At 36.3% G+C, this 144,179-nt stretch overlaps 4 protein-coding genes, 2 long non-coding RNA genes, 3 other non-coding genes and 1 pseudogene across 29 annotated transcripts; 6 read left to right on the top strand and 4 right to left on the bottom strand.

Moving 5' to 3' along the window:
• Nucleotides 1-12,144: 12,144 nt before the first annotated feature.
• Nucleotides 12,145-12,259, top strand: LOC114323312 (U5 spliceosomal RNA). The gene has a single exon (XR_003651111.1). It is a non-coding gene; the product is annotated as a U5 spliceosomal RNA (small nuclear RNA).
• A 1,884-nt stretch (nucleotides 12,260-14,143) lies between these two features.
• Nucleotides 14,144-14,261, top strand: LOC114323313 (U5 spliceosomal RNA). Its single transcript, XR_003651112.1, has one exon. It is a non-coding gene; the product is annotated as a U5 spliceosomal RNA (small nuclear RNA).
• Nucleotides 14,262-16,906: 2,645 nt separating this feature from the next.
• On the top strand, nucleotides 16,907-24,322 carry LOC114323282 (uncharacterized). Of its 7 annotated transcripts, none has more exons than XR_003651085.2 (7): nucleotides 16,907-17,294; nucleotides 19,041-19,102; nucleotides 19,797-19,858; nucleotides 21,260-21,325; nucleotides 22,165-22,320; nucleotides 23,756-23,999; nucleotides 24,121-24,322. It is a non-coding gene; the product is annotated as an uncharacterized LOC114323282 (long non-coding RNA). The 7 variants fall into 7 exon arrangements; XR_003651082.2 differs by having other exon boundaries at nucleotides 16,909-17,294; nucleotides 23,756-23,995; XR_003651083.2 differs by having other exon boundaries at nucleotides 16,912-17,294; nucleotides 23,756-23,840; nucleotides 23,933-24,322.
• Nucleotides 24,323-28,294: 3,972 nt separating this feature from the next.
• Nucleotides 28,295-29,648, top strand: LOC114284199 (uncharacterized). Of its 2 annotated transcripts, none has more exons than XR_014332815.1 (2): nucleotides 28,295-28,573; nucleotides 29,164-29,648. It is a non-coding gene; the product is annotated as an uncharacterized LOC114284199 (long non-coding RNA). The 2 variants fall into 2 exon arrangements; XR_014332822.1 differs by having other exon boundaries at nucleotides 28,443-28,573; nucleotides 29,159-29,648.
• Nucleotides 29,649-81,435: 51,787 nt separating this feature from the next.
• LOC114323281 (ankyrin repeat-containing protein ITN1) lies at nucleotides 81,436-85,318 on the top strand. The gene is made up of 4 exons (XM_028270850.2): nucleotides 81,436-81,676; nucleotides 81,898-82,401; nucleotides 83,278-83,687; nucleotides 83,932-85,318. Exons 1-4 carry the CDS (start codon nucleotides 81,460-81,462, stop codon nucleotides 84,763-84,765), a joined length of 1,965 nt encoding a protein of 654 aa, XP_028126651.2. The 5' UTR covers nucleotides 81,436-81,459; the 3' UTR covers nucleotides 84,766-85,318.
• A 5,120-nt stretch (nucleotides 85,319-90,438) lies between these two features.
• On the top strand, nucleotides 90,439-95,809 carry LOC114323280 (uncharacterized). Of its 13 annotated transcripts, XR_003651072.2 has the most exons (9): nucleotides 90,439-90,762; nucleotides 90,837-90,886; nucleotides 91,855-91,987; nucleotides 92,801-92,907; nucleotides 92,999-93,046; nucleotides 93,179-93,227; nucleotides 93,792-93,927; nucleotides 95,090-95,121; nucleotides 95,346-95,809. XR_003651072.2 is itself a non-coding variant. In XM_028270846.2 (7 exons), exons 1-6 carry the CDS (start codon nucleotides 90,564-90,566, stop codon nucleotides 93,209-93,211), a joined length of 570 nt encoding a protein of 189 aa, XP_028126647.1. In that variant the 5' UTR covers nucleotides 90,439-90,563; the 3' UTR covers nucleotides 93,212-93,227; nucleotides 93,792-94,147. The 13 variants fall into 13 exon arrangements, 4 of the variants coding, with proteins under 4 accessions (XP_028126647.1, XP_028126649.1, XP_028126650.1 ...); XR_003651071.2 differs by lacking the exons at nucleotides 95,090-95,121; nucleotides 95,346-95,809 and adding an exon at nucleotides 94,082-94,147; XR_003651074.2 differs by lacking the exons at nucleotides 95,090-95,121; nucleotides 95,346-95,809 and adding an exon at nucleotides 93,432-93,497 and having other exon boundaries at nucleotides 93,792-94,147.
• Nucleotides 95,810-98,300: 2,491 nt separating this feature from the next.
• On the bottom strand, nucleotides 98,301-98,521 carry LOC114323314 (small nucleolar RNA U3). Its single transcript, XR_003651113.2, has one exon. It is a non-coding gene; the product is annotated as a small nucleolar RNA U3 (small nucleolar RNA).
• Nucleotides 98,522-99,924: 1,403 nt separating this feature from the next.
• On the bottom strand, nucleotides 99,925-103,456 carry LOC114289256 (putative membrane-associated kinase regulator 4). Its single transcript, XM_028232920.2, has one exon. It carries the CDS (start codon nucleotides 101,416-101,418, stop codon nucleotides 100,321-100,323), a length of 1,098 nt encoding a protein of 365 aa, XP_028088721.2. The 5' UTR covers nucleotides 101,419-103,456; the 3' UTR covers nucleotides 99,925-100,320.
• Nucleotides 103,457-106,535: 3,079 nt separating this feature from the next.
• On the bottom strand, nucleotides 106,536-132,412 carry LOC114323276 (uncharacterized). Its single transcript, XM_028270843.2, has 18 exons — nucleotides 132,038-132,412; nucleotides 130,520-130,741; nucleotides 129,293-129,388; nucleotides 128,794-128,846; nucleotides 128,529-128,625; nucleotides 119,402-119,475; nucleotides 117,963-118,080; nucleotides 117,267-117,377; nucleotides 116,078-116,154; nucleotides 114,565-114,631; nucleotides 111,532-111,597; nucleotides 109,840-109,947; nucleotides 109,578-109,708; nucleotides 109,297-109,363; nucleotides 109,115-109,179; nucleotides 108,946-109,039; nucleotides 107,176-107,246; nucleotides 106,536-107,059 (listed from the first exon to the last, which is right to left on the bottom strand). Exons 1-18 carry the CDS (start codon nucleotides 132,164-132,166, stop codon nucleotides 106,717-106,719), a joined length of 1,989 nt encoding a protein of 662 aa, XP_028126644.2. The 5' UTR covers nucleotides 132,167-132,412; the 3' UTR covers nucleotides 106,536-106,716.
• On the bottom strand, nucleotides 121,022-124,404 carry LOC145792837 (adenosine kinase 2 pseudogene; annotated as a pseudogene). Its single transcript, XR_014332840.1, has one exon. The product of XR_014332840.1 is annotated as an adenosine kinase 2 pseudogene (transcript).
• Nucleotides 132,413-144,179: the final 11,767 nt, after the last annotated feature.

Here is a 144,179-nt window from a genome sequence, read left to right as displayed (position 1 = left end):
CAAAGTGAGCTCCATGGAAATGGAATTTTTGGTAAAAATTCCTTAAGGTTTGAATAAAGGCTTGTCCCACGTTGGTTTGGTGGGAAAAAATTTATCGGTTTATAAAGCTTAGGATTATTACTTAGGAAGGCCCCAAGGGGCATTCCAAGTTTGTAGAAGGAAGAGGTTATGGGCAAATTGGGCCAGACTCATTGGACCAAAAAATAACCACACGCGCGCGCGCCGTTCGTCCGATCGGTCGGGCGGGCGGACTGGGCTCGGTGATTAAATTTTTTGATAACTACACACGCGCGCACCACTGGCGTCGTCCATCCGGTCGAGCGGGTTGGGCTGGGTGATTAAATTCCAAAAAATTAGAATTTAATTTTAGAAGAATAAAATTCATATGTTTTTAGCCCAAAAAGATAAGCATTGGGCCGGACAAGCCCAACCCAATCTCACACCACGCACCCGCGTCCAAGCCCAGCTTGCCCGACCGGACGGACGGACGGTAGTGGCACACGCGTGTGTGGTTATTTTGGAGTCAAATGAGTCTAGCCCAATTTACCCGTAACCTCTCCCTTCTACAGACTTAAGGTGCCCCTTGGGACCCTCCCCAAGTTATAATCCCAAGCTTTATAAGCCCATAAATTTCTCCCATCAAACCAATGTGGGACAAGCATTTATTCAAACCTTAAGGAATTTTCACCAAAAACTCCATTTCCATGGAGCTCACTTTGGCTTCAATTTCTCATTCACTCGATAATGGTTTTGAGCAACCAAATATACCACGTGAATCACAACGCGGCATAAAACGCATTACCACTTAGACCCGCCAAATTTGGCGCATGGGTCCCACTTAAAAAATTGACCAAAGTTAAGGAAAAATCAGATTTTTCCACAAAACAAACATGCATTGCACGATCCACAATGGAGTCTGAGTTCATTGCTTTAGACAAAGCAGGAGAAGAAGTAGAATGGCTTCGCCACTTCTTAGAATATATTCTCATGTGGCCAAAACTTGTGCCAACTATCTACATTCATTGTGATAGTCAATATGCAATAGGAAGGGCCAGAATCATATGTATAATGGTAAGTTACGACATATTCGTCGTCAACATAATACCGTAAGGAAATTGCTCTCAAATGGAATAATCTCAATAGATTATATAAAATCTAAAGAGAATATTGCGGATCCGTTAACAAAAGGTTTGTCTAAAGAGCAAGTGTATAGTTCATCGAAAGAGATGAGATTAAAACCTATTACATAAAAGTCATCATAATAGTAACCTTATTTAGATGACTGGAGATCCCAAGAACTAAGTTCAAAGGGACAACTAAGTTATGCGTGGCTCACTAGAAATCACCAAGGGTTTTAAAATTCCCTACCTATTCTTATGGTGAAAGTGATATCCGCAACATATGTTGTTTGTAGGGGTCTAAGGATAAGCTTAGCTTTTAATGATTACTTATATCTTGATTTAGGCATAAAATCAAGACGAGTATAAGAGATACTCACAATAAGAATCACCTACATGAGTGTCGAACTAGGGCCGGTTCTATGAGAATGAAGAGGCTAAATTCTCTAGAAGCACTCATCAACAACGAGGAGCGTTCAAGGCCAAAATGAACACAATCGTAAGAATCACGATGTATCAGAAGATATTTTGTGTGAAATCTATTGTCTAGGCTTACACAAACGGCTGAACAATTCAAGGCATCACGTCCATTGGTTAGCTAGTAAGTCTGATAAGTTATCACTAGGGAAGGTTTAAGGCCGAAAGCTACCTATCCTACTGCAAGATATTTTCGATTTATACTCTTTCGACAAATTCTGCATATTATTGCATTTCCGTTGTCATCAAATTCCATTCATGTGAGGGATTGTTAGAAATGGTTTTGAAAGGTTTGGAAAAACAGAATTTTTTCTCAACTTTGGTCTATTTTTTAGGTGGGACCCATGCGCCAAATTTGGCGGGTCAAAGTTGTAACGCGTTCTATGCCGCGTTGTGATTCACGTGGTATATTTGGTTGCTCAAAACCATTATCGGGTGAATGAGAAATTGAAGCAAAAGTGAGCTCCATGAAAAAAGAGTTTTGGTGGAAATTTCTTAAACGTATGGTGTAAGGCTTGTCCCATATTGGTTTGATAGGACGAATTTTATGGGTTTATAAGGCATGGGTTTTGGAACTTGGGGTAGGCCCCAAGGGGCACCCAAGTTTTGTAGAAAGGGAGGTTATGAGCAAAGTAGGTCAGACCCATTAGACCCAAAAATAAACACGCGCGCCGTTGACGTCAGTCCGTCCGAGCGGGCTGGGCCTAGGCTTAGGCATGGATGCGTGGTGTGAGGTTGGATTGGGCTTGTTCGGCCCAATACCTATCTTTTTTGGCCAAAAATATTTGAATTTAATTTTATTTTATTTTTTGGTAAAATAAAATATGCCTTCAATTTTTGAATTCAAATCTGTTTGCACATCTTCAAATTCTGTACAGTTTAATTCAAATCTGTCAAGTTCGAATTCTGTACAATTTAAATTCAAATCTGTCCAGTGTACAGTTTCATATTTGTCCAACAGGTTCCAATCTGTTTGAATTTCAAACCAAATAGTGTCTTAACTGTTTAATCTGTCCTAAACAGATTCAATACCTGTTCAAACAGGTTTTGTACCTGTTAAATTTAAACCAAACAGCCACCAATCATCTATAAATAAAACAAGTCTCTTATTTGTTTTTCCACTCCAATTTTCATTCTTCTTTGCTGCTATTATTCTCTACATTTTGCTGCATTAATTTTCGGTGAGAAAGAATATATACACAAAGTGTGTTCGTTGTACAAATAATTTGTAGTGTTGCAATTATTCATTGTTGATCATTTTATCCTAGGAGATAGACGTCCACAAATCTGAAAGCACCGCGGAGATGACGAATCTGTTTTAAGGACACAGTATTAAACACTGGTCTTGATCAAAATTTTGTTCAATAAATACATAAGGTTAGTATTAAATTTACTTTCTATTTTATTTATTTATTTTTATCAGATCCTAATTTTATTTTATTTTTTGTAACAAAATAAGAATCTATTGTTTGTATTTTATTTACATTGTTGGTTTGATTTTTTTAGTCAAACAAACTCTCTCATTTCCTTTGTTTCTTCTGTATTTCGTTTGTTGTTAAGTACACAAACATAATTTATTTTTTAAATACAGTGAAAATTGTTCAAAAATTGGGAGTCTACCATAACGAAATCCAAAAATTTACCGACAACAATTTTTTTTATGCCGGCATCTTTTGTCATGTATTTTTACTCCAAAGAATCCCACAATTCTTTTACTGTTTTCAGAGGGCTGTAAACATTATACAGCATGTTGTCAAGGCCATTAAGAATGTAGTTTCTGCACACGAAATCAGAATGTTTCCAAGCGTCTACAGCTGCAACAACTTGCCGATTACTTTCATCCTCTCTAAGTACTAGAACCTCTTCACGGAGAAATCAAGCCAAATTTAGAGTTATAAGATAAAACAACATTTTCTGCTGCTATCTCTTAAACTCAATACCGTTAAATTTTTTCCCTTTTTCTCCATGATTTATTAGAACTTGAACATGGTTCTAGATAAGGACCGAAGTCGGTGTAACAATTGGAGTACCACTTCTAGTTGCAGTAACCATAATATCTGATTAGAAAAATCAGAAAAAATCAAAACACAAATTAATTTTCTAGTTACTAAAACCATAAAATAAATTATAACACAAAATAATTTTACTTTTCTTGTTACTAAAACTAAAAAAATAAAATACCACAATAATTTTCTGCAACACAAATTAATATTCTACAATTGTTAATGACACCAGTATATTACTACTAATTATCAAAGAAAATATACAGTATATTACTACTATTTCTCAAACAGTATATTACTACTATTTGTATTTTCTAACCAGAATATCACTTTGTGAAAATACAGAAAAATAAATACAATGAAGACACCAAAAAAGATTTTGTCTTAAGATTGTTGGACAATCTTCACTATATTTAAAAAATAAATTCTGTTTGTGTACTTAACAACAAACGGAATACAGAAGAAATAAAAGAAGAGAGAGAGTTTGTTTGATTACAAAAATCAAACCAATAATGAAAATAAAATACAAACAATATATTCTTATTTTGTTACAAAAAACAAAATTAGAATCTGATAAAAATAAATAAATAAAATAGAAAGTAAATTTAATACTGACCTTATGTATTTATTGAATAAAATTTTGATCAGGTCTAGTGTTTAACACTGTATCCTTAAGAAAGATTCGTCTTCTCCACGGTGCTTTTAGATTTATGGACGTCTATCTCCCTGGATAAAATGATCAATAGCAAATAATAGCAACATTACAAATTATTGCACAACGAACACACTTTGTGTTTATACTCTTTCTCACAACAAAATAATACAGCAAAATGTAGAGAGTAATTGCAAAAAAATTTGGACGAAAATTTGGAGTAAAAACATCAAATGAGGGATTGCCTATTTATAGATGCAGTGGTACCCTTTCAGTTTGAATTAAACAGGTAGCATACCTGTTTGAACAGGTACTGTACCTGTTGGGTTCGAATTGGAACTATTTGGGTTCAAATTTGAATTCAAACAAATAAAAACTTGTACAGAATTTCAACCGAATTTTGAAACCAAAACCAGATAAACTTTGGTCTATTTTTTAGGTGGGGCCCATGCGTCAAATTTGGCGGGTTTAAGTGGTAATGTGTTCTATGCCGCGTCGTGATTCACGTGGTATATTTGGTTGCTCAAAACCATTATCGAGTGAATGAGAAATTGAAGCCAAAGTGAGCTCAATGGAAATGGAGTTTTTGGTGAAAATTTCTTAAGGTTTAAATAAAAGCTTGTCCCACATTGGTTTGGTGGTGTAGACACCCCATTTTTGACCGACCTTAAGACTCAGACGTCACCAGTTGAGCGCTCGGTGATACTGCATATTATGCTCGTTCAGAAGTTTCAGAGTCGTGGCCGTGAGCCCTGCCTCCGGACTTCCGAACCCTCTTCTGTGCCTTGCCTCGGTTTGCGAACCAGACTCGATTTTCTCTGTTTCTTTTCCTGAGGGGAGGGAGAGTTCCCATAGACCATCTCTCAGTGGCCGTGGGCTACATTTGGTGGCCGTAGGCCATTTTGCCCATTTCGGAGCCTGGGTTCCGGTTTTTCGGGACCATTGGCCGTGTGCCTCGATTCGGGACCGCTTAACCATCTCCGTTTGCTCTAAATTTTGGCATACATCTTATTTTCTCCCTTTCAAGGGACACTGGGGTCTGAGAAACCCACTTCGTGGCCGAACGCCACTTTCGGTGCTTGGCAGCCCATTTTCGGGACCCCGAACTGTGTGTTTTGGCCCCCGAGCATTCGTTTTGCATCGGTTTTCGTTCATTTTTGGCAGGTGCCTCTGTTTCATCACCAGGAAGGTCACTGGAGGGTGGGAGGCCAGCAATTATCTTGGCAACCAGTTATATTCCATTTTCGCCCTCCGATACCCGTTTTCCGCGCTTCCGAGCCAATGTTGAACACCTTGGGGCCACTTTCTTTAACCGCAAACCACATATTTGTGTTGTACACACATGGGAGGACCCTAAAAGTTTATGGCCGGCCAGAAATTCCATTTGACCCTTTTGAACCCCTCTTAAAAATGGCTTGTTCTCTCTCTTGTTTTAGAGTTTCAAAATTCGAACCACAAGGTTGTGAAGAGGAGACCTGGGAGGCCACCTTTTTGTGGTAGCCGGCTACTAAAGCAAGTTGACCTTTTTGACCCCTAGCCGGTCGGCTAGGGGAGGTGGCCGGCCGGCCACCTGCAAGTCCAAAAGGTGGCCAGCCATGATCCTCTCAATTGGCACTTTACAGCCGTATAGCTGTTGTTCCCCAGAAACATCTGTATCCGGGGGATATTTTGTGGGGGAAAGCCTTGGTCCTTTTCCCCCACCCTTTCCTTCCATGCTCCCCCTCCTTTTGGTCCTTATAACCAGCTGCAAGCATTGGTATTGGGGGTTAGAAAAAATCATCTTCAAGCTTGCATGCAAAAATCCTCCTCCATCTCTCTCATTTCCTTGAAAACCTCCAAGTCCAACACCACCATTTCTTCTACACCACCAACCCCCACCCTTCCATCCTCCATTCCAGAAGTTTGAAGGTGTTCTCCAAGGCCTAAGGAGCCACAAACTCAAGCCAAGAGGCAACCAAAGTCAAACCTTCAAGGGTAAGTAGTTTTTTTTCCTTTTTTGAGCTTATTTTGGTATCTTTTCTTAGCCATATGTGCTTACTGATTTGAGCTCCGACCAAAACTGAAAAGGTCATTTTTTTGAGCTCATTTTCTTGTTTCATTAAGGGCTCAACCCTGTTTGAGCCCCCCATCTTGCACTTGCTTCAATATCTTCCTTGAATGCTATTTTCTTGCATGCTTTGGCAGCCCATTATGCTTCCATTTTTGGGCGTTTTACAGAACTTAAAATAGTCTTATTTTGAGCCCCTCTTCAACATTGAAGAAGGGCTCATCAGTGTTTGGGACCTCCATATGCCACTTCATGTTATATCCCTCTTTGGTCCCTTTTTCTTGCATGCTTTGGCAGCCCATTATGCTTCCATTTTTGGGCGTTTTACAGAACTGAAAATAGTCTTATTTTGGCCCATTATTCGTGTTTCATTAAGGGCCTTTGGCTGTTTGATGGATATTTAGCATACTTTGTGCTTTGGCCATCTTTTGGCCCATTTCTTGCATAAGAACTTAGCCATATCTTTGTTTGTTTTTGAGGTTTTTACAGTTCTGTAAAGTGGCTTATTTTTGGCCCCTCTTCAATGTTGTTGAAGGGCCCTAACCTGTTTGGAGTCAGCAGCTGTGAGTTGCTTCATAACCTCACATTTAGGGCCATTTTTGCATGCTAGTTTTGCCCTGTTTTGGTTAGCTGTTTGGCCATGCTTTGAACTGTAAAAATGCTTATTTTGAGGCTGCCTTGATTCTGTCTTTTCATTCCATGTATCAATTATGCATGCTTTGTATAGCTGTAAGCCATTTTATGTACCTAATGTTGCATTTCGGTTTAATTCCATGCATCGGGTGTACTTTCGCCTCATTTCAGGGATGTTTTCCCCCACATTTCAGTGCTGAAATTCCATTAGCATGTTTGCATATCATTTTTCATGTCATTTGCATTGCGTATGCTATTGCCTCAGTTTGCGTGCCCGTGTGCACGCATTTCGAGGCACTTCTTTTTCATCCATCGGCCTCTTATATGAGTGTGACTGAGGCTCTCTCATGTTAGTATAAGTCCATGTTGCATTTTATATGCCATTTTAGCCATATTGCATTGCGTATGCCATTGCCTCGGTTTGCGTGCCCGTGTGCACGCATTTCGAGGCACTTCATTTTCATCCACCGGCCTCTTATGTGAGTGTGGCTGAGGCTCTCTCATGTTAGTCCAAGTCCATGTTGCATTTTATATGCCATTTTAGCCATATTGCATTGCGTATACCATCGCCTCGGTTTGCGTGCTCGTGTGCACGCGTTTCGAGGCATCTCATTTTCATAGCATTATGTATGTTAGGATTGTATCTTAGTTGCATTTCATGCATATCGTGCATATTGCATCGTGTTCGGAATAGGAGTTAGCCCGGGCACGGGAAACGAGATGCATTTCGTACTCCGAGTGACGGAATGTGTCTCAATTCCCCAGTCACCGACACTCCGGATTATCCATGATGGAGTTAGGTTTTAGCTGTGTCTTCATGTGCATTCATCCTATATTGAATTGTGCATTTCGACTCCTCGGCCATCATGCCTCGGTATGCGTGATTGGTGGCACGAGGATCGAGGCATGCATATATCTGTGAAAATACATTGCTATGCCCCTTTCCTGCTCTCTGTTGCAGCAAAATGAAGAATCAATAACTTTTCGGAGATTGGCATGCTTTCCAAGAATAACTGCTAAACAGAGGCTAATTGGGGCATCCTGGTGGATTTCCACGCAAGGCAGCCTAAATGTATATCATTCATCAGAAGCAAGGCAGTCCCTGGCTTGCACGCCAGTTTTACAGTTTTCTTAGTTAATTTGTTAATTAATTAGGAATTTGTATATTATTTAGACTGTAATATTCGGGACTGTAATTATTTATTTGGGACTGTATATTTATTCGGACCCTCTGCGCGAGGGCACAACTGTAATAAGTGTGCGTGTGTGTGTTGTATGTCTCCCAACCCCACGTCTTTCTCCCTTTTATTTATCCGCTTATGATGGTTAGATTAGGGCATGTTTCAATTAGCATACAGTATGATAGCATGTTTGCAATCATTCATCTGTTTTGCATGCACCGGGCTCGGCGCATCATACTAACTGCATTGTACTTTCAATTCCAAATTGAATACATGATAGCTGTAGCATTTCATATGCCATGTTTAGAATAGCCGAGCCTGCTATAGTTGTATTTTGCATGTGTTGCATTAGGCATTTCTGTATACTTAGGATCATGCATGATTTCTAATGTAATCTCTGTTTTGGCTTGGAGTACCCGGTGAGTTTTATGCTTTAGCATCCTTGCATGCGTGTGAGTGACTGCCATGAATAGCATGCTTACCATGAGACTATATGCTTATGTGATATAACTGCCTGAATGCCTGTGGGTGGAGGTTGGGTTGTTTAGATTGGAACAAATCATTGAGTGTGAGTTTTAAGCCCACTAGATAGTGGCAAAACCATCTTTTCTAAGCCCACCCGAGGGTGGCAAAATCTGCATTTTAAGCCTACCTGCGGGTAGCACCATCAAACCATCTTCAAACAAACGAACATGAAATGTTTTGTTCCGATTCAGGCGACTCAGCCTATACTTGTATGCTGTGCGCATCACATAGTAACCTAGGCTAATAACCGGAATAAGAACATACAATGTTTTCAAAAATAGATATCATGGTTAGTAGAGGCCGGTCTCTGACCGGGCGAGCGGGGGTGCTCACGAAGTGACCTTTCCCAATCGTACCCAAGTTCCCGAGCCGAGGCAACTTTGGTGATGACGGACACGTGGCCTTAGGCAACGAGTCAGGGTTTCCTAAATTTTCCAAAATAAAATATTTAGGTGGCGACTCTGTATCTGGCAAAGCAGTCCATGTTTGGCACTTCTTTCAAAAATCTGTTTTCTCAAAACGATTTGCCGGATTTGGACTCTTTGGTTCAGACTTAGAACCGTGACAAATTTGAGAGTCCGAGCTGTAGTGACCCCAAAATGAACAGAACGTGACTCACCCTCCCGGGGCGTTCGGGGACGTCTACAGGTGGAAAGAAATTTACGGGTTTATAAACCTTGGGATTATAACTTGGGGAGAGCCCCAAGGGACGCCCCAAGTTTGTAGAAGGGAGAGGTTATGGGCAAATTGGGTTAGACCCATTGGCCAAAAAATAACCACACGCGCGCGCTGCCGTCCCTCCGGACGAGCGGGCTAGGCTGGGCTTGGGCATTGGTGCGTGGTGTGAGGTTGGGTTAGGCTTGTCCAGCCCAATACTTATCTGTTTGGACCAAAAACATTTGAATTTTATTCTTCTAAAATTAAATTCTAATTTTTTGGAATTTGAATTTCGGAATTTAAATTCAAAAATCTATCCGATTTTGGTTTCAAAATTCGGTTGGAATTCTATACAGGTTTCTATCTGTCTAAATTCAAATTTTGAACCCAAACAGTTCCAATTCAAACCCAACAGGTACAGTACCTGTTCAAACAAGTATGCTACCTATTTAATTCAAACTGAAAGGGTACCACTGCATCTATAAATAGACAGTCCCTCATTTTATGTTTTCACTTCAAATTTACGTCAAAAAAATTCTGCAATTACTTTATACATTTTGCTGCATTATTTTCTTGTGAAAAAGAGTGTAAACACAAATTGTGTTCGTTGTGTAAATAATTTGTAGTGCTGCTATTATTTGCTGTTGATCATTTTATCCAGGGAGATAGACATCCATAAATTTGAAAGCACCGTGGAGAGGACGAATCTGTCTTAAGAACACGATGTTAAACACTGGACTTGATCAGAATTTTGTTCAATAAATACATAAGGTTAGTATTAAATTTACTTTCTATTTTATTTATTTATTTTTATCATATTCTAATTTTGTTTTTTGTAACAAGATAAGAATCTATTGTTTGTGTTTTATTTTCATTACTGGTTTGATTTTTGTAATCAAATTTATTTCTTCTGTATTCCGTTTTTTGTTAAGTACACAAACAGAATTTATTTTTTAAATACAATAAAGATTGTTCAACAAAATTGAGATTATTGGGCCCACATCATCCACCAAAGAAAATTACCCGTATACTTTCAGTTTCAGATCTGACTTTCAACATGGAGCCGATTGAAATTTGAAAACCAGCAAAGAGACACATTTGATATTACCTCTCTAGCATCCAAACTTCAGTAAAACAAGAGCAAGCATAACTATTAGTAATGTGAACCTCGATTTTAAACAAAACAATCAATGTGGCACCAAAAGGAATACAGGGCACAGGTATCTAAATAAAGCAATTTAAGAATTTTGACCATCTTAATGCACTATATATTATATATGTTATGTGGAGATTAGACACTTCAAGGAGATCAATATTACCACACTTCTAGTCACTAATCTACTGTTGAATCACTAAGTTAGAGGAACTTGCCCAATCAAATCAGGCCGTGCATGCAATGAAGAACTGTGCAGATTCACAGCAAGAATAGATCAAAACCATAGTCACAACTTCCCAGTGCAGCCACATGCTAACAACCACTCGCCTTCTCTCACATTCATGCCAACTTGCAAGATCCGAACACGTATAAATGCATTAATTATAACAAGTGCTATATCGATCCACAATTGCCTTTTCGTTTATGACAACCACCCATAATACTCGTATATAATCCCAGGGAAAAAATGGTCATAAGCCACTATACAAGAATGTATGTAGCTTAATCAGTCAGTACGAGTTAATTGGTAAGAAGCATAGACACTTCTAAGAAAGTGGCGTGTAGTGTCAGATTCAATTGGCCAAAATAACAACCATTGTCTAGGATCTAAATCCACTTGTGTGGGAGCTTGAAAACAATAGTTGTGTAAAGTAGACATCCTACTAACCCGCTATGAATGAACACATTGCAGGTAACAATGAATAATTCAATAGACTCATTCATATACCCACTCCATGCCTAACGTAAATTTCATTGCATTTGACAATATAATGTTTTCACCTGAAAAAATTCGAATATTTAGGCAACTATATCAAGTTTCTTCCTAGCATGTAGAGCTTCAACTTTGAAACCATTCATGGGTTGCAGTCCTAAGCCATTAATTCCCCAAGATTCCCACTTTTAGACAATGAATTCCATTAAACCACAGTCCTATGACACAACCAATCGATCATAATTCGAGTTATCTGCAATAAGCTGGCATTCATGTACATTTCCCAAGAGTAACTGAGAACAACTGAAGATTCTTATCCGGTTCTAATTACAAAAACATAAATCATTTTCCAACTCTAAAAAAACCATATCTCCAGCAGTGTTCACAATGGCAGCAAGTATTATCTTATCAACCACATATTTTGCCTCCACATCAAGAAAACCAACTCCACTGCTCTCTTTGACAACCCACTGTCAGCATCCTTAGCAACACTATTCAGATTCCATAACCAATTTTCAGTCAGGCAATTAATCGAACACATTATATGTTTCATCAATCAGTCTGAATAAAAGCATAGACACTAAACTAAATACTAACTCTTGAGTCATTATAGACCAATTCCATTGCTATCTTTACATACCAACCCACTATTGGCATACTTAACATCATTCAGATTCCAAAACCAATTTTCAGTCAGGCATTTAATCAAACACATTATATGTTTTTCATCAACCAATCTAAATTAAATATTATGAGCATAAATTCTCTGGAAACAAGGCCATTGTTGGGTTATAGAGGGAGAGAGAGATATTAACATGGACATGAGTTTCGGAGTCCATGTATCTAACACCAATTTCAAGTTCTCTTACCTAAGCTTGTTGGTTAGTTGGTTAAAACTCTATCCCACATCGCGAAGAAAAATCAAACACAAGCCAACAACTTTCTGATATAATGCAAGTAGCTAGAAATACATAAAATCACGGAGTCGTGTGGTGAGCACAAAGCGAACTATTCTTTCGCCTTTTACTAAAGAATACCGTGCGCTCGCCACTCAAAGCGACATACGCCTATTTTTGGAGGGGACTTTTTAGGAAGTCTCCCGTTAATTCTTAGTCTAAAATTAAATTTGTTAACATGATTTTTTATTTTGGCTGTTTTGAATGATTTATTATTTATGAAAGTTCACAATGTCAATTTATTATTTATAGGGCGAATCAGACAGCCTTGGGATTCGAGTCATTCATTTTTTAATTTTGAATTTTGAGTTTTATTTAATATAAAATGTTAAAAACTTATTTTTGAATTTTTAAAATTATTTCTATCCCTTAAAAATAAAATTATATAAAAATAATATATCTTTTATATTTTTATTTTTTTTACTAAATTAATTTTTAAGGGTATTTGTTTTTGTTCAGTCTGGGATCGGACTGAACCGTGCTGTTGGGCTCGTGAAGAGTCGCTACGGGTCACGTTTTGATAATCTGAACCGTTCAATATGTAGAAATCAAAAAATCACGTTTTGATAATCTGAACCGTTCAATATGTAGAAATCAAAAAATCACGTTGATCGGATATCGATAGCTAAGTGATCAAAGCAGTTTTTTGTCAACCGTTAATTTGTTCACCGTCTAATTTTTTTTAATACAAAACTAATTTGATCATATAGCTATCGATATCCGATCAACGTAATTTTTTATAGGCATATAGTACTCGACGAGTTCTACACATTGAACAGTTCAGATTATCAAAACGGGACCCATGATGGGCCTCCACGAGCCCAACAGCACGGATCCCAGAGCCATACCCATTTTTAATGTATTTGGATGATATGATTATGTAAAATGAAATAAAAAGATATAATTATTTTTTATAGTTGGATAAAAGAAACAAAAATTTTAAAAAGCCTAATCTTTTCTAATATCATATTACCTATGGTATTATTCAATTTTTCATTTTATTTTTATTTAATCCTTTATACAAGTACTAAAATTATCTAGAGTTTAGTATCATCTATTCGGTAGGACTCACATATTTCTCTCCCTCAATCACTTTCTCTTTATCCTGCAATCAAACACCAGACTAACAATTCAATAATTCCCATATATTCTCATTCTCTCCACTTTTATTCTCACCATTAGTGAGAATCAAATATGCCCTTAAATTAATAGGACTTGACAGAGAAACATGATCGTAAGTAAGTCCATTTTTTTAAGGTTTGAATTCAACTTGGGTTGAGGTTGAGCATAAAGGACTGAGATTGTGCTTGAGTTCAGCTCAAGCACAAAGAAATTAGTTGCCATTGGGCTTTAATTCATGTGTAACGACACTGCTCTACAACTCTGTCCACAACTTTCAGGACCAAAGAGAGAGAGAACAAATACTACACACCCAAAAAAATTTCCTATAAAAAAGCAATCTTATGATTGGCATTAATTGCAAGTGTGAATCCACAACAAAGAAATATATTACAACACACATCAACGAGAACAATTGAGACTAATAACTTCAGACTTCAATGAGAACAATTGAGTGGAGAGAGAGAGAGAGGGGTGAATGACAATAGCTATGAAGAGTCATTCATACCAAATCCTTTTGTCATGCAGTCTAAAGAACACAAATCATCACAAATACAAACATAGTTATAGATGTTCATCATAATTGCAATCAATTTACTATTTTTCTTGTCTTTCCAAGGTCCCATATACCTTTTCCCATTTGAAAACAAAAAAATTCAAAATCTCAGCTGTATTCATTCTGATCTCTGTTTGTCAATGTCAACAAAGTCCTACAAAAAAAAATGGAAAAAATATAAAAAAAAAACAAGAAATAAATAATTGAACCCATGTTCTCAACTGAGCATGTTGCTTGTTTATGGAATGTCACAATAATGTTGAAAACTCTATCCCACATCATGAAGATTAAGAAAACACAAGATACCAGAATTTAAATAAATTGCAAGTAGACTGCAGTGCTAAAATCACGGAGCTGTGTGGTGAGCACAGAGCGAACTATTCTTTCGCCTTTTACTAAAGAATACCGTGTGCGCATCACTTTATAGCAGCATACGCCTATTTTTGGAGGGGACTTTCCAAAAGTCTCCCTGCAATTACTAGTCTGAAATTTTCACTAAAAGGGCTGCTCAGTGGTATTTTGGGCGAGGGGGTGTTTTTTTGTTGGTTTCTCAGAGATTCAATGGTAGAAAACAAAATAAAAAAATAAATTTTAAAGTCAAGTAGAAATGAAAGTAACTAAAATTTAGTAGAAAGTGAAAGTAAAAAAATATATATAAATATGTATTTTTAAGAGGAAAATTTTGTAAGAAAAAATTTAGAAGTTCAGTTATAGATAAATTATAAATTTACTAGTGTATTTTTATGTATTTTTATAAGAAATTAAAAATTAGTTATAATGTTAATATGAGTTGTATAAGAAAATTAATTTTTTTTACTTTTCACAAGAAGTTAATTTTTCTTTTCCTTTTTCCCTCACTTTCTATCTTTTTCATTTTAAACAAATTATTTTTTCCAACTTTCTCTTTTTAACTCTTAAGAATAAAGTTCTCTCTAACTTTCTGCATCCTTCTCTATTATTTTCTCTTTTGTTCTAGGAACCAATCAACTTAGACTACTAATTGTGAGCCTGTGTTGGTTAATTTTCTTGTGAATTAGTATGGTAATTTTTAGTTTTTTTGTAAAAAAAATATAAAAAGGCTTAAATTTGTTATAAAATTAGTGAGTATTTATAATTAGAATTTTTATTTTTTTTGTAAAAATTTCATCCTAATGAAATCCATATGAGAATATATATTCTTTTCTTTTCTTTTCTACTTTTTCTACCATTTTTTTTTTATCATTTATTTCTTTCTAATCAAGGGAAATCTTAGTGTTTTTAAAACTTTTCTATTTTTGGAGCGTTAGTTAGGAAATTAGTTTATTGGGGTTTTTTAGAACGGTCAGAGTTTGTTTTGGTTTTGGAGGATTAATTAGGTAAGTTTATTGATTTTTTTTAGAGTGGTTAAAGTTTTATTTTTTGACCCATGCCCAAGTGATAATGGAGAGGGAATACTCAAGGTATCGGAATAATTTAGAGAGCACTTGGAATAATGGAGAGGGCTTTGGTGTCAGGCTATCAAAGAGATATTTGCCTTCATTGTTAATTTAACATACCAGTTGTTGACTATTGTTGACATTTTAAATATTAGAAATGTGATTTAAGCGTGTCAGTAAGAATCTAAAAAGTCTTTACAAATAATGTGTTAATTTTTATTAAGTGATTGTGTTAAGATTCTCTCAAACTCAATGAAGAAGACTTTTTGTGCTATGTTGAAAAGATGAATCAAAATTTTAACTCAAATTTGTAACAGAATGAGAGAGAGAGAGAGATTGGGTAGAAATTGCAATTGATTAACTAAATAAACAATTACAAAATGTTGCCTTTAGTAAGGACAATTTTGAAACTTCTAAACCGACCAGGTTTAAAATTACAAGGCTAATAAGTACAGTGCACAAAAGTAAAGTGCAGAAATTTAAAGATAAATGAAATTGACAAAGACATAGAGTCTAGATTTGGTCGAGGTCTCTTCAATCTTTGCTTCCATCTATGTATAGCCTTCTCTTAGCGCTTTCGGAGCAGTTGGGCCGTCTATTTATAGCCTTCTTTTGGCGCTTTCGGAGTAGTTAGGCCGTTCTCTCACTATGATTTTCTTTCTTTTCGCTACTTCTTAGGGCCATAATCATTTCTTGTGCGTGTTTAACTGCTAGCAACTGCTCTTTATTAACTCATTCACCTGCTTCTTACATGCCGCTTATAACTTGTCAGTTAAAGATTTGTATTCGCAGCTCACGTGAACACCTTCGAAAGTAGGACTTTTCGGTATTTAAATACCCTTTACTTGCCATGTGTCACCTTCGCGTTGGATGGTTTAAATAACACTATGCTTGGTTATCATTTTGCAAAAATACTTTTCAGAAAATTTTACTTTTTTATTTTTCGTGTTTTTACTGAATTTTTTTAATATTTTGAGCAATTTTTTTAATTTTTAAACATACCTAAATAAAGTAAAAAAAAAAATTGGAAAAAACCTTTTAAAAATTCACTAAATACAAAAAATACAAAAAAAAATACGAGAATTCAGTATATTTTTTATATTTTTATGTATTTATTAATTTTTGAAAATATTTTTTCTCAAATTTTTTACTTTTTAGATACATCTAAGTAAGGTGCATCTAAAAAAGTAAAAAAAATGTTTAAAATTTTAAAAATATTCACTAAAAATAAAAAAACACGAAAACCAAAAAACTTAATTCAAAAAACTCAAACCAAACACACTGATTAATGTTATTTTTGTCAAAAAAATTTGCATTTTTAACAATAGATTGGTTTTTTGCCAAAGGAATAGTTGAGTTTGGTGTTGGAGAATAGTTGAAGTCAAGCTCCTAAGACTCAAGCTTAATTTGAGTCAATCTAGTTATGTAAATGAATAGACTTAAGTGTATCAAGTACTTGAGAGATTCAAGTTAAACTTGAGCCGACCTAATTATATAAATGAATAGACTCAAAGTGCACCAAGTATTTGAGAGACACCAGTTTAACTTGAGTCAATCCAGTTATATCTATATAATAAGGAAGCTCAGATTTTTATTTTGATGGGACTTTTGTCCCTCTGTCAATACATGGACCGTTAGATTGAATTCAATCCAATGGTTCACAATGTCTAATCACATTATAGTTTCTCTCTCTCTCTCTCACACACACTCCTCTCAAATTTTCAACGCTCTCTTTCAAATTTTGAACACAGACGTCTCTCTCTCTCTTTCTCTCTCTCTCTCTCTCTACATTACTCTCTTCATCTTCTCTATTTCTCTATTCCTCTGAATCGCCCCAAGCCCCAACAAACCCATCTCAATCCCTCTCTCTACATTACTCTCTTCATCTTCTCTCTTCATCCATTCCTTTGAACCACCCCCAACAAACCCATCTCAATCCCTTTGAACCGCCCCAAAATTCTTTAACTTCGCCGCTGGCCGAATCCGAGCTCTACAACTGGCGTGGCTCCAATGCAGAGGTAAAGAATTTCTCTCCATCATCCGAAGACCAAAGTCAGATGTGTGAACCCTCCTCCAAATCCACAGAGGTAAAGAATTTTTCTTTGTTGTTTAATCATATATAAATTATTGATTTTCTTTGTTGTTTTCTCTCATATTAATCAACAAATCAGACATTTTTGGAGATTAATCTAGATAGCTTTTGAGGGATTAATCTATACAATTTTTTGTATCAAAATGGGACAATTTTTTGGGGATTAATCTAGACATTTTTTTGTTTTGGTTGGGAAGGTTTGTTTTGGTTGCTTATTTTGCCATTATTATTATTATTTTTTTTTGGTCTGTTTTACCATATTAATCTAGACAACTCTGTTTTTTTATTTCTGTTTTGGGTCAGACAATTTTTAAACCCTTAGTGTGTTGTCATTTTTTTTTTTCATCTTATTTTTTGTTCATCTTTTTCATCTTATAGAATGACCCAATAAGTCATGTATTGCAAGTGTTTGATAGAATGACCCAATAAGTTTTCTTTATTTTGATTTTGGGAAATATATATAGGCACACAACTAGAACCCATTTCTTAAACAACCAATCATGTTTTTTTGTTTTGTTTTTTTATTTTTTGGTGTGAGTTTACTAGACTCAAATCAATTACGATCATTACACATGTGTTTGATAGAATGACCCAATAAGTCATGTATTGCAAGTCTTTGATAGAATGACCCAGTAAGTCATATTAAATTTATATACACCCCAAAAACTTTTTAACGATATGCATCCAAAGTTATAATCGCATTAGTTCATAATCTTAAAAAAATATCATAAATCCTCATAACTAAGGCCACTTAAATTTATAATTAAACATCACAAAATTTTATAACCAAAACCACCATGGGTTATAACCATAAACACTACAAAGTTCATCATAAATTTGAACATCACAAAATCTTATAACTAAGTTCCACAAATCATTAGAATTCTGGTGCATGTTACACATTTTTTCAATGTTTATTTTATAACCAAAACCACCATGTGTATCAAAGAATTTTTCAATGTTTGATAACCATTCTACTAAAATGTTCGATAACCACACTTTATTAATAAAATGTTCTGATTGTTGATTTTATCAAACATTTTATGAAACTTTTTATCAAACATTTTATCAAACTTTTTCACTGTGAGTATTGTTTTTCTTTAATTTTTTAGATGCATATAGGATTTTGGGTATACTTTTATGGGTTTTGTTGATTTTTCTTATTCATACATATTATCTATTTATATATACACACATATATATGAAGAGTTGGATGGGTTCCACGAAACCCATTTACTTTGATTTAGTAGGAATTTGTAGGACTATTGTATTGAGTTACTCTATTGAATGGTTGTTGTGCCATTACTATTGTTTGGTTGTCACAAAAATGTTTGATAACCATTCTATCTTCCTTGCTTATTAAGTGTTTGATAAAATGTTTCGATGGAATTTACACACACACAAATTGACTTTAACACACACCACACACATTGGTAATTTTCATCATAAAAATTTGTAACTATCTTATGATGTGCATCCTTTTTTTTTTGACAAATAAACCAACTTTATTAATATGATGTGCATCCTTTTAAGAGTGGAGATTATTAATTTCCCCTAATATATGAGAAATCAATATTTAGCCAAAAGAATGCATTAAAAAATATATATATATTCAAAGAATAAGATTGGTTTGTTGGGTGCTCTATTTTGCAAAGTAAAGGTAATACTCTCATCTATTTCTTAATAGATTATTGTGTGTATATATATTGATTAAATTTTTTTTTTGTTTTTTTCTTTGAAGCCATAGAGACCATCAATTGATCATTAGTGGAATAGAGAAAGAACGATTTCCAAAATCAAACTGTGAGTATTGTTTTTCTTTAATTTTCTAGATGCATGTAGGATTTTGGGTATACTTTTATGGGTTTTGTTGATTTTTCTTATTCATATATATTATCTATGTATATATACACACAAATATATGAAGAGTTGGTTGGGTTCCACGAAACCTATTTACTTTGATTTAGTAGGAATTTGTGGGACTATTATATTGAGTTAGTCTATTGAATGGTTGTTGTGCCATTACTATCGTTTGGTTGTTACTAAAATATTCGATAACCATTCTATCTTCTTTACTTATTAAGTGTTTGATAAAATGTTTCAATGGAATTTACACACACACAAATTAACTTTAACACACACCACAAACATTGGTAATTTTCATCCTAAAAATTCATAACCATCCTATGATGTGCATCCTTTTTTCTTTTCTTTTTTTGACAAATAAACCAACTTTATTAATATGATGTGCATCCTTTTAAGAGTGAACATTATTAATTTCCCCTAATATATGAGAAATCAATATTTAGCTAAGAGAATGCATTAAAAATATATATATATATATATATATTCAAAGAACAAGATTGAAACCTTAAACAAATAAATTATGGGTTTGTTGGGTGCTCTGTTCAGCAAAGTAAAGGTAATACTCTCATTTCTTTCTTAATAGATTATTGTGTGTATATATATTGATTACAATTTTTTTTTTCCTTTGAAGCCATAGAGACCATCAATTGATCATTAGTGGAATAGAGAAAGAACGATTCCCAAAATCAAACTGTGAGTATTGTTTTTCTTTAATTTTCTAGATGCATGTAGGATTTTGGGTGTACTTTTATGGGTTTTGTTGATTTTATAACCAAACATTGGTAATTTTCATCATAAAAATTCATAACTATCTTATGATGTGCATCATTTTTTTTTTTGGCAAATAAACAAATTTTATTAATATGATGTGCATCCTTTTAAGAGTGGATATTATTAATTTCCCCTAATATATGAGAAATCAATATTTAGCCAAGAGAATGCATTAAAAAAAAATTCAAAGAACAAGATTGAAACCTTAAACAAATAAATTATGGGCCAAAATTAAAAAAATAAATTATACAAAAACAAATCAAACCTGAACTTAGGCTTTTTGTACAAGAAAAGCAATTGTCAAAATTGACTTGACCTACTTTGGTCAATTTGATAGAAATAAAGTCATTCTCATTCATTTTTTATTTTCGCAATCTCATTGATCAGAAGTACCATATGTATATACTTTTATGGCATTCGAAGAATATTCAATAATTTTTCAAGTTTGATTTAATTATTTAATGTTACAAGTCTATTGGACGAATTAATTTTTTTGCACAAATTTCTTTTCCCTTTCCTTATTGCGATTTAAAATTTCTTTTCCAATTGTCAGTACTGAATTTATCTGTGAATAAAATCAGTAATAAACTTATCTTTTCCCTACAAATTTGGGTACTCTATTTTTTGTCATCCCATCATCCCCACCATCACCAACAAAGCTCTCACTCTCTGTCAAATCAAATGGGGGTTAAAAGGAAGAAATTGGTTTCATGTTAATACGCATTTTTATTTCATGTTAGTCAAATGGGTTGAGGATTGTTAACATTAAATGGGTTAATGTGAACATTAAGGTTAACCTGACTGTTAACATTAAGCCGAAAATAATATAGATGGTCATATTTTTTACTCATAGTTTCTAATTAGACAAAATATTTTTGGTATTTATTGAATACTTTTGTATTTACTTAAGCTTTATCTAGAACATTATTTAGTGGTGATTTGCAGAATGATGATGAGTTGTGGTGCACAGCGGATGTGAACAGTGGTTTTGTTTTGGGATAATGTTCTTATACTTTTTATTATTATTATTATTATTTTGAGAAGTGCTCTTCTTGATTTTGAATTTGGCACTCCTTCATTTCTAAAAGATATATTTTGTTTATGGTGATTCTTTTGGATATATTTATTTATTTATTGTTACTTTTTTCAATTGTTTTTGGTATTGGTATATATCTAGGAATGTTTCAGTTGCAGTAAGAGTGCTTCAAAGTTGAAAATCACTTCCAATTTACTTGCTTTATTTACATTTATGGTAATTTGTGTATGAAGCATTGTGTTTGTGGTCCTATATATCCGAATCATTTCTTTAAATTTGCTTAATAGGTTCATATTAGAGAGCTTGAGGAAGAAGTGAAACTTCTTAACAACCTTTCGCTTCTGAACATTGTGGTAAGTATCTGATTTGCATTTTTACTAAAGCATTTTAATGTTTCCTTTTGTTGGTCATCCTTTAGAAAACAATTCAAATATCTTTCTGCGCCTATCCATAAATTCTTCAAAAGGTAAGGTATAACTTCTAATTTCTGGTTGTAATAATAACATTCTAATGATTTGAGCACATGCAAGTTTGTTCAAATATAAGTGATGATCCTCACCACCATACATAGAACTTTAAACTGAAATCAAAGTCTAATTTTTCAAGGCAATTAAAATTCATTGGGGTTTCTGTTTTATAATTTGTTGTGGTATTGCTTTGTTTCCACTTAAAATCTATTGGAGTTGGTCTGGTTTCCTTTGCTTATATAGAGTTATGAGCCATTATATTGGTTTTCATTTTTCTGGATAATTAATTATTTTCTTTTATCCACCAATGTCGATAGCTATTATGGGCAGTTTGGAAGTTGATTTCAATAATTTTTTACTTCCATGATTCTTTGATTTTGAAGACCAACACATGCTCTACATAGTTGATTTGTGGAGATTCTCTCTCTCTCTCTCTCTCTCTCTCTCTCTCTCTTAAGATTTATATTTAATGGGTTCAATAACTTTTTCGTGGTGAGCACCCAAACTTAGATTTTTAGATATATTTTTCATGTGAATGGGTTGTTATTTCGTGCTTTTATTGGTATATTAGTACGGGATTTTGGGATTTTTAGTACCATTGTACACAAAGAGGTTTTCATTTGAACCTTTCTCACCTTTGTTTTTTCCCCCTAATATTTAATGTACATCTGTAATCTCATCATACATCACCAGTTGAGCCCACGTGTGTTTGGATTTTGTTTTAGGCTGAAGATTCATAATGGAATGATTCCCACTCACTCCCACCCTTTATCTCAATTTTGGTTTTTTTAATTGGCACAAATGTATTCAATTTCCATGGAATTCGAAACTTTACCAATGGAAGCAATTTAAAGTTGAGGCATGAGTTATAGATATAAAAGGTAAATTCATGACTTAATTTGTCTTATACTTATAGAAGTTGAGTTGGAGTTTTTATTTACTAAGATTTCAAATTCATGATTAATGATTAATTTCAAGTTTTTATTCAAATTCAAATTCATGACTTAATTTCAAGTTTTTATTTACTTACAGAAGTTGTGTTAATGATTAATATCTGAAATTTTTTTTTCCAATTAATTGGTTTTGAATTTCATAACTTAATTATTTGGATTTGTAATATCATCCAGTTCAATTTTTGATTAATCTCATTAACAAACGTCTTCTTATTTACATAGAATCCTCTAATTGGTTGCTTAGAATTTCATCATTATTAGTTGGTTTAACAGAGAAGCCTTCTATTTGTTAGCATGCTTTCAATTTGATTTCCAAATTCTATTTTTTTTCATAGTGTAATGATTTAACTATGTTCATTGTGGAATCTAATCTCTATTTGTTCTTGGTATTATTGGTTGGTAGGTTATTGATATTGACATAAAACAGTGCATCTTTAGATTAAATTTTATATTATTAGTTTGGCATCTACATATGTGTGTGGTTTTGATTGATTGCTTGAATTAGATAGTTTGATTCTTGGTCTAAAGAAACTAACAAAATACATAGGAAAACAAAGTGCAATAGCTCATATCTTTGTCAGATTGATTCAATTCAGTTAAATTAATAGTATTGGGTAATAGTAAAATGAATATATATTGTCTTTTGGGTATAAATAGGACAGTTCCATGATTTCATTGTAAATTTTATCATTTTTACTTGAATAATCAAATGAAATTGGGAAGTTTGAACTAAAAAGTTTTGTGGATGGGGCTGTTTTGTTGAGTATTGCCCATTTGGGACATTTAATTTTGTTTTTGCATGTAATCTTTGTTCAAGTGATTTTGTATAGAGCTTCAATTTCAATAGAGTTGTTAATAGTTGTTGATTCACTTCCTCCCTCTCTCAACTAAATCTCAATTTGCTTTTTAATTTTTAATTTTTATACTGGTTTGGTTTTGGATTTAGTTTGTGTGGAATTCAAAATAGAAAATTGTTATTTTTTAAGTTGAGTTGAAGGTGTGAGATGTTGTGGTGATGACTGAAATTTGGTTTTGGAGTACTTGCCACCACTGACTGAATTTCATCATAACTTTTCTAACATTTTATACTACTAATTTAGTTTCATTTGTGGGTTTTTTTAATTACATTTTTTTAAACTTAAACACAAAATCATATTTGAACTATTATTTTTTTCCAAGTGGATTTGGCATAATTGGTAGTATTGCCCTCTTTCCTAAATTGTGGAATTTAAGTTTTTATCATTGATCGTTAAATTGTAATTTGTGAACTTTATCATTTCTTCTTCCAAAATTTTCTTTGTTAACATCTAGGCGATGACACTGGATGTTCAGTTCAAATATCAGTTCAATTTTTAATTTGTAGTTCCTAATGTGCCATTATGGAGCAACAAGAAGATTTCAAAAAAATTATGGAGTAACAACCATTTGGGTGCTTTTTGAATGGCTAAGTTCTCTCTCTCTCTCTCTCTCTCTCTCTCTCTCTCATGTAACATTAGCCACCGAAATTGAAGTTGGGTTGATGTTTATAAGTTTGATACAGAGGAATTAACGATGTTGACATGCCCAATAGCCACTGCACCCACTTAGTCTTTCCCCTTTGTCGGTATGTAAGCACTACTTCCTCAAATGGCTCTTCTTAAAACACCACTCTCCACTCCTCTTTAAAATTCTCTTATTTATTTATTTTTTATTCCCTTCTATTGTTCATTTTCATCACTTGAGTTACAGGCTGTTAGGTGATGGGATATACAAGTGGGTGACATGGATTGCACAATTGGGAGACAACGCGTATCTAACGTAAAAAGCCTTTTCTTTTTACTATCATTCCTTCTTTAAATACTGTAAATGCATACACATATGTATGCGTATAATGTAATGGATAGGATGAATTTATTTAACGTGAAAAGATCTAATGGTTCCATTTGAAAGATATTTGTTTGTGAGACTATAGTTCCCTTTGAAAGATCAACTGGACTTGCAAATGGATCTTTTGATATTTTTCAAGCATCATGCATTTATGGTGGTGTGCTACTGGCAATAAGAAATAATCAGATCTAAAATGCATATAGAGATGTTGAACCAAGTTTAAAGTGGGACTACACTTGAGGCTATACATATAGAATGCATGGTTATTTATTTTTTGGTTTCAAATTAATTCATGAACTATATTTATTAAGTAAATCTCTCTTGATTTCATATTGTAATTACAAAGTAAAAGGAAAAGGGAATTAAAAATAAAGAATTATTAATATGAAGAATTATTAAAAATGAAGAATTATGTGTATGCTGAAAGTTTCGTATACACTGTGACACGGAGTTTAACCTTGAATATGAAGAATTATTAATGGATTGAATAGATCATAACTACAATGTGGTGAATTTTTACCAGTATGGAAGCGCTACATTAGTTTGCCTTAACTTTTATTTTTCATTGGTCAAAAGTGTATTAACTTGAATGTAATTTTTTTTTTTTTTTAAAACTTGGAGTGCCGTAGGCACGGGTCATCCACTAGTATATATATATAGGGTATGGCTTCTGTCCAATCCGGGATCAGACACGACCGTGCTGTTGGGCCCGTGGGGACCCACCACGGGTCCCATTTTGATAATCTGAACCGTTTAATGTGTAAAACTCGTCGAGTGCTATATGCTTTTAAAAAATCACGTTGGTCAGATATCGAAAGCTATGTGATCAAAATAATTTTTTGTCAATCGTTAATTTGTTCACCGTCTAATTTTTTTAATACGAAACTGATTTGATCATATAGCTATCGATATTCGATCAACGTGATTTTTTACAGGCATATAGTAGTCGACGAGTTCTACACATTGAACGATTCAGATTATCAAAACGGGACCCGTGGTGGGCCCCCATGGGCCCAACAACACGGTCCAGTCCGATCCTGGACTGGACAGAAGCCATACGCATATATATATATATATATATATTCGAGCCAAACTTAAATCTCCTTAAATTAAACTTGATACGAGTCGAACATAAATTGTTCATAAATAATTAAATCATTTACTGTACTACTTAACGGGTGCCAATGAACCAAAGGGAATGGTAATAAATGTCATTGAACTTAATTTGTGTGCAACGACATTGGATTTTATAGGATTAATACAATGTCATTGAACCTAATACAATTACTTCTATCAAAATTGTTCATTTCATTGCAAATTTGCAGCTTTTAATTGGGGCTACAGACAATCTAGAAAGATTTTTACACATCACACGATATGATAAAAGCTAGGGGTGCAATTTAGGCAGATTCAATCCAAATAATCTGAATTCATGCAGCTTTTAATTGGAGCTACGGACAATCTGGAAAGATTTTTACACATCACACGATATGATAAAAGCTAGGGGTGCAACTTGGGCAGATTCAATCCAAATAATCTAAATTCAGTTCGAATTTTTTAGGGCTTGGATAAGATATTTTCAAATTAAGTACGGGCTTAGGCAAAAATTCAAAAATCCGAATTAAATTTGGGCGGGTTTGAGTAAAGACGTCAAACTACCTGAGCAACCCGAAACCCAAATTATATATATATATATAGATATATAAAAATATTAAATAAATATATATTTATATATATAAATTTTTAGTCATTACATGATATTAAAGTAATTTAAATTATTAAATCATATTGAGCCTATGTTTGGGAAGTTGGTTTTGGAGTTTTTTTGGCTAAAATAGTCACACACACACACACAAAAAAAAAAAAAAAAAAAAAAAAAAAAAAAAAAAGGCTTTTTAGCCCAATAAGACAAAACATCACATCCAACCCATAATCATTACATTCTTTCTCTAAAAAAAAAAAAAGAAGCCAAAAGTCCTTCCCAAACCTGGCTTTTGAGCCCTGGGCTAAAATAACCAAAAAGTCAAAAAGTCAAAAAGGCAACCCACATCTCAAACGAAGCTTGAATATGTATTATATATACAAATAATATAAAATCTTACATTTTTTTTTTAAAAAAATTGCACTCATAAATTGTAAGGACTATTGTAGCAGCATTTCTCTTATATAATATAAATTATTTGTTTTGATGATATTAATGATTTTCTATAATTAAAAAAAATGTAAATAAAATCAAATTTTAATAATTTAATAATATAGTTGCAAAAAAAAAATATGTTAGACTTATTTATTTTGATGATTTATTTAATTATGTTTTAATTTATTTGAAAGAGAAAAATAGAATCCAAAATTTATTTTGATGATTTATTTAATTATGTTTTAATTTATTTGAAAGAGAAAAATAGAATCAAAATTTATTTTGTCTCATTATTTCTCACCTAAACCTTTATCCTAAATGCTGTTAGAATGTATTTAATATTTAATTAAATAAAGAGTTCAAATAACCCAAAACAGAGGTTCAAACAATCCAGCACAGTAACAGTTCAAAATGTTCAAAAGGTTTAAGTAGAAAATATTCAAATTAGTAATGATGGAGTGAAATATATTCAAATTAGTAATGATGGAGTACAACGGCTATAAACAGCTATAAATTCAAATGAATACAACGGCTATAAATTGTTATAAACGACTATAAATTTAAATGAATACAACGGTTATATACGGCTATAAGTTTCATTATATATACCAAAGCCTCTAATGTAAACAAGTGACAAAAAATTAGAAAATATTCTTTAATCTATAATCACTCACATCTATTTTCTAAAAAATTCTTTGAGAAGTGTTCTTCAATTTTTGTTTACATCATCTCTCAGAAATTATACACTGAACCTTATAGCATTAAGCTCATCTTTCCTGTATGAGATTTACAAAAAAATCAAAGTTTCATTTTATATATTTATCTTTGAGAGATATTTATTGTAAGCTTTCTTTGAAAGCAAAAATACTATTTTATCTTGTAAAAGTGTTGCAAATACTGTGTTCTTGAAATCTTGAGAGTGATTGTGAATCACCTAAGATTTGCAAGAGTTTGGGCTTGTGAAGTCTATGTAAAATCCGTAGAGGATTGCTCCATTTGTAAAGAGGTTGTTAGCCCCCCTGTGAAGCTAGAAGATAGTGGAAAATCTCAAATGAAGCTTGAGGAGTGGATGTAGGCTTGGTTAAAGTCAAACCACTATAAATTTGTTTGTCTCCTCTTCCCTAATCTCTTTACTTTCCTACTACTACTACAGTTATCTAATATTCATGTGTTAATCATTAGATTTACCTTGTATGTTAGTTATACTTCATTGTTATTTTGCTTGATCATTTACTGCTAAGTTCATCATTATGCTTGTTAATAATTTGTTGTACTAATAGTTAATTTTATTGGGATATTATTAATTTTAATTTGTAGAAACCTAATTCACCCCCCTCTTAGATTGTTTTTTGGGTAACAAATTCATTTACAATTTGAGCAACTCAGACAATTTAGGTTTAATTTGGGTTGCGCTTAGACAGGGAATCTCGAGTTACAATTCGGACTTGGGAGGGTTTAGGTATGTCTCAGCACAACTTGAATTAAGCTTGAATAACTTCCCAACCCGACCGAACCTGTCTAAATTGCACCAGTAATAAAAACACCACTATGGCCCCGTTTGGTAGAGCTGTGGGAAAGTGATTATAGTTTATACCTTAACAGCTTATACCTTATAACTGTGAACATAAGTTGATTTTTGACTTATAAATTAAGCTTCTCCTCCCTCACTCAAAGAATAAGTTGATTTTTGACTTACAAAAAGCTATAAGCTGTATTGTTAAGCTAAACCAAACGCATCGAAATAGCTTGAATTAAACTAAAAACTGAAAAAAAAATTGAAAATAAGCCCTACAAAACAGGGCCTATATCTGCTAGTGGATGCTACAATAACCAAAAGTTATATGTTACTATGTGACATATAAAAGATAACATATCACATGATATGATATGATAAAACAAAAATGCTTCAGGGCTCGAATGTGTTGGCTCGAATGCCCCGAAAGCGTGGGTTCACACGGCATAACGCCCTTATCTCGCTCTCTATCCTTTTTCAGTGTTATAGCTCTCTCTCTCTCCTTTTTTAGTGTTATATCCAACTCTCTTCCTCATCTTGCTCTGTTCTTCATCGTTCTTCCTAATCATCTGCTCTTCCGGTTCATTTCCGAATCATTCGAGCGTATCACCTCCTCTCTTCTCCCAGACGACGCCGGAAAGTTCATCCTCACACCCGAATCGCAGGTAAACTGTGGATAACAAAACTAGGGTTAGGGTTTTGTATTTTGCCCCAATAATTTCAGTTAATCTGTGTACCAGAAAACTAGGTGTGATCACAATTTCAGTTAATTTTTCCCCAATTTGTTACAACTGCCGAATTGTGTGATCTGCTCTGTGAATTTATTTATTTATTTTTTGTTATACTGGAATCAGAGTCTTTGTGTTATACTGGAATCAGAATTCCTAGTTGATATAGAGCGTTTTTTGTCATTGAAGTTTGTTTTAATATTCAAGAATTTGTTTTGCCTTGTGATCTTATGTCATCATTCTGATTTTGTTTCTCAACTATTATATTGTACATAGTGGAATTATGTTTTTTTTTATTTTTATAATCAGTGTTGTGTATGCCCTTGCATTGACTTGGGATATTTTGTTGGAAGTTTGAATTTTTGACAATGTCCCTCCATAATAGTAACCACCACATTGGATATAGAACAGAACATTTGGAATTTTTTTATTTTTATTTTATTATAGTGCCACTTTAGCTTTGTTCTAGTGTTTATTATCTAACTTGTATAGCATTGCCTCATTTTGGCTTCTAACTTGTAGAACAGAACATTTTTGGAGATGAAAAATTGATTTCACAACATCAAACTAGAGCACAAGGTGAAAAAAAAAATCAGGCATAAACCAAATCGAACAAAATGATGTCAGGGCAAGGTTTTCTGAGATGATGATGGGGACGATGATGATGGGGACGTTACCTCGACAATCCATTCCAATAGTGGACCTCGTAAAGCTATCGAAACAGAAGAATTCAATCAGGGCAAGGCTTTCTGAGATGGAAAATGAAATACATGAGCATGGTAGAAGGCTTCAAAGGATGGACAACAATTTCAAGGCTATGATTTATGTGATTCTACTCTGTATCGTTTTGTACTTTATTATGTAATAATTTAAATGCTTGACTATTAGTTTTTGGGATATTTGATGAATGTAATTATGGATGTAATGGACATGTTGAATGTTAGGAGTTTAATTGAATGTGATGTTGTAATTTAATTATGGATGTAATGGTGGACATGTTTTAATTTTATTATGGATGTAATTGTACTGTTTGAATGTTAAGAGTTTAATTGAATGTGATGTTGTAATTTTATTATGGATGTAATGTAATGTTTGAATTAACTCATTTATGGATATATTTTGTTCAAAAGTTGGAGAAATGTTGAATTACAAAAACAGGTACCACTACTGCATGGATATAAAATAAAAATATGTGCATGATGTCTTTATATGCTTGAATAGACAAGTTTATATGATTATTGCTATTGTCTCACCAGAAGATTGCAATATGAACTCTGAAACAATGTTGAATTATTGGCCATGAACTCACCAGAAGAGGGAGGCTAATTTATTTTATCCTCAATGGTCCAATTATTCACAAAGTTTTCTACACAGACTCACATTCAAAATTTTGGCTGCAATATCTTTAAGCATTTCCTTCAACTATAGCAACAACAGAATGAGACATTCTATATCACGGCCACAACTAAGATACCAGGCATGCATGAACCATTCTATATGACAACATAAACCAGACCAGCAGAACAAATTCAACAATTTGTCCCATTCAACATCAATCTGGTCCATTTAATCATCAATCATCAATTTGTCCCATTTAATCATCAACATCAATCTGCCTCATTTAATCATCAACATAAACCATTCTATATCACAATATAATCATCAATCTGCCCCATTGAATCATGAACATCAATCTGTCTCATTTAATCATCAACATAAACCATTCTAGCAACAATATAATCATCAATCTGCCCCATTTAATCATGAACATCAATCTGCCCCATTTAATCATCAACATAAACCATTCTACCAACAATATAATCATCAATCTGCCCCATTTAATCATGAACATCAATCTGCCCCATTTAATCATCAACATAAACCAATCTATATCACAATATAAGCATCAATCTGCCCCATTTAATCAATCTGCCTCATTTAATCAATCTGCCTCATTTAATCACATTCAATCACAACATTGTTGAACATCAATCATAGTATTCTACAAACATACTCATCTCAGGAGCATTCCACAAAATTAGTATTGTCATTGTCCACACAGTTTGTTCAACATCATTCATAGTGTTCCACAAAAAAAAAAAAAAAAAATGAAGTACAACGTACTAATGCAAGTCTAAAAAAAAAATGGGACATTTGGATCCGCATCTACATTCAAGTCAACAAAATTTTCAGCGATTGTCGAACTTTGACTGTAGATGTTGTTCACCATTCCTGATTGAGCATGAGATGTGCCTCCAATATTGTCCACCGTTTGCATTGGATTAAACCGTGCTTATTCAATAAACAAGTACACTTTACAAATATTGTCCATTCAACATATATTTTAATTAAAACAATAACAAATATTTTACTTCAGACATTGAACACATACCGGTACATACATACTTTGTTGCGTGCCATCCATTCAAGGAAAATAGTAAGGTGCAGTTTGCGTCACCTTATGATCATAGTAACACAATGTCATTATACATTTCAGACATTAAAATAACAAACAACCAACAACATAAAAATTCAAATACATACCGGGTCGTGATAAGTATTGTATTGCACATCATCTGTAGAAGGAAAATTTAACTTCCGAGGCTGACATTGAGGAACCGTACGTCCCTATAGTAAGACACAGACACATTGGTGAATAAATTATGTTCAAAACATTCAGCAAATTCCATATGACACAGAAGAACAGGACTTACCTATGCTTTCGGAGGCCTTTTACTCTTTCCCTTCAACCGATTCACTATTTCATCCACTTTGCTAACCTTCCGTTTCGTACATGGGCGGCCTCTTCGGCGAGCAACCACTGGACTAAGCATCTTGCGAGACATGCTTGCTTTTGTAGTACTACGAGCAGACGGACTTTTCGGTGAACTATGAGAAGGTAGTGCATTACTAGTAGAAGGTGGCACATGACTCGCACTACTCGATTGATCTTTTCTCACTCTATCCTTTATTTCTATCAACCCAAGATCAAGCACTTCGTGTTTACCATTATCATTGGCAGCAATTTCTAAGATTTTATCTAACATCTTGTGGTATATATCATGCAACTTTGCATTAACAACAGCCCCGGCTTTAGTGTATGTGGTTGGAATGCATGTGTAGCCTCTTACGATATCTTTTCTCCATCATGATACAATGTATTTATCTAGAACATGATATATGCACCGCTCAAGTAGCACAGTAATTGCATGGGCACACATAATACCCTTAAACTCAAACCACCGACACATACATTGCATTTCACATTCACTTGCATTAAAGTATACAACAAATTCCACTGTCTTCATTTTCTCACCGACTAGAACAGCCTCCTTGACATGATAAGTACAAATTGCTCCCTCTTCTTTCACAAGATTAGCACGACAATACAATAATCGCTTCAATTCTACTTGCACTTCTTTAAATTTTGCATTCGTGTAGGCTGCACGAAATTGTTTCTCAAACTCATACATCGTTAGGCAATCATACAATTTGTTTCGAGATTTAAAGTCTGCTTTCATCTCTTTCTCAACCTTACTTCTTAAGGCATTATCATATTGTTCAACAAATTGCTTTAAAGTTGTCTTTAAGTTCACATAGCCATCAAAAAATGCATTCATACTCTCACTTCGTTGTGTAGTTGACATGCTAGCCCAAAAAACGTCCTTCGCATAGGCAGGAATCCACCTATGTCGCTCACTGTATAATACCCTGAACCAGTCATTATCATCCAGATTGAACTTTGCAATCATTGCTTGCTATTCTTCATCAAATTCATCTTTTGTAAAAGAATCATAAATTGCATTTTGCAAAGCAAACTTTATCGATTCATATTGGGCATATCCTCCCAATTTCTCCGGAATTTTCTTCATTATATGCCATAAGCACCAACGATGTCGAGCTTGTGGGAAGACAACTTCAATGGCATTTTGCATAGCTCTGCACTGGTCCGTTATTATAGCTTTTGGAGGAGCGTCTGACATGCAACTTAACCATTCTTTGAATAGCCACACAAATGTTTTAGTGTTCTCATTAGATAACAGCCCACAACCAAGCAAAATTGACTGCCCATGGTGATTAACTCCTACAAAAGGAGCAAATGGCATATCATATTTATTTGTGAGATAGGTTGTGTCAAATGAAACCACATCCCCAAATGCTTTATAAACTGCCCTACTCTTTGCATCCGCCCAAAACAAGTTTCGCATGCTACCATCTTCATCGAGGTCAATTGCAGAATAGAAGTTCGAATTTTGTTGTTGCATCCTATGAAAATAAAGTGCAATTGATTCGGCATCTCCTACTCCAAGCTTCAATCTTCTCATACTCTCAATATGATTCCTTGTATCTCGTTCGTCAAATGTTAATGCCTCATACCCCCCTGCTTCAACAACTATAGAATGAAAATTCTTAGCCACCCCTATCCCTGCTTCATCGTTTATTTCTAGTCTTCTCTTCACAGGAGTAACAATTCTCTTATTCATTGCAAAATGCCGTGAGTCATGTAACAACCCTCATACTGATTACTGATTAATGACTGATTGATCACCAGTTACTGTTAAACGGAACTGATAATGACTGATAACTGACCGATAATTGAACTGATTAAAAGTACTGAACTGACTGACTGAAACTGGAACTGAATTGACTGAGTATATGTTAGTTAATTGCATTCTATCTGTTTGATTGTCTGATTATCTGTTCATGTTTATATGTTTAAACTGCTATTTGAAGGCCTTATCGGCGGCCGAACTAGAAACCGATTGATGTTACGTGACCCTCATATTTAATGTGATTTTATGGTATAAGTATCTGAAAATTGATTAGGTATGATTAAATTAGATTAAAATAAGCCAATTGAAGAGTTGGACTTAATTACCGTTTTGCCATTGAGTGGGCCACTATCTCACACACATACTTGAGCCAAGAACAACATTTCCTCAGCCATTTTCCTTCTCATTGCCGACCAAGAGGGAAGAGAGGAGAGAGAGTGAGAGGAATTGAATTCTACCTTGGATTTTGCTTGGAGAATTGAAGGAATTGAAGTATAGATTGCATATTTGAGCTCCTAGTCTTCTAATTCAAGCTCTAGGTAAGGATCTTATCTTCTTATTGATGCTATTGAACTAGTTCTTGCATGGTTCATGCTTCATTGTAGAACTAAGTCATGATTTGGGTCATTAATGGTGAATTGAAGCTCATTTCTTGCATGCATGGTTGAATTAATGAGTTTTGAGTTGAATTCATGGTAAATGGTTACATGCATGTCCATGTTGTAAGAGTAGACCATGTTTCCATCTGATTTGAAAAGAAATGAGCTCATTTGAACAAGCTTTGAAGCTTTGATTTGGTTTAAATCCTTGCATGTTTGCATGTTCTTCATATTCTTGAAAATGGGTTTGAATATGGTTCTAATTGACTCACCTTTGGGGCTTGAATTCATGAATTGAGCTTTGAAACTTGTTATACATTGAATTTAATGATGTTTTCCAGAATTTGGGCCCAAGAGGTCGAGTTTGGAGTGGTTGAATGCTTGGTTTGAGCTTGGGAGGCAAATCTGGAAATTCCAGATTTGGCTTCCTCGCTCGAGCGAAGGATTCCCCGCTCGAGCGAGCACCTTTGTCCAGGGCTCCGCTCGAGCGACCATCGAGCGACCATCGCGCGTAAAATTTCAGCATCCAGTACTTTTACTGTTTTGCAGACCGCTCGAGCGAAGGATTCCTCGCTCGAGCGAAGCCTTTGATTTTGGACTTACGCTCGAGCGTAGAAAGTCTCGCTCGAGCGAAGCCCCTATTTTCAGCAAAGTTTGCGAAATGTTTTCTAAGTGTATTTTTGCATCCTCATCCCATCCTAGGCATTCTTAGGCCTAGTTTAAGGCACCTTGATGAGGATATCATTGTAGAACACACCAAGGCAAATTAGGGATTAAGTTATGAGATTTCCCAACTGTGTAGCTTAGTGTGTTCAACCTGTGAACTGTGTAGGGTTGGCAACTGGGGAGACACGCTCTAGCATACTGTAGCCCAGAACTCTGTGAGTAACAATTGTGTAAAGATATGTTCAACTGATTATCTTCTGAATACTGAACTGAACTGTTTACTGAACTGGTATTATTTACTGAATGAATGTATGCCCTTTATTTCTGAACTGTACTGTGGCATCCTTAGTATCTACGGTTTACTGTTACTGTTACTGTCACAGAGATCTCTGTCGGTTTCCTTGTGGAACCACTACTGTTTACTGACTGATGGCCATCATTACTGTTCGGTCTTTTAAGACCTACTGTTACTGTTATGCTAATGGATGTACCACATATGACTGTTTACTGTACTGAGCAACTGAATTACTGATTGAAATGAACTGTTTTCATTACTGTAAGGACATTCATTCTAAACCCCTTTACGCTTTATGTTATTCACTGGGCTTTAGCTCACTGCTCATATATATATGTAGGTGTACAGGCACCAGACCGCAGCTAGAGGCGTCAGGGTTACTCCAGTTTTGTCAAGCCAGCCTTTGTGCCTCACTGCGAGGTTCCGAGCCTACTGTTAAGGCTTAGGGGTGTTTTAGAATTTCCCCCTTTCTGTACTGTTTTACTGTTTTGTATAGACCGCACTGTTTTGTACAGACGGAATGTTTTCTGTACTGTTCTGTAGGGTTGAGTCCCTAGTTGAATGGATGTGAATATTGTGTATACTGTTCTGTACTGTTTATGTATAAATATGTGAAAAGCCTTTTTGCATACAGACTGTCACAGCTCAATGGACACTATTTATTTACTGTATTGGCTTCCGCCAGGCCCTGTACTCTGTTTTACTGTATTACTGTTCTGCAGGCCTTCGGTAATCTCGGATTACTGGCCGGTTACGGTACTAAACCCATAGGGCCGGGTTTGGGTCGTGACAGAGTGGTATCAGAGCGATACTTACCACGAGTTATACCGCACACACGTGTCCAAATGAGCTATAGGGGGTCCTAGAAAAAGTAATTAGGACATCTCATGAACATGATAAGTGTGTGGTTATGTTATGACTGAATGCATGCTAATGTGGTAAACTGTTAAACAAATGACTGTTTATGTCTGTTAAACAAATGACTGCTTATGTTTAAAACTGTTATAACTGCGTATAGTGAAATGGACAATGCAAATGAACCTGAGTCCTCATCTACCGAGGCAAGAATGGAAAGAATGGAAAGAATGATAGAACTGATAACTGCTAGACTTGAACAACAACAGAACCAACCGCCCCCACCTCCTCCTCATCCGGTACAGCCGGAACCTAATGCGAATGTGGATGATGGGGATATTATTGCTCTTACTTAGAAGTTCAGCAAAATGAAACCGCCATCCTTTCAGGGAGGCCTTGAACCGTTAAAAGCTGAAGCTTGGGTTCTGGAAACAGAGAAATTATTTGAAGTGTTTCCGTGCTCGGAAGCGAACAAGGTATTGTTAGCTACCTTCACCCTTCAAGAAGAAGCTAGAAGGTGGTGGATGTTGATTCGCGAAACAAATACTGTTATGACTTGGGCTCAGTTCAAGGAGTCCTTCTTTGAAAAGTACTTCCCTCAGTGTGTCAGGGATAGAAAAGTGACCGAATTTGAACAGCTGAAGCAGGGCACAATGTCCGTTGCAGAATATGAAACCAAATTTACTGAACTTGCCCGTTATGCACCGCACATGGTGGATACTGAGTATAAGAAGGCCAGAAAATTTGAAGGTGGCCTTAATGTGGCAATACTTGACCGGATAAATGTTTTGAAGTTACCGACTTTTGTGGGTGTTCTCGACCGGGCATTGATGGCCGAGTCGAACATTGCAGCAGTGAAACAATCTGAAACACCAACGACTGAATGGCATGGAAAAAGGCAGGGTTTCAAATTTAAGAAAGGCAAGCACAACCCAGCCAATAAGAAACAGAATACGGGGTTGACAACTAGCCCCAGCCAAGGGAGTGGTTTCATACCACCCTGTTCTGAATGTGGCAAGAAGCACAAAGGGGTTTGCTACAGAATATCTGGAGCCTGTTACAGGTGTGGCAAGGTGGGCCACATGGTTAAAGACTGCCCCTCTGCTCCACAAGCCAGTGGTAAAGCTGCACCAAGCGCAGCAGTATCAAATGCTCCACCAAAGCCTAACCCTAAAGCTACCGGGAAAGAGCCTATGAGGCAAGGCCGAGTGTTCGCACTAGTACCGGGAGATGTGCAGAATACCGAGACCGTTGTGTCAGGTATTCTCTCTATCTGTACTCAAAATGCATATGTACTGATTGATTCGAGGTCTACGCATTCTTATGTATCATATGCTTTTTCACGGAAATTGGATAGACCCTTAGAACCCATGAACTATCTGCTAGCCGTATCATCACCCGTAGGGGGATCCATGACATGTGCTTATATGTACCCCGCATGTGAAATTATTGTTGGGGATATGCATCTGTTTATTGATTTACTGCCATTGAACATTGATCATTTTGACGTAATATTGGGGATGGATTGGTTACAAAAATATCATGCCACTATTGACTGTGTGACCAAGCAAGTTGTTTTCCGTCCACCTGGTTTGCCTGAATTTGTGTTTAATGGGAGTGGAGTAGTACCTCCTCCGTATTTGATTTCGTCAGTAAAAGCTGTTAAATTAATTAGAAAGGGGTGTAAAGGATATCTGTGTTCTGTACTGACTGTGTCTACTGATGATAGTGTTAAAACTGATGTGAATTGTATCCCTATAGTCAGGGAATTTCCAGATGTTTTTCCAGATAATCTTCCAGGAGATTTGACTGATAGGGAGATTGAATTTACCGTTGATGTGATTCCCGGAACACAACCAGTTTCTAAAGCTCCCTACCGAATGGCTCCAACTGAACTGAAAGAACTGAAAGTGCAACTGCAAGAACTGTTAGACAAAAAGTTCATCAGACCTAGCACTTCGCCATGGGGTGCTCCTGTTTTGTTTGTCAAGAAGAAAGATGGCTCACTGAGACTGTGCATCGACTACCGTGAACTGAATAAGGTAACTGTAAAGAACAAATACCCATTGCCACGCATTGATGATTTATTTGATCAGTTACAGGGTGCACAAGTGTTTTCTAAGATTGATCTCAGATCGGGGTATCATCAACTGAAGGTTAAACCGGAAGACATTGATAAAACTGCTTTTAGAACAAGGTATGGACATTATGAATTTCTAGTTATGCCTTTTGGAGTCACGAACGCACCAGCTGCTTTTATGGACCTCATGAACAGAGTTTTTAAACCGTACCTTGATGACTTTATTGTTGTATTTATCGATGACATATTGATTTACTCCAAAAGTATAGGACAGCATGAACATCATCTGAGACTTGCCCTACAAACCTTAAGAGAACAGAAACTGTATGCTAAACTGTCTAAATGTGAATTTTGGCTTGACCATGTTATGTTTTTGGGGCATGTTGTTAGCAAAGATGGAATTTCTGTTGATCCGCAGAAAATTGAAGCTGTAGTGAACTGGCCTAGACCAACAAATGTAACTGAAGTCCGAAGCTTTTTGGGACTGGCTGGATATTACAGAAGATTTGTCAAAGATTTCTCCAAAATTGCTCTACCATTGACTCAGTTAACTCAAAAGGGGACATCATTTGACTGGACCGACCAAAGAGAATCTGCTTTCCAGGAGTTGAAAACTCGACTTGTGACTGCACCAGTTTTGACTTTACCTTCAGGTACGGATGGTTATACTGTATTTAGTGATGCTTCTCATAAGGGTTTGGGATGTGTTTTAATGCAGAATGGGAAGGTTATAGCTTATGCTTCCCGACAACTGAGACCACATGAAAAGAATTACCCGACCCATGATCTGGAACTTGCTGCAGTAGTATTTGCACTGAAAATTTGGCGTCACTACCTGTACGGGGTAACATGTGAAGTATATACCGACCACAAGAGCTTGAAGTATTTCTTCACACAGAAAGAACTGAATATGAGACAGCGGAGATGGCTAGAACTGATAAAGGATTATGACCTACAGATATTGTACCATCCGGGAAAGGCCAATACCGTTGCCGATGCATTGAGCCAGAAATCGATTGGGAACTTAGCATGTTTGCTCACAGGACAGAAAGAGTTGCTTTGTGACCTTGAAAAATCTGAAATTGAAATTGTTTTACGGGAACAAGGTGGAACCTTAGCTGCTATTTCTGCTCAACCGGCACTGATTGAGGAAATTAAAGAGAAACAGCAACTGGACGATTTCTTGAAGAAGATCATCGAGGAAAGAGAATCTAAACCGAGACCGGGATTCAAATTTGAGAATAATGTACTGAAATTTCAAGAAAGACTGTGTGTACCAAATGATACTGAACTGAAAAGAAGAGTTCTGCAAGAAGGCCACAATTCGAAATTGTCTATCCACCCGGGGAATACGAAAATGTACCAAGATCTGAAACAGAATTTCTGGTGGCCGGGAATGAAGAAAGAAATTGCTGATTTTGTATCCAAATGTCTTCATTGCCAACAGGTCAAAGCTGAACATCAACGACCTGTCGGATTACTGCAACCCTTACCCATACCGGAATGGAAATGGGAGCACATCACGATGGATTTTATCGTTGGGTTACCTCGCTCCAGAAAAGGTATGGATTCAATTTGGGTTATTGTTGATAGACTAACCAAATCTGCTCACTTCTTACCTGTCAAGACGATTTATAATGCGGACAAATTGGCTGTTATCTATATTGATGAAATCGTTAGACTGCATGGAGTGCCTGTGTCTATTGTTTCTGACAGGGATTCGAAGTTTACATCGAGGTTTTGGCAAAGCCTACAGACTGCATTGGGCACTGAATTGAGGCTGAGTAGTGCCTATCATCCTCAGACAGATGGCCAATCTGAAAGGACCATCCAAACTCTAGAGGATCTACTGAGAATGTGCGTCCTTGATTTTCAAGGAAACTGGGAAAGCCATTTGCCCTTAGCTGAATTTGCGTATAACAACAGCTACCATTCGAGTATTGGCATAGCGCCTTTCGAGGCATTGTATGGCAGAAAATGTAGATCTCCGATTTGCTGGGCAGAAGTTGGAGATGGGCCGTTGCTTGGGCCCGAGATCGTGTATGAAACAACTGAAAAAGTGAAACTGATACAGCAGAGACTGAAAACTGCACAGAGTAGACAGAAAAGTTATGCAGATGTCAGAAGACGGGACAGAGAGTATGAAGTGGGTGATCACGTGTTTGTGAAAGTGACACCAATGAAAGGCCAGACTCGTTTTGGAGTCAAAGGCAAGTTAGCGCCGAGGTATGTCGGACCGTATGAGATTATCGAGAAAATCAATCCGGTGGCGTATCAAGTTGCGCTCCCTCCTGAAATGGAGCATATGCATAACGTCTTCCACATTTCTATGTTAAGAGACTACCTTCGGGATCCCTTCCATGCAATAGAGCCTACCCACGTAGTGTTGAGTGATGACTACACTTACGAGGAACGGCCTATACAGATTGTAAACCGACGGATCAAGAAACTGAGGAACAAAGAGATCCCGTTAGTGAAAGTTGACTGGCAGAACCATGGTGGCGTGTATGCCACTTGGGAAAGGGAAGATGACATGGCTAAACGATATCCTGAACTGTTTCCACTGAATCCTGTTTTCTTCCAGAATGAAGGTAACTCGAGTTTAGAGGACTAAACTCTTTATAAGGAGGGGAGACTGTAACAACCCTCATACTGATTACTGATTAATGACTGATTGATCACCAGTTACTGTTAAACGGAACTGATAATGACTGATAACTGACCGATAATTGAACTGATTAAAAGTACTGAACTGACTGACTGAAACTGGAACTGAATTGACTGAGTATATGTTAGTTAATTGCATTCTATCTGTTTGATTGTCTGATTATCTGTTCATGTTTATATGTTTAAACTGCTATTTGAAGGCCTTATCGGCGGCCGAACTAGAAACCGATTGATGTTACGTGACCCTCATATTTAATGTGATTTTATGGTATAAGTATCTGAAAATTGATTAGGTATGATTAAATTAGATTAAAATAAGCCAATTGAAGAGTTGGACTTAATTACCGTTTTGCCATTGAGTGGGCCACTATCTCACACACATACTTGAGCCAAGAACAACATTTCCTCAGCCATTTTCCTTCTCATTGCCGACCAAGAGGGAAGAGAGGAGAGAGAGTGAGAGGAATTGAATTCTACCTTGGATTTTGCTTGGAGAATTGAAGGAATTGAAGTATAGATTGCATATTTGAGCTCCTAGTCTTCTAATTCAAGCTCTAGGTAAGGATCTTATCTTCTTATTGATGCTATTGAACTAGTTCTTGCATGGTTCATGCTTCATTGTAGAACTAAGTCATGATTTGGGTCATTAATGGTGAATTGAAGCTCATTTCTTGCATGCATGGTTGAATTAATGAGTTTTGAGTTGAATTCATGGTAAATGGTTACATGCATGTCCATGTTGTAAGAGTAGACCATGTTTCCATCTGATTTGAAAAGAAATGAGCTCATTTGAACAAGCTTTGAAGCTTTGATTTGGTTTAAATCCTTGCATGTTTGCATGTTCTTCATATTCTTGAAAATGGGTTTGAATATGGTTCTAATTGACTCACCTTTGGGGCTTGAATTCATGAATTGAGCTTTGAAACTTGTTATACATTGAATTTAATGATGTTTTCCAGAATTTGGGCCCAAGAGGTCGAGTTTGGAGTGGTTGAATGCTTGGTTTGAGCTTGGGAGGCAAATCTGGAAATTCCAGATTTGGCTTCCTCGCTCGAGCGAAGGATTCCCCGCTCGAGCGAGCACCTTTGTCCAGGGCTCCGCTCGAGCGACCATCGAGCGACCATCGCGCGTAAAATTTCAGCATCCAGTACTTTTACTGTTTTGCAGACCGCTCGAGCGAAGGATTCCTCGCTCGAGCGAAGCCTTTGATTTTGGACTTACGCTCGAGCGTAGAAAGTCTCGCTCGAGCGAAGCCCCTATTTTCAGCAAAGTTTGCGAAATGTTTTCTAAGTGTATTTTTGCATCCTCATCCCATCCTAGGCATTCTTAGGCCTAGTTTAAGGCACCTTGATGAGGATATCATTGTAGAACACACCAAGGCAAATTAGGGATTAAGTTATGAGATTTCCCAACTGTGTAGCTTAGTGTGTTCAACCTGTGAACTGTGTAGGGTTGGCAACTGGGGAGACACGCTCTAGCATACTGTAGCCCAGAACTCTGTGAGTAACAATTGTGTAAAGATATGTTCAACTGATTATCTTCTGAATACTGAACTGAACTGTTTACTGAACTGGTATTATTTACTGAATGAATGTATGTCCTTTATTTCTGAACTGTACTGTGGCATCCTTAGTATCTACGGTTTACTGTTACTGTTACTGTCACAGAGATCTCTGTCAGTTTCCTTGTGGAACCACTACTGTTTACTGACTGATGGCCATCATTACTGTTCGGTCTTTTAAGACCTACTGTTACTGTTATGCTAATGGATGTACCACATATGACTGTTTACTGTACTGAGCAACTGAATTACTGATTGAAATGAACTGTTTTCATTACTGTAAGGACATTCATTCTAAACCCCTTTACGCTTTATGTTATTCACTGGGCTTTAGCTCACTGCTCATATATATATGTAGGTGTACAGGCACCAGACCGCAGCTAGAGGCGTCAGGGTTACTCCAGTTTTGTCAAGCCAGCCTTTGTGCCTCACTGCGAGGTTCCGAGCCTACTGTTAAGGCTTAGGGGTGTTTTAGAATTTCCCCCTTTCTGTACTGTTTTACTGTTTTGTATAGACAGCACTGTTTTGTACAGACGGAATGTTTTCTGTACTGTTCTGTAGGGTTGAGTCCCTAGTTGAATGGATGTGAATATTGTGTATACTGTTCTGTACTGTTTATGTATAAATATGTGAAAAGCCTTTTTGCATACAGACTGTCACAGCTCAATGGACACTATTTATTTACTGTATTGGCTTCCGCCAGGCCCTGTACTCTGTTTTACTGTATTACTGTTCTGCAGGCCTTCGGTAATCTCGGATTACTGGCTGGTTACGGTACTAAACCCATAGGGCCGGGTTTGGGTCGTGACAGAGTGGTATCAGAGCGATACTTACCACGAGTTATACCGCACACACGTGTCCAAATGAGCTATAGGGGGTCCTAGAAAAAGTAATTAGGACATCTCATGAACATGATAAGTGTGTGGTTATGTTATGACTGAATGCATGCTAATGTGGTAAACTGTTAAACAAATGACTGTTTATGTCTGTTAAACAAATGACTGCTTATGTTTAAAACTGTTATAACTGCGTATAGTGAAATGGACAATGCAAATGAACCTGAGTCCTCATCTACCGAGGCAAGAATGGAAAGAATGGAAAGAATGATAGAACTGATAACTGCTAGACTTGAACAACAACAGAACCAACCGCCCCCACCTCCTCCTCATCCGGTACAGCCGGAACCTAATGCGAATGTGGATGATGGGGATATTATTGCTCTTACCCAGAAGTTCAGCAAAATGAAACCGCCATCCTTTCAGGGAGGCCTTGAACCGTTAAAAGCTGAAGCTTGGGTTCTGGAAACAGAGAAATTATTTGAAGTGTTTCCGTGCTTGGAAGCGAACAAGGTATTGTTAGCTACCTTCACCCTTCAAGAAGAAGCTAGAAGGTGGTGGATGTTGATTCGCGAAACAAATACTGTTATGACTTGGGCTCAGTTCAAGGAGTCCTTCTTTGAAAAGTACTTCCCTCAGTGTGTCAGGGATAGAAAAGTGACCGAATTTGAACAGCTGAAGCAGGGCACAATGTCCGTTGCAGAATATGAAACCAAATTTACTGAACTTGCCCGTTATGCACCGCACATGGTGGATACTGAGTATAAGAAGGCCAGAAAATTTGAAGGTGGCCTTAATGTGGCAATACTTGACCGGATAAATGTTTTGAAGTTACCGACTTTTGTGGGTGTTCTCGACCGGGCATTGATGGCCGAGTCGAACATTGCAGCAGTGAAACAATCTGAAACACCAACGACTGAATGGCATGGAAAAAGGCAGGGTTTCAAATTTAAGAAAGGCAAGCACAACCCAGCCAATAAGAAACAGAATACGGGGTTGACAACTAGCCCCAGCCAAGGGAGTGGTTTCATACCACCCTGTTCTGAATGTGGCAAGAAGCACAAAGGGGTTTGCTACAGAATATCTGGAGCCTGTTACAGGTGTGGCAAGGTGGGCCACATGGTTAAAGACTGCCCCTCTGCTCCACAAGCCAGTGGTAAAGCTGCACCAAGCGCAGCAGTATCAAATGCTCCACCAAAGCCTAACCCTAAAGCTACCGGGAAAGAGCCTATGAGGCAAGGCCGAGTGTTCGCACTAGTACCGGGAGATGTGCAGAATACCGAGACCGTTGTGTCAGGTATTCTCTCTATCTGTACTCAAAATGCATATGTACTGATTGATTCGGGGTCTACGCATTCTTATGTATCATATGCTTTTTCACGGAAATTGGATAGACCCTTAGAACCCATGAACTATCTGCTAGCCGTATCATCACCCGTAGGGGGATCCATGACATGTGCTTATATGTACCCCGCATGTGAAATTATTGTTGGGGATATGCATCTGTTTATTGATTTACTGCCATTGAACATTGATCATTTTGACGTAATATTGGGGATGGATTGGTTACAAAAATATCATGCCACTATTGACTGTGTGACCAAGCAAGTTGTTTTCCGTCCACCTGGTTTGCCTGAATTTGTGTTTAATGGGAGTGGAGTAGTACCTCCTCCGTATTTGATTTCGTCAGTAAAAGCTGTTAAATTAATTAGAAAGGGGTGTAAAGGATATCTGTGTTCTGTACTGACTGTGTCTACTGATGATAGTGTTAAAACTGATGTGAATTGTATCCCTATAGTCAGGGAATTTCCAGATGTTTTTCCAGATAATCTTCCAGGAGATTTGACTGATAGGGAGATTGAATTTACCGTTGATGTGATTCCCGGAACACAACCAGTTTCTAAAGCTCCCTACCGAATGGCTCCAACTGAACTGAAAGAACTGAAAGTGCAACTGCAAGAACTGTTAGACAAAAAGTTCATCAGACCTAGCACTTCGCCATGGGGTGCTCCTGTTTTGTTTGTCAAGAAGAAAGATGGCTCACTGAGACTGTGCATCGACTACCGTGAACTGAATAAGGTAACTGTAAAGAACAAATACCCATTGCCACGCATTGATGATTTATTTGATCAGTTACAGGGTGCACAAGTGTTTTCTAAGATTGATCTCAGATCGGGGTATCATCAACTGAAGGTTAAACCGGAAGACATTGATAAAACTGCTTTTAGAACAAGGTATGGACATTATGAATTTCTAGTTATGCCTTTTGGAGTCACGAACGCACCAGCTGCTTTTATGGACCTCATGAACAGAGTTTTTAAACCGTACCTTGATGACTTTATTGTTGTATTTATCGATGACATATTGATTTACTCCAAAAGTATAGGACAGCATGAACATCATCTGAGACTTGCCCTACAAACCTTAAGAGAACAGAAACTGTATGCTAAACTGTCTAAATGTGAATTTTGGCTTGACCATGTTATGTTTTTGGGGCATGTTGTTAGCAAAGATGGAATTTCTGTTGATCCGCAGAAAATTGAAGCTGTAGTGAACTGGCCTAGACCAACAAATGTAACTGAAGTCCGAAGCTTTTTGGGACTGGCTGGATATTACAGAAGATTTGTCAAAGATTTCTCCAAAATTGCTCTACCATTGACTCAGTTAACTCAAAAGGGGACATCATTTGACTGGACCGACCAAAGAGAATCTGCTTTCCAGGAGTTGAAAACTCGACTTGTGACTGCACCAGTTTTGACTTTACCTTCAGGTACGGATGGTTATACTGTATTTAGTGATGCTTCTCATAAGGGTTTGGGATGTGTTTTAATGCAGAATGGGAAGGTTATAGCTTATGCTTCCCGACAACTGAGACCACATGAAAAGAATTACCCGACCCATGATCTGGAACTTGCTGCAGTAGTATTTGCACTGAAAATTTGGCGTCACTACCTGTACGGGGTAACATGTGAAGTATATACCGACCACAAGAGCTTGAAGTATTTCTTCACACAGAAAGAACTGAATATGAGACAGCGGAGATGGCTAGAACTGATAAAGGATTATGACCTACAGATATTGTACCATCCGGGAAAGGCCAATACCGTTGCCGATGCATTGAGCCAGAAATCGATTGGGAACTTAGCATGTTTGCTCACAGGACAGAAAGAGTTGCTTTGTGACCTTGAAAAATCTGAAATTGAAATTGTTTTACGGGAACAAGGTGGAACCTTAGCTGCTATTTCTGCTCAACCGGCACTGATTGAGGAAATTAAAGAGAAACAGCAACTGGACGATTTCTTGAAGAAGATCATCGAGGAAAGAGAATCTAAACCGAGACCGGGATTCAAATTTGAGAATAATGTACTGAAATTTCAAGAAAGACTGTGTGTACCAAATGATACTGAACTGAAAAGAAGAGTTCTGCAAGAAGGCCACAATTCGAAATTGTCTATCCACCCGGGGAATACGAAAATGTACCAAGATCTGAAACAGAATTTCTGGTGGCCGGGAATGAAGAAAGAAATTGCTGATTTTGTATCCAAATGTCTTCATTGCCAACAGGTCAAAGCTGAACATCAACGACCTGTCGGATTACTGCAACCCTTACCCATACCGGAATGGAAATGGGAGCACATCACGATGGATTTTATCGTTGGGTTACCTCGCTCCAGAAAAGGTATGGATTCAATTTGAGTTATTGTTGATAGACTAACCAAATCTGCTCACTTCTTACCTGTCAAGACGATTTATAATGCGGACAAATTGGCTGTTATCTATATTGATGAAATCGTTAGACTGCATGGAGTGCCTGTGTCTATTGTTTCTGACAGGGATTCGAAGTTTACATCGAGGTTTTGGCAAAGCCTACAGACTGCATTGGGCACTGAATTGAGGCTGAGTAGTGCCTATCATCCTCAGACAGATGGCCAATCTGAAAGGACCATCCAAACTCTAGAGGATCTACTGAGAATGTGCGTCCTTGATTTTCAAGGAAACTGGGAAAGCCATTTGCCCTTAGCTGAATTTGCGTATAACAACAGCTACCATTCGAGTATTGGCATAGCGCCTTTCGAGGCATTGTATGGCAGAAAATGTAGATCTCCGATTTGCTGGGCAGAAGTTGGAGATGGGCCGTTGCTTGGGCCCGAGATCGTGTATGAAACAACTGAAAAAGTGAAACTGATACAGCAGAGACTGAAAACTGCACAGAGTAGACAGAAAAGTTATGCAGATGTCAGAAGACGGGACAGAGAGTATGAAGTGGGTGATCACGTGTTTGTGAAAGTGACACCAATGAAAGGCCAGACTCGTTTTGGAGTCAAAGGCAAGTTAGCGCCGAGGTATGTCGGACCGTATGAGATTATCGAGAAAATCAATCCGGTGGCGTATCAAGTTGCGCTCCCTCCTGAAATGGAGCATATGCATAACGTCTTCCACATTTCTATGTTAAGAGACTACCTTCGGGATCCCTTCCATGCAATAGAGCCTACCCACGTAGTGTTGAGTGATGACTACACTTACGAGGAACGGCCTATACAGATTGTAAACCGACGGATCAAGAAACTGAGGAACAAAGAGATCCCGTTAGTGAAAGTTGACTGGCAGAACCATGGTGGCGTGTATGCCACTTGGGAAAGGGAAGATGACATGGCTAAACGATATCCTGAACTGTTTCCACTGAATCCTGTTTTCTTCCAGAATGAAGGTAACTCGAGTTTAGAGGACTAAACTCTTTATAAGGAGGGGAGACTGTAACAACCCTCATACTGATTACTGATTAATGACTGATTGATCACCAGTTACTGTTAAACGGAACTGATAATGACTGATAACTGACCGATAATTGAACTGATTAAAAGTACTGAACTGACTGACTGAAACTGGAACTGAATTGACTGAGTATATGTTAGTTAATTGCATTCTATCTGTTTGATTGTCTGATTATCTGTTCATGTTTATATGTTTAAACTGCTATTTGAAGGCCTTATCGGCGGCCGAACTAGAAACCGATTGATGTTACGTGACCCTCATATTTAATGTGATTTTATGGTATAAGTATCTGAAAATTGATTAGGTATGATTAAATTAGATTAAAATAAGCCAATTGAAGAGTTGGACTTAATTACCGTTTTGCCATTGAGTGGGCCACTATCTCACACACATACTTGAGCCAAGAACAACATTTCCTCAGCCATTTTCCTTCTCATTGCCGACCAAGAGGGAAGAGAGGAGAGAGAGTGAGAGGAATTGAATTCTACCTTGGATTTTGCTTGGAGAATTGAAGGAATTGAAGTATAGATTGCATATTTGAGCTCCTAGTCTTCTAATTCAAGCTCTAGGTAAGGATCTTATCTTCTTATTGATGCTATTGAACTAGTTCTTGCATGGTTCATGCTTCATTGTAGAACTAAGTCATGATTTGGGTCATTAATGGTGAATTGAAGCTCATTTCTTGCATGCATGGTTGAATTAATGAGTTTTGAGTTGAATTCATGGTAAATGGTTACATGCATGTCCATGTTGTAAGAGTAGACCATGTTTCCATCTGATTTGAAAAGAAATGAGCTCATTTGAACAAGCTTTGAAGCTTTGATTTGGTTTAAATCCTTGCATGTTTGCATGTTCTTCATATTCTTGAAAATGGGTTTGAATATGGTTCTAATTGACTCACCTTTGGGGCTTGAATTCATGAATTGAGCTTTGAAACTTGTTATACATTGAATTTAATGATGTTTTCCAGAATTTGGGCCCAAGAGGTCGAGTTTGGAGTGGTTGAATGCTTGGTTTGAGCTTGGGAGGCAAATCTGGAAATTCCAGATTTGGCTTCCTCGCTCGAGCGAAGGATTCCCCGCTCGAGCGAGCACCTTTGTCCAGGGCTCCGCTCGAGCGACCATCGAGCGACCATCGCGCGTAAAATTTCAGCATCCAGTACTTTTACTGTTTTGCAGACCGCTCGAGCGAAGGATTCCTCGCTCGAGCGAAGCCTTTGATTTTGGACTTACGCTCGAGCGTAGAAAGTCTCGCTCGAGCGAAGCCCCTATTTTCAGCAAAGTTTGCGAAATGTTTTCTAAGTGTATTTTTGCATCCTCATCCCATCCTAGGCATTCTTAGGCCTAGTTTAAGGCACCTTGATGAGGATATCATTGTAGAACACACCAAGGCAAATTAGGGATTAAGTTATGAGATTTCCCAACTGTGTAGCTTAGTGTGTTCAACCTGTGAACTGTGTAGGGTTGGCAACTGGGGAGACACGCTCTAGCATACTGTAGCCCAGAACTCTGTGAGTAACAATTGTGTAAAGATATGTTCAACTGATTATCTTCTGAATACTGAACTGAACTGTTTACTGAACTGGTATTATTTACTGAATGAATGTATGTCCTTTATTTCTGAACTGTACTGTGGCATCCTTAGTATCTACGGTTTACTGTTACTGTTACTGTCACAGAGATCTCTGTCGGTTTCCTTGTGGAACCACTACTGTTTACTGACTGATGGCCATCATTACTGTTCGGTCTTTTAAGACCTACTGTTACTGTTATGCTAATGGATGTACCACATATGACTGTTTACTGTACTGAGCAACTGAATTACTGATTGAAATGAACTGTTTTCATTACTGTAAGGACATTCATTCTAAACCCCTTTACGCTTTATGTTATTCACTGGGCTTTAGCTCACTGCTCATATATATATGTAGGTGTATAGGCACCAGACCGCAGCTAGAGGCGTCAGGGTTACTCCAGTTTTGTCAAGCCAGCCTTTGTGCCTCACTGCGAGGTTCCGAGCCTACTGTTAAGGCTTAGGGGTGTTTTAGAATTTCCCCCTTTCTGTACTGTTTTACTGTTTTGTATAGACCGCACTGTTTTGTACAGACGGAATGTTTTCTGTACTGTTCTGTAGGGTTGAGTCCCTAGTTGAATGGATGTGAATATTGTGTATACTGTTCTGTACTGTTTATGTATAAATATGTGAAAAGCCTTTTTGCATACAGACTGTCACAGCTCAATGGACACTATTTATTTACTGTATTGGCTTCCGCCAGGCCCTGTACTCTGTTTTACTGTATTACTGTTCTGCAGGCCTTCGGTAATCTCGGATTACTGGCCGGTTACGGTACTAAACCCATAGGGCCGGGTTTGGGTCGTGACAAGTCAGTAGGAATCAAGTCATGTGTATGTTCAAGCACAACGGTGGTTAACTTAAATCTTCCATCCTTTTGTAGAGTCGCTCTAACCTTCGCTTTACATTCAATGAATGATGACTAAGATGGTTCGAAAGGGTGTACTTTTGATCGTTTTGTTCTCTTGCGTGCCCGAGTACATTCAATTCCAAAGTATTTTACTTCCCCATCTTGTCCAATATTTTGTGTCCTATAAGCTATAGCAAATCCAAGATGCTTCGCATATTTTGCATAAAATGAATAAGCTTCTTGCTTTGAGTTAAAATACATTCCCTTCTTAGGTAGTTCAACTTCACCAATCTCATTTAATGATGGATTATTCTCTGCTTCTTCAACTTCTTCAGTCCCATTTAATGAAGGATTGTTTGAATCAACGTCCATTGAAGCATGTAGCTTGAAACCAAAATTCAAACAACATAACCAGTAACCACACAACAAATAAAGTATAAATGCATGTAGTGAGATGATAATATAATGCAAATCACATGCAACTTGGGTGATTTTTCATAAACAACATTTCAGTTTTTCTAAGGTTCTCCAACATAACATAAATATGCTTGACTAAATATGGTTGGAGGAGGTGATACAGCCACAGATGAAGCATTATACTTGACTAAATATGCTCATTGTGTGCATTTACTTGTACGTAGGGACCACCTAAGGGCATCCAATGCAATGCAAGATAGGTGAGTTAAGATGAACTATTTATTTATTTAGGCTGTTATAACATGCTTGTGTAAAATGTTACTATGGTCCCTAAACTTGTATTACTTATTTCACATGTTTGTTTGTCTGTGCATTTGTATTACTTATTTCATATGATTGCTTGTCTTGGCATTATGATATATGGGTAGGAAAGTTTTACCAAAGTTTGTTTCAGGGTGATTATTTTCTGTTTCCTTTCTTTCTTTTTCTTTCTCCCTCGTCTTTTAATTTTTCTAACAGATCATAACATCACATAATTAAAATTACAACATGTGATAAAATCACAGAAGAATTATGGATGTAATTTGACAGTGGTTGTCTTTTCTCTTCAATTAAATTACATAATTAAATTTCATTTTATGGACATGTTGAATGCTTACGGTTCTCCATCCATAATTTAATTAATTGAAGGTTTGCCCATCAGTTTCATCTCAGGAACAATGATTGTCTTTTCTCTTCAACTCATAACATAAAATAAGGATAATTTCTCTATGGGGACTTTCATCAAACAATTGGCATGCATGACTACAATGAAAGATGTTTAACTGAGCCTCATTCCAGAACAACCAAAAACAAAAAAAAAACAAAAAAAACAAAAAAAAAATTACGAACATCACACAGTTGCCTCTTACAAATGAATCTTAGATCAACCAAAATAAATAAATAAATAACAATCAAGGTATACAGAGAAATAGTTCAGAAAACCTATTGAATCATTCTAACCAATAGAGTTCTATATATCAATAAATGTCAAAATCATCTGCGATACAGAGATAAATAAATGGAAACATTGACACAAATACACAACTAACTTACCTAATATTTTACTTGAGGACGTCGGTGAACACCAGGTCAGTCGTCGTCGGTGAACATCAGGTCAGTGGTCGTCGAGGTTGTCAATAAACAACCCAAGTCGGGGGTCTTCTGGTTCCCTCTCTCTTTCTCTCTTATCTCCTCTCTTTTCTGTGTTTGTTTTATTTTTCATTTTCATTTGTTTGATATCCTAACCAGAACACGTGAGTTTCACGTGCATCACATTTTGGGGGGGGGGGGGGAACATCTTTTGAGCCATTCGAGCCACAGCCCATACGGGCTCCGTAGCGGAACTGATGATAAAATCACTATTATATATATATATATATATATATATTTTGGTTACATCGGAAAATAAAAAAACACTATTATAAATGTTAGTGGATGTTACAACAGCCAAACATATACTAAAGCAAACAAGACTTCTACTCTTACAAGGACTTGCATATGGATATGAAATTATATGCCATTGACACATTGGAGATTCCCAATAAATAAATAAAAACAGCTGTGATACGTAGCCCGAATTGTTCGAGCTTGAATTTGCCCCGAATTCAAAACGACATCGTTTTGGATTTTTTTTTTTTGGTTGTCCTTTTCTGTTTTTCTTTCTTACTGTTTTGAAGATGAAGATGAAAAACAAGAAGAAGCAGAAGAACAAGAAGAAGAAGAAAAAGAAGAAGAAGAAGAAGAACATCATCAACAACATCATCAACTAGAAAAAAAAAAAATCAGATCAGATCAGATCCGATCCGATCCATTAGGAAAAAAAAAAATCAACAACATCTTCATCAACTCCGATCAACATCTTCATCAACTCCGATCAACATCTTCATCAACTCCAGCTCCGATCACCTCAGATCAGATCAGATCAGATCCGATCCATTAGGAAATAAAAAAATAAAAAAATCAACACCTTCATCAACTCCGATCAACTCCAGCTCCAGCTCCAGCTCCGATCAACATCTTCATCAACTCCAGCTCCGATCACCGCCATCACCGTCGATCTTTCTCTGCCATCACCGTCTTCTTCTCTTCCTCCTCATTCTCCCCATCTTTTCTCCTTCTCCTCCCTTCCTCTTCTCTTCTCTTCTCTTCTCTTCTATTCTCTCCTTTCTCTCTCTCTTCTCTGTGTCTGTGTTCAAAAACAAGAAAAGGAAGAAAAAGAAAAAAAGAAAAAAAAGAAACCCAAAACGACGTCGTTTTGGGTTTCGAGCCAACGATTTCGAGCCCTCAAATAATTTTCAAATAAAAATTAGGATAAATTACAAATACATCTTTAGATTTGTTTAAAGTATAGATTGTCTTATGTGGTTTAGAAAATTACAAATACTCCCTTATTAGAATTTTTTATTTAACAGAATTAACTATAAAAAAAATTCATAATTGCTCTCCTATACAATAATAAAATCACCTAAATTATTAATTCAAACATATTTTTAACATCATTAAAAATTAGTAATTGACTTGATAATTTATTAATAAAAATGACGGTTTATTATAAAATTAGAAATCTCAGAGGGTAGAATGTAATTTCTAAAATCCCATAAGACAATTCATATTTTAATCAAATCTTAAGGGATGTATTTATAATTTACCCTAAACATTATTACAAAAATTGTGTGACCAGCTCGATTTTTCTTTTTATTTTGATATATGCCACTCTAATTTGGGGAAGGAGAATGTGCAAAACTTGAACTATTGACTTTTTAGTAAGGTGCAAAATAATTATTAATTGAATCATCTCTGATTAGGTTATTATTATTTATTTTTTTTGGGTGATCCTATCAGTTGAAAAGTCACTATGTTTGGTTTGAGTTTTTTAAATTAAATTTTTTAAAAATTAAATTTTTTAGTTTTCATATTTTTTTATTTTTTGTAAATATTTTTAAAATTTTAAATATTTTTTTTATTTTTTTAGATGCACCTTACTTTAATGTACGTAAAAAATAAAAAATTTGTGAAAAAATATTTTAACAAATTAATAAATACATAAAAATATTAAAAAAATGTACTGAATTCTCTTTTTTTTTGTATTTTTGGTATTTAATGAATTTTTAAAAGGTTTTTTCACAATTTTTTTACTATATTTATGTTAGGTATATCTAAAAATTAAAAAAAAAATACTTAAATTATTAAAAAAAAATTAGTAAAAACAAAAAAAAAATACGAAAAATAAGAAAGTAAAATTTTCTAAAAAGTGTTTTTGAAAAACTCTAATCAAACAAAGTGTATCTCTTTATTTTTTTTTATATATTTCTTTTTGTAAAAAATCAAAATATTTTATGTGGTATCTGTTTTTTTGACCCCTTTTTGAAAGCTTGGAAGACCAATTTGAGCAATTCCAATTATCCACATAAAGAGGCATAAGTCCAAACAAGCAGCCCAGTGGTCCAACAGTTTGGAGTGACGTGAAGACCAAAATGATAGAGTTGGGAAGAAAATATAGGCCTGCGTTTCGTGCTCTTTTAGAATTGTGATTTTAATAAAAAAAAAATTAATTTTTTTTCAAAATTTATAATAACATATCAAATTCAATTCCAAAATTATTTTCAAAATTCATAATCAAATACACAATTCAAAACTCTTTTTAAAATTTAAAATCAAACTCTTTCCAAAATCTATATAAAAAAATACTCAAAAAAATATTTTTTATTTTATTTTTTTAAAATTATTTTTAGAATTATGATTTGAATGTGAAATCGTATTTTGAGTTATGAGTTTTGAAAACAAATTTGAATTGTATTTCGAGTTTTGAGTTGTATTTTGAACTTTTTTGGATTATATTTTTTTAAATATTTAAAAAAATTCTATATTTTATTTTTTTAGGTTTAATATTTTATATTTTTAATATTTATTTATTCACTTTAATGTGCAATGTATTTCATACATATATATTTTTTACGTATTTAAAAAAAAATTTAAATTATTTTTTATTTTAAATATTTTATTTTATTTTATAAATATATTTTTAAATATTTTATTTTTTTAACATTTAAAATTTTTTAAATTTTAAAAAAAAATTAGATTGTCATGTATATCTAAATCATAACAAATTATTTGGTCAATACTTAAAAAAATAACAAAAAATATTTTTTGAAAATTTTTAAAAATATTTTTCTTCAAAAATAAAGTAAACAAAATATTTTTTTCAAAAAAATAGAAAATAAAAATAATTTTAAAGGATAAAATAAAAAATAATTTTTAGAAATTTTTTCTAATAGAATTTTGAAAAGAGTTTCGTTATGAGTTATGAAAAAAGTTTTTGAATTGAGTTTTCAATTATGGGATTGGTTATGAGTTTTGAAAATAATTTTTGAATTAAGTTTTGAGTTATGTGTTTGGTTACGATTTGAGTATGGAGTTATGTTTTAAGTTAAAAATATTTACAAAATAAAATAATTTTTTTCAAAATATTTAAATAAAAATTGTATATTTAAAATAAAAAACAAAATTTTCTTAAACATTTTAAAAATATTTTAAAAAAATAAATCTAAAAAAATTCAAAGTATAACTCAAAATTCAAAATAAAACTCAAAACTCTTGTCAAGATTCAAAATTTTCAAAATTCAAAATTCAAAATTCAAAATTAAAAAACTTTTTTCAAAACTCATAATGAAACAAATTTTGTCCTTTTAAAACTCAACTCACAACTCGACACTTAAAACACAACTCTACGCTCAAATCATAATTCTAAAATTAACCAAATAGAGTCTAGAATTTTGCATTAAAATCCCTTACATATTGTGTGAGTGATTTTCCGATCACACTGCCCAACTCAGTACTTAGCTGGAGAACACTGGCAGAATAGATGACACCTGGCTAACCTGTAACAGAAAGAGAAGATTCCGGCGGTGGTTCGTCCACCCAGGGGCAATCCGACGATCAAATCAGTATATTTCTCAGAGATAATCAATAATGCTAAACTCAATGCTCAAAGCATAAAATTACGTACCTTAGATCCACGGGGGTGCCTCTCTTTTATAGTTACCTCAATCCTAATCTCAATAGAAGTCTGACTTCTATGGATTCCTATTCAGTACTTACTTTGGACTCCTTCAGAGATAAAGATAAACTCCCTAAGAGTTTTATCCTTATCTTGGCTAAGTCTTCTACTTATTCTAGGACTCTTGTCCCTTATCCGCTTTTCTCGGACTCCGATATCTTCGGAGATAACTTCGGCTTAACCGAGATCACCTCGGCGCCATGACCCTGACACGTGGCACCTCGGCTGACACGTCGGCGTCACCTTGCCATGTGTCGGTACTCCAAAATATATCCCTACAACTGCCCCCTAGGTTCTATTATCTCGGCATTCTGAGGTGATGGAACCTATATTATTCCTTTCTTTCAGTAGGTTAGTTCACAGTATTTCAGCCGAGATCTTTATGTTGGCCGACATGTCTTCGTTAAAGAACAATAATTCCAAATGAGCGCCTTCATGCGTATGAGCTGTCAAACATCACTTTTCAACCGTTTCATTCACGCGTTTCATTCTTATTGGATCGTGCTTATGACGCGCCAGAAAATCGTCTTATCTACGTGCGCCGTCTGACGCACTCGTTGCTCCAGGTGCATTTAATTTCCTTTTGCCGCCGTTTCAATTTTTTTGACAAAAACTTGTTTTCCCTTTTTCATTTTTTTCACTTTTACATCAATTCCTTTGCTCTTTCTCTCTCTAGCCTTCACATACGCCATTGTTCCAGACCTCAAGCTTTACAACTGCCTTCTTTCTTTCCTTCTAGTGAAGCTCTCTGCCGTTCTGCTACTTCTGTAACCATTGACTGACTTCGGCGATTCTTACACCGGCTTCTTTTCTTTGGTGAGTTTACTGTTCCTTTCGTTTTCAATTTCTTGATGCTTTCCAGTACTTGCCACCACTACTGCATTTGTTTAGACTTTTTAATTTGTGAATCATACACCTGAATGTGTTTTTCCCATGATTTTGCCCCTACCCATATCTTGAACACACGTACTGTTTCACCACTTCCCTGTATTTTTACCACTGTTCATGGCCCTATACTTCTTGTATTCTTTATGTTCTTGATAAACCATCTCTGTTCTTGCTTCTGAAACTTGTTCTTGTTTCTATTTTCCAGATTCGTTCCTTTAATCTTCATCTTCATAGCTTTTAGGTTTGGGAGTTGTCTGTAGAACCCACAATTTAGGGCAAAACTGAAACATCCCTTACAAATTTTTGTACCAGCCCAAACCTAGGTTTTTTGCCGAGGTCCCAATAACCCTATTTGAATCATCTTCTTACTGAAACCCAATACCTTTGGTTATCCCGACATCATGGGTATGTGGAAACATCGGGTAGACACCCCCTCTAAGTTGGAATTTTTTAGGCAAGAGTTTGAAATCCCAGCCGATGTCAATCTGAGGTTGGCTGGGGATAATGACTCCATCATGCCTACAGAAAACTCCATGCCCTTCTCTGTGGTTGCCTTTATCGAGTGTGGACTCCGGTTTCCACTTGACCCTTTTTTTCGTCAAATCCTGCACTTCTATAAGTTGAACCCAATGCAACTCGCCATCAATTCTTACCGGGTTATTACTGGTACTATGGCTTTAGTCAAACAAGAGAATGCCAGGATTACGCTTGCCGATTTCCAGTACTGTTATACCATGTGTCGCCTTAGAAAAGACACGGATTATGTCTACTACCTCAACCGAGATCCACTGAATATAAAATCGTAGCCGACCTTCCAGACTCCAACAAGGGAGTTGGAGATGATTACTTCATCGTCTCGGGCAATTGGAAATTTCAGCCAAACGATGATCTCCATCTTTATCCCTTAAGCCGAACTGTTTTAGGGAAAGAGCTGGTAAGGGCCACCCTTCATAAGTTTTCTTATCTTCTTACATAAAGTTTTCAATAGTCTGTTCTAACGTCTGTGATGTTCTATCTTTGCAGTTCTTTCTCAGCCTCCAAAGAACTTTCGGCAATCCTTCTTCCCCAGTAAGGATTTGAAGAAGCTACTGAACCTGCCAGTTTACAAACGGAAGACGCCTTTGCTTCTCAATTTTATCCCAACCTATAAGTCAGCCTTGCCCGATGTCCCTAAGAGGAAGAAGAAAAGCCTCTCTCCATCTTCTGCCACAACTCCACAGACTACGTCCACATCTCGGACAGATCAAAGGTCAACTTTCGATCCAGCTGATCAACCATCAACCTCGGCTTCATACCTGATTCCAATATCCCAACGCCACTGTCGACGCCGAACAGTTTCTACTGCCGAGATAGGTCGCCCAAAACCAATTGCAAAAGATCTCTTGGCTAGCATCCCTTCTGATGTTGATGCACAACCAACACAAGCCCTGCCTTCACTGAAGTCGAAAAGAATAAAAAAGGCTCAGCCAAAGGCTAAAGTTACTCAAATTGAGTCTGAGGATGCTCTGCCAATCTCTAAGTTGGCTGAGAATGACAAGTCTTAACCTTCTGCTGGGAAGAGGCGCTTTGAAGCCCAACCATCCAAATCGCCCAAATCAAAAAAGTCGAGGTCATCTTCTACAACGACCTCGGGATCTAAGAAGCCTACTGCCCCTTGGGCCCCTGAAATTACTTTGAAGGATAAGCCCGTCATGGCAAATGATAGTGCCGAGGATATTAATGTCGGCATTGCGCTCAGTACTGCTCTGTTGCTACCAAGCGATCTGGAGCAAAACGTCGAGTTAAACGAATACGAAAACTATGCGTTGATGCTTCAACACTCTGTTCAAGTAAGTGTCTTTCAACTGACACTTTTTTCCCTTCTTTTTCATACTTAAAAATTTTTGCAATAACTTTTACCTTGTGTTTTTTTCGAGCCATCCAGCATGCCCACTCTTTTTCTGTTCAATCTTTTGAAAATTAGCAGAAGCTGCCCGATATGAAGAGGGAGTTCTCTTCTCTCCAAAAAGCCAACAAGAATTTGCAGTCAAAGATGAAAAAGTTGGAGGACCAAGCCGAGGCTGTAATCAAAGCCCAAATTGAAGCCGAAGAGAAAGCTGAATCTTCCGAAGCCATCAGAAAGGTTGCTGAGTCCCAAAGAAAAGAGGCTGAGGAGAAGATGACTCAAGCTGAAAAAGAGTTTCAAAAAGCCTTGGCCACAAAAGAGGCTGAAATCAAAGATGCCGATGAAAAGGCGTACGCCCAGGGCATGGCCGATGTTACTGAGGCTTATGAAAAATAGGTGAAGGAGGCATGCAACAAGGGTTTCACCCTTGGTTGGATGTCCCTTCTGAAAAAGCTCAACGTTCCTGAGGACTCGCCCTTGAGAAAAGCTGACACCATTCCTCTTCCATTCCCTCCATCTCCACCTCTAAGTCAAGACGTTGGCGAATCTGAGTCTGAGGATGGTAATGAGGATGGGGATGAGGCCTTGGTGAGAAAATTCAAGGATGCTGATAGGGCCAAGTCCCCTTTTCAGAAGGAGCAAGTCCTAGACTTGACTCAAGATGAGGAAGGTGATAAGGTTCCCAAAGATGCTGCTCATGAGAAGGTATCAGCCGACGTCCCTTTTGGCGACAAGAGTATTGAAGAAACTTTGCAAGAAATTGATGTTGAGCTAACGGCGGAGAAGGCGGCCAAGGTTGCTTCACAACAATCGTCCGAGGTCCCAACCCAACTCACTGTTGACGCTGAGGAACCTTAGTTTTCATGTCTTTTCTTTTGTACTTTGTTTTTCTTTGTTTTTTGAAACAATGTAAGCTCTCCATATGGCCGATGTGCCTCCTTTTTGTTGAATGCTGATACAGCTTTCCTTTACTGATTGCTTGTACTTTTGTCTTTTCTTGATTGCTCTGGTGTGATTCTATACTTAGAATATTCTGCATGTCTTTCATATACTCTTCCTTCTTTGTACAAGCTTCTCGGGGTGACACACCTCGGATAAACAAACTTCTTGTTTTAACTTAACTTGTAAACTTTTAACAAGTGTTGAACATCATACTGGTTTAAGTCAACTTGTAAATTGTCCACAAATTTCAACAAGTGTTAAACAAGGACTTCGGTTTAACTTAACTTATAAATTGTCCACAAATTTCAACAAGTGTTAAACAAATAATCTCGGTTTAACTTAACTTGTAAATTGTCCACAAATTTCAACAAGTGTTAAACAAATAATTTCGGTTGAACTTAACTTGTAAATTGTCCACAAATTTCAACAAGTGTTAAACAATGACTTCGGCTCAACTTCAACTTGTAAATTATCCACAAATTTCAACAAGTGTTAAGCAATGGTTTCGGTTTAACTTTACTTGTAAATTGTCCACAAATTTCAACAAGTGTTAAACAATGATTTCGGTTTAACTTAACTTGTAAATTGTCCACAAATTTCAACAAGTGTTGAACAATGATTTCGGTTTAACTTAACTTGTAAATTGTCCACAAATTTCAATGGGGCTCAGCCAAAGTGTGCTGGAAATGCATAGAGCCAGTATCTGTGAGGATCTGCTCATACATGTATCTGTAATGATCAAAGCGGGGTAGAGCATGTTGAGTGGTAAGATATCGCCGCTTGATTTCCCAAGGATCCTTCATCCATTGAATGTCGGAATTTTCAATATAGAGGATAGTTTCTTCATGAATAAAATTCTGGACATAAGGCACAGGAGGTGCTAGGAGGACATCTTTAGCCGTCTGGCTAGATTCCCCTTTTTTACTGGAAGTCGTACCAAGGCCTGGAAATTCAGTATTGTAGGGATTGCCCCTCCCACGGCCCCTTCTGCCGGAGACCCGGCTTCTACCCTGCATTAGGACCCTGCAAATATTCGCGAGTAAGAAAATCGGGAAGAGAATTATGCTCTCCTTTGATATATTCAATATCAAAATCAAAGACAGAAAGTTGACCCTGCTAAGGGGCAAAAATCTATTTTTGGGCCAAATTTTTAACATCTTGTTTGAAAATTTGTTTAGCAGCAGAACAATCAACCCTGATAAGAAAATGTTGATTGAGGAGATCATCCTGAAATTTTAAAACACATTTTAAAATTGCTAAATATTCTTGTTTGATAGTCGGATAATTTTTTGCTGCAAAATGCCAAATACCAGAATGAAACCTGAGAAGTTCTTCTCGTTTAGTGTTGGGATTAAATTGTTTTAAAATGCCTCCAAACCCTAAATTAGAAGCATCAGTTTCAACAATTTTCTTTCATTCTGGATGAGGTAAAGAAAGACAAGGTAGAGTTTGAACTCTGGCCTTGATTTTCTTTACAGCGGCAGTATGTTCTGGACTCCATTGTGGGGGATTTTTTCGGAGTCGGGAATACAAAATAGCTGTATCTGTAGCAAGGTTAGGATAGCAATCATGTATATAATTAAGACTACCCAAAAATCTCTGTAATTGAGTTTTATCCTTGATTTCATCTGGAAATTTGGAAGCAAATTCCATACTGCGATTTATAGGAATAATAGTGCCATTATGAATATTATGCCCGAAAAATCTAATAGTTGTCTGAAAAAAGTTTCATTTTTGTAGCAGAAACAACTAAACCATTTTTTATGATAACATGCTTAAAAATATTAAGATGTTTCATATGTTGATCAATTGATGAGGAAAATAATAAAACATCATCAATGTAACAAATGAAAAATTCTGTATATGGATTGAATATGTCATTCATAATATGCTGGAATTCTGAAGGTGCATTTTTTAAACCGAATGGCATAGCATTCCGTTCAAAATGCCCAAAGGGTACTGTAAAAGCGGTTTTATACCGATCATTATCAGCAATCTAGACTTGCCAGTATCCTGATTTCATGTCAAATTTGGAAAATACCACTGCATCTTGGAGACGATCCAATAGATCCTTTTTATTTGGAACTAGATATTGGATCCATTGCAAAGCTTCATTAAGAGGCTTGTAATTGATAACTAATCTTGGAACGCCTCGTTCAATTTCTGCATTTTTATTTACGTAAAAAGCAGTAAAGCTCCAAGGAGACTTACTGGGGCGGATAAGCTTTTTCTGGAGAAGAGTATTGATCTCTGTTTTACAAAGCTCCATATACTCTTTTTTCATTTGACTAGGCCGAGCGCGAGTAGGGATTTTCCGCTCATCATAATCTGGTTCATAGGGTAGGGAAACAATATGTTTCTTTCTGTTCCAAAAAGCATTCGGAAGTTCACTGCAAATTTCAGTTTGGAATTCTTGTTCAAGAGTTTTAATTTTTTGCTGGAAAGAGGATTGGTTAATCCTTTGTTCTGTAGTAAGAAAACTAATTTCTTTTTGTAAGAAATTAATTTGTTTTTCTTTGAAATCTACTAGATCCTTGATTTGATCAAGTTCTTTAGTATAAGGTTCGGTAATAAACTCAAAAATAATCGGCTGATTATTAAGGGTTGTATGAATGCCAATGGAATCAATTTTTGCAATTGGCATTAAAAGACATAGGAAAGGTGTACCAAGGATTATAGCTTGGGACATGTTCTTAATAAGAACAAACGATGTGGGAAGACATAACCCTTGATTACAAATTAGAACTTCAGGAAGTTTATACTGGATGTAAAGCGAATAACCACTTGCGCTTGTTAGTGATTATGTGGTTTTATGAAAGTATTTTGTAGGAATAAGTCCTTCCTGAATACAGTTCATATCTGCACCACTATCAACAAGGGCAATGGCATCTTTAATGATAAAATCTGGTTTTATCATAAAAGTAATTCGTATATACCATTTCTGGAAAGTGACAGAATTCATGAGCATCAGATAATCTGTTGCTTGAGAAGTTTCTGAAATGGGATCCTCAATGACATTTTTATCTTTCTGGAGTTTTCCATTAATCTTTTTAATTTCATTATTAATGGCGATGTTAGAAGTTTGTAAATGTTTTACTTCTAGTTTTAAAGCATTTACTTCCATTTTTAAATCTTGGATTGTGGTAGGTTTTGCTTCTGTCTGGTTACTTTGAAGTCTGTTAAAAACTTCTTTCATGGTATAGTGCTGAGGAGGAAGAATTTCTTCCTTCTTTTGCTGCTGTAGGCATAATTCCAAAAATTCTAATTTCATTTCTGGATTGGAAATTTGGTCAGCAAAATTAATAATTTTGTGTTCATCTTCGGTAAGGACATTGATACTAGGTCCTCCAATATCAAGCCCATTCATTTCAACTATTGCTTTCCAATAGTTAACTTCATCTGAAATTTGATTGAGATTTGTTTTACACCCACATATGTCGGGAGTATTATCAGATGTATCTGATGAGTTAGAATTTAAAGCATTAAGCTCATCTTCATAGTCAGAAGAAGTATCTGAATCGGACAACATTTGAAGAATTTGTTGTTTGGTATTATCATCTAAAGAAAGTTCATTAAGCTTGTGTTGTAATTTGGATTTACAACGATTAGCATAATGTCCTATTTGTCCACACTTATAACATTTAATTGTAGCTTTAGATGATTTCTTTTTGGAATATTTTGATTTTCCTTTAGAGGAGGTTGCCTGCTGGGTTTGAGGTTTAGCAGCATATTTATATTTTCTGGATTTTTTAGGGTAAGATTTGGATTTTGATATCTTTTTTTGTTTTCGGGATTTGGGATATTGTAAACTATCTCCATAAGCAAATTGTTCACAAAATTCACTTATTTCTTTCCTTCTTGTAAGATGTTGTTGTTTCATCTGTTGCTGGAGTTTAAGTTCATTGCAAAGAGCAAGGCCTTCATCGGTAATTATGGCAATTAATTGACCATAGGTATATCTATAATATGGTATAGACATCCTATCATGACGATCTCGAAGTTTTTTCCTAACACGTTCGGCAAAAAGAGTGGGCAAGCCATCAATAAATTTGGCTTTCCAATGTTCGGAACTGGCATCAGTACGGCGATGAACTTTCATCATGAAAACATCTTTGTACCACCTAAAATGTGATAAAGATGGGCATCGAAGTTTTTGAAGAAGTTCGCAAGTTCGATCTTCAAGGCCAATAACGTTGCCTATAAAATGTTGGATTATGGTGTTTACTAATGTGTAAACAGCATCTTGTTCAGTACTTTCTGTTCTAGTAACTGAATCGATGCGTTGTCACGTTGACGCCAGGATTTCATCATTTTGAGCTTGTGTGAGAATGTTATCCCACCATCCTTTAAGGATGCCAGAGAAACCACTGACTATGAATCGCACAACTTGATGGTCTGTATTTTCATTTTGTTTGCAAACAGTCGCAAACATCATCATATGCTGTAAAGTTTCATAAATTTGATAATCAGTAAGACCATCTATGTTCCATTCATAAATGGTACGACTTTGATAATGTTTTTGATTTTGCAAGAAATTTTCTTCATACAAAATATCTACAGGAGTAGACCTGGAATAATAATGTCTAGTCGGGGCTAAATAGGCATGTCTATCAATTTTGTCATTATATATGACCCTATTAACCTCACTAGGTTCTTCTTCTTGGAAATTAGCTTGAATTTCAGCTATTTGTTGAAAGGTTAATTATGGAGAAAATTCTTCCTTAGGAATATGATCTCTGGATAGCATATTAACTTGGGATGGTCCAGGTGGTGAAAGATTAAGATTTTTAATCTTATCTATTAAAGTGTTCATGAATTCGGTATGATCTTTTTTAGGTTCCAATTTAAAGTTGGTAACCGTAGGATTGGGTTTTAGCAACACGGGCTAGACTTCTGATTGCGGTTTTGGCTGAATTTGGTATTGTTCCTTTAAATGGACAACCATTTCTTCAATTCTGGTCATTTGCTTGCCCATGGTTTGACATAAAAGATTAGTATAATTGTTTTGTTTAAAAACAGGAATCATGTCTTTGACTGTCAAAGCATTAGAAGTCTTTGGTGGAGGTTCTACAAAAGGAGAAACTATCAAAGGCTGGTTAGTTGTAGTATCACTGGGAAGTAATTCCAAGGATTTAGCTGGAGGATGAATAGAAGTGTATATCTGACTATCGGTGGTGGTCCAATGCTTCTGGATATTGTCAAGAACATTAAGTTGGGAAGTCAGAATAGGCTTTTCTTTTAAATACCACAATGGGAAGGACTAAAGTACTTGATGGATTTCTAAATACAGATAATACTGGATTTTTAACATTTGGATTTGGTCAAGAGTGTGATTGGCGAAATACCAATTTTTGAAGTTTGTATACTGTTCTTGCTAAAAGTCTTTATTCAAGACTTCCCTGTTTTCACTATCAGGACTAAAATCCATTATACTTCAAAATTCATGTCGCTGGCAGTAGGACTATATGGTCCTTTGCTACTGGATTCCCTTGGTTGATAAATACCATGTGGGATTTTATTTGGTGAAAATTGTAAACCTTGAATAATAAGATCCATGGGATCTATATTATCAGGATTATTATTTGGTCTGGAAGGCATACCTTGTATAACAGCTTCTAGAGGTTCAACACTAGAATGTCTGGATGAGTCAGGAAGATCTACCCGATAAGGTTCTCTAAATGAGGGGGTGGATCTAATACTAGCAGTTGACATGCTTCTGGTTAACTGCCTTTGAGGTCTCTGGAAGCGGAGATAAACATTACCACCTTCGGTTTGGATTACATCTTCCAAATTATGCCTAACAATTGGCCTAGGAGGGATAGCATGTGTTATTTGCCATCGTTCTGGAAAGGAAATTTTTTCCCATTCAATCATTTTAGGGACTGCTACCTGGCTACTGTAAAGATTTGTGTCAATCAAAACAGTGTGAACTGCTGGACTTTGTTTTCTAATGTATGGGTTTAAGGTTGTTAAGACCTTAAGATATATTCTGGAAATGACAGCATATGGGGGAGATCCTGAAAGATATTCATATCCGTTGGATAGTACTCTACGTTCCAGAACTTTTGATAGATTTGCATCAGAGAGTGCTATACTTAAGTTTGGATAAATATCAAAATATACTGGACCATGGGAAAGACTGGTTTTGACTGCTCCCATGAGTGAAGCTCTCCAATCAGTACTTCTTCCATCTCTAAGGGTGCATTGGAGGCTGGTGTTTTGACCTAAGAGGGTCAAAGGTTTAAAGGCTATCTGAACCAGTCCTATATGGACATACTTGTATTTCTCTAGGAAAGGTTAAAGATCCTGAAAATGAAGGAGGTGAATTACCTCGTCATTATTCTGGACAGGCATAGCATGTTCAAAGGTTTTGATTATGCGTTTACTAGAGAAATCAAGTTTACCTATCTTGTAGATGGTATCAGGTTTTATTTTCGGTATAGTCCACTTATCAAGGGCTTCCTTCACCTCTTGGTAAGCTACTAGTTCTCTGGCTTCTGATGAAGAAGCTTCTGTGTTGGCCACTGTTTGGGCTACTATAGAGGCTGCGTCTGCTGTAGGTATGGTAGACATATAGTTGTATGGTGACCATATATGTATAATTAATTTAAAATAAAACTAACTATAATTAACAATAAACATGGCTCTGATACCAATAATGGTGCTTACACAGGTTCAAGCTAGCACGTCTGTCAACGACTTACGAGATCGGACCTAACCGCAATACTATGCTAACGGTCAAACTCTACGCGACTTGGGTGACGTCCCACTAACCCTAACACTATATTAACCATCACTAAGCACTAACCCAAGAATATTAAGAATTATAGTTTTATTTTATTTTAGATTAATTACTCCATATATGGTCTCATAACTTACTCTGCTGGAGGAAGTGGAGGCCTAGCGGCCGTTACTAAGAGACAGATTTGTTCCTGGATTTGTAATTTGGTTTGTTCAATTAGCCTATCAGTTTCTTCTAACTGTTGAAGACCCCAAGGGTCATTAGGCCAAATAGATAAAAAAATTCTGGAAAAGATTATTTTTTCGATTAATATGATAGTTCAAAATATCATTTAATATAATCAAAGTATATTCAGACATGCATGATAAAAGAAATACTTACAGAAAATACTTACTCAATACGGCACACTAATATTTGCTGAATATATATTACAATAGCACACCTGAGAGAGAGAGAGAGTACAAGATTGGAAACGAAGAAAATAAAATATTAAGTGGTTTCAGACCTGCCTCAACAAGGGTGAGGATGCCCTTTATATAGAAAACAAAATAATACAAGGGATATATTTGCAAGACAGGTGGCGTGTCTTGAATGGCTTGGAGTCGTTCATCCTTATCTCCTTTGGATTCCCTTATCTATAAGTGTCGGCAGGGTGGACAGCTGGTTTGCTTTAATAATTTAGACAGACAAAGAATCTGCTTTTAGTTAAAGTAGCCGAAAGCATTTTTGTCGAGTTGTGAAGCTGGAATCATATCTGGATAAGAAAGGAGAATTATTCGGCTTTTCCTTTTCCTTTCTTGTCTTTTTCCTGGCTAAGTTTGTCGGCAATTAATCCTGTAAAAGAATCCCAAAAATCACCAAGGTTGGGATCATCGTCTGGATCTTGAGCTTCCCCGGCAAGGATGTTGAACTCATTATCATCGGCATAAGGATCGGGTTGGCCTTTTTCTTCATGACTGGCTCCTGACTTCATGCTAATTTCATCACGACTGAAAGATTTGAGGAATTGCTCCTTCATGTAATCCATACTTTTGATTACCAATTCTGATTCTGTGAGATTTGGAAACTTTTGCCTTAATTCATTTTGAATTTGGACAAAAGGATTAGTCTGGACTGGAGCAGCTGGGATGAGTTTACGAGTAGCATCCCAGCAAGCCTGGGTATGAGCTTTAATCTTCTGGAGTAATTCCTGATGAGGTTTAGGATCATCCATTTTATTCCACCATTTGTAAAAGAATACTCTTTTTAAACGGGGAATCTTATTCTGAAAATCAGTCTGGAAATCCCATTTCCATATCCACGGAATACCAAAACGGATAACAAAATGAGTTGTAGATTTGGAAATGGAAATATTGTTATTTCCTGGAAGATGGCTGTACGCAACTTGCCATTCGTTAAAAGCATTGCGAATATCGTCAGGAAAGGCATCAATTTGAATACCATGACTATCCCACCAAACGAGAAACCAGTTTAGGAGATCGTTTTGTAAGAAGTTAGGAAGAACGCGGATAAACCAAGAGTGGTTTCGAGGGGATTCATATAATAAAAAGTTTCTTTGAAAGCAGTAATATAATCCCAATAACTGAAACGAACCTCCTTGTTATGGATCTCAAGAGATCGAGTAACGTGAGGATGCATACCCCAAGCATTCATGGGCAAAATTTGTAAATTGTCCACAAATTTCAACAAGTGTTAAATAATGGTTTCGGTTTAACTTTACTTGTAAATTGTCCACAAATTTCAACAAGTGTTAAACAATGATTTCGGTTTAACTTAACTTGTAAATTGTCCACAAATTTCAACAAGTGTTAAACAATGACTTTGGCTTAACTTCAACTTGTAAATTGTCCACAAATTTCAACAAGTGTTAAACAATGATTTCGGTTTAACTTAACTTTTAAATTGTCCACAAATTTCAACAAGTGTTAAACAATGATTTCGGTTTAACTTAACTTGTAAATTGTCCACAAATTTCAACAAGTGTTAAAAACTGACTTCGACTTAACTTCAACTTGTAAATTGTCTACAAATTTTAACAAGTGTTAAGCAATGATTTCGGTTTAACTTAACTTGTAAATTGTCCACAAATTTCAACAAGTGTTAAACATATTCTTCTTCTCTCTACCCCCTGTAGACGTCCCCGAACGTCCAGGGAGGGAATCCCCTCCGTTTTGTTCATTGGGCTTACTACAGTTCAGGACTCAAAGTCACGGTCCTGTATTTAATCTCGCAGAGTGCAATGCAAGACCGATGAATCATCAAAGAGTCCAAATCCGGCAAATCGTTTTTGAAAACAGATTTTTTGAAAGAAGTGCCAAACATGGACTGCTTTGCCAGATACAGAGTCGCCACCTAAATATTTTATTTTGGGAAATTTAGGAAACCCTGACTCGTTGCCTAAGGCCACGTGTCCGTCATCACCAAAGTTGCCTCGGCTCGGGAACTTGGGTACGATTAGGGAAGGTCACTTCGTGAGCACCCCCGGTCGCCCGATCAAAGATCGGCCTCTACTAACCATGATATCTAGTTTTGAAAACATTATGCGTTCTTACTCCAGTTATTAGCCTAGATTTACTATGTGATGCGTACAGCATACAAGTATAGACTGGGTCACCTGAATTGGAACAAAGCATCTCATGTTTATTTTGAAAATGGTTTGCTACTCGCAAATAGGCTAAAATGTGGATTTGCCACCCGCAGGTGGGCTTAGAAAACAAGAAGATTTGCCACTATCTAATGGGCTTAAAACTCACAATTGATGAATTGTTCCAATCCAAATAAACCAACCTTCACCCACAGGCATTCAGGCAGGTATATCACATAAGCACATAGCCTCATGGTAAGCATGCTATCATGGCAGTCACTCACACACATGCAAGGATGCTGAAACATAAACACTTACCGAGTACTCCAAGCCAAAACAAGAGATATATTAGAAATCCATGCATGATCCTAACTATACAGAAATGCCTAACGCAATACATGTAAAAATGCAACTACAATAGGCTCAGCTATTCTAAGGATGGCATGTGAAATGCTACAACTAACAAGTATTCCACTCGGAATTGAAATACAAATGTAGTTAGTATGATGCGCCGAGCCCGGTGCATGCAAGACAGATGAATGATGCAAATATGCAAGCATAAGTATGCTAATTGAAACATGCCCTAAACTAACCATCATAAGCTGATAAATAAAAGGGAGAAAGACGTGAGGTTGGAAGACATACATCACACGCACGCACACTTATTACAGTTGTACCCTCACTCGGAGGGTCCGAATAAATAATACAGTCCGAAGTGAATAACGAATTACAGCTAATTATTACACATCCACTAACTAACTAACAAATTAGCTAAGTAAGCTATAAACTGGCATGCAAATGGACTGCCCCGGCTCTGTTTTGGATGACAATGAATGCATGCATGCTCGATGCGCTTTGTCGGTAAATTCCATCGCGATGCCTTGTTCCGCCATTGTTTGTAGCTGATTTCAAAAACTTACACAAAGCTCCACGAGGCTAAAACTCCATCTGGGGAAGGCTGCCGACCACCTCTTGGCTTGGGAAACACCTGCCGACCACCCCTCACGGTGAAAACCAAAAAAGGTGGTCGGCCTACCAGAAAACCTGGTCGGCCGACCACTTTCTGCCCCTGGACTCTGGTTTTTCTGCAACAAAGGCAAGAAAGAGAGAAAGCAATGTATTTTCAACATATGTGTGCACAACCACTCCTCCCCGTCCTTGCACAAGCTCTAGAGAGTGTGGCCCTCGGTTCTCGAGCCACCAATCACGCATCTCGATGCATGATGGCCGAGAGACCGAATTGCACGTTTTAATATGACATGAATGCAGGTATGAACATATGAAGCCAACAATTCTATCATAGATAATCAAGAACGTCGGGGACCAGAAATCGAGGTACGTTTCGTCACTTGGAGTACAAAACGTCCCTCGTTTCCTGTGCTTGGACTAAACCCTATTCCAAGCACCATGCAAATGGAATGGCATGCGCAATGCGACTAACATGCAACCCAGCATACGAAATGCTCTGTACTAAAATGGCATACACAATGCGTGTGATGTAACCTAGCATATGCAATGCTATGGATTAAAATGGCACACACAATGCACGATGGACTTACACCAATATGAGTGGACCTCAGCCACACTCACATCAGTGGCCATTAGATGAAAATGAGACAACTGAAATGCGTGCACACATGTACGCAAACTGAGGACCGAACCTAAGGCATAAAATACCACTCTACCAAGGCATGGCAAGGGATGAAAGATGGCCTATGAACATGTAATTTCCAGCACTAAAACATGATGCTAAATGGTCCCGAAACATGGAAATATGGCACCCGATGTATGGAATAAGCCTCGAAACTCAAAACTAGGCACATGTATTGAACCACAAGTATACAAAGAAAGCATTATTTGATCATGAAGTCAAAAGACAGAGCCAAGGCAGTCCCAAAACATGCACATTTCTAGTTTAGAACATGTCCAAAAGATGCTAACATGATGGACTAAAATAGCATGCAACATTGACTAGCAAGCATGGTTTACATGGCATGTATATGAAGAAAATGAGAACTCATCAAACCAGCCAAAAACAGTGAATAAAACATGCCAAAATATGCCCAAATAATCACTGAAATGTAGCCAATGCATGCAAAATGAGGGGCTTCTTTGGAGGGCCTTGTAAGGGGTTGTTAAGCACATACAAGATAGACACTTAGCATAGCAAAATCAACTCTGGAAATGGATTATGACAGCCCTAAAACCCACCAAATTGGATCTAAAATGGGTCTAGGAAACATGCAAAGAAGGGCTCCTTTGAAAGGCCTTGGATGAGATTGCTCTACACATGCATTGTAGATATAAAATATGGCCAAAAGGGCCTTGGGCAGCGCTAAGTCAAACCTTAAAACTCACAGAATGAGGCCTGAAACAAGACTTCAATGCATGCAAAATAGGGTCCCTTTGGAAGGCCCAAAAGACCCCCAAACAAGACAAGGAGAGAGGGGGTCACCCCCCTCTAATTTTGGCCCTCAAAAATACATCTAAGCCACTAAAAATCCACTGGATTTTAGTGGCTAAGAGGCCAAACCATGGCCAATGCAAGTGCTCTAATGCATAGCCTTAATCATGAAGAGATGAAGCATGCATAAGGGGAAGATGACCCCAAACAGAAATGGGACCTTAACCAAACTTGAAGAGGATCTCAAAAAAAGACTTTTTCCTGTTTATAGAAAATCTCAGAAATGCTCACAAGTAAGGCTAAAATAGGATGCAAAAATAGCCCTAAAAGAGAGATTGAACAAACAAGGAAGTAAATGACTTCAAAAAGTAAAGTTCCCTTAAACAAAGTTGAAGAGGGACTCAAAATAAGTCACTTTACAGTTTATATCAAATCTCGAAAGTTCTCACAAGTAGGACTAAGATATGATGCAAAATAGGCCTACAAAGAGGGGTAAAGTATGCAAGGGTATAGGAGGCCTCAAACAGAAAAGTGTCCTTATACAATCTTCAAGAGGAGCTCAAAATATGATACTTTTCAGTTTATAACAAAGTCCAAAAATGCTTTCAAGTATGGAAAAAATAAGGAGAAAAATGAAGACCAAAAGAGGGAAAGAGTATGTTACCCTTATAGCTAAGAACTCCAGCAGCAAAAGGGGTCCAAACTCTGAGCTAAAACTAGATTTTGGAGCTCAAAATGATCCTCAAAGAACCTCAGCCCAATGGTAGTTGAGTTTGATCAAGGGTGCTTAGGCAAAGGAGAGGTATATCTCCAAGTATAGCTCTTGCTATGCACACCAAGGCAAGAGAAGGAGAGAGAGGCTGAGATTTGGCTCTAGAATTTCTAGAGAGAGAGGGGTTTTTTTTAGAGTGAGAAGCTCCCAAGCTTCTCCAAGAAGTTCTTTTGAAAAAAAGGGAGATATATCATCATATATGGCCAACCTCAGAGTTGGCTCGAAAATATCTCATTTAAGGACAGCTGGAGGTTGTGGAAGACAGCTAAAAGGAGAATATCTATCAATTTTGGGCTTTTTGGGCATAAGTGGTCGGCTGACCACCTTTTATGGTTGGCCTGCTACTTTTTCTGGTTTTTCAGGACAAAAAATGGGTCAACCGAAAAGAAAAGTGGTCGGCCAATGATTGGGAAGTCCAAAGGTGGTCATCTAGGTGTCCAAATTGAATCCCCAGAAGTTAGCTTTCCAATGGCACAAACCTTGCATTAAAATTCCATCTGTGAAAAAAGTTATGCCTGTTTTGGTGAAGCCGCGCAGATTCGGTCCAACCGGAGTGATGCCCTACTTCAACCAACCATATCTCCTCCGTCCGGACTTGGATTTAGGAGATTCTTGAGTACAAAATGAAGCCCTGAAAGTAAGATTTCCAATGGTGGTGGCCTCATAGCTAAAATCCAAGTATGCAAATGAATAGGCCTGATTCAGCGAGGGCTGCTCGACTCTCTCCTACCCGGATTCATGCCGAACTTCTCCCAAACTAGTTTCTTCCCTCTTCTCTTCTTTTCTTCAACTCCAAACCCCTAAGTAAGGTGTTTTTGAAATATTTTTCAAAGATTTCATCTCTCTTTCATTCATTTCCACTTTGTCCTTACTCGGTTTACCGAAAAGCGCAACATTTAACGAAATGCGAGCGTCGAAACATCGTAGGAACTTTATTTTCAAAACATTTTGAAAGAGAGGGTTTCAAGTCTAAAATATTTTGATCAAGATTGTTTCGGTCCAAAAAAAAGGGGTATGAAGTTGAGATTTGACTCTCTCCTTGCCGAAGAAACTGAACCTTTGCCCTGCACACCTTTCTCCATCAAGTAAACCATCAGTCGCGTCCAAGTCTTAAGGGCGGTCAAAAATGGGGTGTCTACACCCCCTAATGTGAACCTGAGTTCCACTTGGGTTCTCATTATGCATGTATTCTAGAGACAATGTCAAGTATCTTGAAAAGAAAACTGAATCCTTATTTATTTACTTCGGCAAATGGCAAAGGAATAAAGAAATTCTAATGATAAAAAAATTTCAAATTACAAGTGTTCCAAGGTCTTGGCAACTCTTTGCTATCATTATCTTCAAGCCGATATGCCCCATTACCTAGTACCGAGATGATTCTGTAGGGTCCTTCCCAGTTTGGGCCAAGCTTGCCCTCTCTGGGATCCTTCTTATTGCCGACGACTTTTCTCAGGACTAGGTCGCTGACTTGAAACTCTCTTGGATTGACCTTCTTGTTATAAGCTTTTGCAAGTTGCTGCTGGTATGCTGCAAGCTGGATTGCAGCTTTCTCTCTTCTTTCTTCTAAAAGGTCCAGATCTCGAGCTAAGAGTACATCATTAGTCCCGTTTTCTACTCCCTGGGTTCTGATTCCTAGGATACCGATCTCCAGCGGAATGACTGCTTCTGTGCCATAAGCCATGGTGAAGGGGGATTCTCCTGTTGATCTCCTCGGCGTATTCCGATATGCCCAGAGTACATTGGGCAATTCGTCTACCCACTTGCCTTTTGCTGCCTGCAGCCTCTTCTTTATTCCATCCAAAATTACTTTGTTTGATGCTTCTGCTTGTCCATTGCTTTGTGGAAAGCTTGGGGCTGAAAAGTAGTTCTTGATCTTGAACTTTGCACAGAAGTTCTTGATTAGCTTGCTGTCAAATTGAGTTCCATTGTCTGTAACAATTGCTCTCGGAATCCCAAATCTGGTGATGATGTTTCTCCATATGAAGTTCTTGACATCCACATCTCGGATCTTGGCAAGAGGTTCTACTTTTATCCATTTTGTGAAATAATCTGTTGCTACCAGTAAGTACTTTCTTTGTCCAGTTGCTTGGGGTAATTGCCCAACGAGATCCATGCCCCATTGGGCAAATGGCCAAGGACTGAATACAGGGTTCAGGTCAGCAGCTGGCTGGTGTATCAAAGGTGCAAACCTTTGGCATTGTTCACACTTTTTACATAGGCTTCTGCATCGTTTTGCATGTAAGGCCACCAATACTCCTGGATAACGGCCCTGTGAGCCAGTGATCTGCCCCCAGCGTGGCTTCCACAAATTCCTTCATGGGTTTCATATAAAAAATCTTCAACCTGTGAAGGGTGTACGCACCTTAAAAGTGGTCCAGTGAAGGACCTTCTGTAGAGATGTCCTTCTGCTGTCAGACTAAATCTTGCCGACTTTAATCTGATCTTGTGTGCCTCCTCGCGGTCATCTGGTAGCTTTTCTTCTTTCAGGAATGCAACAATTGCATCCATCCAGCTTGGTCCCATGTCTACGCACATTGTTTCATGCTCTGTGGTTACTGGTTTAATGCTCGGGCCCGACAGGTAGTCAATCATTATTGTCCTTACTTTTCCAGGTTGTACCGCACTAGCAAGGTTGGCCAATGCATCGGCGTGGCTGTTATCATCTCGGCTTACCTGAAGTAGTCAGCAGTTCTGAAACAAGGCTGACAATCTAATGACTTCCTTTGCGTAGGCCGACATTCGTTCATCTCGGGTTGCAAACTCGCCTGTTGTCTGGTTGACTATTAGTTGTGAATCACAAAAAATTATTACCTCATCTGCTTGCACTGTTGCTGCCAACTTTAGTCTTACAATGAGTGCTTCATACTCTGCTTCATTGTTTGAGGCCTTGAACCCCAAACGAATTGACTGTTCTAGTACTTGCCTATCTGGGGATATCAATACTACTCCTGCCCCCGCTCCTTGTCGGTTTGAACTCCCATCAACAAACAGTCGAAAGGAGTCGCCGATGTAAATGCTGCAGGGTCTGAGTTTGTTCTCTTTTCTTTGTTCTTTTGCCTTTGGTTGTGCTTCTCCTTGCTTGGTTGGATATCGCTCATCATGGCTCTACGGAGCCCGATGTTCGATAGATTCTGGTGTAAACTCAGCCACGAAGTCGGCCAGAACCTGGCCTTTAATTGTTGTCCTTGGACTGTACTCCAGGTCATACTGGCCTAGGGTGACTGCCCACCTGGCTATTCTTCCTGTCAGGTCTCTTTGCTGCAGTAAGGTCTTCAAGGGGTGCTCTGTTAGCACCACAATTTTATGGGCCTGGAAGTAATGGTTTAACTTCTTTGAAGTCATTACTAAAGCTAGTGCCAATTTCTCTAAGGGTAGATACCTCGTTTCTGCATCGGCTAGGGTTTTGCTTACATAGTAAACAACCCTTTGCTCTCCTTTTTCCTCACGGATTAGTACTGCACTTATCGCATGTTCTGAAACGGCTAAGTACAGGAACAGCTCCTCCCCAGGTTCTGGATTTGAAAGAACTGGAGTTGTGGTCAAGTACTTCTTCAGGTTGGCCAAAGTGGCTTCGCAATCTTCTGTCCACAAGAAGTCTGTGGCTTTCTTCACCAAGTTGAAGAAAGGTCTGCACTTATCTGAGCTTCTACTGATGAATCTGTTTAGGGCTGCGGCCCTTTCAGTTAGCATCTGTACCTGTTTTGCCGATGTCGGGCTCTTCAACTCTAAGATGGCCTTGATTTGATCTGGGATGGCCTTGATGCCCCTTCTAGTTACGAGGTATCCTAAAAACTTACCAGATCCAACTCCAAATGCATACTTCGATGCATTGAGTCGGAGCCGATATGTTTTAAGGATTTCAAAGACTATTTTTAGATCGGCAAGATGACCCTCAGGCTCCTTGGTCTTAAGAACTATATCGTCGATGTAGACTTCTATTGTTCGGCCAATTAGGTGTTTGAACGTTTTGGTTACTAGCCTTCGGTAAGTTGCTCCTGCGTTTTTCAACTCGGAAGGCATTACTTTGTAACAGTACAGGCCTTTTAGGGTGATGAACGCGGTCTTCTCTTCGTCTGGAGGGTACATGGCTATCTGGTGGTCCCCCTTGTAGGCATCTAGGAAGCTCATTCTTCCATGCCCTGAAGTGGCGTCTACTAGCTGGTCAATCTTGGGTAGAGAAAAGCTGTCTTTGGGACAGGCTTTGTTGAGGCTGGTGAAGTCCACGCAGACCCTCCATTTACCGTTCTTCTTCTTTACCATCATTGTATTGGATGGCCATGTTGGGTAGTGTACTTCTCTAATGGCCCTGGCCTCCAGAAGTCTGTCTACTTCTTTCTCTACTGCTTCGACGTGCATCAACGTCGGTCTTCTGGTTCGTTGAATTACAGGTTTGGCCGACCTGTCAACACTCAGTTTGTGGCAAGTGACCTTGGGGTCAATGCCAGGCATTTCGTAAGGTGTCCAAGCGAACACCTCAATATTTGTTCTCAAAAAAGTTTCCAACTCTTTTTCCTCTTCTTCGGCTAAGCCTGAGCCGAGAAGAAAAAAGCATTCTTCATTCCCATCTTGGATGAGAATTTTCTTCAGTGTCTTTTCGCTCTTCTCGGCTGGCTCCTTGCCGACGTCTTTTAGGACTTCCACGTCCTCATCTTCAATTTCTGCCTTCTCTGGCTCTCGTATGCTGCAGGTAGATTTTATTGCTGCCATGGAGCAATTCTTCACCTGCAGCTGATCACCTCTGACTTCCTCTATCCCATGCTCTGTTGGGAATCGTAATAATTGATGCAATGTTGAGGGAACTGCCCCCATTGCATGCAACCATGGCCTTCCCAAGATGATGTTGTAAGGGGAGTGTGTGTCGATGATGGTGAATTCTGTCTTGATCTTCCTGGTGTCAGCCTGCACCTCCAAGCTTACTGTTCCCAGTGGCCATGTCGGCGTTCCATTGAACCCAACCATTGGGCCATTGGATTGTTCCATATCATCTGGGTGAAGGCCAAGCTCTTTGTAACATCGGACGTACATGATGTCGCAAGAGCTGCCTTAATCAATCAGGATGCGTTTCACTTGGCACTCCCCAACCTGGAGGGATACTACCAAGGCATCACCATGCGGATGCTGGACCATCTCTAGGTCGGCTTCAGTAAAGGTTATCATTGGTCCTTGGCACTCTTCTGCCCGGTGTCTTTTCTCCTCGACTTGGTAGACATGTTGCAGGTGCTTCACTTTCTGGGTCTCTCCTCGGATTTCATTTTCGTTAACCTTCAAGTGGATTACGATGATTACCCGAGGTCCTCCTGTCTACGGCTGCTGTGCTGGGGGAGGTGGGGCTGCTGGTGCCTGAGGCAACCTTGCCCGTTCTTCCCTTGTCCTAGTCTCATCGACAAGGTCTCTTAGATGTCCTTGTCTCACCAAGTCTTCCAAATATGTTTTCAGGGCTCTACAACCCTGAGTTGTATGCCCATCTTCATTGTGGTAGGCGCAATGTCTGCCAATGTTTCTTCCCATGAACTCTCCTGGAGTCCTCTCTGGCATTCTGAAATAGGGTTGGTTCCAAATTTGATCCAGGACTTTGGGAATTGGGATTCGGAACACTGTTGTTACTGCTTGTGTGACTCTCAGTTCTGCCTCTTGCCTACTCGTTCCATTGTTACCTCAGCCTCGCTTCGGTGAGCCGTTTTCTTTCTCTTATTTTATCTCCCTGGTTCCCGATATGTCTTCTTCGGCTCTGGCGTACTTCTCGATTCTTGCCATGAGCTCCTCCATACCTTTTGGCAATGTCTTTGCCAAAGACTTTCGTAGTGGACAGTTATCTTTCAAGCAGTTCTTGAAAGATACGACTGCTACCTCTTGATTACATTCGAGTATTCGATTGAACACCTCATAGTATCTTTTTGCGTAGGCCCTAAGGCCTTTATCCTTGCTGATCTTTAGAGCCATCAATGCGTCCACCCTTAATAGCTGCAGCTTGTTTGTCACAAACCTGGCCACAAACATCTCGGTCAAGCCTTCCCAAGTCTTCACGCTTCCCTTCGATAGTTTATGGAACCAATCTGATGCAATCTCCCCGAAAAATGAGGGGAACACTTTGCAGAGCAACGGCTCGTTCCCACTATACAATGCCATTGAATTCAAATATAGTCCAACGTGGAAGTTGGGGTCTGACTTACCATCGTATATTTGAAATCTCGGCATACTGAATCACTTTGGTGCCTCAAATCTGTCTAATTCCACCGAGAATGGTGTCCTTGGTTTATCTGGAGAGGTTACCTCGGCTTCGGCATTCTGTTATTTTCTCTTGAGGTAATCTCTTAAGTCTTCTTTGCTCCGCCCAGGAGCTCAGCTATCTTTCGACTTCAGTCTTTTCGGTATACTACTCTCAGCCTTGTGGTGAGCCCTTTTCGATCCTTCTCCATGAGTTGTGTCGAAGCACAGTGCCTGCCCCTGAACATGCCGATGTCCTTTGGGGTCTGCCTCCTTTGTGCGATGTGTCCTCCGTGATTCTTCTCTTCTTGATTCTCTTCGCCCGTCCTTCCTAGAAGGTCGGTGAAAGTATCTCTCGTTTCTGTTGTGCTGAGGGGCTACGGGGATTGTTTTCTATCCTCCCTTCTGGGTATTGGCCGCTTGAATCGGCGTGTCCTGCAGCGGGAACGGTGGCTGCATGATGTTATTTTGCATCATGAAATTGACGACCGACTGCAGGACACGTGGCACCTCGGCTTAACGGAGATCACCTCGGCGTCATGACCCTGACACGTGGCACCTCGGCTGACACGTCGGCGTCACCTTGCCACATGTCGGTACTAAAAAATATATCCCCACACATATAGGGGTGCAACTCGGGCCGATTCGGTCGGGTTGGAAGGTTGTCCAAGCCTAGCCCAAGTTGTGCTGAGACCTGCCCAAGCCCGCCCAAGCCCGAGTTGTAACCCAAGATTGTCTACCCAAGCCCGACTCGAGTTAAACTCGAATTAGCCGAATTGCCCGAATTATAAGTGAATTTCAGTTTTTTTGTTTTTTTTGTAGCTACATTATTAAATTATTAAAATTTGACTCTATTTACAATTTTTTTTAATAAAAAATCATTAATACCATCAAAACAAATAATTTATATAATGTAATAGATATGCCACTATAGTAGTCCTTACAATTTATAAGTGAAAATAAAAAGAAAAAAATGTAAGATTTTATGTTATTTGTATATATAATATATATTCAATATGATTTAATAATATAAATTACTTTAATATCATGTAATGACTAATAATTTATATGTATATTTAATATTTTTATATATCTATATATGTATAATTCGAGCTTCGGGTTGCACGGGTTGTTTGACATCTTTACCCAAGCCCGCTTAAATTTAATTCGGGCTTTCTGAATTTTTGTCCAAGCATGTACCAAATTTGAAATATTTTGTCCAAACCCAAAAAAAATTCGGGCTGGACTCGGGTTGCTCGGGTTGAGCCCACCCAAGTTGCACTCCTACTTACGTATTTTTAGATTTTTTTTTATTTCTCTTTTTAAATTTTTACCCAAATTCATGATTCTAAGTTGAGGCAAATTTTAGTATGTTTAAACTTATTTATTAAGATTTTAATAAGTTCAAACTCGAACTCAATAAAAATTTAACAAACCGAACTCGAACTTGTTTATGAGCCTTAACGAGCAAAAAAATAAAAATAAATTTATACTTGTATAAGAGATTAAAGTTACAGTTGAAACTTTAATTATACAATTATATATACAATATTTATAAATATACTAAAAAAAATGTTTTACCACAATAATAATAATATCTACCACCATTAAATGTATTTTCTATAATTAGCTATTATTTATATTTATATTTTTTTAATATATAAATAATATATTTATCTTATTTTTTATACATATTTTTATATATAAATAATAAATGTTAAACGAGTTAGCTAACGAACCGAGTTTTATTATATTCGAGTTTGTTTAATAAAATTTTAACTAGTTCGAATTCAAATTTGAACATAAAAAAAATTAACAAATCAAGTTCGGACAAGTTTTTACCAAACCTACTTCAAACATGTTTATGAACGACTTCGTTCGTTTGTAATCCTAATCATAACCGTCACCTTTACTACTTCTCTTTCCTTGCAATGTAAATGTAAAATTTCAAAATTGAAAAACATAAAATAATATTAATAACAATTGTGGGATAATAGTGTAATTAACCTTTAACAAATTACATGGTGTGAATGTAATTAAATCAAGTTTGGGGAGAATTTTATTTTGCACGCTCCATACTCTATACCTGGCCATGTTTATTTGCTTTTTGAAGAGGGAGATGAGATTAATAGTTCGTGAGATCTAATGTTTGGCAAGAAAAAGCCTAGATTTTTTTGGCTAAAATAGCCACAAAAAATAAAATAGGCTATTTTAGTCACAAAAAACAAAACATCAAATCCAACCCATAATCATTACAATCCTCTCTCACAAAAAAAGTCAAAAAAGTCAAAAAGCCAAAAAGCCCTTCCCAAACCAGGCTAAAATAGCCCAGGCTAAAATAGCCAAAAAGTCAAAAAGCCAAAAAGCCAACCCACTTCCCAAACGGAGGCTTATAGAGTGTTTGGTTAAGAACATAAGTGAGAGATTTATTATTTTCTTGGACTAATAATTCTCTATTGGTAGGATTATCAGTTCCATCGTAGGATTGGGATTAGAAATTGAGTGAAGGAATTAGTGAATTTTTAAATAATTTTTAAGTAAAATTTATATTTTTTAGAACAAAAAAATAATTATTATAATATTAAAAAAATAGTAAAAATTAAAAATATTATTTTATATATTAAGGCTATCTATAGTATTATTAATCTAGTGGTGTATGAACAAATACTTTTTATACTACATACTCAATTTAATACTATCACATTAATAATTTTCTCACTTAATTTTACCGTACTTTTAATCACATTCATCGTATAGAGCCAAACAAACATGGTCTCTTAGTTACGTAATTTTCTTCTTTAATTATGATTAATTTTTTTTCTAATTATAATACAATTTTAAAATATTTAATTATAATTTTTTTTATTTAATTATGAATTTTTTTTATAATTATAATTTAAAAATTATAAAATTATAAAATTATGTTTTTTTTTTTTGTAATGATAAGCGGTATATAGATACATCCTCACTGGAGGTGTTCGCGGTTCGGTTGCGGTTGAAAAACTTTTAATTCGCCATCAGTCTGTCGGATGGGCGGATTGAAAAAATCAATTCACATCCGTTCTCCGAATTGACAGATGTGGATTGACAGATTGATACGAATCAATTTAGTGGTTTAAATTTTTATAAATTTTGAACATAATACAACTTATCAATATTTTTTTGGATAACAATAAAACTCACCATAACCTCAAGTAAAATTGTCAAATACTAATAATAAATACATATAAGAAAATCATGTATTATCAAAACTATTTTATTACTTTTTTTTATTCAAAAACTATTTAATTTGATTTTTAAACAAAATGACAAAATTAAACCATATATTTTTCACACAAAAATACCAAATATCTACCATTGTCATTTGATAAAAGAATTTATAAATTAAAAACAAATTAAAAATATAAACAAAATATTTAATAAATTAAAAATATAAAATTTTACAAATTATTAATAGTACTTACTAACGGTTTAATTGTAACCGAAAAAATCTCAAATCTAACCTCCGTCAAAAATTAAATAAATTTAAAAAAATAAACAAAAATGCGACATATTAATTCGATTAGATCAATTTCGAGAGATGAAAATATCCGCTGCTCACCAAGTTTTTCCCACAGGGACCTTCGTCTTCACTTTCCTCTCTTTGTCGTCTCGTCCTTTTTGTTATCGTTCATTCATCCCCTCCTTTTCCACTCTATTTTCTGTACACGATTTCCACAAATCTGAGCGCTCTCTCTCTCTCTCTTTCTTTAGGGTTTGCACCTCCACTCCAAACATGGCTTCAACCATCGACCAAGGTACTCCCTCTCTCTCAATTCTATTCTTTCTGTTATGTACCGCACATCGATCGATCAAATTTTCTCGGTATAATTTCCATAGTTATTTTCCCTGAAAATGAAAACCAAGCTGATACAAACGAGCTAAATGAAGCTAATTTTTGTAAATTTGTATATATATATATATATATATGTTTGGCCATAGATAGTTTTTGTATGTTAATTGTTGAGTGATTGATTAGGAGGAGAAAGAGATTTAGAGAAGGGACTCATGGCTCCGCCGCCGAACCAAAACCCTCTGGCTGAGCCGGAGCCGTCGCCGTCTCCGTCTCCGTCGTCAGCGACTGCTCCGGCTCTAGTCTTGTCGAATTCCGGCAAGCGAATCGATCAGGCTGGGAAGAAGAAGTACGTGAAGCAAGTGACTGGTCGGCACAACGACACCGAGCTGCATTTGGCGGCGCAGCGGGGCGATCTTGCGGCGGTGAAGCAGATTCTGGACGATATTGATACTCAGATGGTGGGGAATCTCAGTGGAGAGGACTTGGATGCTGAGGTTGCGGAGATTCGGGCCTCGGTTGTGAATGAGGTGAACCAATTGGGGGAGACGGCGCTGTTTACGGCAGCTGATCGAGGTCATCTTGATGTTGTGAAGGAGTTGTTGAAGTATGCGAGAAAGGATAGTATTTCTAAGAAGAATCAGTCTCAGTATGATCCTCTGCATATCGCTGCGAGTCAAGGACACCATGGTGATGATCTCAACTTTGTTAAGCAATTTGGCTTATTATAAATTGTTTAATTCCAGTTTGTCTGTATTTGGGTTTGTTCATATTTCATTGCCATGCCTTATAATTTGAAAATATGCTCATGGTTCTTAAATTGCGGTATCATTGGCCAATGAGTAGCGGGAATCGGAAACCAAGCTCGTGAATTTTTTTGAAGCACTAGCAAATGCCAAAAACCTTATTGATAAGAATGTTTTAACCATATTCATCACAATTTGAATGTTTGTAAAAAATATTATGAACATTACATAACGACTGATATTTCAGTACTTGGTCTGGCTTGTATGCTGCAATTGGGTGTAAAAAACTGAGTTCATTATCTTAAGAAAATGAAGGATCAGGTTTTATCAGTGACATTGAAATTAGAGAAGTTGCATATGAAGTAGTTTGTCTGGTTGCTATTACAATATTTCAATGGGTTCATCGTAGATACTATCATTGATTGCCTCGAGTTCTTTAGTTAGTAGATATATCTTAGCTTATTTATAAATTTTAATTGTTTTTACAATATCTAAATGCTTTTGAATTCATTGAGATATCTTCTCCAAAGGATGAACATGGTGTTGAAGTTCTCTTAAAAAGTCTCCATTTTTAAAGTTTTGGAAGTGCTCTAATTCAACACGCAGGTTGAATGTGGATGTGGAATGACATATACCAAAAAATTTGTTGATCTACCATTACTTTTGTGAATCTGCAGGTGACCCGATATGTAGTTTACTATACAGCCTACATTTATTTTCTGTGACAAAAATGTTTCTTCCTGCTAGATTTCCATCCCTGAGTTATATTTGTTCCGTACAAAACCGGGCGGGTAAACTTAAAGTGACTCTTTAATTGCAGGAATTGTCCAGGTGCTACTTGACCATGACCCAGAGCTAAGTAAAACGATTGGCCCATCAAATGCAACCCCTCTGATATCTGCAGCTACAAGGGGGCATACAGCTGTAGTTAATGAACTGCTGTCAAAGGATTGTAGCTTGTTAGAGATTTCTAAATCCAATGGCAAAAATGCATTGCATTTAGCTGCCAGACAGGGACACGTGGACATTGTGAAGGCATTGCTTGACAAAGATCCACAATTGGCAAGAAGGACAGACAAGAAAGGGCAGACCGCATTGCATATGGCTGTAAAAGGGGTTAACTGCGACGTGGTCAAATTACTTCTTGAGGCTGATCCAGCCATTGTGATGCTGCCAGACAAGTTTGGCAACACTGCATTACATGTAGCTACCAGGAAAAAGCGAGCAGAGGTATAGTTTGGTGTTGCTGAATTTTTCTTGAACCTAATTTTTTCCCCGAACATTCAATGATCCAATTTGCCTTTACCAAGAATTATTGATGTAAAATTATATGGTCCTTTGTCAAGCTTTTTATAGGGGATTTCAAAAAGGCTTTAAGCTTCTTATAATTTTCTCAAAAGATTTGAATTTTGCAAGATCCAACATATTCACAGGGGCTGAAAGTTGATTTTTGTTTAACTTTTTGACTTTTCAGATAGTGAATGAGTTGCTACGTCTCCCAGACACCATTGTTAATGCACTGACCAGAGATCACAAAACAGCTCTTGACATAGCCGAAGAGCTTTCCCTCTCCGAGGAATCCTCTAATATAAAAGAATGCCTTTATCGCTATGGTGCTCTTAGAGCTAACGAACTGAACCAGCCAAGGGATGAATTGAGAAATACCGTGACTCAGATTAAGAAAGACGTCCACACGCAGCTTGAACAAACTAAGAAGACCAACAAAAATGTTCACGGGATTGCTAAAGAGCTCAGAAAACTACACCGTGAGGGAATCAATAATGCCACTAATTCAGTGACTGTGGTTGCTGTGCTTTTTGCTACAGTTGCCTTCGCTGCTATTTTCACCGTACCAGGTGGGGATAAAGACAGCGGAATGGCTGTGGTGGCAGCCAACGCTTCTTTTAAAATATTCTTCATCTTTAATGCTATTGCGCTATTTACGTCCTTGGCTGTTGTGGTAGTTCAGATTACGTTGGTTAGAGGAGAGACAAAAGCTGAGAGACGGGTTGTGGTAGTGATTAACAAGTTGATGTGGTTGGCTTCGGTTTGCACTTCCGTGGCATTTTTGGCCTCGTCTTATATAGTGGTTGGTCGGAAACATGAGTGGGCTGCAGTTTTGGTTACAGTTGTTGGGGGAGTTATAATGGTTGGGGTTCTTGGCACCATGACCTACTACGTGGTGAGGTCAAAGAGGTCTCGGTCGATGAGGAAGAGAGAGAAAAGTGCGAGAAGCGGATCCAACTCTTGGCATCACTCTGAGTTCTCCAACTCGGAAGTTGATGTTGATCGGATTTATGCCCTTTGATCTGCAAATTCGTAGCCGTTGATATTAGGCCCGTTTATGTCTATTTTGCTAGAGGAGAAGAGGAAAAATGGTGGTTACTTTCATTTTGTGCTGCATATATGGAGTTCAAAGACTATGAAGTTTGAAATTTTGCTGGATGGTGCCTACATTGTGGTCTGAGTTTCAAATCTGCCAAGTACTTGGCATATTGGTTAAATGGCTTTGAGCAAAAATTGGAGGGACCAAAATAACTTGAGCATGAAATGATGTGAAATCAATGCTGTCATTTTCAGCTTCAAGAACACAGGTTGAACATTTGAAGCTATGCTAACAATCAACATGATGTTGCGGGTGGATATTTCGACTTTTTAATATTCTACTTGTTTAAATGTTGCGTAATATTCTCAGCTCAACTATATCCTTAAACTTTTCTGAACTATTTGGCATCATTAGCCAACACTGCAACCCCCAGATACTGGTATAGATTTTGGGTAATTGGTGGTTGTATGGTAGCTATCATTTTCCGAGCGTCTATGGACGACATTTGAATGAATTATCCTTCATGTTCCATCTATGAAACACAGGTACAAGTATTGGTGCTGATACGTTACAAGCAAGTACGTTGATATGATAAAATTTAAAAAAAAGTAAAGTACGGGTACATGTTGGTATGTTTGTAAAAAATGATTTATTTTTAATTTGGAATGATGTAAAAAGTAATTAAGTGGTTTAATTTGTTAAGGTTCAATCTACAATTAACATTTAATATCAAAAGGAAAGGTATACATCAAAATTAATGTCAATATATTAAATAATTTATAAATTATAGTTTAATTTTAAAATCATACTAAGTATAAAATAAAAAATAAAAAAAAAGTTTAGTGAAAGGAATTTTATTTCTGTGGTAGAAGAAAATATTGTTTCAATTGAGATATGGTACTTGGGTATATACTAGGTATGTTTGGGTACGTTAAAAATTTTCGTGTATCCGGTACATACGCGGAAATATCATACGAGGTATCATATGCTGGTAAGTATTCAGTACGAGTACAGTATATTTTGCGAAATATTCATTCTTCTTAGTGTTCCATCTTTAAAATTTTGTCTTGCTATCATGTTTATTAATAAAAAAGATATTAAAAAAAAAAAAAAGAACAGGGAGATATTTTTCTTCAGCAATGTTAGAGGGTCACAATTTTTGTGGTCACAATGGCTCAAAACTGTCAAAACGACGTTGTTTTGGCATGTTTTGCACCCAAAACGATGTCGTTTTGACAATTTTGAGCCATTGTGATCACAAAAATTGTAACCCTCAAACATTTTTCATTTTTCTTTTCTTTGGACTCCCACCTGGCTATAATATGTTGGTAGCTATGAGAGAAAGCGAGACCATGAAAGAAAAGAAGGGGAGGAGGGAGAAGAGAGGAGGTTTGCAGTGGTGATGAGGGCTGTGGGAGGAGATTCTTGGTGGTGGAGAGGGGCTGGGGAGGGTCGGATGGGGCTGTTGGAGATTGTGTGGTGGTGGCCAAAGGTGGCAAAGGTTGAGGTTTCAAACCAGTAGCCATGAGGGTATAATTAGGATGAAGGTGGGTGTTAAAAAAAAAGGAAGGGGTAAAGTTCAACTTGTCATGTTAGGAAAAAGGCAACAAATTTACTTTTCACAACTGTCCTAGATTTTTATTTATGCTCCTAAAATGATGTATTTGGGTAACTTAATTTGAAATCTTCTCTAATTGTTCCTAAAGTTGTGTTTGGATACGTTGATTTGGCTTTGAGAATGGATTTGAAATTCATTTGGATTTCAAAAAAAAAAAAAAAAAAAAAAAACACCATACATGACAGTTTTGGGGTAAGACATTTTATCAAGCACCAATCCTTAGTTTTCCTTTGGAGTTTCCCCAGAAACTAGTGTATTGGCTACAAATAAGCTAATAAAAAAATTAATGCCAAAAAAAATTAGTTCCTTTTACTATTTATAACTTTTATTTTTTTATTTTTTAGAATAACTAACAATTGATTTTTTTTTTAATTTTTTTTATAATAAAAAATAAGTGTGCTATTTGACCTAAAGATTGTAAAATTGGTTTTTTTTTTTAGTTAATAAGTTAGCTTATTAGATTTATTAGATAATAACAATGAAGTCTTAATTTCTTATAATATTCATGAACATATGTATATATGTTCGTGAACAAATAGATTAACAAGTCTATGAGAAAAAAGAAGAAAATAGAGACAAATTTCTATTCCAGCATGCAGCAAGAAAGAGAAACAAATCTGAGCCAACAGTGGCAATTGATGTTTGAGAAGAAATGAGGTTTTTTAGGAAATATTGATTTCATTTTTAAAATTTGTATTTTGAAAATATTATAAATTAATTTAACAAAAAAAGCGAGAAAAATTCATTTCACCTAGGATTTGTCAAATGTATCAATTTTTAATAATAATTTTGTCATAATTTTTTTAAAAAAATATACTACAAATTTTTTTTTGCAAACAATTCCTAATTTAATAAACTCTTAATTATAAAAATATCATTGTTAAATAAATAACTCTAATAATTATCTATTATATAATTTTGATAGAGAATTTTCAATAAAATTTTTATAAGAATACAATATTTTCAAAATAAAAAATAAAAAATTTATTGGACACTCTTTTCAGGAAAATGTCTTATAGCTCAAATTTTGTGGCTCAAAAGTGGCTCAAATGGTCAAAACGACGTCGTTTTGGCCATTTTTATGTTATTCTGTACTCAAAACGACGTCGTTTTGGCCATTTAAACCACTTTTGAACCACAAAATTTGAGCTATGTAGCATTGTCGCTCTTTTTAATAGCTCCGAACCCAACTCATGGCTATGTAAATTAGGGCACCCGGCCCAAGATGGCTCTAATCTAATCATTCTAATTTCAGCACTGAAAAAATTTCAAGCCTCAAGCCCACCCACTTGACTTAATAGATATGAGTTATTAATTTTTTTTTTCTCTTCAATGAATATTATTTAGATCCTAAATTTTAATGTTAACAAAGTTTAATAGTAAAATAACTATAACTTTTAATAAATATTTTTAATTTAAACCCTATATATATTATATTTTATATATATTTTTACTTTATTTTATAATTAAATATGGAGCACTTACCAGTCGGCCTATGCATAAAGTTCAAAATTTATTTTGTCCCAAAACAAAACACTTGCACCAATTAATTTTATATATTTTTAATTGTTACCAAAAAAAATATCATTTAAAAAAAAAATTAAAGACACTGCTATATTTCACAACTATCGAACTTCTATTAGACAGTCACTGGAGGTAGGAATGGCAATTTGAACCCGGCCCAGTAAGGACCCGAACCACCTAGCCCTGATAAGCCGGGTTTTTTCTTAAAATTACCCCCATAGAGTCGGGGCTGGTATTGAAAAATGGATCCCCGACGGTTTTCAAGCCGGGGATGGTGAAATAGGTTCCCCCGCCTTGGCCCTACCCCGAATCATCCCCGAACCATCCCCGTATATATATATATATATATGTTTAGGGTTTTTCTATTCACTCACTTCTCTTCTCTTTTCTGCGTGCTGTAGGTGCTTACGATGACGGCTCCGCCTCTCTTTTTCACCGGCGTCACTTCTCCCTCAGGGCGTCACGGCGGCGACGCATCTCTGTCTCTCTCACTCACTGGCATTGTTCTCCTTCCTCACCAGCGTCATCCACTCTCACTCACGGTCACGGTGCAGTATCACCTCCTCTCTCTCACTGCGGCTCATCTTTCTCTCACACCAGCGTCGTTCTCCTCCCTCACGCGGTTATTGTTGTTGCTGTTTTGCTTTTTTTTTTTTTTTTTTTAACTCACTATTGTTGTAGCTATTTTTTTGTTTTTGGTAAAGAAAGAAGATAGAGATGATCCAAACTTCCTCATGTACGCACACACACGTATATAGAGAGAGAGAGAGGCTGTTGATTTTGGAGGTGATATCATTGGCTCCGATGATCTTGATCTGTTGTTGGTGATTTTTTTTTTTTTTGGACCGAGGAATGTTTGGGGTCGAGGAAACCCGATCCCCGTTAGGGGGCTATAATAGGGGAATTTCCACCATCAGGGATCAGGGATGGGAAGTGTGATCCCCGGCCTCGCCCCGACCCGTTGTCATCCCTAATTGAAGGGTCGTCAGAGTGTTCAACATTATTGAAAAGTTACTGAAGTATCGTCAAAGATTTGCCAAAATATCGTTGGAGTGTTTTGAACGTCATTGGAAGTCACTAAAATGTCCAAAACATTCGCTAAACATTAAGAATGTCGTCGAAAACTCACTGGAATGTCCAGAATATTATCAAAAAAAAATAATAAATGGAGAAACTAATGCAAAAAAATATAGCAAAATGTGCTAAATATTTATAAACTGAAAAGGGGAAAAAAAAATATAACAACAACAAAAGCAACAATGGACAAAAGCAACAATGGGAAAAACATATGTTATTTCTCAATTTTTGTAGAGCTTAAGCAAATAATCTCCAATATTGATCAAACTGAAAAGTAAGGTTTGAAACTACACAGTTTCAAATTATGATTCTATTGAACCAAGATCCCCTCCTTGAATTTCCTCCTTGACTTCCTACTTGCTGGGTTATTGGGCCTATTTTTAGGCCCAATTTCGATGATCCTAACCGTGCACATTTTAAGATTTGTTGAGTATATCATACCTGTAAAAAATGAAGTTGATCGGATATCAGAAAACATGTGTTCGGAAAACTGTTTATTAAATTTTTTAAAAAAATGGTTTTAGTTCGATGATCCGAACACATGCTTTCTGATATCCAATCAACTTTATTTTTTACAAGTATGATATACTCAACAAATCTTAAAATATAAACGGTTTAGATTATCGAAATTGGGCCTAAAAGTGGGCCCAATGACCCAACAAGTAGGAAATCAAGAAGAAAAGTCAAGGAAGGGATTCTAATTCGATTCTATTAAGCATTTATCCTTATTCATCAAACTGAAAACACATGTCAAGAAAATGTAAAAATTTATAGTAAAAGCATGTCCTGAAATCGCAAATTTTTGCATTTTTAAAGTATGATTATTTCAATACAAAAAAAATTGAAACTAATTTTTTTTATAGTTTTCACTATTTGTAACTAAAATTCAAAAACAACTTATTCAGAATTTAAAATTTTTTTCCATTAAAATAGGAAAAGAGAAGTGTGCAGTAGAGAAAAAGTAGAAAAATTGAGAGATTGAAGGTGAGAAACAGATATAGAAAGAGGATTGTACTCCTGCAACTATTTTTGGTTTAGATCTAACAGGATCTGATGTAAATCTAAGTAGATATACATCATATATGAGTAGAACTACTCATTTTCTTCACCCGAAATTCATCTCATTCGCTATTAGTGAGGACAAAGTAAAGAGTTGGTAACCAATAGATGTAGATAACTGTATATCAGAAAGAGAAAGAAAAGAAAGAAAATGTAAAGAGAATAAGAAAAACATGCAAGACTTTAGGATTTACTCAAAATGTTGTGAGATTAAAATAAAGTACACATCTTTCAAAGAGGACAAGCAAATAATTTATTCAAATAATATAAAATTATAATTAATATTTTATAAATAAGCAAAACGAATTGGGCTAACACTCTTTACCACAAGTCCAATTTTAATAGTATTAATAAGTGTAAAATCTCAACCCAACCACAACCTTATAAATATTAGGCTGGGCTGGGCTGGTTTGGTTCGGGCCGATCGCCACCCCTATACGAACAGAGCTAAACACCAGTGGCACTCGTTGAAACCAGACTCGCAAGAAACACCGCCAGAGAGATGGTTCGAATTCAGGTGAAGCACGGCGGCGACGGTGGTGGCGACGACCTAACCGAGTTCCTCTACGACTGCCCAGCCACTTCCACCACCGACGAAATCGCCAGAGTCCTCACCCAAATTGCCAATCTTCAATCCACGATTCAGCGCTTGTTCCTCCAACTCCAACCCCGTCTCTCTCTCCTTCCCCAACACCACCAAGGTCCTCTCTCTCTCTCTCTCTCTCTCTCTCTCTCCTATTTAATCTCACTCTCTATTTTCACCATCTCGCTGCAGTCACCACTCTATTCAGAGCTTTATCAGAAGCCAAGTCCTACGTTTCCAAGGTTCTCTCTCTCTCTCTCTCTCTCTCTCTCTCTATATATATATATATATATGAATTTGTTTGATTTATTTGTATTCGTTTTTTTATGAATTTTACAGTTCTGTTTCATTATTTTATAAATTGTTTCATATATTCTGATATTGCAAATTTGCAATTGACATTGGATTCATTGACCCCTTTAATTTGTGGTTCACTAGATAAGTGAGGGCTTGATGACCCTATTTTGTTATTTGTTTGACCTGCATTGCTTTTCCTATGCACAATTGTCATATTGGAGTAGCAATAAAGTTTACACTTATCACATTGTTATCATCTTATTTGTCAACACAATATATATATATATATATATCCAATGTCGTGCTGCTGACAACTAGGCTGACACATCTGACTCAGATGGTAAGATGAAATAGTAGAAATATATGATCATTATGAAATTAGTTATTGGAGTAGATCTCCTTGTTATTATTCCGCATAGTCTTCTTGATTTGGATCCTACCCGTTTTGCAAGCCCAATTGAGAGGTGCATTCTTATAAAACTCATTGAGACACTACAAACTGTGCCCATTAGAATTTAGATCAAAGCGTGGTTGTATTATATCACGCCTTTAAGTGAAAGTGTGCGGTTTGGGTGTGTTGAAATGGACTAAGGATCCAAATAATAGTTTTCCTTATAATCCCAATTCTCAAGAGAACTAGGATTGGTGGTGACACTTGGTGTTCCTTTTTTTGGTGGTTGTGCAAATATTTGAATAGAAAAGGAATCTGGAAACACGAGAAGCTTTACGCGTTTGAGCCTAAAGGGCTATTTGGCTTAATTGAATCTAAAAAATTCTAGAAAATAAATTCATGTAAACATAAAGGCCCAAGGATGTAATTATTTTAACTTTCTAACAACCAAATGGACTGTACTGATGGCTTGATATTTGTTGCTTGAACATTCTGTTCTCAAGTTGTCGGTTCCAATGACAGGACCAGGTTCTACATAACAAGCCTTTGGTGATTTCTGCACTGAAAGGCCATGTAAAAAGCATTGAAAGGGAATTCAGCACAAATTATCATATAATGGGTTTTCCAGATTCCAATTTACAGCAGCTCCTAACAGGTATTTCTGTTGTTGCCAAAGTGAACTGTGTTTTTTTGTTATTTTTTCATACATTTTTTAATTAAAAAGTTAATTAAATATAATATCGAGCATTGCTAATGCTCCTGTATATATTATCTAAATGTTGAAATGAATCCATGTGTTTGTTACTCTTTGCTTTAGTTCTGTTTGTCTTATTAATTTTTCAAAACCAAGGAAAGGATGAATTGGTTTTATTTGTAGATATATATCTTGCCGTCAAAAAAGATGCAATGCATTTTGTGGTAAAGAATTTTGTAAGGTTTGGACAAATAATTTATGATATCTCTATGATTTGTTTTCTTAACAATTGGTCAGTGGGGAATAGAAAGTTGCATAGCATAATGGTAAGACTCAAACCCAAGCACCACTAGCATCTCATCCACTAGGTCAACTACTTGATCTTATTTCTATGACTTATTTTATCATAGTATTTTTTGGTCTTGTGTTACCTAAATATGTATCAGCAATATGTATGTCAATTGATCAAGTCATTGTCTAATACACATGAATTTTGGCTACTTGTTCAAGACATTCATTCAAACTTAATTCTATGTACCAGTTGGTAAATATGGAAGTAGAGGGTAGCTGCTTTGTACATTTTGTCACTTTGTTTCATGCAAGGGGTGGATTTTGTTATGTCAACAAGATTTCTCTTCTCTTTTATCATCGTCTATTCTGCCTTCTAGTTCATGGTGTGATTACTTTCTTTACAATTTCCTACAAATTTACTTTTCTGATTTATCAAAATATGAAGAAGTATTGATGTATTGCATAAAAATGTTGATTTCTCAGACTTGGAACTCCTTCAAGAGGATACAGTTGAGCTTTTGTGGGCTCGGAAAAAGCTCCTTAGGGGCAAACAATTATGTTATTATATTGGAAAAAATGAGAAAACAAAGGTATAGATCTATTCTTGTAGTCTGCACTCTGCACTCTGCACCATCCATCGATTTAGGGAGACCTTACATCATTCCTACTTCTTGATGGCAGATCATGCTCAGGCTGCAAGCACCCAGCTCACATCTAGCATATAATTCAGTTAAGTAACAGTTATGTAGCTCTGAATCTTAGGTGATGCTTTGGTTTGGTTTTTTGTATCATTATCTGTGAATGGATTTAATTTGAACTTTTTCTCTATGTTGGTTTGTTTCTTTTTCTTCTTTATGTTAGACGGAGCAGGAGAAGGATCTTAGTAACAAATAGCATCACTTAGGGAAAGGTATTTTCTTCTGAATGAGTCCCTGATTTACTGAATATGCACCTTGCTGTTACCGACTAATAAAGTTTAATCCACTGGCACATATGCATGTTGTCACCCCAATGTGTTTAATCTACTGTGACATATATGCCTGGTTAAGTGCATCTACATATTTTCTTCTTGGATCTCGCCCACTTCTATATTCTCTTTTCCTCCCTTTAGTAGGTGATCTAACACGAGAATTGGGGATATGATGTTACCGAGTTTTGATGCATGTCAAGTGAAGCCAAGGTCCGTAAGGCTAACAATTTGTAAACCAACAAATTCCTCTGTAAATTATGCAACTCATTGTAGACTGAGTATTCTTATATTCCAAACTTGTGGCTAGTAATACTAAAGTGTAAGTTCAGTTGTGTTGGAGAATTAGATGTCTTCTAGACTGTATATGAACCATAAAAAAAATCTGAATTAATTGCTACAAAGGCTTTGTTTTTCCTTCTGTTCAACATTACTATTTCCATACCTTTTGGTTTGTTGATGGATGTCGAAAGGATCTAGTAATGGATGGGTGTGTTTATTTGGCAGGAATCAAGGGTGCAAATGGATATCTGATTCCCATCATACCAATTTCTCATGTTTGGTGCGGGCTTTTGATAATGGGAATTTCATTGCTAGAATGAGCTAACCTCGCGTAGTGGTAGTCTTATTACAATGGGGAGAGGTGGTGTTCCCGTTCCCGTTCTACATAAGGATTTTTTAAATTAGTTCTATTATGTATATATTATTGAACCAAATATCTAAATGGTAATGTAATTTCTTTTTCAATATACATTCCTGGGATGTTCAAATGTTAAAATGAGAATATTTGATTCCAGGATATAAAAATCTATCAGCTAGTCATGGACAACAAAGATAATTAATCAGCATATGCAGTTTTTCTATATTTCTTGCTTGCGTGAGGTGCAGAGGCGTGAATCCTTTTTGCATCATGAAGCACATCTGTTTCAAGAAATGTTATTGAAATAGACATGAAACATAAGTGGAGCTCATCATGTGGGTGGTGCAGTGGACTAAATCTACTGGCAACATTTTGGTTATTTTGTCTTCAGAAAATTCATTACATTCTAAATTCATGTAAATTTTCTCTCCCTCAAAGGGCTGACCCAGAGTTTTGTTCATCCAAAGCATGGCACCAGATTATTCTATCTTTATGCTGAAAAAAAAAAACCCGTGTAAAGGTGATTATAACAGTACTTTTAAACTCTTAAGCTTTATTGATCTACAAGTCTTTCTTGTAAGTACTGATCTGTAACTTAGCATGCTCCGGCAAAAGTGAAAAGTGTGATACATAATAATAAGGTAGTAGAATGTCTTGAAGTACTTGAAACTGTATGCTATACCTTAATAATGGGTGTATGCGTTAATAATGTGTGTTTTTACTCATCAATGTAATTCTTTTTCAGGGCATCTTGATATTCAAATGACAGACAGTTTGATGTAACAAACACAGTAGATTATTGAAATATTCTTCTAGATATTTGAAGCCTACCTTTCCCTCCTTTAAGCCTTTAGAAATTCATGGAAACTGGGTGGGAAAAGTTCTTCTTGTTATATGCTTATCAGTACCCCACAGTGCTCAGCATCATCAAATTAGGTCTGTTTACTGCTTTGTTTGGTTCTAATCTTGTCAAAGATCTGGCTGACATGTTTACTTAGTTTAAGGTTTGGTGCACCCACTTGAAATTCAAAAGAAGGTGCGAAAGAGCTATCCCAAAGCTTGTTTGTCTGCATTTGGAGATTTCCTCTTCCTTACTTTTTATCGTCTATTTGGGAATCATTATGCTTTAAAGTGAGTTTATAATAATGTAATTTATTGTTTGCAGGTGTCTCTCAAAAGTTTTCAAGGGGCAGACAGGTGGGTTTTTGCAATCACATTCATGATTATTTCTATTACTCTTTTTGATTAAACAGAATATAGTGTGTAATGATAATGATCGTAACCTGAACTGTGTTACTTTTAAATTACTTTATGTTCCATCTGTTAAATTATGGCTGCTTGTATTTTTGTCGTCTTATGAATGGGACTAATATTATACTTTATAATTAGTAACTGATATTGTTGTTAATTTGTTATGGTAGGACGATAAGCATTTGGTATTCTTTTCTCTTGTTCCACCCAAAAGGAAAGATGCCCTTGAAACTTAAAAGAGGACAATCTATGGAACTGCAACAGAAGAACATTTTAAGATTGTGGATCCTTAGTTTGGAGGGTATATATCATATGTGTAAACTTTTAAAATACATATTGCAGAAATAAAATGAGCCAGTCATTAGTTGAGGGTATTAAAATTTGCCTTTCTGTTCAATGGCTGAGAAAAAAAGGTTAGAAAAGAAAGTAAAAGAAAAGGATTTAAGGAACTCTTTCACCAGAAGCCCTCTTCTCTTTTCTAGGGTCAAAAAAGATTAGAAAAGAGAGGAATATAAGAAGAAGAAATGTCTTCTGCTGAGGCTAGTATAACTGTTTGGATTCATTGAGGTGAGTTTTTATACTTCAAAACCAACACACTATAAAAATTGGGAATCAAAGTTCTGCTTTCTTTTAATTTTACTGAGAATTAAACTGGATGCCTTGTATTAATATTTTGTTGTTGGACTCTGTGTTTCTTTTGAGAGTTGGCTATTTTAGTTTGACTTTTTTTTTGTCTTTAGTGATTTTTTTAATTATTAAATGGACTCAAACGACATTATTTTTAGATTTATCTCAACTAGATGATCTTAAAAAATTTAAATTTTGATTTTTTTTCCCCGTAAGTTCATGAAAGACAAAAATAGTTTTGTAAGTTTTTTTTTAGATTAAAACTAACAGAACTTTGAAATTTTTAAGAGAGTTAAAAAAAGTAATAGGTGTTACTGGAAGTAGTGCGGTGGAAGCATTTTTTCCAGTGTGTTTTGGAGGACCTAATATAAAAAATTGTTTGTTTTTATCTTTTTTTAAAAAAATATTACTACGTGTCTAAAAATAAAATCCCTTAAAAATATCCAACTTCTTAGGGAAATATTACAATGTCCACTCTTAAAAAGATACATATAGTATGGCTGTCATAATTTTTTCACAAAATGTCGTAACTTAAACCCAAAATGTCATAATTTTTTTTCAGTGAAAAATGTCGTAACAAAATCTCAAAGTGTCATAACAAAAATCTCAAAAATTTTAGGGTACATTATAAATTTTCTATTTATAACTTTACTATAAAATCTCATAACATACATCACATCAATCATAACGTCCATTATAAAAAATCATAATTTTTTTATAAAGTGCACGATTTAAAAATATGTACATTATATACCAAAAAAATACATAACCAGATCCATATGGTGTCTATCAAAGGAATTTCCTTGACTAAAACAAAATGAGAGGTACAAAAGTCATCTGTCTCATTAAATAAAAAAAATTTAGAAAAAAATGTTTTAGAATTAAATATGTAATATACATAAATTAATGAATTCAATTCATCTTTGAGTCTCGTTCCAAAAATAAAAAACCAACTTTGGTTTAAAAATTTTGATTTCTTATACAACGTTAAAAAAAAATTAAAATCCCTAGACGATGTGATATAAAAAACAATAATAATATTTTAATATTGAATGTCACCTTAAACGTGCTGTTTTTATGTCTAATATAGACGCTTTAAATATTTTTCAAAATTAAAAGTTTGAAACTATTTTTCAAATAACAGAAAATACTTTTATTGACATAATGAATTGCATACATATATATATATGATTTATTTCTTAGATGCATGCATTTTTTTATAAAATATTATTAATCATACTTGTCACAATTTCTTTCACACAGAAAATTTTCAAAATAATTACAAAAAATGATAAATATGATAAATATTAATAATTAAAATTATAAATTTTTTCATTGATGTGATGATTTAAATTTTTTACAAAAATACAATAAGTCCACTATTTTTTAGCATAATTACAATGAATTTCTATAAAATTTTAAGTCACTTTAACCCTCTCATCTTCTTTACATTTATATATATATATATATATATATATTTCTTTCTATCACATTATTTGCATTATTTTTTAATCATTTTTACTTTACTTAAAAAAAGCAATATAATTATGTCAAAAATTAATGAAACATCCCTCTCCAACTTCGTGCAGTGGGAGGTCTAATATATTTTTTTTATTAGCTAAGGTTCCTTAATATTTTTACAGAAATAATTTGACTAAGAGAAATCTTGCATGACTCGGAGAAATTTCGCTCGACTCAGAGAAATTTTGGCCTGACTCATAAAAATTTTGAAATTTTTCTAGTATGATCACAAAGAAATTTCGATCAAAGAGTCGGGCTAAATGTCTCTGAGTCAAACTTTTTTTTATGAAAATGTTGAGCGACCTTAGCTATTTTCAAAATATTATATGTCATTTATCTTATAAAATTTTAATATCAAGAATCTTAAAAAAAATTCTCCCAAAAATTATGAGACTTGTTATTAGTCTAATTTGCCTTTTTAATTTGGGAAAGACTCACAATTCCATTCTGTATCTCACACAAAAGGATCAAAATTGGGACAATAAATTACAATGAGATTTTCTTAAAATATGAATTGCTCTATATGATTTAGAGAATTACAAATATTATTTTATTATAATTTTTTATTTAATAAAATTAAATAAAAAAATAAAATTTCTAACTATTATTCTATATAATAATAAAATTATTTGAATTATTAATTAAAATAAATTTTTAACACCATTAAAAATTGTTCATTGACTTGATAATTTATTAATAAAAGAAATCATTTATTACGAAATTAAAAACTTCAAGAGGCAAAATATAATTTTTAAAATTACAATATTAATAAAAAAAATTATTTATTATAAAATTAAAAATTTTAAGAAACGAAATATAAATTTTAAAATTACACGAGCAAATCGTATTTTATCAAACCTTACAATTAGGCAAAAAACAGAGTAGAACAGGAATCAAATAATGTTTCTTTCTTGTTGACCGAAAAGGAGAAGAGAAGCCTGTTTTGTTTTTTAGGCAAAATTCCAAAAGGAGGGTTGAATCTGTCAGACAACCGCTTGACCATCGCAGCCGGTTCAAACCACAGCTGAGAACGATCCTCTGCGGATCTGTGAACCAGACGAACTGAACCACAGAGCCATTAATCACGCTCTGGTCAAGCGGCCATGAGTCATCCACCAGATTTTGGGTCCTGTCTCCTTAGAACACAAGGATTCAGAAGTACGATCCTATAGAACAGATCCTGTTCAAGTAAGGTCGTACCTTGTGCTTCTCTTCTCGACTAATAAATACACCTCTTTTTTCTCCTATTGTTTCGATGTGGGACTTGCTGTTTGTTTCTCAAAGAGATTGATGTTTTGGATTTATATATTTTGTTATTAGTCTGGTTTTCTTCAATTGTTTCACATCTGTTTTCCATACTGAATTTGATACTGGAGAAGTTGTAATTGTAAGTGGATTTGGAATATCTGTTTGTGTGCAAAGAAAATCACTTCTAAAGATCCTCGCAATTTTCATAGCATTGATATGCTCTTTTGACTCTGTAATTTTCTGATATGCTTTGTTGGGCTGTTGTTTAGACTCGAAGAAGAATGACCTTATGTTTATGAACTCGGACAAGTTTAATGACTTCCAGATCAAAATTTGGGAGTGAAGAACCGTGTTGGCAATCAAGAAGGGGAAATTCTCTTCAGCAAATTGTTATTTTCACATTCTATAGGTGTTCTTCACCTATTAATAGTCCTGCAAAAACTTCATTTTCATCCTCTGAAGTACTCCTGCAGTACACTAAACGATATCGTTTTGATTAAATTTAGATGGTTTTCAATTTTTTCATTCAATGGAAGGTATTTAACGATTTCTAACCCTTGAATTACATATGCCCATTTGGCAATAACCCTTCTTGCATTAGTTAAGAGGCATCTATAGACTATAAAACAATTTTACAAAGAACTTTGTCTCATTACATCTTAAATCGCTCTGCTTTTCCTTTGGCTGCTAACGCTTTTTCAATTGACTTTGTTTTCAGAAGAAAATCAAAATCATGTCTAAACCCAGTTAACTAGTTAAATTCTACTCAATAGGTTGAAATCTTCTGTTTTCCTCAATCATTGTAATGAAAAATACGAGCTTAAAATTTACTCAAATCTTTTTAATTTTTAGAATTGTCATACAGACCTAAAAAGTTATAAAATAAAATAAAATAAAATAAAAATTACTCAAAGTTGAAAAAAGGCAAAAATAAGCTGACTTTTTAGTTTTGCAAATAACTGAGACTGTTGAATGGATTCATAGATGCTGCACTCAAAATGGAACCTGTTTCAGGGTAGACAGCGCAATTAAACCTCCTGTTGGTACCAACTTTGCAAAAGATGGACATTGATGGTAAATTTCTCTAACAGGTTTGAAGTTTTCCAAATAGATTATATGCTTTTTCTTCTTGGTTCTCATTTTAATGCTTTTCTTCTCTATCAATCACTCTGTTTCTTTTACTTCCCAAAAAAAAAAAAAAAAATCACCCCGGTTCTTGGAAAACTGTGTGGTGCATAAAATAGCCCAATTGTTTTTAATTTTTTTTTTTTTTTTTTTTCCATTCTATTAGCTAATTGAAACATGGAAATTAAGTCTGTTTAACTTGATCAAAATTTTATTGAAGGAGGATGATTTTGTTTGGCAAATGCCCAATGTAGCTTTTCAAATAGATGGAACAATAATTTAATTGTCATTAGCAATTGTTAAACTAGAGAACATATTTCAACAGAAAACAACTCCTGAGATGAACTTTAAAGCATAAAGTTGTACTTATAGTTTTGTTTTAGGAAAAGTAACTTCTGTTCTGCACTCAGAAACTTTTAACATGGTTTTGCGTAACAGTACAGGACAGCCCTGCACAATTCTGAACTTCGCGCTGAATCAAACGATTCACATTGCGCAAAATTATGAAAGGAAAAAGGGAAAAACATCTCATAACCCAATCAAAATGTGTTTAACTTTTGTACTTGTTCTTGTTCTTGTTCTTGTTCCCCCACTCCCATTTCTCTTGCTTTCTGTCACACATCTTCAACCTCTGCAAAGTCCTGGCCTTTCTTGATCCTCGCGGACTACTCTTGAAGCCGACAATGAACAGAAACCAATTTCATTTACAGTTTTTCTGGAATGGAACTCCTGTTGTGACCTTTTGCAATGAGCAATCGCGCCCTGAATCGAATTCTCAATATCCAAACCCACGCTGCTGCTGCTTCTCTTGAGAAAGTGCGAGTCGTGGAACCAATTTGAATTACTCGAGCTTGAAGAAGACGAAGACCCAGATGAAGAAGACGACGAAGAAGAAGACTTAGTTGTTGAAAACCGTTTGATCGCCCCAGAAAATGATCTTCTGTGGCGAGCACGGGTATCTGCAGCAAATTTTTCTTTGTTGAAGCTCCTTGTGGCAGTAGTATTTGGCAATTGGTACCTCTCTAAGTGAATCTGCCCGAATGGGGTGGTCTTTTTCGCCATCTTCACGTACTCCTTGGTCTTTGAAACCGATCCTTCATCCAAGTTTCTTGGAGCAGCCGCGCAAGACTCATCAGAGCAGCCAGATTTACTGAACAAAGACTTGAGGTAATCCCGGGAAGCCTTTAACTTTGAACCAATTGTGGACTGTTTGATCAGCTTAAGCTTTCTGGTCCAGGACTTTTTTGGGTTGTCACCAATGAAACCGCTCACTTCAGTTGAGTATTGGAAGAAATACTGATCTGGGTTGAGTTCTGTGCTGACCTGGCAAGACTCTGATGGAGAGATATTGCAGGACTCGAATGGGGTATTGGCTGTAGGTGTGGTGTAGGTTGTGGTTGTCAATGGAGTGCTAAAATGTTCTTCAAAGCCATCATCTGTGTTTTTGTGATTGTAAGAGATGGAGTTTTGAAGTAGTTTTTCGACCATTTGTAAACGCGGTGGGAGGTGAAGGGGGAGGAGCTTTCCTTTGTAGAAGAGTTCGTCGGCCGGTGAAGTGGTGGTTTCTCTCTCAGAAGAGCTTGAAAACATTTGGAACTCGAACTCTCGGGCATGTGGAGGTGAGCTTATGGATTGGTAGAAGAAGTTGGAGTTTGAGCTCACTTCCATATCTATGTAGTCTTCATCTGCATTGTCACATATGTGGTTTTGGTCTGCAGCCATTTCAGCTCTCTCTCTCTCCCCTGGTTATGCTTATTGGGAATGGGAGGTGGGCTTGGTGAAATAGGGAGGGGGCAAGAGCATCATTTAAAAGAGTTGGTGATGACAAAATTATGGTGGAAAAAAAAAAAAATTACTATTAGGACCAGGGAGTTGTCAAAATCTTGGAAATTCTTTGAATGCTTCCAAATATAAAATTCAGAGCATTATGGGGAGAGTTTTCTTTATTGGCCAAAGCACTGACCCATGCCTCTATTTTTTTTGTCACCTGAATTAAATTTCAAATGGTTTATTTCCCATTGCTTTGCTTTTAATTTCTGGATTCCATCTCTCTTTTCTCTTTGAGTAATGCTAGGAATATTAAATTTTTTACCAAATAAATGACCAAATATCTCACATGGATTTACGGTCTACAAAAAAAAGTAAACCCCACACCCATCTAAGACATTTAGTCATTTGTTTAGTAAAAAATTTGATATTCCTAACATTTTTCTTCCTCTTTAGTTTTCTTTTTTCTTTCATGAGAGAGAGAGAGAGAATCGTTAGAAATATTAAAGGATTGTTCATATGAATTATACAATAATCATTTCTCTTATTGTGGTTCAGGTTTTTTGCAGGGCCCCGTGGCTGACAGCATCAAGACTTACAATTAGAGTTCTCTGTATTGTGGGCCTTTGTGCTCTTCCAGTGTTCTTCTTAATCACACAAAGAGGTAATTTATTTTTCACTTGTATGATTGATCAAGAAGTCACTAACACTGCATTTGAATCTTAAATTTGTGAATAATTTTGTGATAAAAAATATGAAATGAAAGAAAAATAAAACACAGCGAAACATTTTTTTGTTCCATCCCGAGTGACCCATGATCCAGAAAAAAAAAATGTTTTCTTTTTTTTTTGATGAGTGCACTCTCACAATTACACAATGATACGATTTAATTTTTAAATTTTAAAAATGTGTCATGAGATAAAATTAGTTTAAATGAGTTGAAAAAATTAATTATTAGAAGTTAAAAAACAGAGATGTATTTAATTTTTTATTTTCTCATTATGAACTTTGGACTTGTAAAAAACTAAACCAAACAAGTACTGTGTGCTCTTTATTTCTTACTTGCGATATTTTTTTTGTTAGTTAGAGCATGCAGGAACGGAATCATGATTTCATCATCGGAGGAATCAAAAGACAAAAAAAAAAAATTTCACCATTTATATAAGCACACATGTATGTACAATATGATATATATATTATGTATATACACAAAAAAAAAAAAAATTAATTCCATAGAAGCAATTTTTAATAGGATAAAGTTTTTTTGATGCAAAATAAAAAGAGGGTGCAAGATGAGAGAAGAATGAGATATATATTTTTTATACTAGGGGTCATTTTATGTATAAAAGGAGATATATTTTTAAAATGTTATGACAAACCATATTTTTCACAGAAACACAAGAGGGTCATGGCTTCCATAGCCTTCTCCTAATTTCATCCCTGACAACATAGGCATATAAAAAAATAAAAATTTAAAAAAAAAACTTCTGTTAATACTGTTATTTATTTTTATTTTTTTCTTCATACAAAGAGAGAGCATGCCCCCTATCAGCCATATTCAAGTTTGGAACCAGCCCATTTCTCAAAACCAGGTTTTCTGCACTCTCCCAATATAATAGTCATGTTTTGCTCTCTCTCTCTCTCTCTCTCTCTCCAATGGCAAATAAACACTAAACTCAAAAGAAGCTGCTCCTTGAATTAATAGAATAATACTTGGAGCTAAAGAAACACTTTATACTACTTTACCTAGTTTTACTACTTTTTACTGGATTCCTGGCTTGTTTTTTTTTTTAACTTTCTTTGCCAGACTTCTTTAAGAAGAATAATTACCCTAGACTTCTCACGGTTTTGTCTTCATATAATATGAACAAGTGAGCACATTTATATAAACAAAACTATATTTGTAGAGAGAGAGAGGATGGATTTGGGTTGAGGTGAGAGAAAGGAACAAACACAGGATCCGACATTTCGTAGTGGGGAAAAGGATAGGGAGGGATGCCTGTGAAGCTCGAGACTTTTGTTTCTCACCAACCACAGCTTAGAAGGATCACTGTCTTTTATAGAAACTCATTCATTTCGTTATCAATAATTTGATTAAATTTGGGTATTTGGGTATTAAATTTATTTTGAATAAAATCTTATGTGTCACAATGTATGAATATAATAAAACTCATGCATTTGATTATCCGTTATTTTAGGATACCAAATTGGTGATATATATGACATTCAAAATTTGATATTCAAATTTAGTGGCCGTAGATTGTTTTGTTATAGCTGACGTTGAGTGTTGTGTAGTAAGGCACACAAATGAGTGTCATATTCAGCCAAGTCGAACCCAATATCAAGCTGTTTTAAGTTTGATATAATAATTTAACAAATTTAAAAATATAACTTGTTTATATAATAAATCGATCTTAAATGAGTTTTTAACTAACCAAATAAGTCAAAACGCAGGTAGCTTGACTTTTTATAATACATATGAGCTTATAAACTTAAAATTATATTCAAACTTGACTTGTTTATATAATAAGTTAATTTTAAACAAGTTTCTACTAAGGCAAATACAAGTCGAGCTCGAATAATTTAATTTGCTTAATAGCTCTATTGTTAAAGCACTATCGGTTAGTGGTTACAAGTATTATAGTAGAGCCTATAACATGACCGCTCCATTTATTTAGGCAAAAAATATATTTCATAAAAGATGTTTTTTCGTATTTGACTACGCTCTTGAAATAAATGTATTAATCATTGTATAGCAATGATATTAGTGACAGATGTGATAGTGTGCTAACACTGGTAAAATTTTAATTTGGAAAACATTTTTTACCTTTCAAAAGTAAAAAATAGTTCACTCATAAATTTGTTTTCATTAACTTTTGTTTTTCATCATTGTACCCAACACTAAAAATACAAAAATACTTTTTGCTCAAATTTGTACTAGGCACAAATTTTGCAACTTAAAACACATCTTCAAGCAAGTAATGTTTTTAGGATATTTCAACAGAAGGTAAATAATCACTAAACATAAACTTTTGAAAACACAGTTTAAGAATAAAATTTTAAATTTTAAGCCAAATAAATGTATAAGATTTGTTGTTTCGAATTTTTGTTTCTAAAAATGAACTACAGTTGTACAATTTTGTGTGTGAAATAAGAATATAGATGAAAGATGTTGGTAAAGATGAAATCGGTTGTGCATATATTGATGGTTGTTAAAATTGGAATCATATGTAAGACCAGTGAGAGTCTAGTGGATCGTATAGTAGAATCAAATTCATGTTTATAAGATTTTACTTTCTATTAAAACTAATGCAAGGTTTTATTTTTCATAAAAACATGCTTTGTACACACTTTTAAAAAATTTGTTTTGAAAGATGCCAGCAGAAGGATTGTTGGCCACTGGAAGTGGTCAAAAATAGTTGTCATAGTGAAAGATGGTGGTATGTCGGCTGTGTAAGGTGGTTATTAAGGCCTCGTTTGGCAAGTGACTTTTTTAGTCAAAAAGTCAAATAGTCACAAATAAATTAAATAACCAACAACTCATACCAACAAATTCTCTTTACTTTTTGCATATTTTTTTGCAAAAAATTAAAAAGTCATCCTAAACATACTATTTTTTTTTAGCTCATATTTTAGCCAAATAACCAAAAAATTATTAAATTAATTTGTTCCCAAACAAGGCCTAAAGATTATTAATAAGAGGTGGTGGCCAAAAGTGATTGTCGCCAATGGTAGCCGATGGAGGTCATCACCAATGGTGGTCGATAGTGATGAGCAAAAAAAGTGGGAGAAAGAGAAAGAAATGAATTATAATAATAATAATAATAATAATAATAATAATAATAATAATAATAATAGTAATAAATAAATAAAAAAAACAAGTAAAACTGACATTTTTATGTTTACAAAATTTAAGTTCAGAAACTTCTTTCAAAAAAAAAAATTCTAAAAAATTAAAAATAATTTTGTGAAAGAAATAAAATAAAATATAACATTTTTACATTATCTTTTAGGAGGCCATAAATAATTTTAACAATTTTAAAAATATTTTTTTGATATTTATTTTTATCAAATTAATTTCTATTTTTTCAAAAACACATTTTCGAAATTTTTTCTCAAAAAAAAACCAAACAAACTTTTTGAAAAGAAAAACAAGAACCAAACGAATTTTCATTTACAGTTTTTTAAAAATCTATAAATATAAACAGAAAATTATAAATAAAAACATTACTAAACTTGTGGAACAGAAAACCTAGATGTCATTTCTGACCACTTTAATCCATATCATTTAACAATTAACAGCATGAAAAGTTTAACTTGCATTTAAATCACCTCTGTAATACAACAATCCCAAAGAACATTACTTATGATTTTGTTTTCAACTCAGAGAAAATCCCTACAATTAAACAATCAAAACAGTACTCCACAGTAGCTTCAATTTTTTTTTTTCAAAAAAAATAATGGATTCAAATTTTACTATTTATATGGGCCTTTCAAGATATAAAGGGACAACTACTTCCAACTAAATAAAGAAAGTATTGAGAAAGGATAGCCATAAACATACCTATCTCAGTGACCCACCGCACCAGAAAATCTGGATATGCTATTGTTCTCTCAATGGTTGAAGAAGCATATCAACAAACGAGTAAAGCCTCCTGGATTCGATTAATGGGGCTCCAATGCCGGGTATCCCACCAGCACACCACAGAAAGTAGCAAAAAAAATTGCTCTAGCAACCAAACAGTCCTTGGCAAAACTAAGTTGGAGGTCAATTTTAGAAACAAATTTCAACTTATGTACAATGATAGCATGGTAGTTGAAAGCATGGTAGTCCCCAGTACAATGATAGTGTCCTGCAGAAAATGAAACAAATTTCAACTTCCATATCGGGAAAAACTTTTCAATTCATCAACATAAACAAAGATCACACAGCCTCACCTGCTCTTCTTAGTTACACCGTTCCCTTTTTTTTGAGGAGGTCACCATCAACATCATTAAATGGTCCTTCCACTTTGGACCACTCTTTCTCAAACCTGAGAGTTTAATCTAGAGAGCTCAACACTCACCAAACATAAAGCAATGTTTTACATTTAAAAAGATTATATTTTACAGGCATGTTACATCACACAAGTTTTTAAGTACTTACACGAGAATATATGAAATGAAATCTAATGTTACAGAGAAGAACTCAGAATCGTAAACATATACATGGTTATTTATTAGTATAGAATACAAAGATTGTCCTGTTTTCATCTATTTGTTTAACTCCCTTTCAAGCTCATCAAATTCCCAGTCACCGACCTCTTCTGTTGAGTAGTCTCGACTATCCTTACCAAATTCAGTTTCCAGTTTTGCCAATTCTGCTTCGGGGTCTAGCATCTGCTCAGCCTTGATTTCAGGTGACTGGGGGTTCTCATCCTTTGCCACTTTTGGTGGCTCTGTTTTGTGCAATGGACTTTTGGGTGTTTTCCCATGGGGAGAGTCTGCCTCCAAGTTGGGATTCTCCATTTCTAGATATGGTCTCTCAATTGAATCAAATTCCTGTCTTAATTTTTCAATATTATTAAACAGGTCTTTAACCCTTGCGTCATCTTTCCTGGAAAAAGGGGGATCGAGCAATTTATTTTCAGGAAGGAATTTGATGTATATGGCACAATGGCCAATAGGGTCTGCTATAAAAGAACCAAGTAATAACACAAAAGCATAAATCACCTTGAAATTTTCCCCTGCTGGGCGTAGAACTGCTCTTTCATGTTATCCACTATGCTAAAAGTCGTTATAATCTGTTAAAACACAAAACATAGCCAGTAATGCCTTTTTTCTTATTCTTTTAAACCAAAATGTTCCATCATCACAATAATTATTTGGGACATCAATCTATTAAGCATGTCAACAACAAAGTTAAGACCAAAATCAATTAATAATGGAAGAGAATTATGTAATTCATTGGCAAAATTGCAAGAGAGAAAAATAAGGCAACTAGTGATAGACAAATTAAAAAAAAAAAAAAAAAAAAAAAAAAAAAAAAAAAAAAAATGGAAGAGGTCGGTAGAGCCAATGCATGAATAGCCTTAGGTTGGGAAGGCACTGCAGTACACGTGCTTGTGTATATAAAGTATACGCCAATAATTTGAACGCAGCACCACTTGCAATAAGAATAACTATGTTCAAAATATATTGTTTAGTTATAATTTTCTGAATTCAGTTTTTTGGAAATCAAGTTTTTTGTTTTTCGTGTTTTTTTGTTTTTAGTAAATATTTTAAAATTTTTAAGCAATTTTTTTTTTATTTTTTAGATGCACCTTATTTAGATTTGTGAAAAAATATTTTAAAAAATTAATAAATACACAAAAATATGAACATATACTGAATTTTTGTACTTTTTTTAATATTTTTTGGTATTTAGTGAATTTTTTAAAGATTTTTTTCCACAAATATTATACTTTTTAAGTGTGTTTATGTTAGGTGTGTCTAAAAATTAAAAAAATTGCTTAAAATATTAAAAATAATTCATTGAAAACATTAAAATACAGAAAATAAAAAAGTAAAATTTTCTGAAAACCAAAACCAAAATCTGAGAACTAGACATAGAGAGGGATGTTGGTCTGTGTAAGACTGATACTTTCAAAAACATGTAAATATTTTAATCAACAAAAGAAAGAAAATAGTAAACCGATTAAACATTTTCACGTCATAAACTGATGACCAAAACTAGGAAAGATAACAAAGAAAGGAACAAATGAAAATAAAAAAAACTAAAACATATTCAAAGCAAACCTTTCTAAAAGAGAATCTAAAGGCACAAGTTATGATCGAGTAAAGGGGCTGTTTGGTGCACACTATATGAGTTGCTTATGTTTTTTATTTTTATTTTTTTAGTGGAGAGAATGTGTCAGACTGTTCTGTGCAACTTTTATGCTTACAGCTTAATAGGCTTAAATAAGCTAGAAAAAGTTGATTATATGAGGACAGAGTGCTTTTTGGCTTCTGTTTTCTAATATCAGTTTTCAGCTTACAAGGTGCGGCCAACATGCCCAAAACTGAACCTTGTTTGGTTTCAGAATTTTGAATCCACTTTTCAAAAAAATTGAGTTTTTTATTTTCCGTATTTTTTTATTTTCACTAATTTTTTTTAACATTTTAAGAAATTATTTTTGTTTTTAGATACACCTAATATAAATACACTTAAAAAGTATAATATTTATGAAAAAAAAAATATTTTGAAAATTCACTAAATACCACAAATACAAAAATTCAGTACATTTCGTATTACTGTGTATTTATTGATTTTTTAAAATATTTTACTTTTTAGGTACATCTAAGTTAGGTGCATCTAAATAGTAAAAAAATTGCTTAAAATATTTAAAAAATTCACTAGAAACAAAAAAACACAAAAAACAAATAACTCAATTTTTAGAAAATTTGAGTTCAAAAATTCAAACAACAATGAACTCATGATGTCAAAGGTAGTCACATTTGTACCTTTTCTTCATAGTCCAGATATTCCTCCTCAAGATTTTTCCTTGGGTTTAGTTCTTTGGAATCTTCACCAGCCACACCGGATGCCATTCCTGACCTGTCCAATGACACAAAGAACTTCAAAAATGTGGTCAAAACAGGTCAAAATCATCTGTGTAACAAACATCATTACCCTTCCAAACTCTTCAAGTTCTCCACAAATTTCCCAATACGATCAATAGAAGGCTTCAACCCTTTCTGTGAAAAATATACAAGATTATGTAAAAGAAATCCAGGAAAATAATTAATTTTTTATTCATAGCATTAAATGTAATTAAGACGTGTGATATTCTAAATAAGGAGTTTAACAAATACCTCATATGTAGAGAGGAGATTAATGACCAAGTTCACATAATAGCTCTCATGTCTCTCTAGTTCATCACTTGAAAAATGCAAAGCAGCAAATAAGTAATGGCTCCAGGTATTTTAATGATTACACATATGAACAGGAAATGATGATTACATTAGAATAAAAATAATAGGGACAAATTTCATTAAAATTATCCCTTCCAATCCTTTAGAACACATCTATCCAACAAGATGGCAATTCAAGATATAATAGGAATGAAAAACTCTTCAAGTTCATATATACATACTTGACCTGCTTCTCCTTGGTCTCTGTATATGAGTGTTGGAGAACCCAGGTGTCTTCCAAAAAGTTGATCCAAGTTTTTAGGACATCTGCTTCTACCCTACTTGAGGAGATGGATCTCGAAAGCTCATCCTCCTATATTTTTTAATAAAGAATGATATGAGAAGGGGCCATGCAACATGTGAGCCAAAAAACATAAATTCTAAACATTTTTACTGAAGCAAGCACAGAAGAAAAACAGAGAAAACAAACTATATAATGGAGACCTTTGTTTTCAAGTGAGCAACAATCTGATTGTTAGCTTCATAAAACTGATCCCTCTCTTCCCTGGCATTGTGAAGACGTGATTGCACAGCGGCCAACGAGTTATTAACCTAAACCAGACATCCCAGTTGTATATGTGTTAGCAATTGAAGAAGCACACAAGTGGAACACAAGTACAAACTAAAGGCTGAAAAAACTAAAATCTCATGTAGTTTAAGGAAACAAGGTTACCTGACCCTTGAATTAGTATGATTTAAACTAAATACATAACTAAGTCAGAAACACAGGAAATATACACATACAAAGACAAAACATGTCGGTTTTTTCTTTAAAAAGTTAACTGGAGACAACACTATCTATAGAGAATACAAACACACACAACGTGGTTCTTCAAATTACAAAAGCAGTGAATAATATTAATTAATACAAAATGCTAACGACCCCCCAAAGGACTGTCATTAGCTTTGGTGGATGTGTAAAATGTGCATTGCAATGTGTGAAAAGTGTAGAAATATTTGTACGTGCTTTGGCATTTTCCTCCCCTTATTGACAGCCCTATCATTAGCATGATTGTAAGATAATTCATGCTCAAAAAAGTAAAATTGATAGCCATTTAATGCCCTTTTTTTTCAAGTCTATTGTTTTAAATAATTAAGGACGTTATTTAATTTCATCTAGTTCGCGCATCTTTTTTATTGCCATGTTCCAACCCAGAGAAGGTGATTGATGAACAAAAACAGCTAAAAGCATTACACAGAAAGGGATCACTCATCTTTATCCCTTTAACTAACTAAAACCTGGAAGATTAAAAAGAATAAGCTAAGTTGATAATATTCAGCACATATAACGAATTTTTGGCCATCCATAATATATATATGTATATATATATATAAAATGGAGTCAGTGCAGCCATTGAAGAAAATAAGGGTTTTTATACCAATTTATGTGAACGTCAACCCACCACTCAGCTATAAAACTGTGCATTGAAATCAATGAATACTGCATGACAGGCATTGCAAACGTTGTTATTATATCCATGATTTTTGGGAGGTGCATAACATCCTAAGGCGGCACTGCAGTAACATAAGCATGCTGGGAAGACTATGAGGCCCCGTTTGTTTTCGGTTATAGCAGTCCGGAGTGGACTGTTAGTGAGGAACAGTAAAATACTATCATGTTTGTTTTGCAAAGTGAGCTCCAAATTCATAGTCCCCTTCGGATTATGAAAGGCTTGGCGACCGGATTAGGAGTCTAAGCTGGGAGATGATATTAGAAAATAGTCCGTTTGGCTTAGGGTGTTACCGGTCGTCCGGGGGAACGTCCAGTGGGTCAACCGGCCAAGTGTTTTTTTTTTTTTTTTGTTAACATGTTGGGCAGCACATTTTGAACATTAATGTTTAATGTTTTTGTATTTTTTGTTAAGTAAAAACCATGGTTTTATTTATTTTATTATTTTATATAAAAATAATTTAACAATTCCCACAATAATAACTATCATCAAAACAAACACAATTTTACTTAATCCCTTCACTATCAATCCTCTCCAATCTATCTCTCAAAACAAACAGGGCCTGAGATGAGGAGATGCAATCACTGATCTCATGGAAACAATATGTGACAACAATAGCCTACCCTAAAGTGTACCTCTCACTTCCAATGGATTAAAAAAGCAAAAGATAGATGATTGAGTAAACCTTTTTCAATTGATCCTCAAGTTCATCTTTTTGTTTCTGGAGTACTGAAATCTCAGCTGTTAATTCCTGTAAATCGGCATGGAAACAAGTTTAACATTTGCCTCATAAACAAATGGAACCAAATAAATACATCCTGCATGCTTGAAACAACCATGAATTCACCACATTTATACCATAGAGTGCACAGAAATCACAAGTAAAAGAGATGTTTTCCTAAATTGTTATCTTGAATGTACAAGTTGAATCAGTTACAAACTATCAAAAGAATAGACTCTCAGATATGTAGAGCCATGTTAAATATAACCAAAGACCATTACATGTATGAATAAATATAGACACATGACGGGTGTGGGTGAGAGAGGTCTGAGAAGATGGTGGGCACTTCAATGGCCTGAGATCACCGGAGGTGGAAGAGGAGAAGACTAAGGCAGGCTCAAAGAGAAAATGGGTGGTAGTGATAGACCTTGAATACTTTGTATATGTTGTATGATTCTTGTTGCTCTTGTTGTGTGATTGTGGCTGCACTTATGATGCCATCATATAGACTCCAGGATTATTGGAGCCTAAACAACCTCCAGATCTTAGTTGCACGAAGCGGGAGCGGGAGCGGGGGCGGGGGCGGGAGCGGGAGCGGGGGCGGGAGCGGGAGCGGAGGAACGCGGCCACTTAGAGGAGTCGTAAATTAGGAGCGTTTATGTATTATTTTTATTAATTATATTTTATTTATTATAATGAATAATAAATTATGTTAAAATAAATAATAAATAAAAATTAGATGTTTTATTTTATAAATTTTTGAATTTTTTTTTATTATATATGATTTAAATAGATTTCTTTTAAACAATTAGATAATTTATTACATGTTAAAAAGTTAAGAAATAATTGTTAAAAAAATAAATAATAAATAAAAATTATATTATATATAATAAAATAAATAATTTTTCATTTTACAAATAAAAATTATATTGTTTATGATAAATTATATTATAATTTATAATTTATAAATTATATTATATATATTATATTATATTATAATTTATAATTTATAAATTATAAATTATATTATATATATTATATTATATATGATAAATTATGTTATACAAAATAATGAAATCGAGGAGGGAAAGAAAGAGAGAGAGACAGAGAGAACAGAGACGAAGAAAGAGAGGGAAAAGAAGAGACGCAACATAGATCGAGAGAGGGAGAAGCAGAGACGCAACAGAGACGAAGAGGAGATCGAGGGTGAGAGAAGCGAGAGAGAGAGAGAGAGAGAGACGAAGACCTAGGGCTTCGAAGAGAGGGACGAAGACTAGGGCTTCGACGGGGAAGTCAAACGGCGAGATCGAAGTCGTCGAACGGAGGATCGAAGCCAGCGACCAGGTACTCCGTTTGCCCTCTCAATAGTGCTCCCTTCCCGCATCAGATTCGCGTTTCCCTCTCCTCAGATTCGCGATTCTGATGCGATCCTTCCTCAGAAGCGCAAAATCGCGCTTTTTCCTCGGAGTCGTCGCCATCTGAGACGATTCCTGCTACTAAGCTCCAGATAGGTGGCAAGTTCTCATTGACTCGACAGGAGGGTGATATTAGCCTTACTAGCTGTGTCTTATGATTCAAGTCCTTGGGAAGGTTGCATCATAGGAGCTACAGGTGTAACTGTGATATCTTGAGAGGCGTATCATATGTGCATCAGATGTAAGTGTAAGGTCAGCGTCCCTTTCTCTAAGCCAGGTCAAAGAGGGAGCTGTCACTACAGGGAGATAGCTACACGACCTTGACGATCCCGAGGTCTTAGCCTCCAACCCACAATCCTCCAATGATCCCAAGCGAGAGTGCCTAGGTCCTACTCCTAGCTTAGGCAGCCAAAGGGGTGAGTGCATGGGTGAGTCAAGGGCTCATCCTGAGTAGCTAAGTAAACATAGGTGAGCTAAGAGTCCAACTATGTTGCTATGGAGCTGGGCTAAGTGAGTAGATAATATATTTCTTGAGTTATGAAGGACCATAGAGAGCTCTATGTGAGCCAGCTCTATCAAAGTGAGTTGTGGCCCTGTTTTCAAACTTGGTAGTGTGCATGCCCCCGCTTAGGCTAGGCATACGACCCCAACTCATTGTGGTGCCTCAGGGGTCTGCCACATGGATGTGTGATGGAGATGACGTGACACCCATAGGGCTCGCCACATGCCAAGCATAATATAGATACCCACAACGGGATTGCTTTGATTGCTTGTGCAATGAGCCCTCAGATCTAGATGATCCAATTGTGAAGAGAAATCAAAAAACAAAAAAAAAGCAAAACTATATAATTTTATACATTAATGCAGAGTTAAGGTACATAATTTACAATAATAATAAACAGGAAATATCCAGTCCAGCTTTCTCATTTCTTACCGAGACAATTTCATTATTTTTATCGTTTATTACCAATGATAACTCATGATACCTAAACTTGGCATCTCAATCTATACTCTTGCATGGACACAGATATGGAACGATAAGTTCTGAAAAAGTAGGAAATGGACAGTGAATGTATGGGAATGTCTTTTTGTGTATGTGGATTGTGGACATGCATAACCAAGACAGTTCGTCTCCTTCTTCTCCCCTGTGCTTTCCTTTGGTTGAAATCCTCAGTCACAGCAACCACTTCTGTGTTGATTCTAATGATTTATACAAGCCCTTTCTTATGAGGAGGATATTCTGTTGTGTTACGTTTTAGGTTGCTAGTAGTATATTTGACAGTGTTCAGTCTCAATGCCAAAGACATGTCATATAGGTCCAGGCATGTGCTCAGAGCTTAACTTTACTTAAATTTTCCCCCAAATTATGGGTGTGTCCAAGACAACGGTACACATTTCAGGATCTGCAAATTATTAGGCATAGAAAAGGACCTCATAAGCAGAGCTCCTTCATAGAAATACCTCTACTATAGAATTCATGATTGAAAGAAACTCCTATAGTTATAGTTATTTTGTCTTCTGCAATCTAGCAGTGCCTAACAAGAAAAGATTATTATATACTTGGAAGTTGAAACAACAGTACCTTCTCTATTTCACCAACTTCACTTGCCTTGGCCACACGAAATTGTAGCGCCTCCTCTTTCTGAGATCTGCCAGAAACATAGAAAGAACAACAAAATCCTATTATATAATACATGAATTCATGTGATTACAGATCCAGAAAACCACATGCCATTAAATGTACTAAGAAATAAGGAAGTAGAACTGTCAACAATTCTTCAACGTACACACCAATGTCCCAACTAGAAGATGAATCCTAAACCTCCCCCTTTCAGGTGGTAGGAAACACCACTTAAGCTAACAGCATGCTCCTTGTTTTATCTCTCTCTGTTAGTTGCTTCTTGTTGGACATCTCTTCTCTCTGGGCCAGAAGGATTTCTCATCCTTTCTCCAAAGGTTATACTCTTTTGTATTTAATATCACCAACTCTTTCTTATCTAAAAATTGGGAAACCCTAAGGTACACACCCCTCCAAGGGTGAGGGGTGTGTACCATATGCACCCTATCACAATTAGCACAACTTTACCACAAAATTTCGCAACATCAATCACAAAATGTGTAACCTCGCTACAAATTAGCGTAACAAAATGTCCAAAATTTTGTGGTTCATGTAACAAAAGTTTGTGACTTGGTTATAACATTTTTTGTTACGCTAATTTGTGGCAAGGTTATGCATTTTGTGGTTGATGTTACGAAATTTTGTAGTAAAGTTACGCCAATTTGTTAAAAATTTGAAACCTGATAAGGGTACTTTTGTGATTCTTTAGACTCTATTTAATAGAAAGACATGGGTTGAGGGATGAGGTGTACAATTCATATCAAAACCCTATTTTTCTTCCTGTCCTTTCATCCTTTCTATCTATTCTTTATTTTAACTAACCAAACAACACTGATTGATTTGTTCATTATGATGAAGCATGAAGATTTATCATTGAACCAACAGGGCTAGCCCAATTGGCCAAAACCCCTGCACCTCACTAGGAGGTCAAAGGTTAGACTCTCCCCTCTGTGCGGGGGCTCTCTCTCCCATTTTAGGAGTTCAGGTTTGTATTAATAATTTCCAGGTACCAAAAAAAACGTTATATCAAAGGATTACACGAAGCCAGTTCACGTCTAAAACAAGAGATAATGACCATTCACTGTGTCTCTTATATCAAAATTATGAAAAGAAAACACACTGGAACCACAAGTCAAAAAACGTCATAATCCTGCCCACTTATCCTTACGCATAGAAGCCTGTGTACGTTTTGAACTCCAGATCACAATTTTAACCAATTTAATTTTAAAATTGAAAGAAGAAAATGAATAATTCTTGTGCAAGGATGATTAGTTCATGCGACGGCAACAAAGGACGAAGGAGAAGACATAACTTATCAGGAGTAATTAGAAATCGTACTAATAACAAGATAACATGATAGCCAATCAAAAAATAAAATAAAATAACAAGATAACATGATATATTATGCAAAAATGCTTTGAGAATTTCTCTGATTCAAAACAAAATGCAAACACAATTCTTATGTGCAATATCATACCTGCTATCTGATATGCGCTTCTCAGCTTTTGAGGTGGAGCTAGCAAGAGATTCAGACAAGACTTTCAGCTTATCAATCTGCTCAATGTTTTTAAGAGGTAACTTCAGTAATTTAAACTTTTATAGTTTATAAGGGAACCTAGTAAGTGCCACTCAAAAGATACTACAATGATTACTTTCAGAGTTACATGATAGTAGTACCAGTATGGCACTACCATGAAGTGAAATAAGGTAAGAGGATTACAAATGAAAAAGAAGAAAGAAAGAAGGAAAGGCAGGGACATTAAATTTTGGTTATTTCTGCACAAAAATGACATGGAAACTCTCATTTAAATAAAAAAATAAAAAGAAGGCATCCAAAACCATCAGGCAAAGGCACCAACAAGATTGATGAAACTGTACAAAACCATCAGGCAAAGGCACCAACAAGATCGATGAAACTGTATGACCCATTTTTATTTTTGATAAATGAAACTGTATGACCCATTTAAATTGTACATCACAATGAAATCTGACAGATGGGTCAGTCTAAACCATTACGGTGAGCTTATAAAGCATCCAAAGATTAGTTGCAGGAACCTCATGAATCTGCTCCAAAATCATAATTCCACAAATCAGAGTGAGAAGCTAGTTACAATAATCATGTTCCCATCAAGAAACTGCGTTCCCAACTATGATGAACCTCTCAAACATATGAATCCCAAAGAAACAAAAGAAAATTTACGAAGAGAAAATCTATAGCAACCATCAGATTATGGAAAAATTTAACCCAAATTTATTCTAATACTTCGTATTTACATTATATTTGTTTATATTTACAATAAACAATTTACAATTGACACCGGTCACCACTATTTTTCATATTCAGATATATTACAACTAAGTAAAAAATATATATATTTCTTGCAATGTATTAATATATTATATAATATATAAATGCTCTCATAGGCACTCCCAAACTTAGACACTACTATGAGCCCACACTCCCCAGCCCCAGCCCCAGCCCCTGCCCCTGCCCCCACCCCGGCTTCCACTTCATGCAACAAAGATCCAAAGTTGAGTAAGTGACTGCCAAATGATTCATGAATGTACAACAAAAATATTTTCTGCGACAGAAGTCATAAGGAAAGGTATCACCAACATTAACACATAATTTCAGAAAACAACCTTGTGGCACAAAAGAAATATACCTTCAGTGCATGAATCTCCGGAGAATCACCACTGTTAAGAGATTTCTTCTTCAGTAGAAGCCCTTCTAATCTGGAACAAACTCGAATATGTGCAAGAGCTTCTTTCAGAGCCTACAAGAAGAATACAGCTATTAGATTCTCTAGCCCATAAATGTACACTCATCATACAGTTTAGAAACAGATTTATGCTTTTGAAATTTCTCACCAGTGTACGAAATTATATTCTAATTATCTCAAACATCTAACGATTTGAACCTCGAAATAACATTAAATTTAATACAAAATAATTATGACCAGTTATTTTCTTTTTCTTTTCTGGTGAGTTCTAGACGTAACACAGGTACTATATCATATATGGATGAGAACGAGTAGCTTCACACAACAGTGCATACAACATATTGAACAGAAGTAAGCAGAACTTGAAAGCTAGGAAAACCATGCCATCAACTACTAATAGTAGACTTAAGCTATGACAACTCTGATAATCAATTCCGACGCTTCAGAGGCTGGCATCCATGACCTCATAAATTTGCACTGGTAGGAGACTGATGATAATTTGACATGATAAAGTGGAAATATAATGCCAAATAATGTTTTCCACATTGATAGCATTTACTAATCAACACATCCCAGACTATTAATATTTTAATTACCACGATAATGACATGGAAAGGACAAGGTCACAGCAAGAATCACCTCTATTGTAGCGACAGTTGTTCCTTTGGAGGCTGATTCATGACCTTCACCAGTAAGATCCCTGGATGCTGTCAATCCATCGAGTTTTCTTTTTAGAGAAGAGGCTTCAGCATCTATTCTGTAAGCAGAGAGCAGGAAGGGGGAGGGAGGAAAAAGGAGAAAACAACTTATTAGCTTTTGTTTCTGTATTAGCAATAGCTATTAAACCAAAAACTGAGGGTAAGTAACTGACAAATTTCAGGCTGGCAGTGGCAGCACAAACTGAATTTGAGAAAAATTGATGCTTCTTCCCTGAAATTTAACTTGATTAAAATAAAGAGCATGTTTGGCAGAATTTTTAGAAACAGATTTGGTTTATTATACTGGAAATTATTTTCAGAAAATTCAACTAAAAGAAGTTTTCAAGAAATGCCACTTATGTTTTTTCTTCTCTCTCTCTCTCTCCCTCTCCTTTTTTTTTATTTATTTAATTATTATTATTATTATTATTTTTTTTTTTTTTGGGAGGGGGGGGGGGGGGTCACCAGCCAAACATACTAAATGACCAAAACATTGCTTTTCTCAAGATTTCTACAGTTTTGCAAAACACATTTTAGAGAACTTAGTTTTGAAAACTCGGCCAAACAAGCCCTCTTTCCTACAAGAGTTAATAAACACAATTGTTCTTGATTTTTTTCACTTCTCAAAATTGTTTGTTGCATATTTGTGACACAATTCAAAAGAAAGTAAATAGAGTGTATTTGTACAGGTGGGAGAACCATGAAGAAATCCAAATTCAAGTACTAGAAATCCAAATTCAAGTACTAGAAATCCAAATTCATCATGTGAACAAGGACTCCCTTACAGAGGGAAAGAAGGGTTTATTTTCACATTAGAGTCAATATGACTATGGCATGATCCGATTAGATGCAACGCTGCCAACAAGCAAGCACATTGACAAGACAGTATGACCATAAAAAATGGCATTTTGGGGTTTCAAATGCATGACGTATCATTTCAAAAGCCTCCCATCTTTCAAACAGAAACACTGACATAAAAAGAACATGCAGCATAAATAGAAACAAAAAATAAAATGGCAGGACTTTTTTTGAAAAGAAAAGTAAAATCCAAAATGTTAAACCGGAAAAAAACAAAAAACAAAAAACAAAAAACAAAAAACAAAAGACAAAAGACAAAAAACAAAACAAAACAAAAACAAACAAACAAACAAAACAAAGAATCATTGTGAACAAAATCAAAATAAAACAAAGCAGAGTAACGGAAGATAATATCATTTTTACAAACATTGGAGTGCATCGAAATTAAACTCCGCAAACATCTCACGAAATGATATGTACAACTCATACTGGAAAAAACAAAAGAAAAAAGGTTTCCATTTTAAAGCAAGGTAAACACATCCACAGGGAATAAGAAAAGAAAATTTGTGGCTTCTCAGTTACCTTCTGAGATCAGCATTAATTTTCAAGCCTGTGATGGCACATTGTGTGAACTGGAGCAATTCATCCTGCTTTACCTGACAAAGGAAAGTGGCAATAAACTTATAAGCCGACATTCTACAATTAAATATAGGAACACAGAAGAATGATCCTCCAAAAAAAGAATATATAATTGGGAAAGTAAGAGCAGGAAAGAGAGCACGCATGCAAAGAGCCAAAGAAGGCAAAATTAATGGCATCAGAGGGTCCAAAGCAAGTATGCGCTTGTGCTTGTAATTACTGATGAGAAGTCCCTTCAATTCAAGTCTCTTAATGAAGATTCCATTAGATTACACGCAAACCGGAGCAAATTGCAATTACTTATGAGATATTCACTTAATTCCAGTCCGTTAATGGTACTTTCAATAAGCTGTATGCAATTTGCAGTAGATTCTGCTCATGTTGGAGGAGAATCCATTCCTTTCATGAAATGAGAAACTAGGCGAACAATAATGAATGATTTAATATACAATTCTTCATAGAGGATACATTCTCACTATTAGCTATTTTACCAACCAAAATAGTTGTGATGATATCAAAAAAAAATCTTAAACAACACAGAAAGCAACAAGTACTGTATTTCTTATTCTAGTTGCACAGTTGTAATTTGTAAACTGCATATGTTACAACTTACAACCATCAAACAAATATTCCCAAGTTGATTAATCATCATCAATCTTCCCTAGCTCCACAGCAGCTACCAAAATCCACTCTTACATTTTTATTTTCTTGGATAAAATTTTGCATCAGCACCATGATTAGGAGTGACATTGCCAAACCTTTGTTAAACTATTAACAGATGCTTGCACAGATCCTAATCCCCATTGGCCAACATCTAGAGGCTACTGTGATGCATTTGAAGGCATTTGAAAAAATAACCTTCTCCTCTCTCAATCATGAAGCTAGCCAATGTCCTTATCATATTCATTAGGCCAAAAGGCTCCGTTTGGTTTAGTTTTTGAAAAGAGTTTTGAGTTGTATTTTAAAAGATGAGTTGTTGAAAAGAGTTTTGAAAATTGAAAATTTGTTTGATTATAAATTTTGAAAATAATTTTGGGATGATTTGTAGTTTTATATATATATATATATATATATTTTATTTTATTTTTTTGTAGTTGAATAGATGGGTGTGAGAGAATTTGATTGATTGATGTTTAGAATGTGAGAAAATGAGAGAGGATAGAGAAGAGAGAAAAAGTGATTGATTGATTTATTAATTAAAAAGAGAGAGAGAGAGAGAGAGAGAAAAAAAACAATTTTAAAAAGAGTTTCGAAAACTAGAAAATCAAACATGTTTTTTGATTTTTTGATCCAAATGTTAATTTAAAAACTAAACCAAACAGTACCTTAAACTTTAAAGGAAACAATGTTTCACTGTAGACAAACAGATGGTAAAGGTATTGCATCTTAAATTCACTGGTGATGCCATCTTCACCATATGTGCCCCCTAGAATTACTTGAACAGGTTAAAGACAGACATTATCTCAAGTTGAAAAAACAAACAATAAATTTCCAGAAGAAACCATTGAAGTGGCGCTGACATTGACGATGAAAGATGTAAAAATAAATTGATAGAGAGATGTAAAATAAATTGTGTATATTGATATTATTGATATTGTTGAATGTATACAATGACTCTCCTATATATAGAAGAGAAAAACATACTCACCTACCACACTCAACTCTCACCTAACACACTTACATCTACCTACCACACTCAACTCTCACCTAACACACTAAACTCTACCTACCACACTTACAGCCCCCCTCAAACTCAAGGAGGATAGATACTAACCAACTTGAGTTTGGAGAGAGTAACAAAACAGGAAAGTAAACTGATAAATAAAATAAAACAGGATAGGAGACACGGTATGGTCGTGTCAAACCGTTGGTGAAGACACTGTATGGTCGTGTCGGACCGTTGTAGCAGGACAGTTTACAAGGTCATGCCGGACCGATGTAGCAGACACTGTGTGGTCGTGTCAGACCGATGTAGAAGACAGTTTATGGGGTCATGTCGGACCGGTGTAGAAGACACTGTGTGGTCGTGTCAGACAGATGTAGAAGACAGTTTATGGGGTCATGTCGGACCGATGTAGAAGACAGTTTATGGGGTCATGTCGGACCGGTGTAGAAGACAGTTTACGGGGTCATGTCAGACCGATGTAGATGACACTGTATGAGTGTGTATATAGGCTGCCCAAAAGATATACATGTAGATATATATATCGAGCCCTCAAAAGTCGCGCCCTCAAAAGGCGCGCCCACTTCATCAAAAGACGTGCCCGACAGAAAGCGTCGAGCCATCAAAAGGGGCGCCGGACACGCGGCGATGCACGTGACCGACAGAGTGTCGTGGCATCCTCTTCGGCATTGTCGATATAAACCAAAACGAGGCCTGAGGCTTGGAAGCAGAACAAACCAGTTGAAACCTCTTCGTTCTCTGAGAGCTTGTCTCTAAGAGCTGCAAACCCTGAAACACTCTGTAACCCATAACATGGCCTCTTCTTCCCGTTCAGCTACCCAGAACATGGCCTCTTCTTCCCGTGGTCTGCTTACTCTCTTTCCCGACCTCAACGAGTCCACAAGGGAGATAACCGATGCGGTTGCCCTTGAACCTCAACCAAACGCCCCTGAGTTTGCTCCGTTGACCTTTCCTATGCGGTCTGTGGAGCAAAGAATGGCAGCGCAATCAGATATTGAGGCGAATCAGTATACATTGAAGTCATGTGTGGAGACGATGACTGCAGTCACAAACTTGTCGCACCGGCTTCAGAGTAGGACAAATGAGGTGCAGCAGTTAAACGCCCAACTGGCTCTGCTCCAGCGCATGTATAAGGATGCGCGAGCAGAGATATGTGTGCTAAAAGCGGAAAACAAGGAACTGAAGCGGAAGGCCACCGTTATGTTCCGATTTGGAGATCCGCCATATGCTGCAGTGGAGGAGCAAGGGAGAGTGAACGGGCTCGGCGGCGTGAGAAACACGGAGGCAGCACCGTCAAGGGCCGCCCAGGACGGAGGTAAGAAGAAGAGACCGGCGGCAGAGTAGATAAGGGATAAGGAAAAAATCCCGCCTATGGGTGGGTGTTTGTGGGTGTTGTTTGTTTTTGTTTGTTTGTTTGTTTTTTTGTTTTTTTTTTTTTTTTTTTTTTTTTGGTGTGTGTGTAAAATTGTGATCGGGGTGGATCCCTGAGATGAATAAAATATGATGTATTGTGCAAATTTGTAAATTGTTTTTGGTTTTATTTTTTTATTATTATTATTATTTTTTTTTTTTTTTTGTGTTGTAATGGAAAAAAAGAAAGATAAAAGAAAATAAAGAAAGCGGAGATGTGAGGGAGTCGGTGAGTGGGGTGCAGAAGGGAAGATTGGTTTTAAAAAATAAAAAAGAGGGCATGGTGGGATGTGAAAGATGTTGTTTTGGTGGGAGAGATGATTATGTTTTTTAAAAAAAGACACCCCCATCGTGAGCCTCCACAGATTAATCAGAAGGGGCCTCACGGTCAAGACCCATCAACCCATTAACCTATGCCGAGATCTGAAGCCAACACCATGGGAGCAGAAAGATTCATCATGAAGACCTTGTTGTTTGCAGCTGCATGTTCAGCAACAAGTTGAATGGACTCTGCGGAAACTGTGAGAAAAAAACCTGCTATATAGTAGTACTTGGCCTTCTCAACCAATGCCCAATTTTCTGGTCTCTTCAAATGTTCAGTTTTATAGCAATTTGCAGCAGATAAGTTGGCAACAAGTGATCTTTCGCCTCCCGCCACACAAACAGCACAGGTACCAGTTGGTGCAGACTCATCCTCACAATAGTGAACATTAACACCAGCAAGTTTTATATTTTTCTTCATCTCCTCACCAAACTTGTCCTTTCCAATGCAACCCATGTAACTGGTTGCACTAGGCATTTGAAGCATCCACTGAGCCACTCTGATTGAATTTTGAGTAGCACCTCCAGCAATGTACTCCGCATTGTATTTGGATGACATTTCATCATACATAGGCATGTGCTTTTCCTCTGCAAGAATTGCATTATTCAACCGGATGTCATATTTGTCCAAGAATTCTTGGTCGACGACAGAAGAGATGTCCAATAGTGGGTTTCCCATACCCAAAAGAATTCCCTCCATCTCTGCTTGCAAGTGATGAAATGAGAGAGAAAGAGAGAGAGAAGAGAGAGCGAGTGATAGAGAGACTTCCAGATCACAGACTCATGCACCCCCCTCCAATATTATTCTCTTTTTTTTTTTTTTTTAATTTTCTGAAAAATCAGACATGGGAAGCTGCTCGTGAATGACCCGAGAGCTTTAATGGCTCCAGCTCTCAAGATGAACTGGTGGTAGAAGGCTGCAATGGCTGCACCAATGAAGGGTCCTACCCAAAACATCCAATGGTCATGCCAAGCCTTTTCTTGGTTGTAAATAACAGCAGCTCCAAAGCTCCTAGCAGGGTTGATGCCAGTGCCGGTGACCGGAATGGTGGCTAGGTGAACCATGAACACAGCAAACCCAATTGGAAGTGGTGCCAATACAGGGACATGGGAGTCTCTGACGCTCCTCTTGGGATCGGTGGCGGAGAAGATGGCGCAAACGAGCTCTCCACCGGCTACAGCAAGGGCACCGGCTTGGGCGCCGAAATCATCGGAACATTCGTGCTAAAGGCATGTGTAGACAACTCCAGCGGGCAGCAAAGGCAAAGTTGCCGGCCGGCTGCCCGCCGGTGAGAAGGAAATACAGGCCTAACTCTTATAGCTCTGATACCATGTAAAAATAAATTGATAGAGAGATGTAAAATAAATTGTGTATATTGATATTATTGATATTGTTGAATGTATACAATGACTCTCCTATATATAGAAGAGAAAAACATACTCACCTACCACACTCAACTCTCACCTAACACACTTACATCTACCTACCACACTCAACTCTCACCTAACACACTAAACTCTACCTACCACACTTACAAAAGATTATCCTCATAGCCCGTTTAAATGGGCATGCAGTATCTTGATCTTGCCCATTCAATTTAATCTAATTTCCAGAACTTCATTTTGACAAAGTTAGAAACAGTTAAATTGCTAGGCAACAAGAATAAAAAACCTAAGTGGCATAATGATGTAGGACGAGCAGGGAAAACACTTTCCTACTGAGTGCTAAGCAACATAGCGGATTTCTTCTGGAAATTAAAAGTCATTGGTACAAAATTGTCAAACATAATTGTAGTCTTCATTTGAACCTCTGGTATTCCAATTTAGTTAGCGTACAAAGCAGACGAGCTCACATATATTATTTTCTCAACCCCTTCCCTTCTTTTTCAATCACATACAATACTAATCGGGTGTTTGGGAAGAAGGATTTTTGGCTGTTTGGGCTAAAATAAAACTAAAAGACAATAAGCTAAAACAGCCAATAAAACAAAATGTCATATCAAACCTATATTCATTTCACTTTTTCTCTCATAAACATCACATCCAACTACAAAAAAATCCAACCTTCTTCCCAAACGCAACTATTTTAGCCTACTAAAATAGCCAAAAACTAAAATAACCTACTAAAATAGCCAACTTCCCAAACAGAGCCTAAATCACCTTTAAAGATCACCATCTCCAATTTAGCACCCACTGCCGCCTTATCTCCTCCTCTTTCATGTCTTTCAGTGGTGCTTCCATTGCAAACTCAAGGCAGGCTTCCGTATGGATTCAAAAAAAACTTCGGTTACCACCCTCATCATGGTGAAATTTGTTAACCCCCATGGGGTTCACTGCCATACGGCTAAAATATATTCCTTGCTCATCACTATATGGTAAAAATAATGATGTATTATTGATTGATGAATTGATTGTTGTGTTATTGATATTACAAGGATTCCTATTATATAGAAGAGGATTTGGGTAGTAGGTGAGGAGTAGGTGAGGGTAAATTGGTGGTAGGTGTAGTAGGTGTGGCAGTAGGTGGTGGTAGGTGTAAGTAAATTTTAACAGCCCCCGCAAACTCAAGGAGGATAGAAACTAACCAACTTGAGTTTGGAGAGAGGAACAAAACAAGAAAATACATAAAAATAAAAGAGGATAGGTGACACTGTATGGTCGTGTCAGACCATTGGTGAAGACACTGGATGGTGGTGTCATAACGTTGTAGAGGACACTGTATGGGGGTGTCATAACGTTGTAGAGGACACTGTATGGTGGTGTCATAACGGTGTAGAGGACACTGGATGGCGGTGTCAGACCGATGTAGAAGACAGTTTATGGGGTCATGTCGGACCGTTGTAGAAGACAGTTCATGTGTGTGACAGTTGTTGTGACAGTTTACAAAGTCTTGTCGGACCCATGAAGGAGCTAACCGGAATCAATGTCGGGACAGTTTACAGAGTCTTGTCAGACCCTTATAGAAACTAACCGGAATCAATGTCGGGACAGTTTACAGAGTCTTGTCGAACCCTTGTAGAAACTAACCGGAATCTATGTCGGGACAGTTTACAGAGTCTTGTCGGACCCTTAAAAAGTCGCACCCTCAAAAGGTGTGCCCAATTTTTCAAAAGGCGTGCCATCAAAAGGCGTGCCCACTTTATCAAAAGATGTGCCATGAAAAGGCGTGCCAGTTTGTCGGGCGTCAAGAGGCGCGCGATGCGCGTGGCTGCCTCGGCTATAAGACAGAGGCTGAGGCTGAGGCAAAAAAAAAACCTGCGAGAGATATTCTGAGAGAGATTTCTGAGAGAGATTCTGTATAACACTCTGTTGCCTAGAAAATGGCTTCATCGTCTTCCCGCGGGCTGCTCACCCTCTTTCCCGACCTCAACGAGTCAACGAGAGAGAGAACTGGTGCGGTGGCACTGGAAACTCAACCAAGTGCCCCGGAGTTTGCCCTGTTGAACTTTCCGATGCGGTCGGTGGAGCAAAGAATGGCAGTGCAGTCGGATGTGGAGGCCAATCAGTATACTTTGAAGGCATGTGTGGAAAGCATGACGGCGGTCACAAACTTGTCGAACCGGCTGCAGAGCAGGACAAATGAGGTGCAACAGTTAAACTCCCAGCTGGCTCTGCTCCAACGCATGTATAAGGATGCGCGAGCAGAGATAAGTGTTCTGAAAGCAGAAAATAAGGAACTGAAGCGGAAGGCCACCGTGATGTTCCGATTTGGAGGGCCGCCATATGCTGCAGTGGAGGAGCAGGGAGGAGGCAACTTGCTTGGTGGTCTAGGAAGCACGGAGGCAACACCGTCAAGGGCCGCTCAGGACGGAGGCAAAAAGAAGAGACCGGCGGCAGAGTAGAGAAAAATCCCACTGTTCCGATTTGTGTTGGTTTTGTTTTGTTTTTTGTTTTGTTTTTTTTTTTTTTTTTTGTGTGTGTGGTGTAAAATGGTGATCGGGGTGAGCCCTGACATGAATAAAATAAGTGGGTGTGCAGTTCGTCTTCTTCCTCGGTGTTTTTTTTTTTTTTTTTTTTTCGGAAAAAAAAAATAAATAAATAAATAAATAAAATAAAAGAAGGAAAGTGGAGTGTATTGAGGGGTGGCTGCCATGTGCATGCGTGTGATGAGTGTTTGGGAATATAGGATAAGAAAAAGAGATATAGATATATATATATATATATATAGATATAATAAAGAAAGTGGGAGAGAGGGAGGATTATGGTGTCAAAAAGGAGAGAAAAAAAAAAGAAAAAGAAATAAAGAAGCACAGCTGGGGATGAGCACATGCATAAAGAATTATATATAGATATATATATGTAAAAGATAATGGGTTCTGGAACGGTGGGATGAAAGAAAAAAAAATATATATATATATATAAAAAAAATAAGAATAAGAAAAAGAAGGGGGCAAATTGTGAGTGTGATAATTCGGTGGAGAGTGGGTTAAAAAATTAAAAAAGGAATGGGTATGTGCAAAAGCTGGTGGCTGTATTGGAAAGACAAAAGGTATTGAAGGTAAAGAGTAAAAGAAAAAGAAAGGAGGATTGATATCTGTGTAGGTTTATCAAAGACAGCGGTGGCAGATAGCTTCATGCCACTGCCACAGTGACCAACATCACCAAACCAAACACCAGAAACCCCATTCTTTATCACTTTCTCTCTCTACAATGGCACGTACCAAGCAAACTGCCCGAAAATCCACCGGCGGCAAGGCACCCAGGAAGCAACTAGCGACCAAAGCTGCCCGGAAGTCAGCTTCGGCGACCGGAGGAGTGAAGAAACCCCACAGGTTCCGGCCGGGGACGGTGGCGCTGAGGGAGATAAGGAAGTACCGCTGAGGGAGATAAGGAAGTACCAGAAGAGCACTGTGCTTCTGATCCGAAAGCGCCCATTTCAGAGGCTGGTCAGAGAGATCGCTCAGGACGTCAAGACTGGCTGGGAGTGGCCGAGGGAGAGACTGAGTTAACCCGGGTGAGGACTTAGGAGATGAGGTCGGTGGCTTCACGGACGGTGTCGGAGCCACCGAAGGAGTCGCGGCGGCCTTCGGCGGCAACGCCATTGGAGATTTCGTCGGTGAAGCTGCCGGAGCCTGAGCGATGGCAGATCCAGCCACCACTACGCTCGGGTAAGCCATTGGAGTTGATTTTCTCTCTCTAGAAACACTACAAAAACAGGGAGTTTTAGAGAGAGAAAGCTAGAGTATAGAGAGAGAGAGAGAGAATTAGAAAATTTGGGTTTGTCCGGCGGACGGCCAAGGCGAGGCTGCCGCCCGCCGGTGAAGCGGAATCACTAAGTTCTTAACCTTGCTCTGATACCAGGTAAAAATAATGATGTATTATTGATTGATGAATTGATTGTTGTGTTATTGATATTACAAGGATTCCTATTATATAGAAGAGGATTTGGGTAGTAGGTGAGGAGTAGGTGAGGGTAAATTGATGGTAGGTGTAGTAGGTGTGGCAGTAGGTGGTGGTAGGTGTAAGTAAATTTTAACACTATATGCCATTGTTCCCTTCTGAGGAAAAAAAATGGTTAGAAAATTCACAACCCCCACCCTCAACCTTGCTCGCAGAGAGAGAGAGAGAGACTGTTTAACATTCACAGGGATTTCTCAAATTTGCACATATAACAACTAAATCTCCAAAGTGTAGCAAAATGTGTCAGGCCCTTACTAATACTTCATCTTCATAGCTTGAAAAAGCATTTGCAAGATCCTGTATGCTGCTCACTATTGCATTATGAACTGCTTTCCCTCCAGTAAGACAAAGCCTGCACATTGTCAAATATAAAGAGAAGGTTCAAATACAATTGAAGCTGACCTACCCAATATCATATACTCGGAATGCAGCATTCCTAAAGAAGAAAATACACTTTCCCCATATGTGGGTCAAGCCAGAAACACAATTTGGACAAGATTAAAATAGTGATCAAACTCACCCAAACAATTCCAGAAGTAAAGAAACTTCCTCTTCATTTGGTTCTTCAAGAATCTAAACCACAGAAAACAGTTAACCTGCGTTAACCTCCATGATCAGGAATTAAGAGCACAAAATAAATTTTCATAAGAACATGTCACTAAGGATGCAGAAAGCTCAAGAAGAATACCAAAAGTACATAAAGATTCTAACCGAGAAAAACAAACAAATCCAAATATTCTTCATTTATGTAAGTAATTTAGATAAGTTGATTAAAGAACAGATAAGTTTAAAGCCATAAGGACTATGACCCATGATTAAGGCTCACACCTCCCTCAATGGCCTAGCAAGTGCCTCATGTTGCACTTACGCCTGGAAAAACACTTGTAGAAATGAGAATTGCATAGCATGTGCATCAATCATAGATTCCTAGAGCAAAGCAAACTACAAAGTTTGCAGGAGACCATATGCTTCTCTTTAGCTAATAACAAGTTGAAATAACAGAAACTAATCCCACATACCATAGATATTGTGATGCCCTCCAAAGCCTGGCTGTATAGAAAAACATCCAGAAAATTCATTGGTTCACCCTCCAAATCAGGGTCATAATACAGAACCTATCCGTGATAAGCAAGCGTTAGAAAAAAGCAACTTCGTCAAAGGACAGCATGCATCAATACTTCTAATGTGAAGGCCAACCTCCATTTCACAAGTAATCAAAAAAAAATGTAAGCATTCAAATATGAAGGATATGCAATCCTGTGACTCGTCCTAATCTCATACCTGAGCTATACAAGAAAGCACAGAACATGTTGTATTATCAATATTACTTTTCCAACAAAATGGCATGGCAGTAAATAAAAGAGTACATTGAAATGAAGTCTAACACCAGCAGCATGTATTTAAACAACAAATTAAGTATGTGAAAGTTGGGACGTATAAAGCAGACTGGTTTCTTTACAGTAAAGGGAGTTGCAACAATCTTCAGGAATACTTCAACCAACATTTCACATGTTTTTTTTTTCACATGTTAAAAGGGCTCAACATCAAAAAGCGAGGACCTGAGGACAAGAAACTCATAACCCGTCATATTAGTAAGCTCTTCAAATGTTTAAAATAACATGTGCAAACAGGAACTTCCAATGTTTAAAAGAAAGGTTTCATCTTAAGAAAACCAAATGAATGCTTCAAAGTGATAATGGCAAAAATTGCAGCACTAGAAGAAAAAAAATGATAGGGCGTGTAACACGATAACTTAATGCACGGATCACAAATGTTAGGCTATGGCCCTAAAAGCTGTCAATGAAGTGCTTGATTTCAATCAATCTAAAGCGGCACACCTTACATGCATTAGTAATTTAGTACTATTCATGTCTACACCTGCCAGATCATGAACGTGGGACTCGCTCATACAACTTTTACATAACTCCCTCCATATAAGAGCTTTATGGAAGAAAAAAATTACCAAATCCAACTCCTCAAAAGTATGGGGCCCATTATCCCTCGATATAATGGTGTTAAGAGAAGGTTCCGCCAACACAAATAGCAAATCGAAACTTCCCAGAAAACCAAATACATAATATTTTATTATCCATGCAAGACTAACCTAGAGCCTCTTAATAACTTTTTAGAGAATATGCAAATGTTAGACTGAAGTTAAAGAAGCATAGACCGAAAACAAGAATCATGATTAGCAATACCAATTCAAAAAAGATGAAAGGCCAATTTAACACAATAGGACTACTCACTAAAAAAGGTTTTTTCAGATTATCCTTTGGTTCTTCAGAAGGATGATTCTGCTGAGCATTCTTTTCTTTATCCTCTGAGGAAGCCACAGATAATTTGTCAATTTCTTTAAGTGCCACCAACCATCTTTTCATCAACTGAACCCTCTCTGGACCACTACAAGAAACAGAAGCTTCTTCTAATCTTTTAACAGTCTTCCTAAAGCTTTTGAAACTCCTACCCCCCTGCATATATATGCAACTTGGAATTTCAAATAACTAGTAAAACCAGATACCCAACAAATAAACAAGAAGGTTTAAAAAACTAAATGTAAAAACATATATCCTTGATACTTGGAGCAACATACTTTTATGACAAAAGATTGAATGAGGTCAATATATCTCTTAAATGGTAGATAATAATAGATAGACGCAATTCACTTTTGCAAATTAACAACTTAAGTAATTTTTTTCCTTTCCTTTTTTTTTTTTTTCCCCTTTCGAGACTAGTAAATTAACAAATGAAATTGACACCCTCTTCTCAAAAGAACCATGAATTGCAGTTCCAAAATGCAAAAGTCTCTCTCCCTTGGGCAAGGAAAGCCATGGCACACCCTAAGTTTTTCAAAAAAAATTCTATTACCCCTCTAATTTCTTAGTATTTCTACAATATATTATATATAGAATGATCTCCTAAGTTTTTAAAAATTTCTTTTATTGACCCTCCGTATTCCTACAATATGTATGGCATGACCCCCAAAAATTTCACTTTTTACATAATATTATCAATTCTATTGATTTAATATGTAAACGCCATTGTTTATTTTATAAATTATAAAAAATCATCAAGGTAATTTTTTTATTTATACAAATTATATTAACTAATAAAATACACAGTCTATTAAATTATACACCAAGATCTTAATCATGTAGCCATAAAAAATTATATGAAATAATTAAAATAAATATTGAGAAATGACTGACATAAATTTATTATTTTTTTTACTATTTATTCATATCACTTATGTGAGTAATTATCATTTTTAAAAAATAAACCCTTTCTTTTTTTCTTTTTTTTGCGCTATACTTACCTCGGCCCCCTAAGAAAATTTTATGGCTTTGTCTTTGTCTACTTTCACGGTTTAGTTCTTACGACAAACTTAATTTTAGACACCTATCACTTTTTCAGCTCTTCTGGATTACATTACATAACTAATTTTTCAAATATACATGTTACATCTATCTATACTGTAATATAAAGCACACAACTCGGTTTAGCGTAAACTCTGTCACACTTTTTCCATTCCCAAATTTCCCCTATACAATTCCCTCACTCATATTTTGATTTCAAATTTTGATAATTTCTTCATGTACATTCAACTGGTTGATTTTCACATACAAGCTTGTATAGTTGTGTATAAGAGTTGAAATTTGCACAAAATCCAACTAATTAGTAATAAAGTGAGAGTGCAATTCTACAAACAAACATCAAACCAATAACAAAATCAAAAGGATTTGAAAACGAAGCTAGGGCAAAATTACCTTGCGATCTTGAAGGATTTCGGCGACAGCTTGACCGGCTTGTTGGACGACGGTGTCGGCATAGCTCTTGACGGTTTTGTTCCCAACCTCCACGAAATTGCTCACCGCCGATTTCCACCACGACGCCATTGTTATTTCTGCTAGGGCTAATTCTCAATATGTGTGTGTGTGTGTGTGTGTGTGTGTGTGAATTTGTAGAGAGAGATGAGAGAAACTCAGAAACCGTTGCTAATTACTATAGAGACAGAGAGAGAGAGAGACAGAGAGAGAGAGTATTTTGTGAAGTTTTGAACATGTTGCGATTTGATAAAAAAAAAAAGAACATGTTTGCGATTGAGAAGGGCGAAGGATCCATCAAGTCGCATGGTATGGCTCGTTATTATTATCAGACGATGTCGTTTCAATAGTCTTAGAGGTTGTTTGAAATTTTTACTTATATGGTATATTTTAAAAAAATTTACAAAACAATATAAAGAAAAAATAAAAAAAATGATGTAATTCAAATAAGTGTACTTATTAAATAAATATATTTATTTAGATTATTCCTAAATAACCACTAATGAAATGATTATCCATCGAATTTATTATCACTGGAATCGCCCGAATTTGTGCCAGCCGGACGACTGGCTTCACCTTCATCTATCGCAGTTATCACCCTATCATCTAGGCGACCGGCCGGTTGACCTGCCGAATGACCATCATAAACAAATTTGGACAATTCAAATAATATCAAATTTGATAAATGTAGCATTGCTATAATCTCTAAATGAATATCTGACCCGACCAAACCCATCCTTGTATGTTAATGGGTCGGACCGAGTTAGTATTCAAAGTTTTTACTATTTTTTAGATAGTAACGGGCAAGTTTTATAGACCGGACTTTTTTGCTAATAAATTTTACTTCAGTTTTTAATGATATAGTTATCATTATAAAAATATTTTTTTAAAATATAATCCAACTAATTATACTTTTCACTTCAATACAAATTAATATAAATAAAGTAAAAAATAAATCAAGATGTTCAAATGAAAGCCAAAATTTTCACAATTATTTATTATTTTGATAATTTTTTTAGTATTAGTATCAATACCAAATAATCATTCGACAAATAAAAAACAAATATATGAAAAAATTTCAAAAATTTTCTATTATCAAAACAAAAACAAATTTTTAAAAGTTTTCACTCAAAATTCATGAGTAAATAAGTCTGATTTATATGACTTAGCGATAATTACCCCATTATTTTTTCAAAGTTAGCCTTGGATTAGTGTTTAAATCTTAGCCCTTCTCCTTCAAAAGCAAACCACCCTGAGTTACTTGCTTGCAATTCAATCGTTTGTTTTTAAAACACACACATATATTTATATATACTAGTTTTTTTTAAATAAACATGAAAAAAAAAAAAATGCATGGCACGGGGTCAAATGTTAAAATATAAAAGTTTGTACAAAAAAATATAAATTAATTAAATTATTTAAGTTGATTACTTATGTACTATCTTTTATGAGAACATATGCGACTTAACTAGTTATAAATTTTAGGCACTAAAATTTAAATGGAGTGTATTTATATATTTATACATTTTAATATTTTAAAATATCAATAAATAAATCATTAAGTCAATTAATAGTTTCTAATGATATCATAAATATCTTTCAATGAATAATTTTGATAACTTTATTGCATAAGAAGTTAGTTATTTTTATTTTATTTTGTTATACTTGTAATTTTTAATATTATAGGGGCAATTCATATGGTTGGGTAGCATAGAACTTTTCTTAGCGAGTGTTTGGGGATTAAATTAGTTGAGAAACTTGGGGTTTCACTACAAGAATTTAAACATTTGCCGACCACTTTTGTTGACCAAAAAAATTTTGGTCGCAAAAAAATGACATTTGCCGACCAAATTATTATTTCGTAGCTAAAAAATTTTCCTATTACCGACCAAAATTTTTTTGTTGCAAATAAGTAATTTTTTGCAACCAAATTACAATTTTTGTCACCAAAAATTTGGGCGGGAGCTGTATCATCTTTCAGCGACTAATTTAATTTGGTCGCTGATACCAAAATGACGTCGTTTTGGTATTAGCATTCTCATACAGACATTAGCCAACCAACAGGTTGGTAGGGGATAACTTTACTAATTCAAACACATATAAATCATAAATACGCGCCTCTTTTCTCCCTCAGTCGAATTCGATCAAAGCTCAGTCGCGCCAATCACCTCACCTTACCATCGACCTTGCCGTCCGTCTGCGCCGCCGTCCGTCTTCGCCATTTCTGATTCATCTAGGTATTTTTTTTCAACTTATAATAGTTTCTCTCTGTTTATATCTCTGTGTCTCGCTATTTCTCTTTGATTTCTCATACTCATCTTGTTCTACAATGTCTCACCCACCAGGGCCCTCACCATCGTGACTTTTCGGAGCATCTTCAACTCTCCCTAAAAACAATTTCAGGTATAAATCCTCTGTATCACTCTCATGAACTCAGTCTCTGCCTGTGTCTCCCTCTTACTGTCAATGTTTGCTACTGGGATATGTCAATGTTTGCTATTGGGATATGTCGATTTAGGTTGATAAATATGGATTTTGAAATGAATCTAAACTTAGAGTTTGTAATATCTCAATATATACTAGCTTGTGCTAGGCATGCTATGGGCAAATCAATACCTTAGGGGTTGGCATCAGTTGGGTTGGATTGGGCTGAGTTTGAGTTAAGCTAGGCTAGAAAAGACAAGAAAGTCTTGTGCCCAAGTCCAGCCTGGCTCCAGATTAGGCCTAAGTCACCCCAGCCCAACCCTAAATTGATATTACAATCCTAAGCCTATCTAACAAATCCGTGTATTATATAAATAAATAAAAAAAGAGGGCAAATATAAGTAATATTTGCAAAAATATACAAACACCCTTGCATTTCCAATATAAGTAGTTGCCCACCCCTAGGCCTTATGTTTCATGTGTTAATAAAATTTTGAGTGTCATATGTTTGTAATGTGCATCAAACGGTATGTGGATTGACCACAGAACCTAAACTATGAGTGCAATTTGATCGGTACCATACCTTTCATGAGTTGGTGACATACTAACAAAAAGCAACTGGGTTTTGTTATGGTTGACATGAAATTCCGACCAATCTGACCATGTCTTTATAGCCATCTCGTAACTACGTAACATCTCTATTTCTTTGTAAATTCCATCTGTGAAAAATCTAGAAATTCCCCCTAGATATTGATTTGTGATTATGTAACAATTTTAAGCAGTATATAACAATCTCAATCAAACAATCAAGACAAATCAACACAACGATTTTAATGTGAAAAAAACCACAATTGGACACCTTCAACTGTGATTAAAAAACCACGGACAACAGCCACAAAACAATCCACTAAGAAGATTTAAAGGAATTACACAGGTATACTCTCAATTACCTAGCGAATCCACGCCTAATTGAACCAACCTCTATGTGCCTCTTCCATCCCGTCTTCACCTCGGAATTGTCTTTACGATGAGCCACCCCGGAATCCACCAAAGCTTCAGGCTCGAATTCTTCAGAATCCACCGAAGAACAACTCTCTCTTTTGTAGAACAAACAAAACCTTTGATGTATACTCTTTAAAACATGAGTTGAATACTCAATCAAAACATCAAAGAAAGCTCACAAAGTATCCCCAGATATAAACCCTAGAACCCAAAAAGAAGATCTGGAGTAGTAATCCTAAAATCTGACCCAACACGCAAATTTATAGAATCTGTCCCGCGATCTCCGCTTGAGCGCCCAAAAGCCCGCTCGAGCGGCTTCAGCAAAATATGCGCGAAATATAACAAAGGTCCGCTCGAGCGCTAGAGGGCCCGCTCGAGCGCTAGAGGGCCCGCTCGAGCGTAAAATTACACATCTCAGTACTTTTACAGGCGACCAAAACTGCTGGAATCAGGAATTCTCCGCTCGGGCGGGGGAATGTCCGCTCGAGCGGACAGGCAACTTGGAATGCATTTTTGCATTTTGCTTTGGGGGCGCTGCCCCTCGACCCCGCCGTGGCGCTGCCCCGGACCCGCCAAGGGGCGCTGCCCCCTGAACCCTCGCGAGCTAACCGGGCAGCTCGATCCCCGTCATAATTAGCGAAGTGGCAATCTTGAAAGCATTAGCATCACAAACTTCTCTGAAAGGCACAATTCGAGTTGGATTCGCATCTAAACACTCATAGCCTCATTGAAATAAAAGTGCGAAAAAAATTACAACTCAAAGGAGTTTTGTCAAACGGGATTGCCAAGAAATAAAACCTAACAATCTGGACTCTCAAATGATCCCCACCTAATGATCAAGTCATGTAAAAATTTGAAACTTTTCAATAAAATTTCGATAGGATTGATCTAAAAAACAAGTTTTTGTTTAATCATGACGTTGCCAGTTAGGTTAACATGTACTTACAAGACCTTCATTTTGGGTCTTCTCCACCAAAGGTAGGAATTAAAGACAAGTATGTTTGCATCAGTCCAATACTTAGCATGTTTTTCAATGGCTTGAGCTCGAACGATACGATCTGGTAATCGATGCTTCACTGGATCATCAGAGTTAGAGTCCACTAGCAATGGAGCCCAATAGAACTCAATTGTGGCATAAATCACCTGCACAAAGGTCAAGCCATTGCTTTTATTAGCAGTTGCTCCTAACAAAAAATTCCACATATGTAAATGCACTCTTCTTCTTCTTCTTTTTTGGGGGGGTACTACTTTTCAGCTTCACCTCACCAAAACAGGAGAAAAATAATTAGTATTTATCTTTGTACTTGTAATACATTTAGCCTCTAATATAAATATCATGCTGTTAGAACCTTTTTATGAGTATATCAGTGGATTGTCATCCACAGTTAGGTATTAGCTTCCTCTAAACGCAATCAATTTTCCAATAAACTTGAATGGATTTAATGCATCCACTAAGAGGATTATAGAATTGGCAAGAGCATTAAGCGTTAGTGTCCGACACAGACATGACAACTTTTTAGAAGTGTCTGTACTTAGATAATGATTATGATCAAGCAGAGAACATGCATTAGATCACTTGTAGCAGCACTGTCATTGGTTTCCTGTCCTACTTGTCATCAAAGCATCCTTTAAATTCTCTGCCTAGTCCCCACAGCCCCCCCCCCCAAAAAAAAAAACACACACACACACACACAGACCTCGGTGGCATCACGTCGAAGGACAAGCATGCCTGCTTCCACACAAACAGCTTTCAGTTGTGCTCCATTGAAATCATCAATAGAGGGAGCTAGCTCTTCAAAGTTGACATCTGAGTGAACATTCATCTTTCGGGAGTGGATCTACAATACCAATGCAAATGATTCAGCTAGAATTCCCCATGGTAAAAAAATGAGAATATAAAGTTTGAAGTTCAGAAAGGAAGGATTTTGAAAGCAAACAAGCAAAACCTGAAAAATTCTAGCTCTTGCTTCTTCAGTGGAATGTGGAAACTCAATTTTATGATCCAATCGACCAGAATGCATGAGCGCAGGATCTAAAATATCAGCTCTATTGGTTGCTGCTATCACCTGCAGTTTAAGAAAGTACCAAAAACAAAACAGAAACAAAAAATTAAACTATTGGAACTAAAGACCCAAACGATGACAAAAAGTAGAGGTAGTCCCACTAGTCATGCTAGTGGGTTCCATATGGGTAGAAGTGGTAGTTGAGAACCATGTCTCAAGTATCCAGCCCGTGAAACAAGTTCTAAAGAAAAAATCTTTGTGGCAGCATGGTATAAATGTCAAGAGCCAACAGTTGCCTTGAAATGACCATTACACTGAAACTATAATCAGTTGAAGGCCAGAGACAAACCTTTATCCGGTCATCGCTACTAAAGCCATCAAGCTGATTGAGCAACTCTAACATTGTCCGTTGAACTTCCCTATCCCCACTAACTTCACTACATTAAAAGAGAGGGAAAAATTTTTAGTGAGACTGTTTATGAAATAAACTCAATTACTAGTCAACAGAAAAGCATAATACAGACATTAAAAAAAAATAACAAACACAAACTGAAATCAAGTAAAGCTACAAATGACACAAACACGGTATACCTATCAAACTGTTTCGTGCCAATAGCATCGATTTCATCTATAAAGATGATGCAAGGAGATTTCTCTTTAGCAAGTTGAAAAGCATCACGGACAAGTTTCGCTCCATCCCCAATGAACATCTACATGGATAAAAACCTTAGTTACTAAATTAATAGTAGTGACCTTGACTACTTCACTAGAGCAAAACAAATTAATGACCGCTTAAGTGCATTATAGATTAGTACATATACAATACAATTATTGCGTAGTAACGAAAAATTTCTCGAGGACTAGCTAGCTTAATTCACTACAAGAATTTACACATTTGCCGACCACTTTTGTATGTTTTCATATGAAATTGATGAGATATGTTGTATGTTTTCCAAATTAATAGTGTTTTTTATTTTTTTAAAACACAAATGCTGTTCATGTATGTAGAATCAGCTCTTTTACTCTGCTAATTTTTAACTCTTGGCTGCTTTTGTTGGTCTGATTGTGCTCAGCAGTGGCTATTGGCTGTTTTGTTTGACCGTTTTGTTGCTTCGCTTTGTTTGTTGATTTCTCACCAACTGAAGCTTGGAGCTTGTGCTAGCTCCAAGCTTCCTCTTTATTGAAAGATCTTTTCATACTTTGGTTGTATTCATCAATAAAGTTTTCTTTTGCTGATCACATAGCTAAAAAATATTTGTTACGATATCCATGTTAGCATTGTTCTTTTGATTGCTTTGTTTCATAAGTGAAACATAAATTGTTTCATTTGGTGTGGAATTGTAGAACCCTATTTGAACAATTCTTAATGTAGCTTAATTTAGTTTATTTTATTTTCATTTTTGTGAATCTCTCCTTTCCGTTACTGTTAGCAAATTTCATTTTGTAGTTTCTAACACTTTCTGTAATATTATGTAGATTAATTACTGTAATGGTTATCTTTAACCTTTTAGATGGCCCAAATAGGCAAGGGTTGGATGACAATAAAAAATATATTAAGTAGTAGGGAGTATCAAGAAGGGGTGAATTCATTTATTGAATTTGCGATAAGAAATGTAGGCTTGGAGGATAAGCTTCGGTGTCCATATATTGATTGCTTGAACGACAAAAAACATACGATCCACGTTGTTAGGATTCATTTGATTCGAAGAGGGATATCTCTTTCTTACAAGACCTGGGTGCACCATGGGGAACTTGTTCCCGTGGTTAAACCTCTCATACCGAATGAAGGTCACCATGACATATATAGTGAAATTGTAGGGGAAGATCAGGATGACGGGGATGATTTGCCTGCTATGTTGAAAGAGGTTTGTAGGGGTTTTGCAATGGATGATGAAGGGGATGAATTACCTGCTACTTTTGAGAGTGTGGATAGGCGAAACTTTGATAAGTTATTTAAAGATGCTCAACGTAAACTATACCCGAAATGCACAAGGATCACTGTGTTGTCATTTATTATCAAGATGCTTCACATTAAGGTGTACAACAAGTGGAGCAATAAGTCATTTGATATGGTTATGAAAGTTTTCAAGGACACTCTCCCTGAGTGTGATGAGACTGTTCCATGGACCATATATGCTGCGAAAAGATTCTTACGTGACTTGGGTTTGGGCTACGTTTCCATTCATGCTTGTAGGTATGATTGTGCACTATTTTGGAAGGAGCATGCAAATCTTGATAATTGCCCCAAGTGTGAAGAGCCTAGATACAAGTTGGACAACGGAAAGGGTAAGAAAATCCCTCACAAGATATTAAGGTACTTTCCATTGACACCAAGATTGAAAAGATTGTATATGTCCAAGAAAACCGCTATAGATATGAGATGACACAAGGAGAAACGTGTGGATGATGGAATCTTGAGGCATCCAGCTGATGTTGAGGCATGGAAAGACTTTGATCGGCAGCATCCTATATTCGCCATGGATCCACGAAATGTAAGGCTAGGGCTCGCTACCAATGGTTTCAATCCATTCAGAAATATGAGCACATCATACAGTATGTTATCCTAATGCCTTACAACCTCCCACCATAGAAGTGTATGAAAGAGCCTTTCTCCATAATGTCATTGCTTATTCCTGGACGATCGGCTCCTAGAAGAGATATCAATGTTTATTTACGGCCATTGATTGAGGAGTTAAAGGAGTTATGGGGGGATGGGGTGCGAACTTATGATGCAAAAAACGAAGAGTCATTTAGAATGCATGCTGCACTGATGTGGACCATCAACGACTTCCCTGCATATGGTAACATGTCCGGGTGGACTACTAAAGGTTATTTGGCTTGTCCCACTTGTAATGAGGACGCATCATCACAAAGGTTAACAAGTAAGATAGGGTACATGGGTGCTCGTTGTTACTTGCCCGAGAACCACAGATGGCGAAGGAGCAAGTTGTTTAACGGACAAAGTGAGGTTAGGTGCAGACCGTTGGAGTTATCAGGGAAGCAAATATTAGAGCAAATTGAGACTGGGACATACAAGCCGTTTGGCAAAGGGACGAAAATCCAGTGTTGAATTGGGCAAAGAGAAGCATTATGTTTGAATTGCCTTACTGGAAGATGTTTAAGCTTTGACACAACCTTGATGTCATGCACATAGAGAAGAACATTTGTGACAATTTGATGGGGACATTATTAAATGTGGATGGGAAGAACAAAGACACAGAAAAAGCACAGATTGATTTAGCAAATTTAAAAATTCGGAAGGAGTTACACCTACAGAGTCGTGGTGATAGGTCATTTGTGAAGCCTCCAGCTGTGTACACATTATCCACGAAAGAAAGACAAGGCTTTGGTGCTTTTTTGAAATCAATCAAGTATCCCGATGGTTATGCAGCAAACATCTCCAATTGCGTGAATACTGACAGTGGCAAAATCTCAGGCCTCAAAAGTCATGATTGTCATGTGCTTGTACACCGACTACTTCCGGTTGGGATGCGCGGGTATCTTAACAATGAAATTGGTACGACTTTGTTTGAGTTAGGAAATTTCTTCCAACAACTGTGTTCAAAGACGTTGAAGGTGACACATTTACAGAAGCTAAAGGATCAAATCATACTTGTACTTTGCAAACTTGAGAAGATTTTTCCTCCAGCTTTCTTTGATGTCATGGTTCACTTGGTTGTTCATTTGCTGCGCAAGGCAATACTTGGAGGGCCAGTGCAATGTCGATGGATGTACCTAATTGAATGGTAATTATTTATGCTCTTACCATATCACTGTCATCAACCTTTAATGGTAGTCTATATATTGTCAATGTAGTATGAACATAGTAAAAAACATTTCTCTTGTAGGCTACTTGGAATGCTAAAAGGATTTGTTGCCAATAAAGCTCATCCTGAAGGATCAATTGCGGAGGCGTACATTTCCAAAGAGTGTACAACTTTCTGCTCGATGTATCTTAATGGATTTGAAACAGTGTTTAATCGAGAAGAAAGGAATGATGACGGTAGTGATCACGGCTTGGGGTTAGCCATCTTCTCTCAAAAAGTTCGTCCATTTGGTCTAATCAGTAGGGCACCAGATGTGTCTCTCCACGAACGAGAGATGGCTTAGTGGTTTGTCCTATACAATAGCTTTGACGTGGAACAATATCTAGAGTATGTTTTCAGGCCTCAAAAAAGTTAAATTCGCCATTTATGTTTTGTCTGATTATTCGTAATCATATGTCTTACTTTTCTACAATTTTTATTAATTAGGGAACACAAGAACATTTTGCAAAATGGAAGTACATGTGACACCACAGAGAGGCAACGGGATGAATTTCCTAAGTGGTTCAAAGAACGTGTAAGACATACCTATCTATCCAACATTTGAGCATATTATGCTATAACCAACTTGAACAAAGTAACATAACACATATTGCTTATGTAGATAAATCAGTTGCGGAGTCAAGGGTCACCGGAAGCAACGGATGAATTGTGGTCGTTGGCCAACGGTCCTAGTGCAATAGTCAACAAATATTTGGGATGCATTTCTAATGGTGTTTGATTTCATACCATCGACCGTGATAACCATCGTAAAACTCAAAATAGTGGGCTGGTTGTAGAAGAGGAGCATGAGGGTCATTCAATGCATTTCTACGATTACTTGCGGAAAGTGTGGGAAATGACATATTTGTTTAGACATCGAGTTGTTTTGTACCAATGTGAATGGTATAACACCGGTAGCAAGAAGACTTGTCTCACGGATACACATGTCACAAGTGTCGATGTAAAAAGTCGATGGTATGAACATGACCCCTTTGTATTCCCAGCTCAAGTAGAACAAGTATTCTACGTTAATGATACCAAATTAGGTGGGAATTGGAAAGTTGTAGAACGATTCCACCATCGAGGAATATGGAATGTGCCAGAGATGGATGGTTTACCTGATGATGCTCTAAATAGTGTGTTCCAACAAAACGAAACCATCGAGGTTGTACCAATTGTGGACAGAAACGGTATGCAAGTTGAAGGCGGTGGCGATCAAGGGGTTTTTTGTAGAGATGATATTGAAGGTGAAATTATTCCAAATACAATGGTTTCACAATCTCATAGTCAAACACAAGTCGAGGGTGTTGCTGATGCTTTCATTTGTGATACCGACAAAGATGACTTCATTGAGGACGATGATGAGCAAGAGGAAGACGAATTTGACATTGTTTAACTATACAAATCATGACATAGAACCTTGATGTATTTAATACATACTGTTTGGTGTTTAATTTGGTGTTTGATTTGATGATTTGGTGTTTAATTTGCAAAATGTGAAATTCTCCATCATACACTGAGGGTTTTAACCTGTGAACTACTGCTCTGGTTGTTGTTCTGTTCTGGTGCATTTGATTTAGAGTGTGTTCTGTGCCATGTGTCTGCTGTAGTACTTGTTCTGTTTGTCTGCTGTAGTATAGATACCTGAAGGGCTGGCTGGCTGCTGTCCTTTTGTGTTCTGTTATGTCTGTCTGCTGTTTTGGTGCTTCGAAGGGCTGTTGTAGTGCCTCATCTGGTTTTTATTCATGGTAGTGCTGTAGTGCCTAATCTTTCTGGATTTTCTGGCTTTATTTGCTTTGTTTGCTTTGTGTGTTGGTCTCTCACCAACTAGGAGGTTAGAGCTTGTTATAGATGTTCATTTCTTATAGATGTTCATTACTTTGTAGTGCTGTAGTGCCTAATCTTTATAGATGTTCATTGCTTTGTTTGCTTTTCATGGATGTTCATTTCTTAGTTATTATATTTGTTAATTATTATTGTTGACGTATATGTATGTGTTCACATTAAAAATTTGTTCTTATCCATGTGCTCATTGTGCACTTTGCCTTTGATTATGTTAAAATGTAACAGAATGGCTCCAGCAAAGAAGATGCGCCATTTACCACCACCGAAGAGGGCATTACTTGAACCCTACTCACCCTCGACCGATACATGTACACCTTATCCTGAAGGTCTTGCAGCAGATGGATTTGAGGCTATTGGACCATCTCTGTCTCAAATTAATGTGTTGTCAGGATCTGAGCCTATTGCACCATCTCCGTCTCAAACTAATGCACCACATGGATTTGAGATTTGTGAAGCATCTCCGTCTGAAACGTATGCACCATCTCCTCAAAGTCAAACAAGTGGCGCAGGTAATTAAATATGTTTCATCTACCTTCAATTTATCTATTGTTTATATTTTTACATTAGGAAATACACTAATAACATTATCAAATATGTAGGTGCATCTTCATCAAGGTGAGTGCGGGGACCAACAGTTGGAAAAGCAACAGCAAAAAGAGTTGCCAACAATAATGGAAACAAGCTCCATATTCCAATCACTGAGACATTCAATGCATTCGAAGGTGTGCTAGCGACCCCAGGAGCTAATGAGATTGGCATTTAGATAAGGAGGATGTGCCCATTCAAGGCGTTAAAAGTTGGATTGTTGCTGATCCTGCGACAAAAGGGTCTGTTGTACAAGCTATCCGGGTATGATTTAATTTCTTTCATAGTATGTGTGGATTATGGAAAAAGTGCACTTTTCATGGTATGTGTGGATTATGATTTAATTTCTTTCATAGTATGTGCTCTGCTTTGCTTTTTTACCTTAATCTAATCATATCTCTTTACCTTAATCTAATCAGG

Source organism: Camellia sinensis, chromosome 1, assembly GCF_055761805.1.
Source record: "Camellia sinensis isolate YWXY chromosome 1, ASM5576180v1, whole genome shotgun sequence".
Taxonomy (NCBI): Eukaryota; Viridiplantae; Streptophyta; class Magnoliopsida; order Ericales; family Theaceae; genus Camellia; species Camellia sinensis.
Note: the sequence above shows the minus strand (reverse complement) of the source record. Positions and strands in the feature narration are given on the sequence as shown.

Coding starts and splice junctions, on each gene's coding strand:
- LOC114289256 (XM_028232920.2), bottom strand. CDS start 101,418: ATGGCTGCAGACCAAAACCACATATGTGACAATGCAGATGAAGACTAC.
- LOC114323276 (XM_028270843.2), bottom strand. CDS start 132,166: ATGGCGTCGTGGTGGAAATCGGCGGTGAGCAATTTCGTGGAGGTTGGG. Junction 118,081..119,401: donor ATTAATGCTGATCTCAGAAG/GTAACTGAGAAG, acceptor CTCTGCTTACAG/AATAGATGCTGAAGCCTCTT. Junction 111,598..114,564: donor AAGTTGGTGAAATAGAGAAG/GTACTGTTGTTT, acceptor GCCGATTTACAG/GAATTAACAGCTGAGATTTC.
- LOC114323280 (XM_028270846.2), top strand. CDS start 90,564: ATGGTTCGAATTCAGGTGAAGCACGGCGGCGACGGTGGTGGCGACGAC. Junction 91,988..92,800: donor TTTACAGCAGCTCCTAACAG/GTATTTCTGTTG, acceptor TTGATTTCTCAG/ACTTGGAACTCCTTCAAGAG. Junction 92,908..92,998: donor GAAAAAATGAGAAAACAAAG/GTATAGATCTAT, acceptor TCTTGATGGCAG/ATCATGCTCAGGCTGCAAGC.
- LOC114323281 (XM_028270850.2), top strand. CDS start 81,460: ATGAAAATATCCGCTGCTCACCAAGTTTTTCCCACAGGGACCTTCGTC. Junction 82,402..83,277: donor TGCGAGTCAAGGACACCATG/GTGATGATCTCA, acceptor CTTTAATTGCAG/GAATTGTCCAGGTGCTACTT. Junction 83,688..83,931: donor CCAGGAAAAAGCGAGCAGAG/GTATAGTTTGGT, acceptor TTGACTTTTCAG/ATAGTGAATGAGTTGCTACG.